At 40.8% G+C, this 144,179-nt stretch overlaps 2 protein-coding genes across 3 annotated transcripts; one reads left to right on the top strand and one right to left on the bottom strand.

Moving 5' to 3' along the window:
* The first annotated feature begins 17,285 nt into the window (after positions 1–17,285).
* SLC45A2 (solute carrier family 45 member 2) lies at positions 17,286–95,688 on the top strand. 2 transcript variants are annotated; one of them, XM_075184587.1, is made up of 8 exons: positions 17,286–17,350; positions 17,689–18,256; positions 20,551–20,733; positions 32,283–32,611; positions 59,505–59,648; positions 60,757–60,880; positions 68,044–68,249; positions 95,463–95,688. In XM_075184587.1, the coding sequence occupies exons 2-8, from the start codon at positions 17,812–17,814 to the stop codon at positions 95,685–95,687; spliced, it is 1,656 nt and encodes a 551-aa protein (XP_075040688.1). In that variant the 5' UTR covers positions 17,286–17,350; positions 17,689–17,811; the 3' UTR covers position 95,688. The 2 variants fall into 2 exon arrangements, with proteins under 2 accessions (XP_075040688.1, XP_075040695.1); XM_075184594.1 differs by lacking the exon at positions 95,463–95,688 and adding an exon at positions 70,589–70,673.
* A 37,776-nt stretch (positions 95,689–133,464) lies between these two features.
* On the bottom strand, positions 133,465–135,129 carry RXFP3 (relaxin family peptide receptor 3). Its single transcript, XM_075193739.1, has one exon. The coding sequence runs from the start codon at positions 134,832–134,834 to the stop codon at positions 133,605–133,607; it is 1,230 nt and encodes a 409-aa protein (XP_075049840.1). The 5' UTR covers positions 134,835–135,129; the 3' UTR covers positions 133,465–133,604.
* Positions 135,130–144,179: the final 9,050 nt, after the last annotated feature.

Consider the following 144,179-nt stretch of genomic DNA (forward strand, 5'->3'; position numbering starts at 1 on the left):
TTCCCTAACACACACAGACAGTCAGACACACAGACTAGGGTCAATGTGTTAGCAGCCAATTAACCTACCAGTATGTTTTTGGAGTGTGGGAGGAAACTGGAGCACCTGGAGGAAACCCACGCAAACACAGGGAGAACATACAAACTCCACACAGATAAGGCCATGGTCGGGAATTGAACTCATGACCCCAGTGCTGTAAGGCAGAAGTGCTAACCACTACGCCACCCAATCTACGATCTAATGTTTCTTAAAGCAGCTCTGATCAGTGGAACATCAGTGCTGTCAAAGTATTCGTGTTTAGGTTCCCTGACCATTTGTAGAACAATAGTATTTCTTAATAGACATGTTTCCTTTATGGTCGCCATCAGGGGAAAGGGGAATATCCATAGGATGTGACAGAATGTGGGTTTTACAGCTGTTCCTTGGGGTTCCTTTTTACTGTCTGTAATCTGTCGTTACTAACTTCTACTGGTATTATTCAGCCACCAGACACTCACCGACTGCCCACCACCGCGGTGCGCCGGTTGTAAGAGAATAATAGCTGCCACCTCTAGGCTCTGCCACCGGCACCTTGAATTGCTTACTCCTAGGTGGTGTATGTAGCCGCTGCAGCGCTTGGTGGTTGTGGCTGGTTCCTCCTGATCGCTTACTTAGCGGGGAGGCAGGTAGAGTGTTGAGTCTGCATGTTGGGTTCAACACAGGACAGCTAGGGGATGGATTAGAGTGTTAGCTCTTATTTGTAGGACACAGGGTTTAAGCCTATAGATCTAGAAGATTTGCAGGAATAGAGCAGGATTACTTAAAGAGTAGTAGTCTTTAAAGACATGTAACATACCACAAAAAGTAGTGATGACATACACATAGATACACTTGGGACTCTCAACAATCCAAAGTAACAGTTAAACCGAGCGCACTATAAAGATGCAGCTCCTATCCCTCCTGATATATAATACCCAAAAGATATGTCAGAACAAAAAGCTATATAAAATACACAATAGGAAGGATAAATAAGCGCTTCCCTTACATAGAATAAACTCAGTAGAAATAAAAAAAATAATAAAAATTGAAATTGTGACTTATCAAGTCCTGATATCATATATTCTTCCCCAGATGGTATGTCCGCGAAAGATGATGTATTCCTTAATTTTCTATGTAGTACACACCAGGATCTTGAGATGATTTTCTCTCCTGTCTCTAAGGAAAGTATTCCAATAACAACTTATGTTCTGGAGCAAGTAGATAAAGAACTCTCGTGATCGTCCAAATCGATGGTCATATAGAGAATAAGGAAAGAAAAACCAACATAGTGTGATCCGTATAAGAAAATGAGGCAATTCGTGAGTCATATTGGAAAAACTCACATTTAATAAAACAACATCAACTTGACATATAACACTTTAAAATCCACACACTGTAATATTCAACTCCTACCAGATGGAAAAGGTAAGAAAGCATCCAAAAAGCACGGCTCGTGCGCCCGGGTAGCTACCGTCACAACGGATGATTTCTGGAGCGAAACTACACAGGTGTGCCTGCTATACACCCACCAACGCGTTTCAACTAGAAATAGTCTTTTTCAAGGTGTACTTGGGACTCTGTTGCCTTTTATACACCACTTTTACACATGTTAATGGGGTAATCCAGCCCCCTGTCCCTTTAAACAGTCTTGGTTGATTGACTTATTTTGCACGTAATCAGCTGCACATTGTTTACACCTTTAACATTACACTCAGAGGTAGAGGGATTTCCTCAGTCCCCTTTCCACCCTGGCACCACTAAGTCTGGACTGTGAGATGTATCTATGACTCTCCCACTCAAAGAATATTTCAGGAGTCCAGCACCACTTCTCAGCCTGGGATGGAGACTTGCTGGATGCGTCTAAACCCAATTTGACCACCAACTTGAATCTATTTTTATTAGACATTTTATATTTATTTAAGCCATAGTGCACAGTCATTTATTTTATTAATTTAACCATTATGGTGCCATAGTGAAAATTGGTAAATTAAACCAAGTCCTACAGAACACAAGCAGTGGGGGGGAGCCAGCCAGACAGGGTCTGTCTCTTTTTGCAGCAAGGTTGCAACACAAGGATCTCTGTTCCGGAAAAGAAACTAGGAGAGGTCCTGTAAAAATGTAATCTAACTTTTTTTTTCTTCAAACAACAGGCTTCTCAGGCTTCTGGCTTTGCAGATGATATCTTCTTTGAAGAGGAGATAGCAGAAACAGCCAATTATCCTGTGCCTGTCAGATGATATACCCTAAGGCTTCAGGGCTAATTGAGCACGTTCCAGCCGAAATTCTTCTAGTGGTAGTGGTACGTCCAGCAGCAGAGAGCTGAAAATCTTGGTTAGTGTCTTTATTAAGTCAGCTGATAAAATGGACTCAGGAATTCCTCTCATCTGAAGTTTATTTATTTGATTTCTGTATTCCATGTCAGCCTATGTTGAGTCAAAGTCAAGTTGGTGTAGATGATGTTCATATTCTTAGTATTGAGACTCTACATATGAGCAACACTGGCCCAGGTGTGCTACTTTTATTTAGTTTATTGGTAAGGAGCCACAAAACTATAGCGCTGGACAATCAGAATGACCACTAATTTAAATATAAGTCATGCATAATAAGAGGCTACTCATTTATTTATTCATCCAATTTTAGGCACATTCTTTTTATGAAGAACATTTTAATGCAGGTGCGTATCTCTAACTTGGCGGTGGGTAATGCAACAGCAATATAATAACTAGAATTTTTAATGTTAGTACAACACATGAAAACAGATTTAAAAATGGAAACCATTGTTTCCAATCACCCCATACTCACTGGCGATGCTACTCGAGTTCAGAAGTGTTGCGCCATGTTGTGCTTCTACTCCATTCAATAACCCTCTCACTCCCTGACCAATGTTGCTGTTTGATTGGATCATACAGCGCACTAAGCACATTTTACCTTTGCAAACTGGCTGGGCCAATATGCAATATGTAGCACTTAGCCTCATGTATCAAACTCCGAGGGGCATATTCAATTGTCGGCGGAAACGCAGAAAATCTCGCGCCCCGGGCACAACCGTTATTATGGTAATAGTTCGCCATTACTACGATAGTTTTCTCGCTGGATTTCAGCTCGCAGCTCCCTGAGCCGCGAGCTGAAATCCAGCTAACTATTACCGTAATAACGTGACGGGGAATCCGGACAATTGAATATGCCCCCTATTGTCCTATTGTGGCGAAACGAGTTTGATAACACCTTAACCAGCCTGCCCCTCGTTTCTCACGAAATGTGGATTATAGCATGTACTTTTTATAGCCCATGCTTTTGTTCCCCAGTACATGAGAGTAGAACTGCAGTGTTTAAGGATAATTGGACATTGTAGCCTGCCTAGATAAGAGACTTCTTCATTCCATGTTACCCATTGTAAAAATGTGTTTGTTGTTAATTCAGTGATGCTGTAATGCATTGTTCTCAAATTGAAGCCAGGTGGGCTGTGGGAAAGGATCAGGTGGTGTTCAGGATACCGGTGAGGGGGCTAGAGCTGCATTCATTCTCCCCCTCCTTTCTCTACAGGAAGCATGGAACAGCTGGGGAACCTGTGACATCCATCACAAAGTAGTGTAAGAGTAGGAGGGGTTAACTGTTATCTGATATTTGAAGGTGGGGAAGGCCAATTAGTACCCATTGTTCTCCACAGGACTGCCTGAGACATTCAGTATGCGAAAATGCAGGGGAGCCACTGTGGAATAATCCACTCCCCCCTCCAACAACCTCTTCCAGAACCCACCTATGTTTAAAGAGGGAGAGAGACAGGGGTTTGCCCAGGGATGGGAAAACACTGTGGAAATTTGACTCCAGGGGAGAGATGATGTTTATTCTGTGATTTGATTCCTGGAAGGAGCAAGATCTGGTGCTGAGTTACCGTTCTCTACTAGTGAAATACATCAGGAGATCCAGAGGTCATCAAGTCAGGTAAGCCAGGTGACTGTAACTCCTTAACCTAGTGGTGTAATGGACAGATAATGTGGTGATTCTGCCTGGCATTTATTTACTGTGTGTTTATAATATTCTAGTGATTGTTTTTATTACAATAAATTAATTGTTTTACTTTCTAACTGCATTTGCCTGAGTGACTATACGAACCCTAGAAGGTACTGGGGTAGGCTTCCCTGGCATAGTAAGGCACCCCTGGGTGGCCATCCAGGGTGAAGTGGGTAGAACTGGGCCAGAAAACCTGGTATCTTCACACCTATAGATTGCAATCTTGCGAGCAGGGTCCCCTTACCTAATATGCTAGTGCTATATAAATAAATGATCATAATGATGGAATGACCTTTATTGACCCCCTGAATGCACGTTTCACTGGTATTTTAACTTGCATTCAGACTGCATTAAAGACTAAAACTGGGTGATTAAACCCTAAACAATGAAATACTTAAACATCCCAAACTAGCACAACATAAAAAGTTGCTTGAGGCTTCCTCCTTATGTGGGGAGCTGAAGCACCAGTTCCTCGGGGGGGAAGCTTCGGCCTACCTTACAGCTATGGTGGTCCAGAAGACCTTTGCCCCCTAAGCAGGCCCGGCGCTCCCATTAGGCAAGGTTAGGCACTTGCCTAGGGCGCCGGGCTCTGGAGGGCGCCTGGAGTGCGCCACAGAATGGTAAATGACTTTAAAACTGTGCGGCGAAAGCTGACCATACCTGTCACGGCAGCCGCATAGCATTCAGATGCACGGGGAGGGGGGAAAAGGCTATTGCCCACCACCGCCGCCTCTCTGCTCCGTCTCCTCCCCTCCACTCACTAGTGTCAGTGAGTGGAGGGGAGGAGACGGAGCAGAGAGGCGGCGGTGGTGAGACAAGGTAAGGAAAGATGGGGTGAGGGGGGAGGAGGGTGCCGATTTTTGTGGGGGGGGGGATTTTTGCAGGGGGGGGCGCCGATTTAGTAAAAATGCCTAGGGCGCCATGGACCCTAGCACCGGCCCTGCCCCTAAGAGGCCTTATGGCTCCCATTGTCGGGGATGCAACGGGTCCATCCTAACTTCTTGTCAGGATTTCCAACATAAGACCACAGAGAGAGCGTAGGGAACAAAGTGGTTATTAAACACTGGTTACACAGTTTTTTGGATGCAGTATGGTAGGGTATGGCAGAAATAGCGATGGTCTGCAGGACTTTGCCACGAAGTAGTGGAGATGACACACAAGGTGCGATGGTCTGCGAAGCAAGGCACTGAAGGTAACGGACACAGGATGTGATGGTCTGCAGGAGACTGCTAGTAACAATCTGCAACAGGTTAGTCCTCTGTAACTGGAGAGCTGAAAGCAGGTATTGGTGGTAATAATCTGCAGCAGGATAATGCTGAAACACTGGAAAGCTGCAAGCAGGTACATAGTCACAGACAAGCCAAGTCAGGGGTCACAGGCAGAGGTGCAAAAACGAAGTAACGAGCAGAGGTCAATACTAGGAGATCAATCAGGATATGCTACATGAACAGCAACACAAGTAAAGGCAACAGATGATCTGGAAAAGGTTGCTGGGACAAGCTGGCTTTTATATGCCAGAGACAGGTGTTAAGCATCCTGGAGGAACGGGCCAGCTCTAGCAGGTAAGAGAGCAGCCTACGTACCACAGTGGCCCCTTTGATGAAGCAGTGGTACTAGGGCCAGGATACACATTTTATATATATATATATATATATATATATATATATATATATATATATATATATATATATGTATATGTAAAGGTCCAACACAGTTCCTGAGAGACAGGAGCTACAGGATGCAGATCGTGATACATCTGCAAAGTGGGACTTGATGATCCTTTTTCCACCTGGGGGCCTTATGGCTACGGGTAAAGGACAGTCTGGTAAATATTGAAGAGCAGAAAAACAAACAGAAAAGAAGCACCAATCTAAATACAGCTAAAAATAAAACTTGCAATGAATATGGCAGAAAAACATGAGCTAAAACATACATATAATGATTATTAATAGTAATAATAATAATAATAATAATCCTCTTTTACTATCCACTAGTGAGGTAGTTTTATTAATTATTAATTATATTTCTTATCTGCTGTTTATTTTTTATTTTATATAAGTAAAGATTATTATTATTATTATTATTATTATTAATAAATATATGTATGTTTTATCTAGGAGCCTCGTATTATTTTTCTGCCTTGTTTATTGTAAGTTTTATGTTTTTTTCTTATTTTAATTGTTTAAGTATTTATATTCTTTACGGTTTGTGTATCTAATTTAGCGATACACGAGGGAGTTGGCACCCTTCTGATTTAGGAGCCGGCTCTCTTGAATGCTCCTAAATATCATTATAATTATGGGGCTATGACTGTAGTATACATTAAGTGAGTAAGAATAATTTTTGTGAAAAGGTGAAGAACAGTCTGGTAACCAGCAGCTAACCTTCTTAAGATTAATACAATGATTATTTCATCCTCAATGGGGCAGATTCAATTCAGATCGCGCAAAGTGCCTCCGAAATGGCCATGAGACACCGCGCACGGATATTTTCTGACAGAAGAAACGCTGATTTCTGCTTTCGCCCATAGAGGTGCAAGCAAAAATCAGCACTACTTTTTACTGTAGTATTCTGAGGAACATCACGGCCAATAGAATCTGCCCCATGTGTCTTAGATTGTAAGCTCATATGGGCAGAGCCAGCTTTACCTCATTTTTCTTTGTTTTAAAATCAATTCAAGAAAAATCAGATCATTCCAGACTAATCTGGATGGTAGCACTCATTCAATAACAAATACTGTCTGTAAACATGATTGTTCCAGGATCACACTGTGCTACGTTCGGATGTTAAAAAAGATCTGGAGATATCCAGAGGCAATGTTATTAGGAGGAAAAGGTCGTGTGACATGTGACCCAGAGGGATGAGCAGGAATGAAATACACTGTGCAATATCTTTGAAAAATAATCCATTAGAGTAAACTATTATTATTAGTATCAGTAATGACAACAGCAATTTCCCCAACTGATAGTTAATGTGTTTTGTTCTTTTGTTTTCTATTAATACAACATGATTTATTCATACCAGCTGTTTGCTGAGATAAGAGTTAAAGGTGATGTCCATTTATATTTTTTGTTTTGCTTTAAACTAATATCCTCCATATAATATTAAGCTGTTTTGCATTCATAAAACACAAAACATAAATAAACGCCTAAAGGGTAGGATAAATAGGAATCAATTGTGCCACATTCTCCCAGTGAGTTTAAAATGTTTGAATACAGCTAAAATACATCTAAAAGCACCAGTTTGTTTTCAGGCGCTTTACCCTTTTCCTGGCGCGTGTGTGAACGAGCCCTTAAACACATCGGCTTTTCTGCAGCACTAAGGGTTAACTATTAATGCAGCAATGTACAAGAAACTAACAGTATCGCTACTGGCTGGTTGATACATATTGTTATTATAATCTTTTATTAATAAGACTCCACAAAGGGTTCTGCAGTGCCCTATAGAGAGCACAGATAAGACATAAATGAGAACAGTAAGCACATCCATTGGTACATGGGTACAGATAAGCAGAATAATCAATTCATGGATGTAATTTACAGACCAGATTTCATGGCTTACAAAAACAATTTGGCAAACAAAATATTTGCCTATAAGACAAGACAGGGACATTGAGGAAGATGGAGAGTGGAAAGACATGAGACATTGGATAGAGGATTACATTCTAAAGGGAAGGTGTACTGATAGCATTTATCACATTGTAAATGCATCCAATAACCGCTTGTGTTCAGTATTGTCACACGCCGGGCGATTGGGCTGCACACCCAAACCCCGGCGCTCTTACCTGGTCCCGCCAACCGCTCGCTTCGTCCTGGCCGCCGCCATCTTCATTCATGCGCAGACCCGATCTATTCATTCCCTCTGCTCCATTCCCATTGGCTAAGGGTTTTGGCTCCAAAGTTTAAAAGACACTTCCTACTGATGTTTGGTACCTGTTCTTTTAGTTACCTTCTAGGTGCTAGTCGTGGCTCCTTGTCTCCTGCTGACTTCAGAGCTGACACTCCATAGTGTACTCGCCGCCTATCCAGTGGTATCTGTTGTTCGCAGAAGTGACACTCTTCTGAGTTCTTCACCATCATTCCAATGGTAACTTGCTGATTACAAAACTAACACTCCATAGTGTTCTTGCCGCCATCCCAGGGGTAACCTGTTGTCCGCAGAGCTAACACTCTACTGTGCACTTCATCACCATTCCAGTGGTAATCTGCTGATTACAGAACTGACACTCCACAGTGTACTTGGCGCCATTCCAGTGGTAACCTGTTTTCTGTAGAGCTGACACCCTACTGTGTATTTTACCGCCTTTCCAGTGGTAACCTGTCTACTGCAGAACTAACACTTAATAGTGTACTTGCTACCATCTCCAGTGGTACCTGCCGATCCCAACTACTTTTCTCCTTGTGTTGTCTGCCATTGCTGACCATCTTTGCATGATCTCCTAAGGGGTTTCGCCTGGTACTCCTAGTAGGGGCTGTGACCTGCATGATAGAAGCAGGAAAGGACAAACTGCCTTGAGGCGGTTCCTGGTGAATACTGTCTCCCTGTTAGACTCTGCAGCTTGCTGGAGTAGTGCAAATCTGGGAAAACCGAAGGATCCATTTCCTGAACCATGACAGTAAGAACAGGCCAATGATAGATCCAGCTGTAGAACCATCAGCGAAAGATATGCTTCAGCATTTGCTTAATCGAGTGGAACAGCAAGACACGATTCTACTTCAACTCCTACAGGGTTTTCAGAAGCTTGCAGCCCGCATTGACTATTTGCAAGCGTCGCCTGTTGCACCACCAGTGAATTCTCCTGCGCCAGTGGCAACTTCAGCTTCTACTTCTACCCTACGGATTCCAACTCCTACCAAGTTTGATGGGGATCCCAAATCCTGTCGTAGTTTCCTGAACCAATGCTCCATACAGTTCGAGTTGGAAGCATAATATTTCCCTACCCAGAAATCCAAGGTGGCGTACTAAATCTCTTTGTTGTCAGGGGTAGCTTTATCCTGGGCCTCCCCTCTATGGAAATGAGATGACCCGCTCCTGGCAGACAGTGCTGCCTTCATTGCTGCGTTTCGTTAAATTTTTGATGAGCCCGGAAGAGTAACCTCTGCTGCAGCTAGTATTCTTCGCCTTCATCAAGGCTCTCGTTCTGTGGCTCAATATGTCATCCAATTCCAAACCTTATCTTCTGAGCTTCGTTGGAATAATGATGCTTTGGTGGCTACCTTCTGGCAAGGCCTGTCCGGCAAAATTAAAGACGCCCTTGCCTCGCAGGAACTTACAAACACCTTAGACGCTATGATTTCATTATGTTATTGTGTGGACCTTTACTTTCGTGAACAATCTTCCGAGAAGGGCAATTCCCAGCGCACATCAGTCAAATTAGCTCCCAGCTTTCTACATCCAGTACTGGAGGATGAGCCCATGCAAATTTGGCATTCTCGTCTAACTCCGGAAGAACGTGACAGAAGACTTGATAATAAATTGTGCTTATACTGCGCGGATCCTGGTCATCTCTTGAATTCCTGTACCAAGTGGTGGGGAAATACAAGGCCCTAATCTGCTCCAGAGAGGTCAGATTAGGGTTCTCTAAAACCTCTCCCTCTCCTGAAATTCCCAAAATCTGCTCCTTTCCTGTCATCCTTCATGGGCCTCCGCTCTCTTAGATTCTGGAGCAGCTGGGAATTTTATTTCTCTGTCTTGAATTTCGTAGGGCTCCATATCCATTGTACCTCTGGAGGTTCCAGTCTCTATCACAGCCATCGATGGGTCCTGCATTGCTAATGGAACCATGGACTTTTGTACCAAACCTATCACCCTCCAAGTCGGGGCATTACATCAAGAAAAAATTTCCTTCCATGTTCTTCCTACTATTACTATTCCTATCATTCTGGGGTTCCCGTGGTTCCAATACCATTCTCCCCAGATGGATTGGTCTACTTCCCAGATCCTGTCCTGGGGTTCTGCTTGTTTTCAAAGATGCCTTACCCTGGGTTCAACCCCTCAGAGATATCTCCACCTTACCTGGACCCATGTTCACAAACTTGCCCAAGCAGTATCATTCGTTTTTGGATGTTTTTGATAAGATCTGTTTGGAGCATTTGCCCCCTCATCGGCCGTGGGACTGCCCCATTGAGCTTCATCCAGGGAAGAATCCTCCCAGAGGCCATGTATACCCTCTGTCTTTACCTGAGACACGGTCAATGTCCGAATACATCAAAGAAAATCTTCAACGGGGCTTCATCAGACGTTCCTCCTTGCCCGCTGCAGCGGGTTTCTTCTTCGTGAAGAAAGATGGCCGTGTATTGACTGTCAGGACTCAACGCCATAACCATCAAAAACCGTTGCCCCATTTCTCTCATTATGGAGCTTTTTGACCATATAAAAGGTGCCAGAGTCTTCACCAAATTAGATCTTCGAGGAGCCTATAAACTCATTAGGATCAAATAAGATGGACGAGTGGAAAACGGCGTTTAATACACGTGACGGTCATTACAAATACCTTGTAAAGGCATTCGATTTCTGCAATGCACCCGCTGTATTTCAAAGTTTTGTTAATGAGATATTCAGAGAGCTTCTCTATGTATGTGTGGTCGTGTACCTTGATGACATTTTGATCTTCTCTCAAGATATCTCTTCTCAACGCCTCCATGTGGCAGAAGTTCTCTCCAGGTTGCGGCTAAACCAACTTTTCTGTAAACTTGAGAAATGTTCCTTCGAACTTCATCAAATGCCTTTCCTAGGTTACATCGTATTTGGATCCGGATTACGAATGGATCCAGACAAAGTCAAAGCAATTCTGGATTGGCCCCTTCCGCTGGCCTCAAGCCCATTCGACAGTTCCTCGGTTTCATCAATTATTACATGCGCTTCATCAAAGATTATTCCACCATTGTGGATCCTATTATGACCCTTACCCTGAAAGGTTCTAATCCTGTCTTAGAGGCCTTCAAATTACTTAAGAACGCCTTCGCTTCTGTACCTATCCTAACACCTCCCTTCCGTTCTTTCTGGAGATTGATGCTTCCAACATGGGCATAGGAGCAATTCTGTCTCAAACGTCACTTCGAGGGCAGTTTCATCTTTTCTAGGAAATTTCTTCCTGCGGAGAGGAACTATGCCATTGGGGAGAAGGAATTTCTTGCCATCAAGGCAGCTCTTACCGAATGGCGTTATCTTTTGGAGGGAGCTCAGCCATTATTCCATTTCCCGAACCGTGACAAGTACATTACAAAAAAACATATCACAACTTGATTGACACATGTTAGCTGAGGTAGCTGAGATATCATAAGTAGATTGCATTGAAATAACATTAATATATGCCTCTATATTTATGGGAAGAGAGCAGAAAAATTAACAATTTGTATTAATGGCACTATTATATTATCAATTAAAGGATATGAATGTTTAAACAGCATTTCCTGTGGATTTCACTTTTAACTCCAAAATGTAACAAATTGTATTGTAATCAAAAGTAACAAAGGTTTGCTTGATGCCTGGCAGGTTCATCATCATCATCATCATCTATTTACTTATAGAGCACCTAATTTCGAAGCACTGCACAGAGAGCTCATTCACATCAGTCTCTGCCCCATTGGAGCTTACAATCTAAATCTCCTAACGTAGACACACACAGACTGAGAGAGACTAAGAGCAATTTAATAGCTGACAATTAACCTACTAGTATGTTTTTGGAGTGTGTGAGGAAACTGGATCACCCAGAGGAAACCCATGCAAACACGAGGAGAACATAAAAACTCCACACAGATAAGGCCATGGTCGGGAATCGAACTCATGACTCCAGTGCTGTGAGACAGAAGTGCTAACCACTAAGCCACTGTTCTATTATTATCATTATTCTTTATTTATAGGGCACCCGATGAGGTCTGCATCCCCATACAGAGGGAAACAACAGTACATGGTATAACAGTACAATACAGTAAACATAATAGTACTTCAACTTTCAAAACAGCTACTGGGGTGCAAGTAGTATATTCAGCGCAGGATAAAACCTGTGCCCGTTAGCGTGGGCGCAACTAACAGGTTTAGAGCTGCTGAAAGAGGTGCAAAGACAATAGAGGCACAGAGCCCAAGCAGGAGGTGCGCAGTGTAGTATAGGTAGTGAGAACAGGAGAAGGGCCCCATTTACTACAGCTTACAATCGGAAGGGAAAGGAGCAGACAAATGGATGACACATGGGGGTGAGCCAGTATAAAGGGATCTGAAGACAAGAAGCAAGAGTGGGAGAGATGGAGGATGAAAGAAAGTGAGGTACACTACATGGTGACATGGTTAAGTGGAGGACTGGTAGACTTTTCTAAACGGATGGGATTTCAATGACAGTTTTGAAGCTATACAGGCTAGGGCATAGTCTGATAGAACGAGGGAGATCGTTCCAATGGTGGGGGCTGCATGGGACAAATTTTGGTCAAGGGATTAAGCTGTGGTTACCAGAGGGGAGGAAAGGCGACGGTCATTGGGAGTATGTATGGCGATAAGTTTGGAGATGTAGGGAGCAGTGGAGTTACAGAGGGCTTTGTACATGAGGGTGAGGAGTTTGAAGAGCATTATATAGGGGAAGTGGAGCCTGTGTAAGGTTTGGCAGAGAGTGGAGGCATTTTTGGAGCAGCGAGGGAGGAAGATAAGTCTAGCTGCAGCATTAAGTATAGATCAAGGCCATGTTTTGGCCATGTTAAGTTTGAGAAAGCATAAGGAAGAGATGGCAGAGAGGCAACTGAAACCTGAGAGAGTAGGGAAGTGGAGAGATCATGAGATGAGAGATAAAATTGAGTGTCATCTGTATAGAGGTGGTACTGGAGGCCAAAGGAACTGATGAGTTTACAATGGGAGGAGGTGTACAGAGAAAAAAGCAGAGGGCCAAGGACAGAACCCTGTGGGACTTCTACAGAAAGGATAAATGGGGGAGAGGAGGAACCAGAGGTAGAAAGAGCAGTTGGTGAGGTAGGAGGTAAATCACGAAAGGACAGTGCCAGAAAGGCCAATGGTGTAAAGTAGAAGAGGGTAATCCATGGTGTCAAAGCAGGGAGAAATAGCCCCTGATTTGGATGAGAGAAGATCATTAATGACTTTGGTCAAGGCAGAAGCCAGATTGGAGAGACTCAAGGAGGGAGTTGTCAGAGAGGTAGCTGCTGAATCAGTTGTATACAAGCCACTCAAGTATTTTGGAGGCAAAGGGAGAATAGAAATGGACAGTGAAGTATTGAGATAGTTGAAGAATGATTGTTTAGCAAGGGAGAGGGCAAAACTGTAGGATGAACTTGAAATGAAGAAAGTCTGCCAAGGAACAAGATTTTCTCCAGTGGTGTTTGGCAGTACATGTGCATTTTGAAGGAACCAGGTAAATTTGGAGTGCAAATGTTGAGGTTTAGAGCGGCAAAAGTGGACAGAAGAGTGGATAGCAGTGAGGATATGGTTGTAGAGAGAGGCTGCGTGAAGAGGCAAAAATAGCAGGATGAAGTTTATAAATATTGCATTTTGAAAGGTTATATTTGGGCATGGGGAGGGGTGCAGGAGTTGAGTAAAGAGTGGAGGAGAGGAGATGGTGGTCAGGGAGTGGAAAGAGAGAGTTGGAAAGGTTAGAAAGAGAACATTGATGGGAGAAGACAAGGTCAAGGGAGTGACCTAGGATGATGGAGGGGGGGGTCTGAAGAGAGGTAGTGGGGAAGCCAGACTGAAAAATTATCAATAAATTGGGTAGTGGGACCAATGGGGTGGTAGATGACTAAGACACAGAGACGGATAGAGTGGACTTCAAAGGAGGAGAATTAAAGGGAGGGCTCAGTAGAAATGGGGGGATATGAGGATGCACATACCGCCGCCTGGGCGGTTATAAGGTCTGACAGAGTGGGTGAAAGAGAGGCCCCTATAGGAGAGAGCAGTAGCAGTGGAAGAAAGCCTGTGATGGCAAGAAGATTTAGAGAGATGAAGAGGTCATGGATAGAGGGCAGTTTGTTGTAGATAGATCTTTAATTCCAGAGAGCACAGGAGAAAGGGAGAGGGGGAAGCGGGGAGATATGGATGACTTCGGCTGGGTTTCTGGTGTGTGGGGGTGGAATGGATCTGCGACGGAGATGAGGGCAGGGAGTGAGGATGGGTATTAGACTGGAGCAAGGAAACATGGTGAAAGATTAAGGGAGAGGAAGGATAGAAGGGGAGTGAATAGACTAGCAAATTAGTGGGTGAAGGGTGCAGGGGTACTAGGAAGTGGATCAGGGGGAGAGAAGAGAGACAGCAATGTGTATGTAACAAACTGACTGACGTGTGTGTGTACCTGACTAACTGACGTGCATTTGACTGACTGATGTGTGTAACTAACTGATGTGTGTGTATTTGACTTATTGACGTCTGTGAAACTGCTGTGCGTGAGACTGACAAATAGGAATAGCTTTGCTAAATTCTTAATTTGAACAACAGTAGTAAATAAATCATAATTCTCGAGAATGATAATTCTTCTGGAATGTAAGCTCTCGCAGGCAGTGTCCTCTCTACCTATTGTCCCACATCAGTTTACTGTCTGATTCCCTTGTACGCACTGTAATGTATTTTGGTGCACTCTGTGTGAGTCCCCATAGCATTACACACTCTCATCTGTGCTCATCTATTTGTTACTTGCTGCTGTATTCGCTCTGGAATCTGTGGTGTCTTATAAAAAAAAAATAAAAAAAAAAAATCATGATAATAGTAATAATGATTAGTATATTTTCTTATTATAAATTGGGAGTAATGAATTTTTAAAAATGGTGTTTTGCCTTTTAAGCAGTTTAAATGATTATGCAAGAAGACATAACACTGAACCATTCATTAGGTTATTGCCCATTGCTAATATATATAACAGAGTCGCTGCACCCCCGCTTCTAACCTAGTGTGGAATGAGTGTTGGACTGTGACATCGCAGTCAAGCACCACACCGCTCAGGCCAGTACAAACATGGAGGTGTTTCACAGGTAGAAGCTGCCAGCTGCTGCCCCTCCATGACAGTTCTCAGTGTGGGGGCACCACTGTGATAATCATTATACTAAATGAGTGACATGATGTCCCTTATGCTGTGTTTTAGGTGCCCCATACAATTAGGTTAGCCCATACTTGCCAACTTATGGTAAGTATGATCCGGGAGTTGCCGGGGGCAAGTGGGCGTGCAGGGGGCTGGGCTCCGAAAAGTGCGTCATTTTGGCCCTGTGACGTAATGGCGCAAACACGTCATTTTACAGTGGGGAGGGGGTGGGGCAGGGCAAAATGCAGTGATTCCCGCTGAATTGCAGCATTTTGACAGCGGGAGACTGTCATATTCTCCCGGGAGTCCAGGAGACCCACCCAGAATTCAGGAGTCTCACGAACATTTCGGGAGACTTGGCAAGTAAGAGTTAGCCTAGTGTTCATACCAGTGCTTTTAGAGAATAGACTTCTCATTCTAATGAACATTGGTATAGCCCAGTGTTGGCTAACCTGTGACACTCCAGGTGTTGTAAAACTACAAGTCCCAGCATTTTTGCCAATATATAGCAGCTTATTGCTGGTAGGGTATGCTGGGACTTGTAGTTTCACAACACCTGGAGTGTCACAGGTTAGCCAACACTGGTATAGCCTGTAAAGCCTGTCTACCTCATTTATAATGAGCAGCACAAATGCCTTTGCTTTTATACAACTGCACCTAGAGGGTCTGCAGAACGCGCATGAAGTTGCAGAATTACTACCACATTTGGGAGCTTTGCAAGCTAAAGGTTCACCTTGGAGAGGCAGAAAATCTCAAGAGAACCAAAGTGTAAAGATCACAATGAATCTAACCACCTCTTGCTCTAAAAGTACCTCTTTCATTAAATACAAGTTTTTAGTTTCTTTCTTATAAAACACTGCTTGATTTAGCCGCAATGTAATAAAAAGAATGAAACGTTTTGCTCATAATGTGCCTAAAAATGTGCTTCTTTGCTGACTGACCAAGTGGAGGTATAAAAAGGATCTATTAAAAGTATAGGATGGCACCCAGAGAATGCCAGCTCTGAACTTTGCAAATGTCAAGGCTTTTAGCAAAGAGAAAATGGCCAAACCTCTGATGCTTACTGTGACCAGAGCAATCTGGAAAGGAAAGAGTTAACAAGTCAATCTAATGAGGACTCCACCCTGAAGGATTTAAATTCCCAATTTGCAGGATGTTTTCTAGCAAAACACAATTTGAACACTATAATTTCCAGAGCACTCAGCTTAGAGGGCACAGTGCATGTTCCCCTCTGCACAGCAAGTAATGTCCCTAAAATTGCACCCTCCCACCGCTTTATCTTGTGTCACTACACCAAAAGCCCCCCCCCTCAGCTTGTGCAAACTGATGCTCCTTATCAAAACTCAACCATCGCGGTCCAGAAATCTATGCTCTCTTGCAGAAATCTAGGCATGCGTGCACAAACTGAGGTGCACGGTGGGAACCATAGATAATTGTGAGCTGCGTTTACGTCATGCTGCATATTATATTCACTGTGTGTAATGATGAGATACACTTTAAAATACATTAAAGACATATACTGTATACTACCACTGTAATGTGTATACAATGCAATATATATTCCATATATATCTTGTTTTGAATAGCTGACATTGTCATACTAGAATCAACCAATAGGAAGCTACTGTATACTAAATAATCTCAATGTATTTTTGCAAATGCAACCTCCCACATTGGGCCTCATTTATATTCCTAGTTCTTGATAGGCTGAATGTGGATTTAGCCCAAAAAATAGATCCCTTTTGTTGTGTTTAGGTGACAAGTCTACTGCATTGGTTTACCTGCTGCAAGGCATACCTGATCTTTCTAGTATTGCCAAATCAACTTTTAAATGAAGATCAGTTAACATCATACTATGATGTTTGGCTGTGTTGTAATGAGTTCCCCCATGCGTAATGCAAACCACAGTGATGCATGTGGACTATTTTCAGTACAGGTATTCCTCACTTAACAACCTACCCATTTAATGACCGCTCGGACTTACAACCAGGTTCTCCCTGGGTCCTCATTGTTATAATTGCTGCTGTTTGTAGAGCTTTACTGTACACATGTTTATTTTCTGTTATGCAGTGTTATGTAATGTAAAGCAAACTAACAAAATACAGTTTTCTTTAGTCTATTTCTTCATTCAGAATCAATAAAAATGATTACAATACATGTAGGTGCATATAACAGTACTGTACCCACTTAGCGACCAATTCGCTTAACGACCTAGTCGTAGGAACGGAACTCGGTCGTTAAGTGAGGAATACCTGTATAGTCATATGCAGCCCTTGCATTATATATTATATATGTGTCTGAATCTACATGGCTGATCTGGTAACATTATATGTTCTATTCATGTTTTGCTAATTCCAAACCTGATTTCTTAATGCACTCAGGAACAAGAGTTTACTAATGACCTTTATTCCCTTCATGCTTTTATTATGAAGATATCCAAACATATGTTACTTAATAATGTTTACAATGCAACATTTGTGCGTCATAAGATATGTTACACATTCTGTATGTACCTTGTGATAACTGCGATGTGTGTATTTGGCCACGTTCTTTTGTTTCTTCTTAATGAACCAGACAAACTGTTTGAAAGTTAAATCGTCTTAAGTTTTCATTCACATGATTATTTTTTTTCCCCTCCCTAACTTGTGATCTTCCAGCTACAGAAGGAGCACAGTCGCACCTCCCATAAAACTGTGTGTAAGCCTGAATTTCCTCCACAACCAAAGAGGGACCTTTCCCATGAACTACTGTGAATACTGCTCCCCCCTGGCATTTTTACAATGACTCTCTCCAAAAATGTGGAATATTCGACACCAACTACTCACATTGCCAGCACCAGTATTGAACCCCCTTTAAAGGACATGGATTACAGCAACAGCCTGGAACAGATGGACGAAGGGGTCTTTCAGTCAATGGAGCCCCCCAGAAGGTCCACTGGCAGGCTTATCATGCACAGTATGGCCATGTTTGGGAGAGAGTTTTGTTATGCCGTGGAAGCTGCTTTTGTGACTCCAGTTTTGCTCAGTGTGGGACTCCCTAAGAGTTTGTATAGTCTTGTGTGGCTCATCAGCCCCCTGTTGGGTTTCATCCTTCAGCCAGTGGTAGGATCTGCCAGTGATCACTGTCGGTCTCGCTGGGGAAGGCGTAGGCCTTATATTCTTGCTTTGGGGATTTTGATGGTTCTGGGTATGACGCTCTACCTAAATGGCGATACAGTAGTATCCGGTAAGTTGTTGTAATATCTTTTTTGTTTTTTTTTGCTAATGGATGGTAGCAGTCACAGTTGCAGATTTTTTTTTTTTTAAATTTACTTTAACACACCTCTGTATTAAAGGACCATTGTACTGCTAACAGTCACAAATATAGATGTACAAGCTCTTATACCTTGGCACAAGGTGAGATGATTGACATTGTATTTATATTTGCTGTGTGTGTATGTAAATTATTGCTCTTTGTTATTTTAAAAACAAAACAATTTCATCTCAAAATATCTTCAGGTCTACTAAGCCCCTGAAACTTTTACATAAATATTTGTAAATGTCTCAATGTAAGGCAACTGTTTATAAATATGATGTACTGTTCTCTACCTATATAGACACCACTGTGATATAATATGTTGTACTCTGGTCCATATAATGCACTAGGTTTCCTCTACTTTTATATATTGAAATGTTTCCCAATGATATCCTTTGTTGTGTTCTATGATAGTCTTGGGGATAAATTTTATCAAGCTGCGGGTTTGAAAAAGTGGAGATGTTGCCTATAGCAACCAATCAGATTCTAGTTATCATTTCTTTAGTGCATTCTACAAAATGACAGCTAGAATCTGATTGGTTGCTATAGGCAACATCTCCACTTTTTCAAACCCGTAGCTTGATAAATTTACCCCTTAGCCTTTATATGTTATTCTGTGATGCGATATACAGCACTGTCCTATGTTCTACCTTTATACACTGCACTGTGATGTCCCCGTTTTGTGAGTACACAAAGCATGTCCCGATTTGAGGGAGGTTGTGGTTGTGTAGGTCTTTACAGAGACTGTTTAAATACTCACATCAGTCCCTGCTCAGGTGGAGCTTACAGGCTAAATTTTCACAAACATATACAAACATTAACCTCCCCTTGTAAATGCCCCAGTGCTGTGGGCAGTTAACGTGGTATATATTTACTATAGCCTCTACAAATGAAAAGTGTAGGTGTTGCCCATAGCAACCAGTCAGATTTTAGCATCATTTACTAGAATGTCCTAGATAAATGATAGCTAGAATCTGATTGGTTGCTACCAACATCTCTATTATTCTACCCCCTGATAATGTTTTAGGTAGTAGCATTCTCCAAACAGTGGCTCCATATCTCCTCTCACGTTTCACATTGCTGGTACACAACAGCAAGCAAAATGGCTTGAAATATGACCCTTGATGTATAATTTTTTCGCATTATCCCCCATTCAGGATTGTGCCAAGTAGGTTTTAAGCAAATTGCTTTCCTATAAGGAACATGCTGGTATCAGTTGCTCCAGCGATTTCAGCTACAGATGTCCAAAACTGGTCATGGTTGAGAACTTTTAGGGCTAGATTTACTAAACTGCGGGTTTGAAAAAGTGGAGATGTTGCCTATAGCAACTAATCAGATTCTAGTTATCATTTATTTAGTACATTCTACAAAATGACAGCTAGAATCTGATTGGTTGCTATAGGCAACATCCCCACTTTTTCAAACCCGCAGTTTAGTAAATATACCCCTTAGTGTCTGAAATCAACTCGAATCCCTGATTTATTGCTTATAGGTCATTTTTATAATATATAATTCAGCTGCTAAAAAAAACCAAAAAAAACTGTAGCGTCAAATGTACAAAAAATATTTTATACAAATGTCAAATATAACATTGAGTCAATGAATCTGGCTTCAAGCAGCGTTCGTCAATATTGTCACATGCATGTAAAGTTCTGGTGTGGCATAGCCTTAAATTTCAACGTATTCTCAAATAGTCACGTGTTTCTATGTCAGTTTGATGCTGGTGATTGTATGATGTAATGTTGTATGACTACTTTTAAAATCGGATTCTGCCCATGAGAACTTCGTTGCAAATACTCAGACAAATAATAGCTATATTATATGGCTTGTATAGCTAGAGTCCCCTGACAATGTTTCCCCTAACTTATATTGGAAAAAGAGTTTCTTCATAAGAATATGGAATGCACGTCATGTTTATGTCATGACTTTCTTAGTAGACCAGACACAGGAAAAAAAAATAACTAAAATTGATATTTTATGTTTGGTTCTTCTAGCTTCATGTAACGGAGGTACTCCCATGTGTTTCAAATTCTGTGGTCATAATTTATCATGGAAATGTTAAGCAAGCTACTACCATATATTTCATGTGAAATCTGGCCCATGGAACACATCGTTTAATCTGTACCATTTGCTTAATTGTATATGTATAGGATAATGAAGTGAAAATAACACTACACATAAGATTTATTTACAATATAACTGGCCCTGTACTTCTTCTATTCCAGCCTTCTTTAATAACCGTGTCAGTACGCAGAAGACGACGTGGGCTATAGTAATTACTATGCTGGGAGTCGTGGCTTTTGACTTTGCTGCAGATTTCATTGATGGACCGATAAAGGCCTACCTGTTTGATGTGTGCTCACACCAAGATAAGGAGAGAGGACTTCACTATCATGCACTGCTCACTGGTAAGAGCCTTCCTTAGCTCTCTCACTTCTCCGCTCAGTCCTGTTCACTGGAATGAATGAGCTGTAATCATGTGCCCAGGTCACAAGAGTTTTCCTTGCATTTAACTTGTGATTGTATCCAGACTGCAGGAACAAAGGCTGCTACATGCTGGGTGCTCTCCACCGTCTGAAATGGTAATCTATAGCTTGTCCACTCCTGTACGATGCAGCACATACACACATTAATAAGTCGGTCTGTTAAAAATACTAATCCAAACACTGAATTCATGAATAAACAATGATTGATCAATTTATTTATTTTAGATTAGAAAATAGTTTATTCAGTTGTTTTTATGAAATACACAAAGGTTACACATAAGCTTTAATTTTGTTTAAAAAGTTATTGCATAGTAAAACTATTTTTATTATGGTCATTTTTTCCTGACAATGTGACAACAGGTGGCGCTGTTTAATTGGAATATATAGGCAATGTTTTATTATGTTTCAGACAGTGATGTGGCAATCTCGCTTATGAGTAAGTGTAGATAAAGTAGGCCCTCTGTGTATTTTAATACCTTCACATTAAAACTACTTTGAAATAGGGGACTAGATGTTTCAAATGAAATCCAGTTACTTTTTTGTGCCACTCAGTTTTGCACATAGCAAAAGATGATTGTAAAATGTGAGCTTCTATATGCAAAGCCCATTTTGATATAGAATAATCACAATGTCCCATCAGTACTCTGTAGAACACAATGCTTGGCTGAAGAGGTGACACTCACAGTGGCTCGCCTCTTCTCCACAGCTGTAGTTATTACCAAGCGTGTACGATCCTGGTCTTGACTCTCTCTTACCTGGTTCTTGGAAGAGCCGTCTTGAAGCCTTTCTGAATGAACATTCATACACTGGGCACTCAACTCACATGCAGGTCAGGCTTTTCACATCCTGCACCAACATCATACTCTGTCTTATCATTGGTCTCTATCTCTCTATCCCGGAGTATATCTCTCAGAACTCGGAGACACATAAGCACAGAACGGGTCGCAGTCTGGTGAATGGAATGATTTAAATCCAATGTAGAATCACTAAGTCTTACATTCTAAACACTCTGATCTTACAAATGCTCTCACCTATGAGTGTCCCTCCACTCTCACACCTCATGGGGCAATGGAGCCAGGGCCGGATCAAGGGAATGGAGGCCCCTGGGCTGCGAGCTGCCCGCGCCCCTCACCCCGCACTTACCTCCTTCCTCGGTGCGCTGTGTGCTCTTTACTGAGGAGATCTTGTGAGAGTGAGACTCACGAGATCTCCTCAGTAAGGAGACTACAGAGCGTCGGGGAAGGACCGCAGTGAAAGTGCTCAGCAGCACTGATCGCGCCAGGGGCGCCCCCGCCCCGACCGATCAATACTGCTGCTGAGCACTTTCAAGGGCCCCCTGGATGCCATAGGCCCCTGGGCTGTAGCCCAGTTAGCCCTAGGGTTAATCCGGCCCTGAATGGAGCAGGGACATTTGGTCACCCAAAATCTTCCTGGTACCAAATATTTACTAAATAGGGTCCGGCAGTAATAACGCAAAGTATAAAATTATAAATATATTTATTATGAAGGAATCGGTCACGTCTTAAGATGACTCGCCTCACTACATAATTTTCAGTATCTTATAAGGACATTTATTTATGCTGTATCTGAGCCGGTGACAGTCATCATTCTGACCCTGTAAACGTCAGTTAACCTGGCGACATGAAATTGTTGGCAGGCTTAATGCCGACACTTGCAGTCTATAGACAGGTGGCCAATGTCGTCGGTGCGATTGGTGACAATCACAATGCCGACATTGAAAGACCAATACCACCGAGTCGGAATAATGTACCCTACCCGTCTGAGCGTACGTATATAGACTTCAACCTAGCAAGACAATATACTTTTTATGGAGACAAAATGAAACAAAAACTTCTTAAAATAGAACCATTTTATCCGTTCTTTGGCCACAAGTTGTTTGTTACCTTTGTGATTCAGAGATAACATTACAGAATATTAAAATATTTAAATGTTCTGTATTAAAGAGAAATCCTTTCTTTAATTCTTCAATAATGAATGTGAAGTATGTAAGTAACCCCTTCTGGGATGTCCTCGGCATTGATGTTTAGACGAAGATAGTCTACAGGATGTTCTATCAGACAGTTGAAAGACATGAGGAGCTGTGTGATGATCTTGTGATCCATGACCTGTCTGTTTGTGTGATTGTGTTAGTGAGGACTGGGCTGCATGTGACTGGGGCAGTGTTATGATGTGAGGAGGGGAACGGTGCCATAAACTAGAGCCGGCCAAACTCAACCCTCAACAGTTCATGTTGTCAGGATTTCTGCAATCATGAACATGTGAGTTAATTTATTTCCCTGGGTAACTATTCCTCCTGTTTCTACAAACAACCTGAAAACATGACCTGTTGGTAGTTATTGAGGACTGGGCCATAGACTGACAGATAGTGGAAGGATAAGAGTCTCCAACAGCAAATAGTGTTGTGTGGCTCCTGTCTCATGGATGTGAGAAGATTGTGATGAAGTTCATGTATCTTACTGGTTATATGTTTAGTAAACCATCATCTTATACTGAACAAAACAATCTGATCTCCGTTGCACCGTATCACAGCGCTTTGTCTTGTATACTTCCTTTTTAAAGGAAACATTCTCTTCCTATTGATGCCTTTTTAATTATTCAGCTGCTTGTTTTGTTTTTGTTTCATATGACGTGTAGGATTTGCATAATGTAGTAGAACAATTTGGAAACCATTAATCACACCGATAAGCACAGTCTATCTTGTGACAATCTTACAATAACGAGTTACCTAGAATATACACTTGGGGGATGAGTGTTATTATGTTAGCAGTGAGGAAGTAATTGTGTAATGTTTAATGACAGCTGGTTATTGTTATCCTGCTGTAAGATATGAAGCATATTGGCACAATTAGTGGCGCTATATAAATAGCTGCTGCTGATTATGATATTGAGGGCGATACATTTGGCTTTTTGCTAATTTGGAAGTGCAGTGTATCTAGCTGAAGACTGAATACTTTGAAGCTTCGCTAAAAGAGATCATCTACTGTAGATAGTTCTGATGGACGGGTACTAATAACCCCCCTTCAACCTAGAGCGCTTCTTACCTGTGTGGGTGAGACAGACAGAGCTGGGGGTGTCAGGTTCTGTGATGGTGTCAGCTGCTTCTCCTCCCTGCCAGAGGCATGCTGGGAGCTTGATGCTGTGACTTCACAACAAAGCACCACATTCCTAGCCTATCACTGACATGGAAGAGTATCAGCTGGTAGCATCACGAGGGAGGTGAGAAGAGCGTCCTTACATTATTAAACACTCCCCTTCTTCCCTTTTATCAGCCAATGAAGGAGTCTGTGTCTTATTTAAATTTCCAGAGTGACCCATGCACAGCATGGGGGGCTCTGGGGAAAACACCAAATGGAATAACGCCCCTCGTTCAGTATTTAGGCACCTACAAAAAAAATGTTGATGCTCTAAGTGATTGCCTGAGCAGGGCCATCTTAACAACATTATGGGCCCCCAGGCAAAGCAGTGCACTGGGGCCCCTAAATAAATATATATATCACTTTTTTTTTTAAATATGCTCGCTCAGTCACCCTTGAAGTGCAGCAACTAAAAAAATCACATTCCCCCTTCACTTACCTTGCAATTGCCCAGGTTCACCGATTGCACACCCTTCTTCTCTTTTTTTTTTCTTATTCTGTGTCTTCTGTTTCCTTAAATTAGAGATGGTCACTGACCCCCGTGTTTTGGTTTTGGTTTTGGATCTAGATTACCTTCGTGTTTTGGTTTTGGTTTTGTTTTGCTATTTTGTTGGAAAATCAATGTTTTTGGGCATAAAATAACCAAATTTAGTGCTCCACCTGTTTCTTGGATAAGTAAGGTAATTCTAAAGCTAATAAATTAGGAAGAAAACAGTTTAATCCCTGGTAGGCCGTCCTTAATTCTGCACACAAACCTGATTGTCTGCCTCTCCATCTTAGCCTATTGGCAATGCAGCCATCGTCTTTGGGTGTATATTACACCCTACACGTATAGTTAAATATATAAATAAATGGACAAAGGCAGTTTGGTTTTTGTCTCTATAGCCCCTCCCCTCCGCCCTCCACTTGTAGTTGAATAGAAAAAAAAGCAGCTTGCATAGACTGTAGAATTAGAATATAAAAAGAAATGGACAAAGGCAGTTTGGTATCTGTCTGCATCAGCCCCCCCCCCCCCCCCATCCACTTGTAATAAAATAGAAAAAAGGCAGCCTGCATAGACTGTAGAACAAGAATCTAAAAATAAATGGACAAGGGCAGTTTGGTATCTGCCTGCATCAGCCCCCCCCCATCCACTTGTAGGAAAATAGAACAAAAGCAGCCTGCATAGACTGTAGAACTAGAATCTAAAAAGAAATGGACAAAGGCAGTTTGGTATCTGTCTGCATCAGATCCCCTCTCCACTAGGAGTAAAATAGAAAACTATTCAGCCGTTATATAATCTAGAATATAAATAGAAATTGAGAAAGGCAATTTGGTATCTGTCTGCATCATAATCATCAACATCATCATTAGCGCCCTCATCGCCTACACAAATCTCCCCCTCATACTCTTCTATTTCCAAAGTGGCATCCTCAATTTGTGTATCACCAGCTACCTGTTCAGGCACACATCAGCAGAACTGCTGAAAGGGGCCCTCTTTATGGGTACACTAACAGAATGCTCACGATTAGACATCCCACTGTTGGATGGACTCTCCACAGGGATTGGTGCCATTTCTGATTCAGAGCAAACATTATCCTCTAATGCCTTACTGTTATCTTGCAGCTCGGCTTTGACGCGTAACAGTAGTTGTGCAGCACTTGTAGGCTCGGTACAGGGCCGGACTGGGACTAAAAATCAGCCCTGGCATTTAAAGCACACAGGCCCACGTGTTGTGGGCTCCATGTACTATATTGTTGCACACTGATGCTGGCGCAGTGCGCTTTGCTGGTGCTGTACAGTATGATGTAGTATGAGTGTGTGTATGTGTGTGGGGTATTTATTTCTCCTAATGACCCTCAACATTACATTGTTAGCACAACATATTATATCAATAAATAACATGACAATACATTATTAGTACCCAAATTACAGCAATAAATAACCCCCCACACACACTCATACTACATCAATCACCCCCCACAATACAGCAACCCGAATCACCCCCCACATTACAGCAACCCGCATCACCCCCCACATTACAGCAACCGGCATCACCCCCCACATTCCAGCAACCAGCATCACCCCCCACATTACAGCGTCCAGCATCACCCCCCATATTACAGCATCCGGCATCACCCCCCACATTCCAGCAACCAGCATCACCCCCCCCACATTCCAGCAACCAGCATCACCCCCCACATTACAGCGTCCAGCATCACCCCCCATATTACAGCATCCGGCATCACCCCCCCACATTCCAGCAACCAGCATCACCCCCCCACATTACAGCAACCAGCATCACCCCCACATTCCAGCAACACCCCCCCACATTCCAGCAACCAGCATCACCCCCCACATTACAGCGTCCAGCATCACCCCCCATATTACAGCATCCGGCATCACCCCCCCACATTCCAGCAACCAGCATCACCCCCACATTACAGCAACCAGCATCACCCCCACATTCCAGCAACACCCCCCCACATTACAGCAACCAGCATCACCCCCCACATTACAGCAACCAGCATCAACCCCACATTACAGCAATACCCTCTCCTACATATTAACAATACTAAGCCCCAAACACACTACAACAATGCTGCCACCACGCCACCCCATACTACAGCATTACCACCAATTATACAGGCGCCACTGTAGGAAACCAATGTTTTTGCTTTTTTCAAATCTCCCAAAAAATAGCAACAACAGAATACATACACACATATAGGTAACAGGTATCCTTTTCCCTTGATTAAATAGTAATGGCAGAATTTTCATGAATCATTCCACATGAAATAAAACTGTAACATATATCTAAAAAAAACCATAACTATTGAATGATCAGTTGAACCCACACGGCCGCATTAAAGGTATTTCCATCTACAGCAAAATGTCAGAGAAAAATATTTTTTTTTACTACAGTAATTGGATATGCATCTTTTCTATTCATTTTAAATAACACAGTATATACATTAAGGGGGATAGAGGAGGTGGGTGAGAGATAATTGGATGTGATGATTAATAAAAAACATAATAGATTATAAGAAAAAACATATACATACAGATGGCCAATTAGACATTCAGGGATACGTACAAAACATTAAATTCATTTAATATTATAAATGAATACACAGTCACAACAAAATCATAAAATAACAGATAATAAAAAGAAATTTCATTGCAGAGATTAATACGGACATATCAATGGGACACAAGAAAAGTAAAAAGAAAAAAATAACCATCCTCAGCATAAATGGGTAACACATTTGAAAAACAATCGAAAGAACTGTCATATATATGTAGTTGGGCACGAACTAACCAAACCTATTCTGATGTTTTGAGCACAGTCACAGATTAACAAGTACCAAGCAGTTTGCTTCATTTACAAAAGCATACTGTTCTGACTGCGTGAGACAACATAAAACGACTGCAGTAAACCCAGGGCCTGATTAAGGGTTCTGGTCACCGTAGTCAAATACACCAACAGCGCCCCCCCCCCCAATGTATAGGAATACTGCTAAATATAAATATTCGGAAATATTCTCCAGCATTCAATTTAGATTGATTGCGCCGTTGACTCTTACCTATTCTTGCTCTTCTCTCTTGCTGCTTTGTTGTCTTCTCGCTGGCTTTGGGAAATTTGGAGTCCTGTACCGAAAATGCAAAAAATTTATTATATTACAAAATGTTAACAAATCCAGAATGATTAGGCTCTTTAATTAAAAAAAAACCCACTCCATTATGGCCAGAGAACACTACCCCATTGTACAGGCATATACAAGTAATATCTGAACATTTGTGGTCAATAAAATATTAACCTCTACCAGCCCCATCTCACTGGTATTTAATATAATAGTGATAGTTGAACAGCCATGTAACTGCCACACAAAAAAGATATCATGTCCCCCAAAACTGCTATATTTTTTAAATACCACCCAAGACATTTCATTAACCCTGTAGGCATTTTCAGCCCCCCACCCCCGCAGACATTTCATTAACCCTGTAGGCATTTTCAGCCCTACTCCCCCCCCCCTCCACCCCTGCAGACATTTCATTAACCCTGTAGGCATTTTCAGCCCCACTCCCCCCCCCCTTCATACATTATTGGGTCCCCTCCCCCCCCTTCAAACATTATTGGGTCCCCTCCCCCCCTTCATACATTATTGGGTCCCCTCCCCCCCCTTCATACATTATTGGGTCCTCTCCCCCCCTTCATACATTATTGGGTCCTCTCCCCCCCTTCATACATTATTGGGTCCTCTCCCCCCCTTCATACATTAGTGGGTCCTCTCCCCTCCCCCTTCATACATTAGTGGGTCCTCTCCCCCCGCTTCATACATTAGTGGGTCCTCTCCCCCCCCTTCATACATTATTGGGTCCCCTACCCCCCTTTCATACATTATTGGGTCCTCTCCCCCCCTTCATACATTATTGGGTCCTCTCCTCCCCCTTCATACATTATTAGGCACTCTCTCCCCCCCTTCATACATTATTGGGCGCTTTCTCCCCCCTTCATACATTATTGGGTCCTCTTCTCCCCCCCTTCATACATTATCGGACCCTCTTACCCCCTTCCTTCATACATTATCGGGCCCTCCTCTCCCCCCCCCCTTCATACATTATCGGGCCCTCCTCTCCCCCCCTTCATATATTATCGGGCCCTCTTCTCCCCCTTCCCCCCCGTGCAGACATTATCGGGTCGTCTTCCTTCCCCCCGTGCAGACATTATCGGGTCCTCTTCCCCCTCCTTGCACCCATTTTCCCTGTGAAGAAAAAAAATACACTTACCTCAGCAGCCCCCGGGAATCTGTGCGCCCTCTGATCCAGTCCTACGTGGCTGCGCATAACGTTCTGACGTTACATCACGCGGCCGCAAACCTGAAGCGCGGGCCGGCCCATAGAGCCGTCATGACGTGTGACGTCATGACGGCTCCACCGCAAGTAGAATTTTTTTTTCTTTTTTTTTTAATTATTGAAGTGGTGATCGCAGGTAGCCGGACCGTCCCACAGTGCCATCGGCCCTTCTGGCATTTGCCAGAAGGGCCCGATGGCCAGTCCGGCCCTGGCTCGGTAAGATTTTTGGATCTGCCACTAATAGAGAAAGACGAAGGCCTCATTCTCTCTTTGCCACTGCGTGTGTAGAATGGCATGTTGGCAATTTTTCCTCAGTTACATTTCTTTTTCGCTTCAACACTGCGTATTTTACCGTGCGATCGCCGTATGCCACGTGTAGCGTGGCATACTGAGTGCAATTGGCCAATAAAACAATATTAACCAATATACTTTCGTTCATCCAATTATACGACTTCGACAGTTCCACACTTTGATAGTACAATAAACTATCATCTTAAAGATGTTATATGCAGGATCTCAGTACCACGTTTCATTGTTATGTAACTTTAAATCATCGCTGTCGCTTGCTTCTCCATTGCTTCTGACGTCGTGGCTCCTCCGTGCTGCTGTCCTCAATGAAAATGCAGGGCCCGACATTCAATGCAAGCGCAGCACGGAGGAGGGGAGCCAAATCGCTGCGTAACCGCAAAACGTACTTTTTTTTTTTTTTTTTGCAGGAACTTTTTTTTGGAGGATTATTTATTGCAATAAAGAGCGCTGCCTATGGGGCCTCCGGACACCTGCCCATCGTGCCTAGTGGAAAAGATGGCCATGTGCCTGAGTTTACCTAATGATTGCTCTGGCCCTGACTGTGGATTTTATAAGCCATAGACCTATGACTGTAACATACCAAAAGTGGATGCTTTCATTCTAACCAAAGAGAATTCATGATGGGTCCAAATCGGTTCCCCGTTAGTGCTAGAAACATCCTGGGTTGAATATAATACCATGAACACAAATTAATTAAGAAATGGGAGTAGAATTCACAACTTGACTACTGCATCTTATATCTTGTGGTTTATTTCGAGTCAAGCCCCATATGGTGTAGTTAGTATCTCTTATTTGTCTTCATTCCTCTCTACTAGTGTCCTGTTGTATTTCCTTACCATTTGGTCAGGATGGTGGTTAACCTTATGTTTTTATAGCAATAGTGTTTTTGAGTTTGATTCAAACCAAGGTGCTCTCTGTGTAGAGTTTTTATTATCTCATCTGCATCACATAAAGGGAGATGTTATGTCCGTTTCTATTGTAGCCAATAACGATTGTCCGATGCGAACAGTGTGGTTCCAACGCACAGAAGAGATTTAATAGCAGTAAGCAGCAAAATAAAATAAGTTACAAAGTATAACCAATACATACGCAGCGCACCCTAGATCCAAGAACAGCCATCAATCCTGAAGTCTCCAGTCAGAGGCTGTTCCTGCCCCAGTGGCCTGGTTTTATGCAGTTGAGTTTAAAAAAAAAAAACCCAGTAATGATTTCAAAATTTACACAAGGATAATGCTAAGAAAGTTCTTCATTGGTTCAGGGTTTAAGAGATTCCAGTACTATGCAAGCCATCGATCAGTTCAAAGGGCTCTTCTCCAAAGGTGGGGGCAAGTCACTCTAACAGCTGTGCACATGCCTTGCCTTAGGGAATCAACTAAAACTGGTTCAAACCAACCCATTAATAGAGTACTTTTGAGAATTAACCTTACTAATCAAAACTAAAGACCGCTTCTCCTATGATAACGGATTCCTGTTGGTAAAATGTGGATTAGTATAAGACCAAACACCATACATTTCCTAGGATCTGAACCATAAATACCATTAATGTAAATGTATCTTTGTATAAATAACTTTTAAGTCTTACTAGTAAAATTATGTGAACTATTTACGTGTAGGTGCCACTGTAAGTGTATTTCCTCTGTTTAACTGTGTGTATTTACTTGGTATGACATGGTGTACTAATCGCAATTGCACAGAAAACTATTACAATCAATATTTATTTATTTAGAACAACTTCATTCAATTATTCGACTTTGAGAGTGGACAAGCCTCTTAGTTTGAGAAAAACTGATTTAGATCAACATAATCTAAATAGTGTGGAATGTACCATTTGATATACAGGGCTAATCAGAATCTCTGGTATGGCAAAGGTACATATCTAATACAAGTTAACCCGTGCATGATACTCATGCATTCTAGTCAAATCAAGCTACTTAATGTCTTAAAAAGGTTCTTGTCATGCATTTGGGCCTAGCCCAGGCCTCCTCAGGGGAAAAGCGTTACTTCCCGACGCAAGCGCCCTTTTTAATGTGTGTTCATGAGGTAAAATCACCTCACGGAAAATGAGTTTGAGCCCTCAACTCGTAAATTTAGCCTTTACTACCCCTCCCACGGGGAGAAGGGGGGATGATGGAAGTTAACTGACTTCACTATTCTAATTTTTTTGTCAAATAATGTCAGTATACCAAATTTCAGGTCAATTGGATGAGCCCTTTCTGAGAAAATAGTTTTTTCCACAGACACACACACACTAACACACGCCGCTACACATGCAGGGGCGGATGTAGAAAATGTTTGTACACGGGGCGATGTTAGGGCGGGGCGATTTAGGCCCCGCCCCCTTTCCGACTTCTGAGGCTGCCGGCGGCTGCACAGTATGTGCAGGTCCGCTTGGCAGTGACAGGCAGGGACAGTGTGCTGCCCGGTTGCTCTGATTGTGTTTAAAACACAGCAGCACACTGTCACTGCCAAACGGACCTGCACATACTGTGCAGCCGTCGGCAGCAAACCCCTGCTAGGGGGGGCGATTGCCCCGATCGCACCCCCCTGGATCCGCCACTGTACACATGTGTGTTCATGAGGTAAAATTACCTCACGAAAATGAGTTTGACCCCTCAACTCGTAAATTTAGCCTTTACTACCCCTCCCACGGGGGAAAAGGTCAATTGGATGAGCCATTTCTGAGAAAATAGTTTTTTCCACACACACACACACACACACACACACACACACACACACACACACACACTAACACACACCACTAGGCTTTTACTTTTATATATTAGATAATGCTAAGAATTTAGTAGGTCAGTGTATAACTCCGCTCAGCAGGTGGCGCTGCAACTTGTTTTTTTTCTTTCCACACAGACTAACACACGCCGCTAGGCTTTTATATTATAGATGCTTTTCCACCATGGCCGTGCTTTATGAGGTCATTGTACTAATTGGTCTTCATCACTTCCTCTTCTGTTTTCTCTTATATAATCACAAACTTGTTTTGGAACGGACAGTGCTGGTAAGCAACATACTGTGATGTAACTGCAGAAGTGAGGAAGCCTTGCACCTCTGTCGGTCCCAAATGTATGATTTCAGGATAAATGGGGCTGAACATTTCGGTGCAATCTGGGCAACAGAAACCCTTTAGTAATGTAAACATTTGTGTTTGTCTTTCAGGTTTTGGAGGAGCGTTGGGCTATCTTGTGGGTGCAATAGACTGGGGGTCTACTTATCTCGGAAGGCTGATGGGTTCAGAATTCCAGGTCATGTTTTTCTTGTCAGCTTCAGTCTTCCTCCTGTTCCTTGTTGTACATTTGTGCAGCATTCCCGAGATTCCCATGGATGATGATGATGGCAAACAAGAAACAAAGCTTCTCCTGGCAAATGAAGTGTTAAATGCATATGGGTCCATCGATACAACACAGAATGGCCATATAAAGACAGAACTACCAAGGAAAAGAACTCTCTCTCATGCGGAAGATGATGTAAAAGATGACACGGACAAGGTACTGACAATGTACTGTGGTACTTTTATCTTTATTAACTGTGTGAATAAAAACTAATAATCTTTTAATTATGAAATATGTTACACCTTTTTGAAAAATTTGAGAAATGATCAGGATACAATTTTGCATGTGATGTAGAGGAGTCAATTAGAATGTAATTCATCACAGAATGCAAAGTGGCAGAAAGTCACAAGCGAAGTGTTAACCCTACAATAATGCACTTGCTATAAAGTGTATCCAGAGTTCCGGACAAAGATATTCCATTGAAAATGTACTGGTCATATTACATCTTGTTAGACCTTATTATTGACAGATTATTACCAGCATATTACATCTTGCTTGCATTTTATTTTACTGTACGTATTACAGCTCAGTTGGCATTATTATTATTATTATTTATCATTTTCATAAAGATACAAACCTTGCTCGTGGAATGTTTTTCACTATATACGGGGGACCCCATGTTCGTAGTCTCTATTTGTAATTTTGTAATAGTGGAAACCTGCCTGTGCTGTCTAATGCTGAAGATAATATATTTGATACAGTGTACTGAAAATGTGCTTCTCCACTGACCTATATTAGACTGGAAAGTATTGTCAATCCTCTGTATCTTCTTTAAATATGTCTAGTTGCAATGTTTCTATTTCAGTTTTTTTGTCTCTCTATTTAGTCCTTGGGCTAAGATAATCATGGTTGTCAAATGTGCTGCTATTTATTTTTAATGCTTATTTGTTTTAAACTTTGGTGCTAAACAAACTAAAATAGATCCCCCCCCCCCCCCCCCATAGTAAATATGTCATTTTACCTCCACTTCCTCCCACACGCAGAATAGCATGTTCAGGAAATAATCACTCTCCGGTGCTGCTGCATTGGATTGGCTACTGCAGCCGTCCAATCTGAACTCTTAACGTGCACAATGGGGTAAATGTATCGAGCTGAGAGTTTTCCGGCGGATTTGAAAAACCAATCAGATTCTAGCTATGATTTATTTAGTACATTCTACAAAATGCTTGGTTGTTTTTTATGTGCGGTATTAATGTTGGTTATCATGTGCGGTTTCAATGGTATTTTTCATGTGCGGTTTCAGTGGTAGTTTTAATGTGCAGTATTTTAGTGTGTGGAAGCAATGATTTTTCTTGTGCAGACAACCTAAGCGTGCACCCTGGGAGAGCTGTAAGGGGGGTATTCAATTGACCGCAAGATTTGTTTTTTCCCGCCGCGTTAAAAAAAAAAAAAATCACCCGCAGGTTTTTAACTGCTATAACGACCGTTTTTAGTTTTTTAGATAACGCAGCGTGAAAACTCGTGCAATTCAATTGAAAAAGAGGGAACTCTGCCCCCGAGCGTTAATCATTGTGTTTGCGAGTTTTTAAGGGAGTGAAGGGGAGTTTTAACGCGGTCATGTAAAACACAAAAAAAAAGGATTGACATACATTTTAATACATTTTATAGAATTCACAACCATTCTAGTTGAAAATATCTGCATTACAGTACTTTCTTTAGCATATTTTTTTATTTAACTATTTTTTACTATAGATCCATCTATACCATGTCAAAACACATTAGTACATACATATTTGTACTAAAAACATACAGAAATATATTTAATTAGTGATTTTTATTTTATTTTTGTTTTATTTCATTATTTTTTCACAAGAAAATCAACTTTTACATGTTAGGCATTAGTGATAAACATAGTTTATCCTTTTTATTTTCTTTTTTTTTTTCTCATTATTACATGATTTTAAATGGTTTTCAGAGGTTTTTTATTGTTATCACACCCCAAAGAGGTGCGAGATAAAACAGCATATTTTCCTGTTTAAAGCGCCGCGTTAAAAAACAATTGAATAGGTTTTAATGCGGCTGCCTCTCGCACACCCTATAATTTCAATAGACCTTCTACTGGAGCGTGAGAGGACCGTTTCATGACAAAAAACGGAGCGTTAAAAATGGAATTGAATTGCGGGTAAAGTTAACCCGCTCGAAAATAATAAAAAAAACAGCGTTAAAATGACTTAACGCTGTCTTAAAAAAATTCTTGCGGTCAATTGAATACCTCCCCAAGTGTTGTACTGTGGGCTGTAGGTGTCATAATGCAGGATGTGTCAAACGTAACAGCCTTATACCCATGCATTTTATACAGTGGTATCTGTACAATTTACAAGTACCAGTACTAATGTTAATGTATATTACATCCAGCCATCATGTGTGTTACATTCAGGGCCGGTGCTAGGGTCCATGGCGCCATAGGCATTTTTTACAAAATCGGCGCCCCCTCTTCCCCCGCAAAAATCTGCGCCGCCAGCCCCCCCCCGCAAAAATCGGCTCCCTCCTCCCTCCTCACCCCCGTCTTTCCTTACCTTGTCTCACCACCGCCGCCTTTCTGCTCCGTCTCCTCCCCTCCACTCACTGACACTAGTGAGTGGAGGGGAGGAGACGGAGCAGAGAGGCGGCAGTGGTGAGCAATAGCCTCTCCCCCCCCCCCCCCCTCCCCATGCATCTGATGCTGTGCGGCGGCCGTGACAGGTATGGTCAGCGGTCGCCGCACAGTTTTAAAGTCATTTACCATTCTGTGGCGCCCTCCAGTTCCCGGCGCCCTAGGCAGGTGCCTAACCTTGCCTAATGGGAGCGCCGGGCCTGGTTACATTTGACCTTATCGCCTGGTTTTGCATAGACTTTGTTGTGATGAGTTATCTCCTTTCCCTGATGGATTAGCTGATGTGAACACAATGGGGCCCACTTAGAAAATATAAATTAACAGTTAAATTATATTAACTTTCAAGTAGTAGTTATTTAAGCACAAGTGCTATACTTCTTTTCATAATCTGTGTGACAAATATAATGTTGGCAGATATTTCAGGAATATAAAAATAATAGCATTGTATTGCAAAAAGTGTCTTGCTGTACATTTCTCTCTTACCATATCAATTAAGTGTGTAGTCACCGACCAGTCTGGGATCCGTATGACCATTCTCTGAAAGGTGCCTATGTATTTTGCAGAGTCCCTAGTGCCAGAGCCGGATTAAGGGAGGTCCTCGGGAGGCCCCGGACCAGGTTCTGTATGGTTCTTGGTGCTGCTCCCAAATGCCAGCACAGGGTCCCTGTTTAAGTGCTTAGTCGGCACAATGTGCTTAGGGTCCCATTACGCCGGCATTCTAGTAATACCGTGCGTGGATGCAATTTTTTTATTTTTTAAGCCTTCTGGGCGTAATGATGACACAGCTGCTTCCATAAAGCTGTGACTTTGAAGAGGAGCAGAGAGGAGCCTCCTGGGCTTAAGGTATGTGAAGATCTGCAGCTGAGAGGATAAGTGAGAATTATGGGGGGTGGCGGTAGTAGTAGAGAGCTGGGAGGGTGTGTGTGTGTGTGTGTGTGTGTGTGTGTGTGTGTGAAAGTAACAAGAACAGGTAGGAGAGAACAGTATGTGAAATGTTGTGATTCTAGTGGGACAATCCCGATTTTTGGTGGCTGTTCTGCCCAATCTAAGGGGCAGGTCAATACTGTGTGCTCTTTATATACACACTGCATTCTTTATATACTACACTATGGTGCTAGCTGTCCTTCGTGGGCTTACCACACCCCCTTTAGTGGTTTGGTTACGCCTCTCTAGTGGATGGCCACACCCCCATTGTATTCCCCCTGTGGGCCCTTTATGCCCCAGTCTGACACTGAATCTAACCCTTAGTTCCCTTCAAAATAAAAATAAAATGAAGTGTCATATACTGTGTAACGTCCGTGGGGGAAAATCTCTGAAAGAAGCATAAAACATCTTGTCTGTTGTTTAACATATTATTAGCATATAACATATTCTTTGCGCATAGTACTTGTATGACCAGATAACAAGGACGTGAATCCTGCTTATACAAGTCTAATATCTTTTTTTTTTTTTTTTTTTTTACTTTTATTTTTTTTTACTTTTTTTTTTTCTCTCTCCATAACCTAATATATTGTCCACACACGTGGTTATAATGAGTACAGTGTCCATTTCCTATGCAGATGAGTTATCTATGACTTTTGTCATTTCCATGAACTAGTCATTAATTCTCAGATTCTACGAATGTTGGTGCTTTGTTATACTTTTCATTGAAATGCATTTGAGGATTAATTATATCTGTTATAATTAGACAAATACAATGTATTTGTTGAACACCAGCATCCCAGTTATTACGTGATTCGTGTTCATGTTGGCTTTTTTTTTCTATTAAAATTAAAGTATGGAACCAGTTGATCTTTGACCCTTTGCGTGCATACTTTGCATTTTATGAATTATGTATTGTGACATTCTGCAGTTGCTAAGTTTGATTTTAATTTTCTGTGTGGTTAAATACTCAGACTGCTTTTCAATATGTACAGTAAGATAACATTGTTACCTCTATCAATATAAGCCATTTTGGTGGTGCCAAATTCTTCCCAGACCCCCTTAGAGACCACTGACCCGTTTTATTTCTTAAAGATTATATTCAGTATCACCATTGTAATTTAGGACATTGTCCAGATGTGTTCAAGTTAAAGAAGATGGTTTTAAATAGAGCAAATCTTTCAAGCTGCATCTTACACTGCCGCAGACACATCTCAGCCACTGTCACTCTCTAGTTTCTATGGTTTTTTAAATAAACTTTATTAACAGCTTAACAATGCTACAAAAAAAAACATTTTATCCAGTAATTGTAAATGAATAAACTTTATTCTAATCTGATACAAAATGTAATTGTTGTGAAATTGAATTGACCTAGTGCCAGGATAATCTGCAGTTCTCTGCAGGATAACTGTGTAGGAACTAGAGATGGTCACTGACCCCCGTGTTTTGGTTTTGGATTCGGTTTTGGATCTGGATTACCGTCGTGTTTTGGTTTTGGTTTTGGTTTTGCAAAACCGCCATTGCGTGTTTTGGTTTTGGTTTTGGTTTTGTTTGGTTTTGTTTTGCAATTTGTTATAAAAATTACATTTATTGGTGCTAAAATAACATAATTTAGGTATTATTTTGTAGCTACATTATTATTAACCTCAGTAACACTAATTTCCAGTCATTTTTTATTCAATTTTGAACACCTCCTATGTCACAATATGATTTTCATACACTTGAAAAGAAAAATTGCTGCAGTTCTTGCCAGTGATAACAAAAAGGCCATTGTCATGCCTGGGCATAAGACCAAAAATCCACCTCTTAAGTGTGGAATTATTTTTACACGAATCCTGGCAAGAGTTGTCTATCCATTTGTAACATTTTGAAAGCCACACTCAGTAGAGGTAGGGACCTTAACCATCTGGGATCCTCATCCATGTTTCGTCATTTTTCAGCGAGTTATTGGCAAACTGTTGGGAAAATCAGAAACTTTGGTTAAAAAAAAATTAACAACAAGCATTCCAGCATAATCTACCTCCCTTCTCTCATCTACATCCCAGCACCTGCAATCTTCCCCCCCAACAATTGGCAAGTAAACAATCCTCTGCAAGAGGAAGCAAGAATGAAACCTGTCACCCAGTCGCAAAGCGGATCACAGACGCCCTGGGTACTATGCTAGCGTTAGATCTGTGTCCAATGTCCACTATTAATACAGTTGGTTTAAGACATTTAATTGAGGTGTTATGTCCCTGTTAGCAAATGTCATCACTATACCATTTTACTAGAAAAGCTTATTCTCTCCTGTACCGGAAAGTTCCTAAAAATGTCATTATTGGGTGACAAAATGGTATTCTACCCACTGTACACTTAACCACAGATATGTGTACAAGCGGAACTGGGCAAACAAAAGATTATATGACTGTGAAAGCCCACTGGGTTGGTCTTTCGCCTTCCCCAGCATGGACAGCAGCAGCATGTACCCAGGTGCATCACATTTTTGAGAAGTAGGCTACTCTGTGTATCAGCAGCTTCACTAAGAGGCATACAGCTGACAAACTGTTCCAAAAACTAAGGGATGTCATTGAAAGATGGCTAATCCTGCTTGGAGTCTCCTGAGGATATGTCATTTCTGATTACGACCCCAATATTGGTCCAGCATTACAGCGGGGCTGAATTCCATCACATTTCCTGTTTTGCACACACTATCAACTTGGTGTTACAGAACTTTTGAAAAATGACATGCAGGAGATGCTGTTTGTGTCCATAAACATTTAGGGTCAATTTGTGGTTTCTGCAACAGCATGTAGGAGAATACAGCAGCTGCAAGAAGACTAGCATTTGAGGGGAATATACTTTAGTCCAGCGAAGTAGTTACCTGTGAAGAAAGTGCAGACACAGTTAGCTTGAGTCAAGTGATTGCCTTAATAATAGATTTTGAAAAGGTGCTACATAAAATTATAGTGTGCAATAAAACAAAGTAAATGTGCTAACTATATTTTAATTGTAGATGAAATACTTAATTTTCTTTGCAAGGATCCCAGACTTATCAACATCTTGTTGGGACGTCTTCTCCTTCAGTTTCTCTGGCAACTGCTTGTAATAAAAGAAATTGCTTTCCCAAGACACCCAGTGGTGATGCAGATGAGTCCGCTAAACATTTTGATATTTGCTGTGCTGTAAAAGAATTGCCCAAAAACCGTGACAGCTCTGCCCTAAAATCAACTAGTCATTCCCTTTGGAAGGCCATTATCAGCAATTACATCATACTACACAGACTTCTATGATATTGGGATATTGGGATGAATTAGTATTGTTGGAGGAAGATTATCACTAAACCCTGCCACCTCTCCAGTTTCGCAATGAGCTATGGTACAATAAAATGTAACTGCAGATTTAGACCAAGACTGTCAGCCCTATTATTTCTATTTCAGCAATTACAATTAGCAATGGAGCAATGGAGCTCTTCTCTTTGGGTGTTACCTATATAACGCAGCACAATTTGCCTGCAAATTCTACAGACAAGCCTGCTTGTCTTCCTCTCCATCAATGACTCTTAGCAATTGAGCACTCGTCTTTGGGTGTATATTACACCCAAACATTATTAGTGAAAATTATGAAAAATACAGTTTAATCCCTGATAGGCCCTCCACCATCCTTTGCATGTTAATAGTAGGATTGGTTGGAATTATGGTCAAGGTCACACATTTTTTTGACAAATCCTTCAAACCAGCCCAGATGTCAAACTGTTGTGGTCTGCCCCCTGCGTCATCCCTGCTTGTGTTTGGAAAGTGCATATTGGTGCCAGAACCTCACATGCCAGAACTGCTCCCACTGGTGCCACACTGCTGCAGGACTTACACAATCAACCGCATCCTCATCGTCGGATACCCAAATCTCCCCCACATCCTCTTCTAAAGACAAAGTGTCATCCTCACTTGGTGTATCACCGGCTACACTCGGGCTGTTCAGGCACACATCAGCAGAACTGCTGAAAGGGCCCTTCTTTATGGGTTCACTGTCACTAACAGAATGGTCACGATTAGACATCCCACTGTTGGATGGACTCTCCGCAGGGATTGTTGTCATTTGTGAATCAGAGCAAATATTCTCCTGTAATGCCTCACTGTTATCTTGCAGCTCGGCTTTGACGCGTAACAGTAGTTGTGCACCAATTGTAGGCTGGGTAACTTTTTGGGATCTGCCACTAATAGCCAAAGGTGAAGGCCTCATTCTCTCTTTGCCACTGCGTGTGTAGAATGGCATGCTTGCAATTTTTTTTTTATCGTCACTTAACTTTTGCTCAGTTACACTTCTTTTTCGCTTCAATACAGTAAAATTTTTTTGGGTTTTTGTTTTTTGCACTAATTTGAAAACACTCTGTTGTTTGACATCGCCTTGGCCAGATGACGTACTGGGAACACTAACATCAGGACTGGTGACAGAACCTGGTTGCTCATTTAGATCATATGTGGACTGCTTTGAATCCATTCTGAGCGCAAACCACTGGGGAGTGCTAAAAATTATTTAGTAGATACTGCTGACAGATATGACTTTTGACAGCCAGAAATATTAATGCACAATTAGGGAGGACACCCCAAAAACACTGAGGAGTGCTAAAAATTATTTAGTAGATACTGCTGACAGATATGACTTTTGACAGCCAGAAATATTAATGCACAATTAGGGAGGACACCCCAAAAACACTGAGGAGTGCTAAAAATTATTTAGTAGATACTGCTGACAGATATGACTTTTGACAGCCAGAAATATTAATGCACAATTAGGGAGGACACCCCAAAAACACTGAGGAGTGCTAAAAATTATTTAGTAGATACTGCTGACAGATATGACTTTTGACAGCCAGAAATATTAATGCACAATTAGGGAGGACACCCCAAAAACACTGAGGAGTGCTAAAAATTATTTAGTAGATACTGCTGACAGATATGACTTTTGACAGCCAGAAATATTAATGCACAATTAGGGAGGACACCCCAAAAACACTGAGGAGTGCTAAAAATTATTTAGTAGATACTGCTGACAGATATGACTTTTGACAGCCAGAAATATTAATGCACAATTAGGGAGGACACCCTAAAAACACTGAGGTGTGCTACAAATTATTTAGTAGATACTGCTGACAGATATGACTTTTGACAGCCAGAAATATTAATGCACAATTATGGGGGACACCCCAAAAGCGCTGGGGAGTGCCAAATATGAAGAAAAAATAATAAACCTCTATCCTCCTCTCTGCACTAGCGATTTTGGTTAGAGCAATTGCAAGAACAATATTGTATTCTCTGTCCCTGCTCTAATTAGCCTATGACTACACCCTGCTCTCTCCCTCTGTCAAATGGCGATGGATTGCTGTGGAGGCGTGTATTTATAAAGTTGAAGTATCGCGAGAACCGAGTCCCGAGATCCGACGACGTCACAATGACGTTCGGCCTCGATTTGGATTCGGAATGGGCGGGAGTGTACCGAGCTGCTCAGCTCGGTACTCGGATACCCAAAGTTCGGGTGGGTTCGGTTCTCGGAGAACCGGACCCGCCCATCTCTAGTAGGAACCCTGACATACATATCAACCTATTACCCTATATTTCATGCAGAGTACAGGTAAAAAAAAAAAATAGAGGTGGGTGTGACTTCATGACATCAGTTTGCATCAAGTAGGTAGAGTAAATGTGTATAATGAAGTTAATTGCATAATCACGGCACTGCCTTCTCAGTGGTCACTGGAGTGGCCGTGGCTTGTTGATGAGTAGCGTCACATCGCTTTCCCGCCCACCTTGCAGGCAGACAAGAGACCTTGCAGGATTATTGTCCACTCACTTGAAAGTCCAGAAGGTTTCCACCTAAGTTGAGACTCCTGGAATGCCTCTCAAAAATACTGTATCAGTAGGTGTTGAATATCCTTCTCTCTAGAGCTAACCCCACTTTATAAAACGAGTTCTTTAGGATTCAGTATTATAGAAGTACATTTTAAATCATGTTAGTTATAGTGTACAGCATACATAACTAACATAGGCAAGTTGTTTACCAGGAGTTCCGGGGGGCAGGTGGATGTGTGGGGGCGGAGCTCAAAGAATCACGTTATTAGCTCCATCCCCAAAACGGTCATCACTAGTTTGGACCAATAAAAATGGGGCAGGGTCACGATGATGTATGCAAGGCTTCACTAAGCCCTGCCCCCTCCGTTTAATTTACAGAGGCGGTCGGGATTCTGGAGAATTGCCTGCTCCCAGAAATTCAAGAGTCTCACGGATATTCCGGGAGAGTAGGCTACTATGGTGTTCATTAAATTAGTAGTCACTTTCATCTTAGAGTGTGACTGCTATTTAATGACCCTTTATTAGCTAATTATAGCCTGAATGACAAATCCAGTCTATAAAGGGGAATAAGCATGTAGTTCATGTTTTAATATTACCCACTGTATTACGATCTATAGCAACAAAGAACAGTACTAGAATGATTGACTTTTAATCAGGCAGACAAACCACCAGCAATAATTATAATTGTGTGATTTGATAAAACCCCAGATTAGAATGTTCTGTGGCGAATCCCCTACGGTTTACCTACAAAGATATTTTTTTGATTATACTAAAGGTTCTCCACACTCACATGAAAAGAAAAAAAAAATAGTTGGATGTATTTTAGCCCACTACTGACATTCAGAAATATATGTAACGTACATATTTGAGAGATCAAAATGATTTAATGAAGTTTGAGATTGTATAACTTCAGTGTTTCACAACCAGTGAATCCTTTCTTGTGCTCATGGGTTTTTAATATGTGGCTTTGTCCCGATCAGTGGGAAAGTTGGGATGTATTATGTTCACTGCTGCTCTGTGTGGCAGAACTGCAAATGGGTGATGTCACTGGTGTGCACGGCAATGAAGTGGAGGAGAGAGCAGGGCAGCCTTGCCCAACAAAAGCACTGGGCACGTCGCCAGGGATTGGCCCCAGCCCCATATTGACGTACCACACCCCCGTCCTGATGCTACCTACCCCAATGGTGGGAGGAATTCAAATACAAGGCGGTGGGCAAAGACAAACCCAAATAGGGAGGTGGGCGCACAAAGGGTAAGAAAGAAAGGGACAGAAGGAGAGAGCGATATAGGCGCACACACACATAAGAGGGGGTTGAGAAATACCTGGGAGCCGGAGAGCACGATATAGACATACTGTAAGTGTACTGATATTTTCTTGAAAGACATAATGGAAATCTCTTTGTCACGTTAATAGTACTGAAGAGGCCACTGACTGGTACTGACGCAACTAGATTGGGAGGCGCAGACTCTAACACACCCCTCTGTATTCACCAGGGACACCTGCAAGGAGGTATGGGCTTGGCTGCGTGAGGTATGCAGGTCGTGGCTCTCCCAACTAGTCACAGTGCAGTGGAGCGCAGACGGAAGGCAGATAGTGGGTGCAAAACAGTTGAGACGAGATACACAAGGGAATAACGAGGAGAATGGTCAGAGAAAGCCAAGGTCCGGAACTTGCTGGACTAGAGGTACCGAATCACAAAGCCAAGGCATAGTCAGGAAACAAGCCAAAAGTCAGCAATGGGAATGAAAGACAGGAACAGGACACTGGAACGCTGGAGACTTGAGAACCAATACTCTGGCACTGATGGATGGAGGTGCCAGATATACCGAACAGTGGCCCCTGATAGGGTGGAGGTGATTTCAGTGGTCAGATGCACCTGACCGCCGACATACAGATGAAAAGAATGAAACTGTGCATGCGCGCGCAGCGGAAACCCGGAAGTTCGTCTCGTTGGAAGCACTGGGACGTGAGTCGGCAGAGGAGGCAGGGGTCCGTCCCCGACATGTATGGACACTCTTGTAAACCTTATTCTGTAGTATATGTGGATATAGCCCGTCGCTCCTCTTCAACTGACACATTTAGCATGACGTAATATAGTAACATGGGACAATGCAGAGGCAGAACTAGCGAGCTGTGGGCCCTGGTACCGGGAACCGGGAAGGAGGGAACTGATGCCTACAGCTCACTAGTTCTCCGTGCAGCGGGCCCCATTATCTCCATGGGCCCCAGAGCACTGCACCGGCTGCACCAATGGTAGTTCTGCCACTGGGACAATGGCATCACAGCATCACAGTGTCTTAGCCACGTCTACAGCCTTGTAGCCATAGGGTGATATACATTTGCTGGTGGTATACAATCTAGTGGTGAGGCAGTAAGTAGTGTATTACATGTCTGCATACATGTTCATGTGTCATCTGGACAAACATACCTCTATTGGAAGGAGGAGAAACACGCTGGAGCCCCTTACCTGAATAGAAGTGGTGGTGTGGTCTGCACTCTGCGAACTAAGTGTCCGCGTGTTGCCTTCTCTAGGGCAGTAGACAGCGAGTTTCCCATGATGCGGAGAGTGGTGGATCCCGCTATGACTAGTTAGAAGGGCCATGAGCTGCAGTAGTAGGCGGTGCATGGCCCCTACCTTCCCCACAGTGGCAGAAGGGTGGCGGTTCCCCCCCCCTTTTTTTTAATAATGACAAAAGCCTTCTTCTGGTGGCCGACACAGTAGGGGCGCTTATGGACAACTGTGTACAGTGCGAGTCTGAGATTAGCATTGTAGAGCCACCTCTATAAAACAGGTTATTGAGTTCCATGTCCATTCTGAAACATTTGAGTCCATGTTGGCTTTTGAGTCTGAGCATTTGAAAATTCTAACCATGAAATCACTTAACCATGTTAAAAACTGCGCTTTTATTTAAGCGTGTGACTGCTATCAAATTGCTTTTAATGGCTAAATATATCCTGAATGACAAATCCAGTCTACATCCTGTATAGGGGAATAAGCATGTAGTTCATGTCTTAATATTTGCCACTGCATTAAGATCGATAGCAACAAAGTACAGTACTAGAATGTTTGACATTAAGCAGGAATAGGAATGTACTGTTTGCGCACAAGCCTCCAGCATGTAATTATAACTGTGCGATTTGATAAAACCCCAGAATACAATGTTCTGTGGCGAGTCTTCTACTGTTCACCTACAAAGATATTTTTGAATATACTAAAGGTTCTCCGCACTCTCAAGAAAATAGCAGGATGTATTTTAGTCAAATAGCTTGTGGCATTCAGAAATAATATATATGAACAAAATGAACACAATGATTCAATGAGGTTTCAGATTCTATAATATCAGTGTTTTACAACCAGTGAATTTTAAAGTGCTACGGAATTGTAAACCAATTGTAAAGCGCTACGGAATTTGCTGGCGCTATATAAATAAATGTTGATGATGATGAATCCTTTTAAGGGTTGCGCTGTAAACAAATTGAACAGTTTCGTATTTTAAAACCATACTTTATATAAAATCACAGAATAAGACATTTTAAATAACTTGATACACTATAGCAGAAGTTAAAACTTTTTGGGCCTGATTCATGTCTGAACGCAACTTGCACCGGTGGAAATATTTTTCACGATTACCACCATTCCGACACCAAGGAGTCCTCCACTTAAAATCCGAATCTGTGAAAAAACTATTTAAATAGAAGCACGCTTACCTCCATACCGACGCTGTAGATCTCCGATCGCAGCAGGATGCTGACCGCAAGTTATTACGACTAGTCAGGTGTCCGTCAGTAGACTTTCACGTCATTGCGACCTGTATGACTTTTAATTTAAAGCGGCAATGTCAGGACCCCGCATGTTATGTGTGTAAACACTTAACCCGACATTGCCGATTTCGATTTGAATCTGGATGGCAATACGCTCGCCTAAACAGTAGTTGCCGAACCTAGACACACAGAACAGACTGCAGCATGTGTGTAAGTACGAAAAAGTTCACCTCAGAATGCATAAAACCTTTATTTCATCACAATGTAAAAGAACAACTACTAACCGTGTAATCATTTATATATTTATTTGCAAATATAATATTTGTTTTACATTAATTACATAAAGATGCTTTCAATATGTACTAGTTATACAGGGCCTGATTCTGTAAGGCAAAACGAATGTGTTACGCACGTCTGTATTCAACTATAATCGGATCTGAAGAAACGTCTCTTGATGAATACGGGTCTAGGTACGCTCTGCGGGCCTGAGTCATTAAGGCAAGCAAAGGAGTAAATGTTCTCTGGGACAAACCATGTTACAATGCAAGGGGTGCAAATCAGTTTATTGTTTTGTACATAAGTTAAATACTGGCTGTTTTTTCATCTAGCACACAAATACTTGCTAGCTTTATTATTACATTGAAATATAAAGATGATCTAGGACATACCCTACCCAAACTATAAATCTGCCTCACATTTTAAATTTACCTCCCCCTCCAATACAACATGGTTTTGGCCAGGTGCAAATGTTACTCCTTTTTTATGCTTTACTCTCCTTAATGACTCAGGCCCTGCATGTACAGCACTTGCTGCATTGAGACTGACACAACACACTGCTGGATACGTACAATACATATGTGGAATATAAAGCAGAAAGCACAAAAAAAGTATTCAAATAATGGTAAAATGGTCATTAATAAAAAGCATTACATTTATTTATTTTTTTAAATGAAATACATTTATCTGGTTGTTATTAATGTCTACGGTACATAAAATGCATTTTTATAGTTGTTCCTGATTGCAAACACATGCTATAGCATGCATACGCAGCCGCCATCACTGTCACTCGGTTAATTTCAGGATGGGGCTGACTGCTACCCTATCTTTGGAGGTGAGGGGGGCCAATTAGTATACATTGTTCTCCATAGGACTAGTACTGACATTTTGTCTACAACCCAGTAGGGAGCTTCTTTGTAAGCACAGCTCATCTCCTGTCTCCCCTCCAACCCCCTGATCCAGCAACCACCAAAGTTTAAAGAGGGAGAGAGCCAGGGGTTTGCCCAGGGACTGGAAAACACTGTGAAAATTTGACCCTAGATATAGAGCCACTCCAGGGGGAGGGAGATGATGTTCATTCTGTGATTTGATTTCTGGAAGGTGCAAGATCTGGTGTTGAGTTGCTATTGTCTACCAGTGAAATACATAGGCAGATTCATGGGTCGTCAAGTCAGGACAGCCAGGTGACTAACTCCTTAATCTAGTGGTGTACAGGACAGATAATGTGGTGATATTCTAGTGATTTATTTTTATTACAATAAATATATTGTTTTACTTTCTAACTGCATTTGCCTGAGTGACTATGCAAACCTTAGAAGGTACTGGGGTAGGCTTCCCTGGCATAGTAAAGCACCCTTGGGTGGCCAGCCAGCGTGAAGTGGGTAGAATTAGGCCAGAAATCCCGGTATCTTCACAATTTTTGTTATCAAGCAGCCAATTTATAAATTAATTGGATTTAGAGTTACCTATTTATTTGAGATATAACAAATAAATGAATTCTGTATATCTATTTTTTTGTATGTAAGATTTGATAAACATTAACTCCAACCTTTGTACATATACGTATATAATTATTGAAGGAGCTGGAAGATTCCTTCTAGACACCAAAAAGGTGTTGTCGTGTTATTTTGTTTTCTTTAAATCAACATCTTTATCTTTTGTTATCTCAAAGGACCCCCTTCTACAAAGGTATATAAAATAACCCTTTTGACTTATAATAGACTTTTGTAGGCCACTGCATAACAATTAAGTAACGGAGTAAAATTGCGTATGAACTTAAGGTGCTGTAAGAAGTGAATACCTTGCTTGCTCATTCAATATATGTTTACAAGAAACTTTTTCCGGCACCGCATTATTGGTTATGAAAAGGTACATAATAGTCCCTAATACCCAATATCGGTTACAGGGATCTTACTTATTGCAACTCCGGTGATTGGACGGCAGGGCCCTTGTACCTGGGGCTGTTCACTGATGAATAGAACATTCACAAATTGTGTTTTCTTACTCTGATTAAATTACCAGTCTGTGGCAGCCATCGGTTTGATGACCTTAGGCAAAACTTCTAAATATGACCGTGTATGAGGATATTTCTAACTAATAAGAAAATAATGTGTTTGTAAGTGAACATGTTTGTTAGGCTGAGAAATCGGTTCTATTATAGTCGTAGCTATTACAAGTAAACATTGCTAAAAATCTACAGCCATAATATGACCATGGTGTAATTGTAGTGATAAAACTTCAAATACGTGTACTGTCGCCACTTATCTCTGCACCGCTAGAGTCGTATTTCTAGCATCTTTATTTTATTTTTTTAGATTGTATAATTTGTTTACAAGAAAAAATAAATATTCTGTCCTTTTTCAGCACTGCTCAATAGAGGGTGAGTTGGTAGACAAAAAAAAAGTAAAGTCTTAGGGCTAGATTTACTAAGCTGCGGGTTTGAAAAAGTGGGGATGTTGCCTATAGCAACCAATCAGATTCTAGCTATCATTTTGTAGAAGGTACTAAATAAATGAAAGCTAGAATCTGATTGGTTGCTATAGGCAACATCCCCACTTTTTCAAACCCGAAGCTTAGTAAATCTAGCCCTTAGTTGGAATCTGAAGTTGACACTAGTTGGCCACTCCGACTCTTTAGCTATTGGCTACACCATTGCTGAAATGTTAGAGCAGAATCCATGCACCGGAGTTTCACCAAAACAGCTTAAAAGGGTTGTCTAGGCAAAAATAATAAGGCCACACCCTCCATGGAATATGTGAAAGAAATCTGGCATCGAGATTTGTCAAGTGTAAACCAGAGACACCTTTTTTTGCAATCAAGCTATTGCTATCTGAGAACTGGAAGTTTCATTCTAGCATGTGGAGAGATCTCTTCCTGGCAACAAAACCATTAATTCTGTTGTTTCCCGATAAAACAGTTCTGAAAAGCAAAACAAGTATAGAATTATCAACATAGTCAGGACGTTTTAGAATAAACCCTCTTACACCCTTATCAGTCACATGCACACTTCTTTTATCTCTGAAACTAGTGAGACCTAATGAGTATTCTTACTTACTCCACCCTTTTGAGCCTCTTTGACTCAAACTGCATTCCATGTGTTTGTTAATGAAAGCATTCACGTATGGCTTTTTTTTTTTTTTATTATTATTATTATTATTGTTATTATTATTGTTATTATTTCAGTACACCCCAAAGTAACTTGTCTTTTGATGTTGGTAAAGTGGGGTTACATATAGCTGACATACAATGTTTGAAAGATGCAAACACATACATAAAAATGCAAACATTAATAAACTATAGAATATTTGAGTACAAGATGCTTTCTGTAAGTAAAAGAAACTCCATGATTCACTCTGTAGTTTTCTATCTCCTTTATGATATTTTGATCATATATTCCTTGAAAGTTATCACAATTATAAATACAATATTTTTAAAACAACAAAAAGTCTGTGAGTTCCCCTTCCTCCTTCTCCTCCTTCTCCTCCTCCCTTTCTCCATCACACCTCCTTGATTTTTGAAAATAAACAATTGCAACGTTATTTACCCATTAGAGCAAAGACCTTTTACTAGCCAGTATCAAATACAACACCATTCTTTTTTGCAAGGCTGCAATTCAGACCCTTTTCACAGCAACATTTCCTAATGCATCTGCCATTTCATTACTAACCTTTTATAGCACTAGCAATTTTATCAGATTTCTTTGCACAGTACACTGGGAATAGTATACTACAATATCTTTCCTTTATTTACCTGGAACTTCTTATCCGGCCTTGTGGCAAGTTTGGAAGATGCCAGATCACTTGGAGTATATAGCTGATACGGGAAAATGCCCGATTTCTCTTCCCTGCCATTGGGGGACATGCAAGACATTGGGGTATAGTAGTGAGCTCAGGAGTCTCGTCACTTTAACTGCTAAGTCTTTGGCCTCCTCCCCTGCTATGCCCCTCCTCTCCAGAGAGATCCTCAGTTTTGTTTTAGTGACTTGGCGCTAAGGTCACTAGAGTATAGGCTCCTGCCTATACTCTGTTAGTCTTTTAGGATGACATGTTTTTATTTTTTCCTCCCTTTAGGTGCAGCGTGGGACTCCAGCCTAAGACCCAGGAGAGTGAGTAGGACTCAGCCTTGCTCACTCTGGGTCCCAGCCAAAGGTAAGAGAAGCCCTGGGCTCACTTACCTTATACCTTCTGCCGATATTCTCCATAGAAATAGGTGTAGGGGGGTGCTGTGTGAAGGAGGGCATAAAGGAAGCCCTCAGAACAGAAGAAACGGCCACAGTCTCTCTGTTAATAGCGGACAAGGGAGTGAAGCTGTATCAGCCTCTCTTCCCGCGCCGCTTCAGATGCCGGCAGGTCCCCGCTCGCCCCTATGGCAATGAGCAGTTCAGAGGAAGGGGACACAGCGGCGCTCACACTCATTTAGAGGTGAGTTGGTCCGCTTTAGATGACTCGCGCTCCTGGGCATTATTTATTATATAACATGCGTCCAGCGCTTCATGGTGGCCATTTTGCAGTGTCTTGATGGGGCCAGAAGGCGGAGGCAAGCAGGGCGGGCAGAAGCAACAGGAAGGGGAGGAGAGGTAACGATAACTTCCTTCCTCCCAGGCTGTTCTACCCGTGCGCAGGACCGAGTCTGCTCGTGGAGACACTGAAGTAAACAGCGCGTCAGCGCTGGCCTGTTCCTCTGCTTTGCCTCTCCTCTGCTGATGGACTTTTGATACCCGCTGTGTACAGGCTTGTATTCTATAGTCATTTGTGGAGGTTTATATTTGTTTTGTGAGTTATTTCTTGTGTAAATTTTCACAGACAGTACTTTACAGGTTTTTGCATTGGGAGGTGTGCTTATAGTTTAAAGAGAGTCTTTCTGGCATAGGAGACTCCAGAATTTAACAGTCTCCCTTTTGTCTGCATTCTTTTAATAATTATTTTAAGAAGCAGGACAATGACTGTGAAGGGGACAGCTAAAGGCAAGGGTCACTCTCTGCCTTCTGCAATGTAATATTCCTGTGCAAAATATAATACAAAACTTTCTGTTGGACACACAGACCGAAATGCCCTTTGCGCAGCTTGTACTGCGGATGCTCAGAGGCGAAACAGCTCAGTCCAGGAGGTACCTTCAGCAGTGGTGGAACCGCCTTGGCTGCAATCCTTCTCTTCGGCTGGGGAAAAACTGACGGCCGTTATACAGAGGTACGTGAAAACACTACCCCACTTACACTTGCAGGCAGTCAGTCTGACGAAAACGCTTCCACATCACAGGCGGGGTCAACCCGCAGGGAAGATAGGTTATTAACTATTTCCCAGAGGGGTAAGAGAGCTATTACTGATACAGGTCTGGATCTAGACCAGTACTCTGATCGCTCCTCGGCAGAGGAAGGTGAGGTAGATTTAGACCCGGAAGGGGAGAGCCGTTATGACTCTGACTCGGTTTCCACTAGTGTGGATAGTCTAATTCCAGGAATCAGGCATACCTTAGGGTTTGCTGATCCTGAGTCCTCAGCGCCCACAGGTGTCTCTCTATTTAAAAGAGCTAAGGCTCAGTTGGCTACATTCCCCATTCTCCAGAGATGTTGGAGATTATTTCAGAAGCTTGGCATAGGCCAAATAAACAATTTATGATGCCGGGAAAATTAAAATCTTTTTATCCTCTGCCACCTGAGGACACAGTAAAATGGGAGTCATTACCTAAGGTTGACACCGCGGTAGCCCGTTTAGCTTCATCTTCTGCTATTCTTGTCCATGAACGGATAACCCTTAAAGATTACACGGATAAAAAGTGTGATTTAGCGCTTCGCTCGGCATACACTGCTGTGGGAAGATTGTTTAGACCAAATATGGCTGTGGCCTGGGCTAACAAGGCCGTGCAATTATGGATGGAAGCTTTGGTTAAAGGTCTTAGAGATAATACTCCTCGTACTGAACTCTTAAATCTTGCGGAGCATGTTCTAGAGACATCGGAGTATGTGGGAAACGCAGCCATGGATGCGGTGTCAGTGAATGCTAAGGCCTCCGCTCTTATTGTAGCGACTCGTCGTAACCTTTGGTTACGGACATGGTCTGTTGATGCGGAATCTAAGAGAGCATTAGAGAATTTACCCTTTGACCGCTTAACCCTATTCGGGGCGGAACTCAAGAGGGTTATTCAAGAGACTACAGGGGGAAAAAGCACTTCTCTCCCTACTGTTTCCAACAGGCCCCATCAGGGCAGGTTTCGTTCCTTTCGTGGTTTTGCCCGTGGGGGAGGTACCCTTAATGGAGGCCAGTAATCAGCATCAAAGGCACCTGCTTATAGATGCAGAGGAGGTAGAGGTGCGGCGAGAAGAGGTTCTACTCGCCCAGCAGATAAGATCTCAGCCTGCCAGAGCTTCTTGGGGGGAGCATCAGGTAGGTGCACGCATTCTTCAGTTCAGAGATCAATGGTGAAAGTCCACAACAGATCTCTGGATTCGAAGGATTGTGTCCAGGGGCTATATTATAGACCTAGCCCACTCCCCCCGTCACAGATTTTTCATCACCCCTCTCCCCTCTTGTCCCCTCAGACGTGTCGCTCTTCAGGAAGCTATTCAAAAACTTCTAGAAGTGCAGGTTATTGTTCATGTTCCTCCTCTAGAAAGGGGTCTAGGATTTTACTTGAACCTTTTCCTGGTACCAAAGCCAGATGCGTCTTTCCGGCCCATTCTGAATCTTCGGTCGTTAAACAAACAACTGAATATTCAAAGATTTCGCTTGGAATCCCTTCGCTCGGTAATAGCAGGGATAAAGAAAGGGGAGTTTTTGGCATCCATAGACATCATGGATGCCTACCTGCATGTACCGATATGGGAAGGACACCAGAGTCTCCTTCGTTTTGCAGTAGGAGAGGCGCAGTTCCAGTTCAGGGCTCTCCCCTTCGGCCTGGCTTTGGCTCCCAGAGTCTTTACCAAGATTATGGCCATCATGGCCGGTCTTCTGCACCAGAAGGGTATAACAATTATCCCTTATCTAGACGACCTTTTGTTGAAGGCACCGTCTGCTGTTCTTCTGTCCCAACATATTCAGACAGTTATGCAGTTTCTTCAAAATCACGGCTGGGTGTTGAATTTACCCAAGTCATCTCTTGTTCCAGCTCAACAAATGCGTTTCCTGGGTCTGCTTTTCGATACTCAGTCTCTGAGAGTTTATCTTCCAAGGAAAAAAGTCCTAGCTCTGCAGAAAAGGACCAGAGCCATTCTAGTGAAAAAGAGGGTCTCGGTCCTCAGTTGCAAGAAACTGCTGGGGACAATGGTCTCGGTAATCGAAGCAGTCCCTTTTGTGCAGTTTCATTCCCGTCCACTTCAGGCAGAGATCATACTCAAGTGGTCAGGGTCTCAGAAGAATTTAGACAAGCAGATTATTCGTCTGTCCACGCCCACAAGGCTGTCCCTTGTCTAGTGGACGTCCCAAACCAACCTGAAGAAGGGCCAATCCTTACAGACCTGGTCTTGGACTCTAGTCACAACAGACGCAAGTCTGTTGGGGTGGGGGGGAGTAACAGGAACACTGAGGCTTCAGGGTCTCTGGTCCCCTCAGGAAGACTCTCTTCCTATAAATATTCTAGAGCTCAGAGCAGTATACAATACTCTGATAGGAGCCCAGAAATTCCTAAGAGGAAAACCGCTTCAAATTCAGTCCGACAACACCACCACGGTGGCGTACATAAACCACCAGGGGGGCACTCGCAGTGTGGCTGCCATGCGAGAGACTAGGCGCATTTTGTCTTGGACAGAGCATCAGGTTCCCAAGATTTCAGCCATTCACATTCCGGGGGTGAAGAATTGAGACGCAGACTTCCTCAGCAGACATACCCTTCATCCCAGGGAATGGGCTCTAAACAGTCAGATTTTCTCCCATCTGGTGGATCGTTTGGGCTGTCCGGACATAGACCTGATGGCGTCCAGACTGAACCATCAGGTTCCGCACTACGGCGCAAGAGCTCGAGACCCAGGGGCGGAAATAGTAGATGCCATGTCGGCCCCAAGGCCATATCGGATGGTGTACATTTCCCTCCCATACCAATGGTTGCACGGGTCCTAAAGAAGTTGAAGAGATGGAGAGAGTTCCCGCTATTCTAATAGCTCCATTTTGGCCACGCAGAACGTGGTTCTCAAATCTGCTATTGTTAGCAGGGGCTCCTCCATCCTGGCTTCCAATGCAGACAGATCTTCTGGTTCAGGGTCCATTCCTTTACCAAGGTTTAGATCAGCTGGCTTTGACGGCCTAGCTATTGAAACCCTAATTCTTAAAGCCAGGGGTTTCTCTCAGGATGTTATAACTACCATGATTAGGGCCAGAAAGCCTTCTTCGTATTCCATATATAGGGTGTGGAAGACATATATTTTGTGGTGTGAGTCTAAGAGATTCCACTCTTCAAAATTTAAGCTTTCTCGTTTACTGGATTTTCTACAGGATGGGGTTCAGAAGGGTCTTCGTCTGGGTTCCCTCAAGGGCAAGATATCAGCCCTTTCTGTCTACTTTCAGAAAAAGATTGCAAATTATTCAGACGTCAAAATTTTCTTGCAGGGGGTGTTACCTATGCAACCTCCATTTTGTCATCCTGTCGAGCCCTGGGACCTCAATCTGGTTCTTCGTGCTCTTTTTAGGCCTCCGTTTGAACCTTTAGAGTCCATTGACTTACGGTATCTTACGTGGAAGACGGTATTTTTGTTGGCTATAGCTTCAGCTCGCAGAGTGTCTCAGCTTGTGGCTCTTCGCTGTGACCCCCCTTTTCTTATTTTTCACGCTGATAGGGCGGTCCTTCGTACCAAGCCATCTTTTGTTCCTAAGGTGGTTTCCAGGTTTCACCTAAATCAGGAAATTGTTGTCCCTGCGCTCCGAGCAAAGAAGGACTCCTTAGAAGGATCTATGCAGTTCTTGGATGTGGTACGAGCTCTACGGGGTTATGTAGACCGTACGTCTCAGGTCAGAAAGACCAGAGAACTTTTTGTTTTATATGACGCCAATAAAAGAGGCTGGCCTGCTTCAAATCAGTCAATTGCCCGGTGGATCACATCCACGATTCAAGAAGCTTACATTGCAGCTTCTCTGTCCGTCCCGGAAAACTTGAAGGCAAATTCTACTAGGGCAGTGGGTGCCTCCTGGACGGCTAGGCATGGGGCGTCGGCGGAGCAGTTGTGTCGAGCGGCGACTTGGTCTTCCGTCCACACTTTCACTAAATTTTACAGACTTTAAGGCTTTGCATCGGCTGATGCAAGCTTTGGTCGCAGGATTATGCGTGCCGCTGGTCCAGAGCATTCCCACCCTTGAGGAAGCTTTGGTATATCCCCAATGTCTCGCAGTGTCCCCCAATGGCAGGGAAGAGAAAATAAGATTTTTACTCACCGTAAAATCCATTTCTCTGACTCCATTAGGGGACACTGCGCACCCTCCCTTGCTCTGTGTGTGTAGTTCTGTGTGTGAAAACTTTGGTTATGGTTCTTTATGGTTTAAGACCTTTCCAGGTTATATTACCTCCTTTACGCTCCCACTTGGTTATTCAACACTGAGGATCTCTGGAGAGGAGGGGCATAGCAGGGGAGGAGTCCAAAGACTTAGCAGTTAAAGTGACAAGACTCCTGAGTCCACTACTATACCCCAATGTCTCGCAGTGTTCCCCAATGGAGTCAGAGAAATGGATTTTACGGCGAGTAAAAATCTTATTTTTGCAGAAGCCATTTGTAGATCCTGTGCCACTAGCTTAAAACAGAACAACTATAAAAATGCACTGTGGGCCTAACTCATTAAGGAACGTAAATGCCGATATGTGCTGCATTTGACAAAAAATCGCTCTGCGTATGCCCAGAAAAAAATAATATCCCAGAGAACACAGCAACATCCAAATCATCTTCTAGTGCAAAGTAGCCTTACTACAGCCTACGATTTCATGGGCGAAATGAGAAGGGGACTGGGCGAATGCACGTAGTCCATGTACAGTAAGGGCGTGCCGAGCTCGAGCACACGCAGCAACGTACAATTCAAGCTTTGGGCATCTCAAAAGTACGTGTTATCTATAAAATGGATAAGGAACAGGGCACCTGATAGTGTAGTATTTAGGTGTAATAAATCCAATTTAATAAGGTGTTCCCTTATATGCGTACCGGATATATGCGTAAATAGGGCACGTCTGTGCAATGAATCCAAGTCCCAATAGAATCCGTGTATCTTGTAACTCCAGGCAGGAATACTGTAAATAGAAAAACAAGTGACCAGAAATAGTGTAGTATTTCTCATATGAATAGTGCAATAGGGAAACATTTAAACAAAGTATATGTGCGTATCAGATAAAAATAGGGTATGAGGCTTATCTGTATGAATCCTTAATGCTGTGTAACTCCAGGTCCACTCTATATATCTCCAAAGAAAGGGATAAACTACCATATGGTGTAGTATTTTTTACATTTAATTCAAAGAGGTTAAAGTCAATACACTCACAAACATAAAGTTAAGACGTGCTTATGTGCAGTGTTGGTCATCCAACGTGGATGTCTAATCGTTATGGCTGGCCGGGGAGAAAGGTTCTTGCTTTCCCAGTTCCAGAAGCAATGAGACTCTAGAGTGGATCCCAGCTGTAGAATGGAGGTAAGAAAGGAAAGGTCCCTTTAACAGTAATCCCCTCAACACGTTTCGTCTTAAACAAAAGACATCTCAGGAGGATGTGTTAGATTGGTAAGTCCATTTCTTACAATAAAAATACATGGGGAGCGCCCCTTTGTGCATGCGCAGTAGCCATGTTTTTCTGTCGTATCAATTGCACCAGCTATAGGTCTGTTGTAAGTGCCGATTACTAGTGATGACGGCTATGTTTGCATGCTAGAACATGTCTGCAATCAGGAGCGACTGTAAAAATGCATTTTATATACTGTAGACATTACTCTCCTCCCCTCTGATCACCTCATCCCACTCCAGAATCCAAGATTTCTCCTGGGCTGCCCCCCTCCACTGGAACGATCTCCCACGCTCCATCCGACTGTCACCTAATTTGTGCACCTTCAAACAGGCACTTAAAACTCATCTGTTCCTCAAAGCCTACCAGCCATCCATCTACCCATCTCTCCATGTTTGATCTCCTCACCTCTCTTGCCCTGTCCTGCTGCTCGCTCCTCTTGTCATCGATCTCCTATGACTCTGACATTGTGCCTTCTGTCTGTTTGCCCTTCCATTAGGATGTAAACTCTTACGAGCAGAGACTTCCTCCCTCCTGTGTCTCTACCTGTTCTTCGCCTCCAACTCTAAGGTTCTAGCTGTGTTTGGAACTATCAAAGTACTCATATTCACTGTTCTGTACTGTCTTACCCTGTCTGTTTTCTGTACGGTGCTGCGAAAACCTTCTGGTGCCCCATAAATAAAGATTAATACTATCCTAATGTATTTTGTGAGGGAGGGAAAATTCTAAGAGAAATAACCTTTTTTTTTTTTTTTGTCATTAATGATTATATAAATAACAGCTCACATTAATTGAATAGTTTTTTTTTTTCTTTTCGGTGTCTTCTTTTGGGACTTATATATATATATATATATATATATATATATATATATATATATATATATATATATATATATATATATATTCCACATGGGACTTATATATATATATATTCCACATATGTATTGGATGTGTCCTGCAGTGTCATGTCCGAGCAGAACGGAACTTGAACTATATTCTTCAACAGATGTACCTTTACATCCACTCCTTGAATACGGACGTGCGTATTCCCGATTTATTTACGTTATAGCAACCAATCAGATTCTAGTTTTCATTTATTTAGTACATTCTACAAAATGACAGCTACAATCTGGTTGCTATAGACACCTTCTCCACTTTTTCAAACCTGCAGTTAGGTAAATATACCCCCTTGGAATGGAAGAAAAAGAGAATTTTAAAGTTTACAACTGTATCACTGAACCTAACAAACAATTACATGTATAGTTTTATTGGTACTATTTTACTTAAGAGTATGTAAGCAACCACTGTTTCCTAATTTCTTTCTCATGGCGTGGCACAGAAATCCACAGTTGCACATGTTGAGCTTTTATTTCCAAGAAGGCAATACATTGATTTTCTTTTATCTTCAGTCTTGTTTTCCTTGATACAGGCTTTTTACTTTCAGCAGTATTGGTTAACATTGTAAGAAAAAAAAAAGGGCATTCTGGGAAGTCCTCCTTTAGAGTGCATAGGCATATGGCATAGGCCTGGCAATTGCATTCATTCAACTTGAGTTGAGCAGTAACTATATCTGGTCTGTATAAATTATAGTGCTAATAACTACAGGTTAATAGAGGCCATGAAAATTGTCAATGCTGTTGACAATCCTCTTCAGACAGGGTTTAATACCTATCACTTGGTAGATGGTGAGCTTGTTGTGGACCACCGTACACTCAAGCGACTGGACTAACGACTTCTCTTAATTACTTATTGATAACACTCATATGGCAGCACGGTTTCTTAGTGGTTAGCACTTCTGCCTCACAGCACTGGGGTTCACGAGTTTAATTCCCGACCATGGCCTTATCTGTGTGGAGTTTGTATGTTCTCCCCATGTTTTCGTGGGTTTCCCCTTGGTGCTCCGGTTTCCTCCCACACTCTAAAAACATACTGGTAGGTTAATTGGCTGCTATTAAATTTCCCTTAGTCTCTCTCGGTCTGTGTATGTGTGGTAGGGAATTTAGACTGTAAGCTCCAATGGGGCAGGGACTGATGTGAGTGAGTTCTCTGCACAGCGCTGCAGGATTAGTGGCACTATATAAATAGCTGCTGATGATGATCCTGGCTTGTCCTAAAGTGTACGGCTCTTGCAGTGTGATGCGTGTATCCAAGTCTGCAGCTCTGTGTGTAGTATTTGATATGTCTCCTTCCAATCAGGTGCCAAAGATGATTCTTCTGGTATATCTTTGCGTGGACCCAGGCTTAAAGGTCTTCACTTATGGTTCCTTTGTTAGAATGTTTGAAATCTCAAATAAAGACCACCCCAATGCTTCCTTTGTATAATGAGTTATCTGACAATGTGATGATCTTTTAGGAACGGTTATGAAGACGAGGTCCAAATGTACAAGTAGGCAGAACCTTGGCTTCATCATGCTCACAAAATCTTGTTTGCAAATAGCAAAGATTAAAGCAAAGATTAAAGCCGTCCTAACAAATGTGCAAAGTAATTGTAATTTGGCAATGTACCAAAGCGAGCACAAGATGAAATGCACTAATTAGGTCCCTCTGAATGTAAGAAGCTAGAAACTCAACTGAATACTTCTACAGATCCCAGTAACTGTCTAGTCACTGACTAATAATGGTGGGTGACCCCTGTTCGCTACAAGAGATACTACAGCAATCTTTTTATCTTCAACTTCCCCAATGTCTGTCTTGGGAGGTATGCGGGCAGTTACACCCAACAGTCCCTGCTTTGGTGAGACTGTCCCAATTCCTGAAAGGTGTGCCTTCGAGATCATATGGATATGGTAATGGAAATGTTATATATTTAAATCCCTTCACCCCTCTGTTTCATTTCAATAAAACCTGACACCATCAAAACAGGCCCTGGTGAGCCTTCACTGTACTTGGAAAGAACTGCCTTTACTCAACTACTACTATGGGCCAGTGCAAACATCTTCTGTTCTGCCAATGCTGCCAAACCAATCCTTGTTATTCAGTTGAACTTTTATTTATATTTTTTAGGTCCAGAAACGGATGACCATTAAATCTCTGATGACTGCTCTTATGACCATGCCGGCTCATTACCGCTACCTGTGTATGAGTCACCTGATTGGATGGACAGCTTTCCTTTCCAACATGCTGTTTTTTACAGATTACATGGGACAGGTGAGAGATGGAAAAACAAAACTCTGCAGGTCACACGAAGGTACAGTCTGTGTGGTTCTCCAATAAAAATGGAATATAATAAGAATCTATGAGTGCCTGCAGATTTCCCCTAACCGAATTTTCTGTGGTCACATTATGGTTGTGGTTCCCTCAAGATGTTGTGTGAATATTAAAAGTTTAGGAATGTTGTCAGATCCTGGTAATGGTCTACTTGATATCAAAGTAAATTAATTTAGTCTCAGAAAGGAAGACATTGTGTCTTATGTCTTTGACTTTTCTATTTGGTATACAACGGGTGAGGCCCAGTGGCGAAGCTACCATTGGTGTGGCAAGTGCAGTGCACTGGGGCCCATGGAGATATTGGGACCCGCTGCATGGCAGATACAGAAGGTTGGGGAACCCTGGTTCACTCCTCCCTGCACCGGGGTCCACAGCTCACTAGTTCCGCCTCTGGTGAGGTCTATGTGTTAGTATTGGTTGCAATAGTTCAGTCGCTTACCCTTGAATCCCTCTTAAGTCACCATGAGAGGTACAAATCTCCTAACTGGCAGACCAGCTTGTGGTCAATAAGATGCCAGTTTATTCATTGGACCCTGGTTTAGAGGACAAGCCGTTATAGACCAAGATTCCTGCCGCCTCTAACACACTTTACCAAGACTGCTGGCATCGTTACTTTGGCTGGAAGCCGAGATAATTCCCATTCTCCCATTCATATGTAACAGAAAAAATTGCACATTCAATTTACAATGAATATTGCTTCATGGCATATGTCTTCATAGTCACCTGTACTGATGTGAACTCAGAGTCTACTGTAGTAGCGACCCACTGCATGCAGATGTTGCCTACTTGCAGTAACGGTCTTGAGCTCGGAGTCTATGTATGTAGATGACTGCCGGTGGTACCAGGGTGATAGATGGCCACCATAATATTACTGATGCATTTGCTGACTTCACCACTGTCACTTCATTAGGTCCGATGTCTTGTAATTCTTGGAATAAAATATGTGCAATAATGATTCTTGCCACAAGGCAGGAAGTGTAATATTAAAGGTGTAAAACGTATCTTTTTTTTTTTTACAGCACGTGTTTGATAGATTTTTCATTTACAGATTGTTTACCATGGAAACCCATATGCAGCGCATAACTCCACTGCATACTTAATCTACGAGCACGGCGTAGAGGTTGGCTGCTGGGGCATGTGCATCAATGCAATCTCTTCGTCTTTGTACTCTTGTAAGTAACGGATCTGATGAGCTGCTGTGAGTCATTCTATAAACATGAGCATCTCTCCTTGCTACATATTTTTTTGATAAATGGAACTCTGGAACACTTTTTTTTATACAGCGCATGTATACGTTAAAAAAATAAATGAACTAAACACACTCTGGCTGCACTGTAAAATAGTTGAGTAGATTAAGAGAAGCTACAAATGAAACATTATTGGAAAATACGATTGTGGTAAATGACTGCAGTGGCGATGATACTATAACTGACATTAAAGTAATAATGTCTAGAAATCACATGTCGTACATCTGCAATATGTGTTCAAGAAAATACAGCTTTGTTGTTGTTATAATTAACAGTTATTTATACACTGATCAGTCACAACATTAAAACCACCTGCCTAATATTGTGTAGGTCCCCCTCGTGCCACCAACACAGCTCTGACCCGTCCAGGCATGGACTCCACAAGACCTCTGAAAGTGTCCTATAAACAAGACCTCTGAAGGTGTCCTGTGGTATCTGGCACTAAGACATTAGCAGCAGATCCTTTAAGTCCTGTAAGTTGCAACGTGGGACCTCCATGGCTTGGACTTGTTTTTCCAGCACATCGCAAAGATGCTCGATTGGATTGAGAACTGGGGAATTTGGATACTAAGTCAACACCTTGAACTCTTTGTCATGATCCTCAATCCATTCCTGAACATTTGTTGCAGTGTGGCAGGGCGCATTATCCTGCTAAAAGAGGCCATTGCCATCAGGGAATATTGTTGTCATGAAAGGGTGTACCTGGTCTGCAACAATGTTTTAGGTTGGTGGTACGTGTCAAAGTAACATCCACATGAGAGCCAGGATGCAAGGTTTCTTAGCAGAACATTGCCCAGTGCATCACACTGCCACCCCCGGCTTGGCTTCTTTACACAGTGCGTCCTGGTGCCATCTCTTCCCCAGGTAAAGAACACACATGCACCTGGTGATGTAAAAGAAAATGTGATTCATCAGACCAGGCCAACTCTTTCCATTGCTCCATGGTCCAGTTCTGGTGCTCACGTGCCCATTGTAGGCGTTTTCGTCAGTGGACTGAGGTCATCATGAGCACTCTGAGCAGTGTGCGGCTACACAGCCCCATACACAGTAAGCTGATATGCACTGTGTGTGCTGACACCTTTCTATCATAAAGAAAGACAGAAATTAAAGCTGCTCAATGAAAATATAGGTTCACAGCAGGTGCTTGAAAGGGTGAGGTTATCCAGAAAAGGAAAAAATACAGAGAAAAAAATCCCCAGCAACACCGCTGTGAACCAGTAAAAGAGTGCCTTTGTACTTGTACATAAAAATGCAGAATTCTGAGGTACACACACTTGCAAATACATGATAAACCACCTGCCGTTTCATGGTGCTTCTGCTAACAGGGTTGTCCTAACTCTAAACATTGAGTTACTATGCTCTGGTTATACATTCATGTGCTTTTAAATTGAGAGTTGCCTCCAAACGGCAATAGAGGACCGGCACCTTTTTATCATAGCCAACAAACGTTTCAGAAATTTGTGCTACAGTAGCTCTTTGTTGGGATTGGACCAGACAAAGTAGCCTTCGCTTTCCACGTACATCAATGAGTCTTGGGCGCCCATGACCCAGTCGCCGGTCCACAGGTTGTCCTTTTTTGGACCACTTTTGGTAGGTACTAACCACTGCATACCAGGAACACCCCACAAGACCTGCCGTTTCGGAGATGCTCTTACCCAGTAGTCTAGCCATCACAATTTGGCCCTAGTCGAAGTCTCTCAGATCCTTACGCTTGTCCATTTTTCCTGCTTCCAACACATCAACTTCAAGAGCTCACTGTTCACTTGCTGCCTAATATATCCCACCCCTTGACAGCTGCCATTGTAACAAGATAATCAATGTTATTCATTTCACTGGTCAGAGGCTTTAATGTTGCGATTGATCAGTGTATTGAACCTACGAATTACGCAGTGCTTTGCAGAGAATATTTAATTATTGACGTCCGTACCCACCCTAGTGAAGCTTACAACCTATATTCCTTACAACACAAAGTAGGGTTAATTTAGTCAGACCAGTATGTATTTGCAGTTTGGGACGGAGCATTGGGAGGAAACTCGCATAAACTTGATGAGAACATACAAACTCCACACAGATAGAGCCTTGGTTGGAAACGAACTCATGACCCAAGTGCTGTAATGCAGCAATGCTAACCACTGTGCTACCATGGTACCCATTAATATATCAAGCTGTTTGTGAAGCCTTTCATTATCATTTGCAACTGTTTACCAACTGCTTTTATTTCATCTCAACATTAAGAGCATATTTCCTTGTTTACATTATCATTACATTGAAAGCAAAATTTCTCTCTCTACTTTTCTGAGGCATAGTGCTGCGGAGGAGTATGGAATAATAGAAATCATAATCGGATCAGGTAAAAAAAAGCTATTAATCCCGGCTTTGTACCCCTGCTGGGGGAACATGTCGCACTGCCCTAGCTGGAATCCAGGCCAATCAGCTACAAAAAGGAAAAACAAAATTATTCTACCGCTCCAAGAAATAAATAAATGATAAAGTGTAATTATATAAATCTTCTACACAAATGGACCTGATATGACCCCATTGAAACAAGACAAATAAACGAATCAATAAAAATAAAAGTTGAACAATATTGGGAAATAGAATAGACAAACAACACTTAAATGAGGGAGAAATGTTATGCAGAACACATGGAAATGGATTAACTATCATTCTATTTAAATATGCTCATAAAATATAATACACTGCAATAATAAACATATAGTTTAAATCCGCAAAGTAGTGTAGAACATTAACCATCTCACTAAACATCCAGTGACACAACTGAGTCTGTAGTTCATAGACTCCATAGATAAAAGAAGAATTCCCTAATCCTATAGCTCCCTTCGTAATCCTATAGCTCCCTTCGTAATCCTATAGCTCCCTTCATAATCCTATAGCTCCCTCCGTAATCCTATAGCTCCCTCCGTAATCCTATAGCTCCCTCCGTAATCCTATAGCTCCCTCCGCAATCCTATAGCTCTCTCTGCAATCCTATATCTCCCTCCGCAATCCTATAGCTCTCTCCGCAATCCTATAGCTCTCTCTGCAATCCTATAGCTCTTTCCGGTAGCCTATAGCTCTCTCTGCAATCCTATAGCTCTCTCTGCAATCCTATAGCTCTCTCTGCAATCCTATAGCTCTCTCTGCAATCCTATAGCTCTCTCTGCAATCCTATAGCTCTCTCCGCAATCCTATAGCTCTCTCTGCAATCCTATATCTCCCTCCGCAATCCTATAGCTCTCTCCGCAATCCTATAGCTCTCTCTGCAATCCTATAGCTCTTTCCGGTAGCCTATAGCTCTCTCTGCAATCCTATAGCTCTCTCTGCAATCCTATAGCTCTCTCTGCAATCCTATAGCTCTCTCCGCAATCCTATAGCTCTCCATAATCCTATAGCTCCCTCCGAAATCCTATAGCTCTCTCCTTAATCCTATAGCTCCCTCCGTAATCCTATAGCTCTTTCCGGTAGCCTATAGCTCTCTCCGTAAGACTTTAGCTCTCTCCGCAATCCTATAGCTCTCTCCAGAAGCCTATAGCACTCTCCCTCACATCTGACGCGTTTCTTCACCAAAGTGACTTCCTTGGAGGTGACACTGTATTACTGGATTTATGGTGATATTTAGGGAGATCGATTGTGGGAGACACTTTTCCTAAGGTACTGGTGAGGTCTCACAGTCATAACAGCTTGAATTCATTACAGTGCAAAAATAAATAACAATACTTAATCAGGAGAGAGGATAACGCCAAAACAATTGCAGATATTGACTCAGAAACTGTCAAACATATAGTTTACATCCTTGTAATAGTGAATAGCCTTAACCTCCAATTATTATTATTATTATTATTATTATTATTATTATTGTTGATCTTTATGGGCACCACATGAGGTCCACAGCGCCCTACAGAAGACAAACCAGAAGACAGTACATGGTATAACAGTACAATTCAGTAAACAAATAACACTACAACTTATTACAATTAGGAATATAATGTGCCAAAGAAACTCATAGAAGGTCCTCCATCTGGTATGTTGAAATAAACATGCCCCAGTGTAGGATAGATTAGATATGTGTAATATATTATGTAATATATTATATATAGTCAGTTCTATGCGTTTTACATATTTGTTATGCCTTATTTAAATTTTGGGTACTAAACTTTTTAAAATTGCTCCACTTTTGTCGCTGCAGGAGCAGTAAATTCTGCTACATATAGCTATTTTTTCCCCCTGAGACTCTGCCGGCTCGAATACATTATCAATAATAGAGAAATAAATTTGTTAGTCTACATTAAATGGTAGCGGAGTGAAGGGTGGGGGCGTGAGAGTGGGAGGGCCAATTACAAGCTGCAATCTCTTCATTGTGACTTGTGATGCCTTAGGAGATAGGGTAAAATATATTTCCTAGGTGGTTGTGTAGCTTTAAAAAAATAATATACTTAACTACACTTGTTCTGAAATCCTTAGACGTGGTATGTAAGGCCATATTGTACATGGAACCTAATGTCTGTATACTTATATTTTAGGATTGGGTGCCCTTTAATAAACACAAGCTGATTTCTATAAAAGCATAAATAGCATTTATAAATATATAATGGAGGTCATCACAATAGAAAATACTGCAGACTTCCTGTCCATTATCCCACTGAGGGACGCGGCAGCCTTGAGCTGCCTCTTGCACAAAATATCTGATAAATGATGGCTGTAGCTTGCACTCGGCTGTACAGCAAATATATACATTCATCTTGCTTTCTTTCAAGGTATGGGAACCTTTACATATATGCCTGAATGTTATTAATAGCTCATTTATATCAAACCAATTGCATGTTAGGTGTAGTAGTTGTTTAGGAAATCCTGCATAGATAATGGAGCTCTGGTGCAGGGTGGTACTAATCTGTGCTTGCACAACAGACCATAGTGCATCAATTGCCAGAATTCAGCTCTCTAAACTTGATTTACCAACATTGCTGAGCTAACTGAGAGTTAAGCATCATGTTGGACTCCAGCTATTGATAAACTAAAAGTCCCAGTCTGCCCTGCAAGGCTGGTGGGATTTGCCGGGACTTGCGGTTTCCCTATAGTTGGGCAAACTGTTTTCCTGTATATTTCTATAATGGTGTCTCAATCTTTTTACAATAATATTTTACATTTTTTTTTAATGGTTTTATTTTTTTTTATATATATATAACTAAAGCAAATGCCAGCAACAGCGGGGTTCCCTCAAACCTGACATCCACAACTGGAAACCACAACGATTATCAATAATAATAATTAGTAGCACCAGTAATAGTTAGTAGTCCTTTATTTGCAGGCTTGGCATCTCAAACACCACACAGAATTTATGAAGGAAGAGATAATGTGTGAAATGTCTGTTGTTTGTTCATAGTTTGTCCTTGGATATTTATTTGTGCATCCTCACACAAGTCCATTTGCAGTCAATGCCCCAAAGACCACGGCGTTCAGAGATCTTGATTAAGGCTGAAGGAGAGCTTTAAAGCTCCGCTGGAATAGTGATCTGTCTTGAATATGAACACTTGACAGAGTTTGCTTAAGCCACTTCCTTCATTAGAATTTATTCAAACATTGTTTTGTGTAGACACTAAAGTATTTTTAATTGTATTGCAATCTTTTTTTAATATTAAAAATATTTAGGGAAATGATACTGTCATGATGTCGTCTTTTATCACCGGTGAGTTTTGAGTCATAATTTCAGTTCTACTTTAGGAACAGATATGTGTTAGATAACTTAGCACCTATGTAGTGACGTATTTTTTTATATAGAAGGGTACCAAGTCTTTTAACAAATAATTGCCCATTAAAATTAAGTTTGGATGGAATTCCATAATTCTGCATAAATTACCTATCCATAGTTTTCTGTTCCAGCCAATCCTGATGTCTGCTATTGTCCATCAATTCTTCTCTTGCTCTACCAAAGCAATCTTTTCCATTAGGTATTGAGTTGTTGATCAATGACACACTGCCAACAGGAATGAGGAGACATTCCCCAATGTCCATGGCAGACATTGGGGAACCCGTCACATTGGGCTGATGCTGATGACCTACCATATATAAAAGGAAACGGTCTACACAGTTGCATATTCATTGTACAGAAGGGGAGTAGCTTCCACATGTGTGCTAGGGTTCACTGGAATCTGCTGGATTACGTGGCTAAATTTGTCCAGGAAAGAACAGTAAACTCCCTACCATTTACCATAATCTCTCTGCCTCTTTGACCTGGTTACTGTTGGCAGAAACCTATTATCTGGGCACTTGTGCTGTTATATGTAATGTCCGCGGCGTTGGTGTTAGATGGTAAACCACAAGAAGCTTTTAGACTTAACCAATTTGTTGGTTTTATTTCAAAACTTGTTGTTATATATATATATATATATATATATATATATATATATATATATATATACATACACACACACACACACACACACACACACACACACTTGGTAGTTGACGTCTTTACAGTTCAACTGTCACTGGAAGAACCTGCTGAGAGCCGAACTTCCTGTCTGTGCATGCTCAGTAGAGTGATGCAGACGGCTGAAGGATGCCCCACTTCCTGTCTTCACTAAATCACAGGGGATACCACTACCATGATGGGAGACGGAGCATATAAACCATTACATTGCCAAGAATTCCAGCACTTGGGCTGAGTGCAGATGATCATTGCTGTTACTTGTGAAAAAGAGGGACTATTTTATGGTCTATGGGAAAAATATGCTGTGGATGATCCATTTGAAAGTATAAAACCCGAAGGCCTCACCATTTACTATTTGGGTAGCACGTGGCATAGTGGTTAGCGTTGCTGCATCCCAGTGATGGTCATGAGTTTGATTCCAACCAGGGCGCCCTCTCTGTGCAGAATTTGTATGTTCTCCTATATCTTTGTGCTCCCACAATCTAAAGACATACTAGTAGGTTAATTGGCCTCTGACAAAACATAGTAGGTGTCCGTGTGGTAGGGTATTTAGATTGTAAGCTCCACTGGGGCTGCCAATGATGATATGTAAGTTCTAAATAAACAACTATTAATGAATAAAAAAAAAATAATGTTCTGTTTTCTTGAATCTTTTTTCCAGATCTCCAGAAAGCATTGCTGCCATTTATTGGACTGAAGGGTCTTTATTTTGTTGGCTACCTTCTTTTTGGAATAGGAACGGGATTCATTGGACTGTTCCCCAATGTTTACTCTACGCTGGTTCTGTGCTCACTCTTTGGGGTGATGTCAAGTACTTTGTACACTGTGCCTTTTAATCTGATCTCTGAATACCATAGGGAAGAAGAGGTAAGTTCTCATATTAAAGTAATTATTTGCCCCTTACAGCTGCTGTATTCTCTGCTTGCTTCTGTGGGTGGTTGTAGTGTCTTCTGGGTAATTTTTACTTTGTTGTATCATTCGGTCAAACACTTAGCTGTAGCTCGGTCTCTCAAGTGTCCAAATTCGGGGGAACAGACGTCATTCAGATGCAGCGGGAAAATAATGCACAGTTATCACTGACGAAAATGATCGGCACCCGTTCATCAGGATTGAATAACATTAACAAGATAGATTTATTGTATATACAGTCACTAATTTACATTATCTTGTATTTTGTATCTTGTATTATATTACATTTTTTTTTGGAGTTAAAATCATCGCAAATCTCAATTCATGTGGTCTCATCACATCACGTGATCGCAGTAATCACATTATCACAACACAAATTAGTGTACACCACTTGACTTATGAGCTGACACTCTATCATGGTGGGATTGTCACTCTCTCTATCACTCCATGCTTCTTCTACACTTCAGCCTGCACATTAGTGTGCTTGTGTGACCTGTTTCTGACTATCAATTGACTTGTGCTCATCTGCACTAATGAAATCATCCTGCACACTGTTCAATATAGGAAGAAGTGTTTGATGACCTCATAATATGTATAAAGTGCCTCCACGGTTGACAGGCCAATCTGCCCCTGCTATGTTCACTGGCCAACCTAGAATGCAAATGTCTGTCATCCATGATTCAAGCGCAATGGGGAGGGGCTTCTGAGCAATGGGAAACAAACCCTAAGTGCATGCTTGCAAGGGGGACCCTCTGAAATTAGGACTGGGGAAGTGCAATTGTCCTATTTGACAGTATATGGGGTAATATCTGCGCAAACAACCAGTATAGATAGGAGATGGCAGCCAAAAACGGGGACACTGTAAAGGGGGGGACCCCTCCCCCTGGTTGGATTATAGAGAACCACAAGAAAAGACTTGGGGTAATCCCCAGGCGCCTGTAGTAATAGGACAATCAAGGAATATATATTAGGTATTTAATGTGATCAAAGCCTGATCGCAGAGATGAAATAAAGATGTGTATTGCATCTCACAATGTTGAAATCACACTGATAATAAAACAGCAAGCACGTATCAATTATGCAATCAGCACGGAAACTCTATGCAGCACATGTGACTATATCACCCACAATTGTTTGGGGCCTTGTTTTTATCGTGACTACACCAGTATATTGGATTTTGCAACCACTGCTGCCAACAAATCAAATTGAGCAGAATGGGTTTCTATTCAGCATTTCATATGTCAGCATGATTGATACGTGCTTGTTGTTTTATTATCAGTGTGATTTCAACATTGTGAGATGCAATACACATCTTTATTTCATCTCTGCGATCAGGCTTTGATCACATTAAATACCTAATATATATTCCTTGATTGTCCTATTACTACAGGCGCCTGGGGATTACCCCAAGTCTTTTCTTGTGGTTCTCTACAATTGTCCTATTTGTCTTGACTTAATTAATTGGGACCATAACAATTTTAAAAAGTCTTGAATTTAATAACAGATAAACAACATTAACATTTACCTGCTATATATCCCTTGACTCTTTCACTCTATACTTGATCAGAAATTTGTATTGGTAACATGCTTAATATCTATAGACTTCCCGTCATCTATTCTTGTAACCTGCTGGATTTCCTTTTCTACTGAACATTTAATATGAGGATTTAAACATTCTTTGAAAGCTTCTTAATGTATTAACAGATTTACAATATGCTTCAGGATTTTTTTTTATATGATTAAGTATAACAGTGTTCCAGTAATTATGTACACACAGACAGGAGTTTAGTGATAATATATATGTGTATGTATGTACAAGCAAACGGGACTCCAGTTAGATTATTCTGTGAGTAAAGTTAATACCAATGTTTCCTTCCTTTCTTTTCATCTCTATCTCCACTGGAGAAGCAATGGCAACGCCATGATACCGCCGTCGGGTCCAACAGAGAAGCTTAGCGTTTAGAATACTGAAGATAAAATGATTCTATTTAATCCTTCATAAAGCTATGTCTAGAGATAGCATTGGCCTGATGCCACTAGATAGTGATTGAACACTGGGGTGTTCAATGAATAGTTATGTTTAGAGGGAAATTAGAAGTGAAATGCATATTGTTTGGATATAGAATATTATTTTGTAACATGTGTTTCTGGTTTAGACATAACAAAGATAGTTGTGTTTGCGTGAGTGAGGCTTAACTGGTCTTATTTACATAGACACCCTTTAATCCCCCTCTGGTACGTGCATAGAACTACTATAAAGATCCCTGTTGTTGAACTGCTTCCCAATCTCCCAACAGTGATTACTGTACCTGGCTTCTATCATCTACATTAGGATATACATGGTCGCTGACTGGAATATGAAGGACCCACTTAGGAAAGCAACGGGAGGGACCCATGTAATAACACAACACTGGTTCATGGCCAGCCCACAGAGAGCGCAACTAATGCTTAATAAGTTTAATCTGTCCTCCAGCTGCCTCCTTCCTTTTCATTATACACATATATGTCATGCACCAGAGTTTGCTTGAGTCAAGCTTTCTAGATTCAAAGAGGAGCAGAGGCGGAGGAGTTGGGACCATAGAGGGAAGGGGGGGGGGGGCGTCATTAAAGGGGGGAATTGGGAATTGTGTGTGTGTATGTCTATGTAAAATACACGGAACGCCTATAATTTGAAATGATTTATAGTTAGGGGTATAGAACGCTTCCATATATAAACGTTTTAATGTCCTTAAGTGATACACAGATACGTGTGTGTGTGTGTAATATATATATGTATATGTGTGTGTGTATATATATATATATATATATATAAGTTAACCCGTGCATGATACTCATGCATTATAGTCAAATCAAGCTACTTAAGGTGTTAAAAAGTTTCTTGTCATGCATTTGGGCCTAGCCCAGGCCTCCTCAGGGGAAGAGCATTACTTCCCGATGCAAGCGCCCTTTTTTAGCGTGGTTTTGTCCACATGTCACCACCTCATCATTCTTCTCCATCACCTCATCCTTCATTTTCATCGCCACATCTATCCAGATGTCTATCCAGACACAGGGATCTCTCTCAGCGGTCCTGAGTATCACACTCCTCTCACTCTGTCACCCCCAGCAACCACCAACCACTCCCCACTGTCACCCTCGGCAACCACCAACCACTCCCCACTGTCGCCCCCGGCAACCACCAACCACTCCCAACTGTCACTTCTCCTTCAAGAAATATATATATATTTTTTTTAAATCTTCATAAACACTTTTAACAATTAACAAATTAAATTAACAAATTAAACATCTTAGTATACCAAATTTCAGCCCTTTCTGAATTTTTTTTCCACACACACACTAAGAATTTAGTAGGTCAGTGTATAACTCCGCCCAGCAGGTGGCGCTGCAGCTTGGTTTTATCTTTTCCACACACACACAGACAGACTAACACACGCCACTAGACATTTATATTATATATATATATATATATATATATATATATATATATATATATATATATATACACAAAAACATACATAAGTCCTCTGCACTCACCATGTACAGACTGGGGTGCAAGAGGGGGTTGCCCACATTGTATAGACAAGAAAATAGGGATACTCTGCACTCTCCAAACACATAATTAATGCTATATCAAGTACTGTTCTATATTAAAAACAGGGAATGTTAGTTCCACATATTGCAATATATGTTTAAGCTGACCAACTCACGCCAAAGTCTTCCCATTCTGGTCAGTCCTAACATGATCTTTGGCCTGAGTTAGTCAGCTTAAACATATATTGCAATATGTGGAACTAACATTCCCTGTTTTTAATATAGAACAGTACTTGATATAGCATTAATTATGTGTTTGGAGAGTGCAGAGTATCCCTGTTTTCATATATATATATATATATATATATATATATATATATATATATATACACACCTTCACTTTAGGTATTCTTGCAGACACCTCTTTTGGAACCAAAGAACTAGAGTCTAATGCCAACTCGCTTCCTGAATCCAAATAAACAACTGTTAATAAATAAAAAAAAATAATGTTCTGAATCCACCAGGGCCAAAGCAGCATGCCTATTCACCAGGACAGTCACACAGAATGATGAAGGACTCCCCATGGAGGGAGACATGTCCTGTTGCTTTGGACATTCAGCACGGAAGTGTCCAGGTCCATTACATTCAAAACAAACAGGTGGAGAAACTTTTCTTACTGGCTCCACCAGCCGTGGTGTCCAATTTGGCTTGAGCAATAGCTTTGGATTCTCCTCTGGAGCCTTAGACATGCGTTGCAGTGCTGAGTAATGGTCTATCGCCATAGCAAGTTACTCATAAGACTGTGGATCCGCTTGTTGCACCCATCTATGTAAGCTCCTTTCCAGCCCACGGACACAATGGTCCATTGCCAGTATCTCCACCATGCGGCCAGATGTATTGGTATTTGGCTGCAACCAACTCTTTATCACTTTAGATAGATCAGCCATCTGTGAACGAATTGATTTTCCTGGGAGCGCCAGTCATGGTAGCGCTGAGCTCTCCCCGATCCAGTGCCAAGATTTCAGCTTTTACTTCCTGATAGACAGCAACCTGCTCATCATATAAATCAACATAAGTACACTGAGCTTCACCGCTCAAATATGGCGCCAGCTTCTCCGTCCAGGTTCCTGGCAGCCAGTTTAGTCTCGTGGTGACTTTTCAAAGGCTAAGAGATATGTCTCCACATCATCTGAGGTGGTCACTTTCTGTAAGACAGGCACCTCAGACACATCATGCACCTGTCTCACTTGTGCTAGCCCTTTACGCAAGAGCTTGCTTATTCTCTATCTGGGCTTCTGTAACCTGCAGCATTTGGGCCTGCTGTGCTTGTAGCGTAACAGCTACAGCTAGTAATGCCCCCCTGCTGTTCCTGCTGCTAAGTGGTCACATTCACCAGAGCCCTCAAGAGTTCCTCCATATTGCTATTTTGGTGCACAGGAAAATGAAACTTTGCTTCTTTAATCATAAATTAAACAGACTTGTTTGTGGGAAAGGTTGTATGTCACTTGTAGTTCACAACAATAGCCATCATTCAATTTCATACACCTGCTTTGTGGTTAAGGTTTGAATCACATATAAACTCCACACATTTGCAGCAAAGATATTGTAATAAACAGTTTTACACATTCGCAACACTTTTTGCATGCAGCAAACAAACATTGTAGTGAGGAAGTTTTGCATAGCTCACCACCCTGGAATTGTTGGCTTGGGGGACAGCAATGATCTAGCTGTCTTTTGCACATCCCACGATGACACCACATTGTGAAAAGTGTGCAAACAGATGACTCCTCACACAGGTTTCTGCTGAACCACTTTGACGTTTATTTACTTGTCAGGATGACTAAACAGACTTGGCAATATATTCAGCAATCAAATGAAACATTCACAGAAATAAACACAGTCCCATAGCCCTAAACTCAGGCTGTCACAGTTAGGTTTCTACGTGGTCACCGGCCACTCTTTCCTTTACTAGAAGATGTCAATGTGTCCCAATTGCCTATATATATATATATATATATATATATATATATATATATATATATATATATATATATATATATATATATATATATATATAATGTAATGTTCTTAGTTACACACTTACACCCAGTGTTCTTCCCAGGACCTCTTTCCCGGGTTCTCCACCCGCCTTTTTTTACTTCCCGCACGGCTCTAGGAGTTTGACTGTGAACATTCGAGTCTTGCTGCGAGTGCGTTACTGTGACAGGCATCAGAGATCCATCCCCACTCTCAGTGCGATGTTATGAATGCAGGGCACAAAAGTTGGGAACACTTCTGTGCACAGAGTCATAGAGTGCAGGCGTGCGGTCTGTGTTAGCGTGGAGCATGTAGTGTTCTCAGAACCTCTCCTACTTTGAGTTGTCCAGCACAGTTCCCGTAATCCAGCAGCATTGCTGGTCCTATTCTAGCAGGCACTGTGTGAGTGTTGCAGTCAGCAGAGTGCCTTAGACCACTGACCACCAGTCTGACCAGTCCAGGCAGGCTCAGCAGCCAGGCACAAAAATATTAATTAATTAATTGTGAAATAAATTAGTGTGACCAGTCCAACCAACAAGTGGGCAATAACTGCAAGAGTTTTTATAAATAATATAAGTTTTGGCAACTTTGGTCCCTTCTTAATGCCACCTGGCCAGCAAAATTTTCTGGGGAGAACACTGTACACCGTTCCACTTACTGTGATACCTGTTGCTACCGGTCACGTAATTTGCTGTGTGCAATGGCGCTGGAGCTGCTATTTCACCTGACTTCTTCATGGAGTCAGACAACACATATGTCCATTGACCTGTATATGTATGTGTGACATGTAATTTGTGTGTGTAACTATAATACACATTTTTTTTTCCTAAGCACTTGTTTTGTTTTTTTTTTCTTTCCATTCGCACAAAACGATATCCTCTTTCCAGTTCCTAAAGTACATGTAACTTCTTTTGTTAGTATGGCAATCCTCATGGGAGAAAGATAATGGAATTTGTTCATATCAAAATCTTTTTTCAGAGGATCCCAATGATATCTGTGGGCGGCTTTGTGCTAAAATGGCCTAGTTGTTCCAAGTTTTCTATCTGATTTTTAATGTCAATCAACAAGTTGGCATTTCTTCTAAAGTTTTGTTTCAAAGTATACTGCCTAATTATATATACAGGCAAATCCAAAAATGCAGAAATTGAGACCCAATAATGTGGTAACAAAATAACTGCACAAACTAGCAGGGATGGGTCGACAAGTTTTAGAAATGTGCTTTTAGTGGAGATATTGCTTTTTTGAATGTTTTTATTTTACGGCAGTTTGGGGGGAAAAAATAAGGGCCATCTTTATGCTAATTAAAACAACATTACCGCGTGATAGTTTTCACTGACCTGCTGCTCCTCCTTAGTGGAGCACTGGAACTGCTTGTCGACACCTTTCAGGATGGTTTGCCGTCACCTTTCACAGTGTCTTGCCGACACATTTTATGATGGCTTGCCGACACCTTTCACAGTGTCTTGCCGACACCTTTCAGGATGGCTTGCCGACACCTTTCACAATGTCTTGCCGACACCTTTCACAGTGTCTTGCCGACACCTTTCACAGTGTCTTGCCGACACCTTTCACAGTGTCTTGCCGACACCTTTCACAGTGTCTTGCCGACACCTTTCACAGTGTCTTGCCGACACCTTTCACAGTGTCTTGCCGACACCTTTCACAGTGTCTTGCCGACACCTTTCACAGTGTCTTGCCGACACCTTTCACAGTGTCTTGCCGACACCTTTCACAGTGTCTTGCAGACACCTTTCACAGTGTCTTGCCGACACCTTTCACACTGGTTTGCCGACACCTTTCAGAATGGTTTGCCGACACCTTTCAGCATGGCATGCCGACACCTTTCAGCATGGCATGCCGACACCTTTCAGCATGGCTTGCCGACACCTTTCAGCATGGCTTGCCGACACCTTTCAGCATGGCTTGCCGACACCTTTCAGCATGGCTCGCCGACACCTTTCAGCATGGCTCGCCGACATCTTTCACAATGGCTTTCCGACACCTTTCACAATGGCTTGCCGACACTTTTCCCGTTACTCCTCCAATATAATAATAAAGTACAAACAAATCTTTCCTAGTCGACACTGTAAAATAACTGCAGACTGGATCAATTAGCAGACAAAATCTCTAGGATTGTGACAAATTTGGAGGTATAATATGAACGCTGTTGGATAATGTGACCTATCAATATTTTTAAAAACTGTTACGTAAATTCTGGAGCATCGCAGCTAATTGAATCTACCCCTAGGTGTCCGCAATCTTATCACAACCACTCCACTCGGCACAGCCAAATGCATTGACCAGCTCTATTCATTCCACTAAATGCAAATTGCAAAAGAAGTACGGATTGGCAATGCAAAAGCAGAACTTGAATACTGTGGGCCTGATTCATTAAGGAATGTAAATGTTGATAGGTGTCGTATTTTGCGTGAAATTAAACAGCTTGTGCCCAGAAATGAACTATCCGCCAGAGAGCACAAGTGTAAGTAATTCATGCTGGAGTGCAAAGGGCCGCTACGGCAGCCTACGATTTCAGGGGCGGATTTGGGAGGGGAATGGGCGTATGCACTTAGTCATTGTACAGTAAGAGTGTACCAAGCTCGAGCACACACAGCAGAGCCCGATTCAAGCTTTGGGCATCTCTATTGTGTGTTTTACCATCGTATCACTTGCACCAGTTACAGGTCATGTGTAAGTGTCGAATGATAGTGAGGACTGTGGCATATGCACGCTAGAACATGTGCTTGCAAACAGGAGCCACTGTAAAAATACATTTTATGTACAGTAGACAAACACCTCTTCTCCTGTTCGGTGCTTCTCATGATTGAAGAGGACTCTTCTTATGTAATCTCTCTATTTGTCTTCTTAGAGCTTTTGCGCCTTTTCTTCAGTCTTCTCTTTTTCTTCTCCCAACGTCTTCTTTCAAGAGTGTGATTTTGTCTCTCCAGAGGTCCTATCAGGTTTGTCATCGCCATTAAACTGCCTTCATGCAGATTAGCCTCCTCGTGGGTGCTGAGCGGTGATGCAGCTAGCACTGATTGGCTCGCCGTGGTGCCAGAAATGAAAATGGCTAGAGGTAAGCCCTGATTGGTTCATTGTCCTGGCCACCGATTGGCTGGCAGTTAATTGTTTATGATTTGCTGTCACCAATGACAATGAACCCTGCAAGAAAGACGTGCCGGATTGCTGGCCGGTTGAGTTCCATTTTCTCCTCCTTTTTACGGGCTTCGCATCCAGGGCCACCATCTCTCATCTCGTCTATTCATTTTTTAATTTGTAAATGTGCACTCTGTTTATCCCCTTATGTAAGGCACTGCAGACTTTGTGGCGCCTTATAAATAAAGAAAATGCTGATAATAATACGTTCTCAACCCAGACACCAAAATGAGAATAGCTTTTTCTTCCCTTTCTAAATTATCCCAGGTGGAAAGATCTTTCTCATGATTTTTCATACAGGCCTCCTGTTTCGATTGCTACTAAGCCAAAATTGACCTCCCTTCACTTTCAATGGCCTCTTTCTCAGTATTAACCATTTATAAATTGAAGGGCCCAAAGGAAGCGACAAACTAGTACAGTTTTTGATGCTCAAAACTCCTATGCATAGATGTGCGTTTCTTTTCATCTCTTGTTCTGGGCATTTCACATATGTTCTCACCATGTTCATTTACCTAAATACTGGTCTCTGTAAATGGAGCCAGCAGATTTGTAATAACTGCTGCAATGCAAAGGCTCCCAACTGCAAGTGGAACTCTGTGGGGAAACAAGGTATTAATATCACCTCAAGCTGTGTGCACCTCGTTTCTCACAAACTGCGGGCTACAAAAACATATAATTTTTCTAGCCCTCTGGTTCCCCATATTTGTCAATCATATTTAAGCTTGTATATATTCTATTTTGAAAGTAGTTAAAATATCTGCCGGCATGGTTTGTTATCTTGCAGACTAGTCCATTGTTTCAGCCTAGGCAAAAGGATTATTGTCCACCAGTCCTGTATGCATGTACATCCCACCAGTGGGTCTCTTGTCTTTGTTTAGCTGTGGGTCTGTGTGTGCTAGCATAGGGAAAAGGCCCACAGACAGAGCTCTATGTTTAATTACAGAGGACTGCATTGTGTATTTAAATGTAAATGTGTCTGGATTGTGATCTCTCATGTTTAAACAAACTGCTGTATAGCCACAGAACAATACCTGTCCCTAATTAAATCAGGAGTGACTCATCTGCTATATATAAACTTTTTTGTTTTATTTCGGATATTTGCCCGTGTGATTTTGAACCTTGGGTAGGTACTGGGTAGGCCAGCTGTGTGGCGCAGAAGGTTACGTTAAACCCAGTATCCTCACAAACCCTAATGGGTATGTGGTCATTGGAACCAATGAGTTCCATTCCTATACCCGTTTACATGCATTTACTCAAAAACCACTGTCTTGGTCCCAGTTTTCAGACAAAACCACTGCACATCATGTGTTACATTATACTGATTGATTTTCCATAAAATCATAGGTTAAAATGTTCTCATTTTAAAGCCATGACACAATCATTAGCATTACTGACTTCCAGTTCAGTTCCAACCTAGAGCACAATCTCTATTGAAATCTGTATGTTCTTCCAGGCCTAATCTGGCTTCCCTTCACTTTTCCCAGTTGCCTTCCACAGTCTAATGCCATACTAATAAGTTAAGTGGTAGAGAAATCAGATTGTCCCTCTGGTAGAGTTTTTAGTGACTAACTAATTGTTCCTGTTCGTATAGGTCTGCAGAATCTGTTAATGCTCAATTAATGGATAATTATAATGCATAACGACAACATCATGCTATATATGTGTGTCATGGAACATTTATTATCATATCCAGACACATCTCCTGTGCCAAGAACCCCATTCTAATGTAAGTGGCGTTCTATAATTCCATATTCCCCGTCCTTGTTTATGTGGAGTAATAAAAATTAATTTACAAGTGTCCCTTTATATGTCACCGAAAATTATTACAAATATAGTTTTGAATTCCTACATACAACAGCGTGATTTTATTGGAGATGGTAGGTCCAGATTAATTTAGATTTGTTTTTGGATTATACCACCCAACAATAATTGAAAAAAGATCATTCTAATGATCTACAAGTAAGATTATTTTACTATGCTGAAATGAGGAGGCTAAGGTAAATTACAACTGCTGTGCATGAAAATAGATTAGTATTCTCTAATGGTCCCGTTCTCGCAAATACCGTTGTAATTTAAACAGAGGAGATTTTCATCTACAACGCAGGACTGAAGCAGTTATCATATCACGAATGTTATAGCTTTTTAAATTGATCTGAAAATGAATATATGTGGTAGACCGTATAATGAATAGAATTAATGTAATCACTGAGCCGGCAAATTGTATGTTTCCTTTTTATTATTATTATGTTCTGTAGTCGCTTCTCTGGTATCTCGATCCCAAAAAATCTGTGTATTGTAAAACGTCAGTTTCATGTCTGGTAGTTTCATTGTTTGTTTGGTGGACCATTACCAATTAAAACAATCACTAAATCCCTACTGTAGATTTTAATTTTTGGCGTAAAATTATAATCCTTTTTATTCAGTGCATTAATATGTGACTGACACTTACTTTATAGAAACAATGAAAAAGGATTAGGGAAAGTGTTAAGCTGCAGCCTAATGGCAATATCTAAATAAGCAGCAACTCTTCATGATAAGGAAGTTACTTTACATGAACACCCTTTAAGACAATGCTTCACCAGAGTACAGAGCATGATATGGACTGGTGCTCCTCAAGGGAAGATAGGGGTTTTCTGTTCAGCATGTGAAGAGCTATTGAAAAGCCTCATTGAAACAATTAGAAAGGGTTATGGAGAGTTTTAAGTAGAGATGCTCACTGAGCCCGTGAAGTGGTTTTAGTTTTGGTTTTGTATCTGGATTAGCTTCGTGTTTTGGTTTTGGCAAAACCACCCTCGTGTGTTTTGGTTTTGTATTTTTTTTGGGAAAAATTGCTAAAATATGCTAAAATCACATAATTTTGCTCTTTTTTGATCCTACATTATTATTAACCTCAATAACACTAATTTCAAGTCATTAGCAGTCAATTTTGACCACCTCACAGGTCACATTAATATTTGCGATCTGGCTGGATGGTAAGCGACAGAGCAATGACACAAACACACGGCAGTTCCTAGCACATCTAGGACACATTGGCACATAGCAGTGGCAGAAAAGAAAAGTCAGAAGAAAAGCCTGCAAGGCCTAGTAGTTGTATTTCTGCAATGAGAATTAGCAATGGAGCTCTCCTTTCTGTGTGTTACCTATATAACGCTGTAGAGTCGGACTATTCACTATTATTTGTATTTTTCTACAATGCGTCACGGGCACTAGGAGTCTTGCCCAGGAATTCACCAGATGACTGGGCTTACCAGAGTAGTGAAGTTAACACAACGGTCCTCTGGTAGCAGGGTGACTAGCGGAACATATATCACAGCAAATGGAGAGAGAATGCCAATACAGAATAGGAAAGTCAGTGACTTGCAGCAATCTTGGTCAGTGAATCAGCGACTAGCTGATATTGTGGAAAGGCAGATTTGAACACGGAGATCAGGATGGATGTGAGCAGATGCGTGGAGGTAGTAGGGAAGTCAGTGGTCTGCGTACAGCAAGTTGTACCACTGCTATGGTGAGAAGACTTGTCCAGGTGCAGGTTGGTAGCGGGGAAGTCAGTGGTCTGCGTACAGCAAGTTGTACCACTGCTTATGGTGAGAAGACTGGTGCAGGTAGGTAGCGGGGAAGTCAGTGGTCTGCGTACAGCAAGTTGTACCACTGCTTATGGTGAGAAGACTGGTCCAGGTGCAGGTAGGTAGCGGGAGTCAGTGGTCTGCGTACAGCAAGTTGTACCACTGCTTAATAGGTGAGGATGTGTACAGGTGTCGATGAGTGGAGGCATACAAAGGATAATAGGATGCAGACACTGAGAACACAGAGGAACTTGATCCCAATAGATATGCAGCGTATCCAGCAAAGTCTATAACGGTATGTGGCGCTGCTTGGTAGAGACTTGCTCAGCACAGATATGCAGGCCAATAAAGGATAGTCAATCACAATTATGCATATAACGACTGAGTAGTATGGTTAATTCCAAACAGATATGCAGCGTAACAATAACAGTCTATAGCGGGTATGGATACCACTGCTGAGAGTGGAAACTTGTCCTAGCGGAAATGCAGAGTAAACGTAGAAAGTCAATAACAGATAGGCATACCGCTATTCAGTAGAACAGTCTGTCCACAGGAAGATGCAGAGACTGCAGAGACGCTGGACGGCAGAGACGAGTGTAGGAACCACAGGTGAGTAGATCCGGTAATCAGAGTCCAGCTGAGGACACAGGCAGGAAACAGGAGGTATAGAAACCAGCGATGAGTAGCACAGGGAATCCACAGGAACTGAAGACACTAGTAGTACACAGGAGACAGTAGCGGGTATGGAGACCAGCGATGAGTAGAACAGGAATCGGCAGGAAACTGAAGACACTAGTAGAACACAGGAGACACCTTCAGAGACTCACAGGGAATGAGACTCAAGATCAGGCAATGAGGTAATGAGCACAGGTGCCTTAAATAGGGAGAGTTGCCTGATCAACCAATTAGATTAAAAGCAACAGTCACAAGAGTTCTTGGGTGCTGCGCATGCGCAGTCCATCAGGATGGCGGACGGCCGCGGTTCAAGATAGGTGCCGGCAGGAAGGCTAGGGAGCCACGCACCAGCGTAGAGGCACTCACGGTCCGGTGAGTGACACAATGAGATTTAACACTGGAGCTATGGAGCTCTCCTGAATGTCACTGATTACTTTGTTTAACACTGCTACCACCCTTCTCTTTCAATTCTCTAACTTTGCCTGCCCAACTGCTCTACAGACTGTGCTACCCCTTCTGTGTCCCTCTCTCAAATGGCGCTAGATCTCCGTGGAGGGTGGTATTTATAGATTCCATAACTCGCAAGATCCGAGATCCGACGACATCACAATAACTTTTTGCCTCGTTTTCGATTCCTAAAAAGCGGGAAGGTACCGAGCCGACTCAGCTCGGTACTCGGATAGCCGAAGTTCGGGTGGGTTCGGTTTTCAAGAAACCGGGCCCGCCCATCTCTAGTTTAAAGCTTCCAAGGAACTATGCAAGACTAAACAACTCATTCAAGAGGAGTGGGTTTTGAGAAGTCCATTTTTTTAATAAGTTGCTTATATTTGTATTATATTTTGTATTTTTGGTATTATTTGACTGTCTGAAGTTATATAGTAGTAGCCAAAAATATTGGCACCCTTGCACTTTTTTGTTTTCTTAACAGCTCACAATTTGATCTGAAGTTGAAAAGAACAAAAGTGTTTGGTATCCACAATTCTTTCTCTGTTAATATACAGAACCTTTGTTTTGGATTTTGAATTTAATACTGTATATCCTTTTAAATCAGAAAATTAATACAAATGGCATTTACAAAAATATTAGACTTAATATTTGGTAGCTCAGCGTTTGCTCAAAATAACTGCAAACAACTGCTCCCTATAGCCGTGGATGAGCTCCTGGAACTTCTCTATTCCCTGTTTGACCAACTCTTCTTGTACAACTGCTACAGTTCTCCCAGGCTTCAAGGGTGTCTTTTTCCAACTGCTATTTTCAGATCTCTGCAGGTGTCCAGTGGGATTTAGATTTGAACTATATGTGGTCTACTTCAGAACAGTCTAGTGTCTTGTCTTGAATAAATCCTGGTAACATTTTGAAGTGCGTTTGGGGTCATTACCCTAATGAAAGATCCATGACTCTTGAAGGAGACCTAGCTTTTCTGACATTCAACACTGCGCTCCAAAATGTCCTGATAATCAACAGATTTCATGCCGCCATAACTCCAGTCAGGCTTTCTCTCTCTTCCTTTTCATTAGATTGGCGACATATGGTGTGAGGTGAAACTTAGCACCTTGTGTCTAAAGTTCAGCTTGAATCAGTTTGGCAGCTGATCAAGGTGCTATCTCCACATCTCGAACAATCCTGCACTGCAATCTTTGATCAAGTTTTCTCTTGCAGTCATATTCATGGAGGTTTCGCTACAGTGCTATGGTCTTTAAACTTCCTAATAATGGACACTGGAACATCAAGGTCTCTGGAGATTGAATTGTAGCCTTCTAATTGCCCACGCTACATTCTACTATCTGACCTCAGACAATTCTATGGCTTTCTTTTCTTTCTCTTCTCATTGCAGCACAAACAGTGACACAAAACATTAGAATGAGTCATTTTCTGTATTCAAACTCATAAAATTAGTGATTTGTATATTGCAGGCATCTGCTGCTGGCTACAGATGTGTTCAGTTCCAGATTGAAGAAGAAAAACCTGCTCATTTAGTGATTCCTGTGAGCAAATAAGCTAGAACTAGTAACTAAATTGTTCAGTTTTTTGTATTTTATTCCACTGCAAGCTAAAGAAATATATATGTTTGATACCAAAATGTGTTTTAATTCCAACAATTTTCTGGAAGAACTGCATTTTTGGAAAAAAATCCTTTGCTGCTAATATTTTTGGCCATGACTGTATTTTGGTGGAACTAGTGCCTAAAGTCATTTGTTCAGCTCACCGCGGGATCTTATGGGTGGATGTAGAGAGAGAATGGAATGGACAGGTAAACATGAAGGCAAGACGGATGATTACGGTGGGATAAGAAGTCCATAATGCTCAAATTTTATTTGAAATTAAATTTCCGATAAATAGTTTCACATTTTCTTTGCCAAACAGCATTTTAATAAATCTAAATCTATATATTGATCTCAATAATATATTTTTAAACTGTATGCCTTTACCTGCTTTATTAATAAATATGTTTAATTTGCACCATGGAGCACAAAAATACTTGGTAACTTATTTGTACACTGAAATTTAAAGTTGATATTTGTGTGCTACATGAAAAAACAGTCAGTATTTAACTTATGTGCAAACCAGAAAACTAATTTGCACCCCTTGTATTGTAACATGGTTTTGTCCAGGAGACTGATATAAGAAGTTTCTCAAGTTAAGATCCTTAATGAATCAGGCCCATTGTTATTAAAATTCTACAATTGAAATGTTTGTTTAAACATAACCCTTAGCTTAAAATTATTTGCTTTTTTGTTACTTTGCATGGATAGCATTTTGCAGAAAAGTTTAGATCTTTTAACATTTTATTGTGTAGTTTTTTGTTTTAGCTTTTGTTACTATTGTTTTCCTGTCTGTCAATGACTGTTCACCGGGCTGCAAACAATTAAAATAAGTCATCAATGTGCAATGTTTCTGATATTGCCTAGGAAGCCTGCACTCCACAGCAGGGTTCAAAATCAATAGCACAGATAAATTGAGACATTAAGTTGAACTTTTATAGTTGTAACTTTGGTAGAAAACATCTCAGGGCAAAACAGAATATTAATTTGCACCCCTTGCATTGTAACATGGTTTGTCCAGGAGACTTAAATAAGAAGTTTCTTAAGTTAAGATCCTTAATGAATCAGGCCCTAAACCTTTTCTTCAACAGCTTCAGTAAAATTCTAAATACTGGATAAAAACCATAAGACCATGTAAATATACAAAACAATTGGAAATCCTGTACGTTACCACCGGGGAACTGGAGCCATTGATGTCTCCGCTCCCTCCATTCCATTGTCCGCTCCATCCATTCCAAATTAATTCAGAACCCCATGACGCACCGTACGTTCGACAAGAGGTCTTCATCCGAGGGCGACATTGCTTCAGCTATGGGTTGCCTAGGCAACTCGCTAGCTGCCGTTCTATTAGCGCAGTAATAGATGGTAATAATTGAACTGCAGCTAATCACTAGAGCTTTTAGTGTAGCCACCTACCCTGACCACGGCCTGGTACCTTACCATACACTGCTTGCTCTGCCTCCTTGTCTACCTCACAGCTGCTAACAGCTTTTGTTTTCTGGTGCACTTACTGTGACCTAAATATCAAACCTAATCTTGTAGGAAGTGGCATGTTGATGGTTAAGCTGTAAGACATGTTTTTGTAATTGATTGAAAACAAGAGAAAAATGTTTCAAAGGTCTTTTGAACACACTATAACATCACTTAGATATTTAGCACAGTATAGTAATTATGGTCTCCTAGGCATTGCTCCATCATTCGTTTGAATGCCCCTGAAACACTGGTGAGGCCAAATGGCATTTGATCAAAGTCTTAGAACTCCAAGACAAGCAGATGACAGCATTTGTGTCACCCATGGGATTATATCATTAACTGCCAATAACCCTTGACCAAATCAGATGTTAAGAAATATTTGGCTTTTTGAAGTGCTGCCAATGACTCCGCTACCCTTGACAATGAAACAACATCGTGATAAGTACTGCCAATTAAATTGTGTTAATTTACATAAAACTGTTAGTTGCTATCTGTCTTCCAGACCAATACTATTGGTGCAGCCCATGGACTTGAAGTTTCATGAAAGATCTTACTATCCAGCTTTAGCATCCTTTGTACATCTTATAGTAGTAGGGGAATTGTTTTCTACCTCTCTCTGGGAGAAAGGTGCTTTATAAATACATTTTTATTAATATTGTTTCTGGTGGAAAGTTGCTAGCACTCGTAGTCTCCCTCATGTTGCAAGAAGCCTTTCTGTCTGCTTTGTTGACCAGTTTACTCCTTCGTCAATGCAGGTCTATCCTTCACCATTCACTTAATGTGTCCTCACACTCACTGTCATGTTATTGGCCAGGTTTTCTTCCAGATATTTGTTGGACAATATCTAATCTGGTTAAGTTTGGACTAATGCAATTTTATGGAATCCTTACTGATTGGTTTGGCAAATTCACCTGTCTTACTGGAATCCGGCCTTTTAAAACCACAAACAAAGTTTCTCTTTCCAGCACCACTGCACAAACTTGGCCTTTCTTCTTTTGTTCCATCAGTATTAAAGCTCCTATCACGACTTTGTACACAGGCTCCCCTTGTTAAGACTACAACAATGGGTGACTATATGGAAAAGCAGAAAATGGTGTTTTGGGTATATGTGACTGGTATTGTCAAGCGTTTCAACATTTTCTGCACTACATTGACTATGAACGTTGTATCCACCAAGTGTCATTTCGGGAAAGGTCTTTCACTTGCCATCCATTCTCTGTTTATATGAAAATTTTGCGAGTGTACTTGCTGTAGTTTCTTTCTAACCTCTGCTAACTCTAATTCTGAAAAGTGAAATCCCTGTGGGCATCGATATGATTGGATACATTTCTCCCAAAATGCCTTTAACTGTGGTAAGATCTTTGGTGGATAAAAACTAGAAGGAACGGTTTATTTGTTCCATTGTGACTTCTCAACAAATGTGTTGCCTTTTTCTAAGCCAGTGGTCAGGGAAAAGGGGTAAATTACCCCAAATGGGGTAAAAATTAAATTCCTGGGGGTAATGCTGCCGATTCACATGCTGTCAGTTGGATTGTAGACCCCTTTAAATGTGAAATTGCTGTTGTACCAGAAGAGCCTCAAGGGTTGGCAGAGGCACTTCTTGAGCTTCGATGCAATAATGAAGCACGTATTGCATTTGAAAACAAAGCAGATCTATCATATTTTTGGATGTCAACAGCTGCAAAGGCATTCAACATTGCACATGAGCAGCCGTCAACCTACCTTTGCGAACAAGGATTTTCCACTCATAAAAACAAAGCAGAAAAATCGATTGGACGCTGAAAACTGTATCCAAATTGCTCTGACGTCAAAATGCCCCAATAATTAATAATATATGAATTCCTTCCTTTCAAATCAAGGGGGTAACGTCGGCGTAGCTAAATAAATTTGGAGGTAAAAGGTAAAAAAGTTTCCTGACCTCTGCTCTAAGCTATCCTATGCAACCTGGTATGAGGGTTGCTCACATAGTCTGACACACAGGAATTTCAAACCCTTCAATTTTTCATTCCTCCTGAAAGTTTAACTAGACAGGGAGCCTAGGACAAGAACATGCCTCCACCTTGGTACTATCGCTCTATGCTTGGCTGTTTCTAAGTGGCCAATACGCTAAAAGTAAAGACAGTGATATATGCTGCAAATTTTTTTGTCACTGCCCATACGAGGGCCAACATTTCCAGCATGAAGGAGCTGTAATTCTCAGAATTCCTTCTAGTTATTACCTGCGTCACAGCTTTACATTAAATATATATATATATATAATTCTATCCTTTAATACAATATGATATTAATACTTAAACTAATGTATATTTTTATTTTGTGTAAATCATGGCCCCTTTATCTTTTATAATCTGTATAATGAGACCATGCGGAATTATACTGTAAAATGGAAAAACTTCTCAAGTCTCTCAGCTGCCATTTATCTCTCGCGGCATCACTACACATTAGGGACTAGAAAGCTTTGTTTTAAAAGATGGCTAAAAACTCCCCAAATTTTTTTTAAATGTGCTTAGCAGATCATACGACAAAATATAATGTTCTTCATTTTTCGTTTTTATGAAATGCTTTGTGCAATTTTTCAAAAGTCCCTGCTTTTAACTCCATGGCAAAAGCCTACTGTCCCTATCATTTTACGTTCCTTATCCTAATATTTACTGCTTTTGTTTATTATCTCCCTGAGGGCTCATTCTCCCTCATTTCTCTAGTCTCATACTTACATTTTCTATTTCTAAATATCATGCTGTGATAAAACCCTTCACCTACGAAGAATATGATATGCTGTGTAGAGGCGAACGCAGGATTTAGAAGGGGGGGTTTCAACCCCCCCGGGGTAAAAAAATAGAGCGAGAGAGAGCAGCAGCAGCTCCATTTCAGCGAGTCTGAATTCTACAGCAGCCGCGGCACTGTTAAGAAGCATCCGCGGCAGTGCTGTATTATACTACAATACAGCACTGCCGCGGATGCTTCTTTGACAGCGCCGCGGCTGCTGTGGAGTACCGTTGGTTCCCGGAGGGGAGGGGTTTCTGGGGAACCAGAAACCCCCCCTGCGTGCGCCATTGCTGTGTACACCTCTCTTTCTGTATAGTATTTTTGTGATAAATGCAGACAGTGGTCATATTGGTATTTGTACAGTTAAAGAAAACGCGTTATATTTGCCGCTAGAGGTAAAACCATTAGACTGATGTTTAAATACAGAGAAATGTGGGTAAATAGGCATTTCTCAGCATGACAAACGTATATTGTTATGCAGGAGCTGGTGTTCTTGTCTATATCTGGGTTAATTTGCTATAGTTCTGTTTTGGCACACACCATTTTGTATGCTGTGTGTACCAGTGGTCGAACTGGGAATTTAGAAGTGCTTGTATGGAAATGCGAAGTGAGTGGATGGGGGCTCCAGGGATCTTGATAGTGTGAGATTATTTTTATATGCTTTTTAACACTATATAGTCTAATATGAAATATATTAAATTACGCAAGGTTATCCAACATTTTTTTTTTTTTTAATTTTTATTTTGAAACCGCAAAAACAGATGATTAGATTTCAGATGATAGAGTAACATATATCAGCTAAAACAGAGAAAAAATATAACAGTGTTGAATAACAACAACAACGTCACCGAAGGACTGCAAACATCTGAGTGAAAAAAAAATAAAAATGAAAAACAGTCATAATGAAGCGTTGATTTTATGTTACTTATTTTTGAAGGGGCGGGAGGAGGAGAGGGAGGAGCAGGGGAGGAATGTTAATTTTTTTATTTTATTTTTAAATCGGGTATTTCCCGGGATAGAGGATTGTTGCCAGTTAAACCAAGGTCTCCATACTTCCCAAAATTTTGGTACAGTGTTGTTCAGTAGGGCGGTAATATGTTCCATAAAGGAAATAAACCAGATGCGATTAAGCAGTTCTATTTTGAATGGTGCAGTGGGTTGCTTCCAGGCTCTTGCAATGAGTAACTTGGATGCCTGATAAATATGTGCAGTTAGACAGTTATCGGCTTTACTTGTATCAGGGATGGGTTGATTTAGTAATATCTGAGCAGGCGCCTTGGTGACTTTAATACCGGTTGCTTTGCATACTATAGCCAGGGTAAGATTCCAAAAAGTTTGAATGACAGGGCAATCCCACCAGATGTGCAAAAAGGTTGATACCGCTGGATACATACGGTGCAGCTTTTCTGGAACCAGGTACCAACGCGTGTATATTTTATAACAATTTTCTTGTATACCTGCTTTAATGGAAACCTTCGCTGTTCTCGTTTGTATAATGGGCCACTCCTCGCTGTCCAGAAAACCCTCAGGTCACGCTGCCATGCCTCTTCATGAGGCTCGAGAATTTGGTCAGATGGAGCTGTGAGCATGCGATACATAATTGAGATATTACCTCTGCAGCCTACAGAATATGTACAGTGTTGTTCAAATTAGGAAATTCTACGAAGTCTAGTAGATCGGGTTTGTGATTGTATAAAGTTCCAAATTTGGATGTATTGAAAATGTATTGGAGGGGGTGGGTGGCATTTATGTCATATTTCTTCAAATGAGACTGGGGCAGTTTCCCCCATAATATGTAAAAAGTGCTCAATCTTATGCGTTCGCCACCAACCAGATATCGCTTCTGACCTACCTGGTGGAAATAATGGATGAGTCCATATAGGTGTCAAGGGAGATGGGTAAGGAGCCAGGCTATATCTTTTATTAGCCGAATCCCATGTATTTAGTGTAAAGGAAATTGAGGGGCAAGAGTAGGCTGAGGCAGGTCTACAGGCTTTGGGAAGCCATGGCAGGTGATGTACGGGTGCATTTGGGGTCAGAGCATTTTCAATGTCCACCCACTTTTTAAGGCCAGGTTTGAGATGCCAAGAGATACCATTACTCATTTGCGTGGCCAGATGCTATTCATATAGTAACGGAAGGCCAAGGCCTCCAGCCTCTTTGGGCTTAGCCAGTAGGGACCTGCTTAGTCTGGGTTTTTTTCCCTGCCATATAAAGCGATTGCAGGTCGACTGAAGAGATATTAGAGTTTTTTGGGGAATTGGTACTGGGAATGTCTGAAATAAGTAAAGTGGGCGGGGGAGAATATTCATTTTGATAACTTGAATTCTGCCTACCCAGGATATGTACATAGGTTCCCATTTGGATAAGTCTTGTTGAATATTTGTTAGTAAGGAAAAATAATTTGATTTATATAGTCCTAAAAAGTGTTTGGTGATGTGTATCCCCAAATATCTGATTGAGTGAGGGCGCCACTGGTAGTTGTAGGACAGTTGTAGAGCTTCTCTGGTTGTACGTGGATTGTATATGAAGGGGCAACGCTTCGGATTTGGAGTCATTCATTTTATAACCTGAAAGCTTACCAAAATTTGTGAGTTCTAACATTAGGTTCGGGAGCGAAACAGTTGGGTTAGTCAATGTAAGCAAGACATCGTCTCCAAAAAGGGAGATTTTATAATGTGCAGAACCCAGGGGAATGCCTGAAATGTCTGGATTAAGGCGTATTTTGGCTGCCAAAGGTTCAATGCAAAGGGCGAACAGTAGTGGGGATAATGGACAGCTTTGCCTCGTGCCATTGTGTAGCTGGATGTGATTGGAGACCTGACCGTTGGTCATGACCCGTGAGGTGGGACTTGTGTATAAAGCTTATGGCTTGTAAAAAATGACCTCAAAGACCAAATGTCTCTAACGCGGAGAAGGTAAAGGGCCAAGATACCCTATCAAAGGCAAGGCCAGGAGCAACGAGGGAAGTTTGACTGAATTAACATAGTGAACTAAGTCTATTACTATGTGCATGTTACCAGGAGCCTGCCTGTTAGGAATAAATCCCACCTGATCAGGATCTATGAGATCAGCCAGGACTCCATTCAATCTATTAGCTAGGATTTTGGCGAAGAGTTTGATGTCTGTGTTAAGAAGGGAGATAGGACAAAAGTTTGCACAATTAGTGTGGTCCTTGCCTGGTTTAGGTATAACTATAATAATGGATGAGGTAGAATCAGGGTGAAAAGAGTCACCGTGTAGTATTGCATTGAATTAGGTAGTGAGCTTGGGGAGTAGCTTAAGGTGCAAATGTTTTATAATACGCCCTAGTTAGACCATCCGGGCCTGGTGCCTTAGAAGGTTTCTGTGAGCTAAGAGCAAATTTAACCTCTTCCTCAGTTATTTCCTCAGACAGTCCCTCAGCTTTAGACAGACTTACAGTCAGAAGTATCCAACATATTTTTTATGTAATGTAATTTCAAATTGAAAAAGCTTTTACCTGTCAGAATGTGGGAGGAAGGGTGACCGTAGGAAAATGTGTGTCAATATATAGTAAATATATGGAATCCATTATGTCCACTTACATTTACCCCCAAGAATTAAAAGTCTCAAGCTGCGGGTTTGAAAAGTGGAGACTTGTCTATAGCAACTAATCAGATTCTAGCTATCACTTATTCCCCATTCTCACTGCCCTAAAAACCCAGGATATTGCCAGGGCTCACCCCGACGACCCAGGTCGTGGCTCAGTGTGAACGGGGTTCCTTGCAGCTACCTGGGTCTCACAGAAAGGAGCCGATTGGCTGATTAGCATCCCTAATCCCCCCAATCAAAGCTTCTCTTGTGATGACTCACACTTATTGCCAGGTCAGACCCGGGTTCAGTATGAACAGGGTTGACCAGGGAATTTCCCCGGTCCAATGTGCAGTGTGAACGGGGTCTGATGAGCTGGGATGCTCTGTGACACCGCAATATCCTGGGTTCTAAAACACGGGATATTGCCAGGGGGGCAGTAGAAACTAAATATTATTTAGTACATTCTATAAAAAAATTAGAATCTGATTGGTTGTTATAGGCAACATCTCCACTTTTCCAACCTGCCGGAAACTCGCAGCTTGATACATTTACCCCCTGGTTTGTTGTGTGGTTGGTGTTGTCCAATCGGAGAGAGGGGGTGCTGCCCAGAGGTTGGAGGAGTAACTCCCTCCTCTTTCCTGGTGTGCTGTTTGGAGTCCTGGTTGGCTGTGCCTGGTAGCACTGATGCAGATAGCCGAAGCTCCCAAAAAGGTCATTAACGTGGTTTGTGCAATGCTTCTCTCATAAGATCCGATTACTACTTGGTGCAAGTTGTGTTATTGTTATTCTCACATGTTTTGCACATCCTGTAGAGCATGCAAAAAACATCCAGTGGAGCACATATCACACACCTTGAGCACTGATGTGTACATATAATTTTTCAGGGCCAGGTTCTCCGAACCACGGAGTTTGTACCACCAGTCAGGACAGAGGTTTTGATCAGTGTACTATATGTAATCTTTATTAGAACTACAAAAGATCAATTTTTAGAAGTGAATTCTGTTCCAGTAACACAATTTTGATAGAGCTATCGATAATGGTGTTGTTAAACTCTGTGAACGATAAGCCAACACATGTACACTACTACTGCGCTGCTAATGCTGTTTTAATGTGTACTTAAATACGTTGAAAATATTGGTAAAGTGTGTGATCTACAAAATAGAGACATAGGGCTTGAGTCACCTTCAGACGTAAGTCTGTTTGCGTGCCGTATCTTGCATGAAATTGCTCTGTACAGGCTCGGACAAAGGACCTCACACGAATGAACGCAATTGCTGGCAATTTATGTCTGAACGCAAATTATTATTATTATTATTATTATATGGCGCCACAAGTTTTCTGCAGCTCCGTACAAAATATAAAAAACAGCAGACCAAAACAGGGTACAACGATACAGAGCAAAACAAGTAAAACCAAGACTCCAATAGCTCCAATTATAACAAGTATAGTGACGTTGGAGAAGAAGAAATGCTATTGACACGGAAGGGAAGAGGGCCATACTCGTAGGAGCTTACATACTTAAGGGAGGGGAAACGACAGCAGACACGAGAGGAGTCAGTGAAGGGGATCAAGAGGAGAGAGCGAAGTGGGAGGTGAGGAGAACAAGGATGGAGAATGTTAGGTGGATGGCTGGTAGGCTTTGACTTACTACTGCCTATGACTTGACGGGAGGGAAGGAGCGGGTGATCGTAGCTATGTACAGTAAGGTCGTGCCAAGGGCATGCTAAAGAGGATGCAGCCATTTCTTTTATGAATGTGTAGTTTAGCTGTATCATCTGCACCAGATAGAGGGCAAGTGTAGGTGCCGACTGATAGTGGTGACTACACGTATACATGCTACTAGATAGCAAGTAAGAGAAAAAATTATTTTATGACCAGTATGCATTAAGAGCATCCTGGTTTATACTGTATATTCCATGTTTATTTTTTTTTATTTTTCTTAAAACACATTTTTATTAATTATTATAGTGTTATTACTTTGTCATTTATTTCATAAATTATTGCGCATGCTTTTTTTTTGCAACTTTATATTGCACATATACATACGTGTATCTTGCAGTAACAGTTATACAGAGTGTTCACATTACGATTGAAGATGAATCAGGCCCACGTTGTTTGGCCTAAAGACCAAGCAAGACTACATGGAGAGTACTTCTATATAATAGAATTTAACTTTAATCTACATTCTGTGGAAGCTATTAATATTGTAATGAAATTAACATTTTTAATCAATGGGCCATACACATGCCACCAGAATGTCTTTTTGTGTGCAGGTGTTGTTCAAATGCGGATGCGAGTCTGGTTTTCATGAACAACTTGAGTTTTGTATTTCTTAAGTTTTTTTACAGTGTGAGCGGTGTTGAATAAAGTGCGTGCTGAGAACTTTAATGGCCACCTTATACTACAACAGTAATGTATTAATATGATATATATATTATACACAACAATGGAAAAGGGCACTCTCTTTCCGTGATTTCTACCCAGTTGTGTCTCAAATGGTGATGGCCATTAATGTTGAAAAAGAATAAAATAAAGCACTCCTGGGACTTCATTTCTGTAGCGATCGAGTGTTGTTTTATTCCTTTTATAAAGCAACACCAGCTAGGCCACTACAAAAATTAAATCCCAAGAGTGCTTTCTATTATACCTTCTTTATGTAAATATGTTTTAATAGTTAATGTCCAGATTGAAGCAACTTTTAGATTTAGAACTTGAAACATTTGGCATAAAAATTCTGTTGCACTAAATGTCATCTGTAGCAGGTATTTACACATAACTCGAGACGTCCAATTCAAAACGCAGCAGTATTTCTATGTCAGGCATTCACGTGCATATACACCAAACAATAGCGTAGAGATGCGGATTGATGGAGCATGGAGACAAGGGAGCAGGGCGGTGGCTGTCATGAGACCAAGTGCATCAAATAATAAGGCCAGTTTCTTAAAGAAAAAAGGTTACCAGCAGGGGTATATTTACTAAACTGCGGGTTTGAAAAAGTGGAGATGTTCCTATAGCAACCAATCAGATTCTAGCTGTCATTTTGTAGAATGTACTAAATAAATAATAAATAGAATCTGATTGGTTGCTATAGGCAACATCTCCACTTTTTCAAACCCGCAGTTTAGTAAATATACCCCTCAGTCTGCAAAAAATGTTGTTGGGGCCATGGCCTATGATTAGTTGAGTTAATTTTTCTCCATTTATCTCTTCTATTTCATAAGTAATCTAAAATTATGGGCAGCATGATGGCGCACTTGTTATTATTGTTGCTTCGAGCATTGGGGAGGGGGTCCCAGCTTCAAATCAAATCAAGCTTCAAATCAAATCAAGCTTCAAATCAAATCAAGCTTCAAATCAAATCAAGCTTCAAATCAAAACAAGCTTCAAATCAAATCAAGCTTCAATCGATTATTTACATTTGTTTGTGTGTCTGTGATAGGAAAACTAGATTGTAAGCTCCACAGGGGCTAATGTGAGTGAATAAACATTATCTGACGGGGAAGATGCTACATAATATGTTTACAATTATACAAATGTTAATCCATCCCTCCTTCTTTTCAATGTACAGTTCTAAACATTTTCAATGTATGTAGTATTCTTTTTGAATCATGTAAAGGAAAATAGGAAATGTTTATCTTTCAAGGAGTAAAAGCAACTTCTGTATTTAAGGACTTTAAGGTTTTTGATTGTCTAACCCAGGGTTTCCCAAACCCAGTCCTCAGGGCTCCCTAACAGTGCAGGTTTTCCATATCTCCTTGCTGGAGCACAGGTGTATTCATTACTGACTGACACATTGTAACAGATCCACAGGTGGTCCTAATTATGTCACATGTGATCCGGAAAACCTGCACTGTTGGGGAGCCCTGAGGACTGGGTTTGGGAAACCCTGGTAACCTATAATAAGAATGAATCCACCGAAACAGGGTGACCCCTGTCTTCTGTGTTGAGTGAAATTGGGGAAAGCCTAAATACATGATGCCTGCATAAATATATGAATTTGTGGCTCAATGTACTCTATGTGCAAATAGTGAGATAATAATTTTCCATCAATTTGAGTATAGAATTTTCAAAGGGTCAACATAATTTTTTGACATAGTTGAAATGAAAAGTGTCAGGTTAAGGGCAGCCGTCATCTAGAACTGTATTATCCCCTTGGGTTTTATTCAAGAATTCAGAAAGCTGAAAAGAATATTAACACGAAAGCAGCAGCTTCACCTTCAGTCGAAGTTGCTCTATAGTCAAAAGCCTTGGATGCCTAATGCAAGATATAGCCCTTAGTGTTTGTAACCAGTTTGCAACAATATTATTTCTCCATCATAATTATGTTTGACATAAGTTACAATTATGGTGCTTTCTCGCTTTTTGATTTTCAGACTGAAACACCTTTGGATGACAAAAAGAATAACGATAACAGAGGAAAAGGAGTAGATTGTGCTGCTCTTACCTGCATGGTACAACTGGCTCAGATTATTGTTGGAGGTGGTCTTGGATTCTTGGTCAGTCTTGCTGGGAGTGTGGTCGTTGTTGTCCTCTTTGCCTCTACTGTGTCACTGATTGGTTGCTGTTTTGTTGCAGTGTTTGTCCGATATGTTCAATAAAAAAAAAAATCCGTTCTACTTTGAGTCCTTTGTTTTTTTTCAATCACAAATCATATCAAACTACTTGGATGTATGAACATTTGTAACATTTGTATGCTTGGATGTATGAACATTTGTATAGCAGCACATTTCACGCATGTATTTTGTTGGTGATCCAGTTGCAGTTCACTGTTGTGAACATTCTAATGGTCGTGGTTTAGTACTAACGGCATTCTAATTATTGAGCTGGCAACAGCTTAGTTTTGGCCCAATTATTTTAAACTTGCTTTCACATGGACGTGACTGAGTCATAAAAATGAATACAATAGGAACTCTCATCCTGGTAATGAGAATCTGATAAGTGATTACGCCTTTTTGCCATAGTTGGTTAAAATGCATTTGACAGGTTGAAGGTCTTGATTTAGTTTGGGATTTTGAGAAATAAACATTTGTACATCTCCTTCATACAGCATTGCCATAATATTACTGAGGAATAAACCATAGGCAATATAATTATAGGGGATAATGTGGCCACTAAGACTACTTTTCAAAAGAGTATATATACTTTTTTTCTGTTGAATGTGTACATTTGCACAAATGTGCCCAGTTTTGCAGGTAAGTGCATGGATTTGCAATGTGACATGATGTGTCATGAACCAAGTGTGGATTATCAAGATAGTGCTGGACACCACCACCTGGAGCTTTCAGAATATTGGGACATAGCATTATCTACTGAAACCATATATTACTGTATAGTGGTCAGTAAAGCAAGTCGGTAACTTGAATAGGATTCACTCTCTCATAGATAATGCAGAATCCAATGAACATGGTAGGTGGCATGTGGACAGCAGTTAGAGAAATCTGCCCATTTGGTTCAGCTCTATGCCCTACCACATTATCCTATGCTTACAAATATAAAGCATCTATGTTCACAGCCGGACCTGCAAAGCGCAATTGTTATGAGCCGCCACTCATCTCACATTGGGGCGTGTCGCGGCTGCTGCCCTGACAGCCTAAACATCGCTGATGTCTTGATGTCTGATTGGCAGGTTTCACTATTTAAGGCAGGGAGGGCTTAGCCTCCCTGCTGGTTATAGTATATGTGTTCCTCATTAGCTTACCTGCTCCAAGTTCTGTGCATACTCTGTCCATTTGCATTTGATTCTTCTTGTGACCCCCTGGCTTGTTTCTGAACCCTGTTTGAGCTCTTATTGCCCTGCCCTTAACTTTGTTATTCGGATTTCCTTGCTTGCTACCAGCCCTGACCTTTTGGCCTGTCCCTGATATTCTGATTTCTACGGACCCACAACCCTTGGACTGTCCCTGGATAAACTCCTGACTCCAGTTACCTCTCATACCTCCTGTGATATGGTCTCTGAATATAAGCTCCTACTACCTGAGAGTTAAGACCCCGGGGCATCCGAGTACCTGCAAGCATAACAAGCTCTACGGGAAAGGCGGCTGCTATAGGTGAAGACCTCTACCACCTGTTCTAGGAGTTCATGTTAGAGCCATCAGCCGTAACACCAACTGTCAGTGTCCTGGACCATGTGTCCAAGAGGCAAAGGCTGACAACTGCCTTACCCCAACAAAGAGAGTAGCAAAATAACTTCCTCCTCTTCCTCTGCCCTGTATTACCTGGATCAATTGTTCCTCTCCACTCTTTCAATACAGAGCACAACTAATCCACATATTTCACATCACTCCATCATGCATAATTTACCTATTTTTCCATCTCTTTTTTTTCATCACAATTCTCTACAAACTTCTCTGTCTCTATAGTATCCTATTTCTCCTTTCCCCATCATTAATTTCCCCTCAGTACTTTGCTCTTTGCTAGTCTGCACCCGTGAACGTTTTTGTTTCCCGCTCACCTCACTTACTGACCTGCACCAGCAGAAATAATCTGCACAACAACAAATCATTTCATCCCGATCCTCCTCATGTCTACTGGTGACATCTCAAGCAACCCTGAGCCCTGTGCAAGCCTCACTATTTGCCAAGGCTGCTCATTTCACACCAAAACATTCCATCCACTTTGTACTTCCAATTCCGTCTACCTTATCAACATCTCTGAGGAAACCACATGCTATGGTGTGTGTGTGTGTGTATATATTATGGTGTGTGTGTGTGTGTGTATATATATATATATATATATATATATATATATTGTTGTAAGGATAGCGTGCTCAACTACCAGCACAATCAACTGAAGTGGAGATTAAAGTACTATACTTTGAATCTATTACCATTTATTTTCTCTACATTGGGAACAAGTGAGTCACACATGTTATATTGCTACTATATCTGGAACTATATCCTACCAGGCTACTAAGAGAATAGAGGCACCTGCAGCTGCTGCTGGAGTTAGTCAAGTTCTTAACCTCACCCCTGGAAAATGGATACACTTTTTCTTCAGTTCCAATGAAACAAAGTTCCTATGAGCTAGTAGAGTCTAAAGTGGATCCAAGGAGACAATATTGTTTAAATCCTCTTTGTGTGTGCAAGTAACAAATTAATAATGTTTGAACCTCAATTCAATCATATGGTACCCTACAAGTGCACTGTAGGTATAGAGTGACATTATTTGAACAACAAAGCACGCTTTATCCTGAAAAATAATTAGACAATTTTTTAGTGTATAAACTGTTATATGTTTTTTAGGGAAATAATATATAGTTTTAATAAGAATACATTTCTTTTAAATAAGATTGATTTGAGATGGTATAATTCGCTTGGTAAAGGAGATGTGCGCTTTTCTATTTTTTTCTTTGGTTTTCTATGTTGAATGTATAAAAGAAGAGCTACAATCTCCATTATCAGGTGTAATCTATGGTGGCTTTTTGAGTACGGTGTTCATATTAAATGTATATATTGAATCTACACAGAAGAGCCCATTTTTCTCTTCTTTGAGGAGTAGGTTTATCGACCTCTCCCCACTACACTCGCTCCTCTTCTCTTGTGCATTCTGGAAAGTCAGATCTGTTTTAAACAAACTATCACACATACCTGATCTATTCATTTTAAAATCCCACTGCTTGGCATTAAAGAAACCTGGCTTACCTCCTATGTCGCTATGTCCCCTGCAGCTTTCTGCTATCGAGGACTCTCCCTCAGCCACACTACCACACCAGGAGACAGACAAGTTCAAGGGAGTGGGCATTGGTGGCTCAGTGGTTTGCACTGCTGCCTCACAAGGATGGGATCATGGATTTGGTTCCAACTAGGGCCATATCTGTGTGGAGTTTGTACGTTCTTCCTGTGTTTGCATGGGTTTCCTTTGGGTACTTTTGTTTTCTCCCACAGTCCAAAAATATACCTACCAATATGTTGTTGTTTTTTTAATTGGCTTGTGAAAAAAATTGACCCATATGTTTTGTGGTAGGAAATTTAGACTATAAGCTCTAATGGAGCAGGGACCAATGAATGATTACATAAGACAGCAGCTGATAATATCCAATAAGGCTGCCTCACCTGAAAATAATGTAAAGTGTTTTGAGTCCTATTGGGAGAAGAAAAACGCTATATAAACAATACAATTACTATTACTTTCTCCATGTTGTACCTTCAAAGTCATACCCCTGGATCCCTCTTTCTCCAAAGACCACACAAATCATCTATTCTCTAAACTCCACCTGTGTGTTGCTATCATTTGTCACCCCCTCCCCCCTCACGTCCAGATTCCCAATTCCTTAACAACTTTGCTGTCTGACTCACTTATTTGATATACTTTGAATTTCCTACTCTTATATTAAGTGATTTTAACATTCCTGATACCAACTGCACAGTTTGTTACCACAAAAAAAACTTCTTTCGCTTTGTTTCTTCCAGTGGGCTACATCTCCCACCCACACTGTAATTGACATTGTAATTGATCTGGTCTTCTCTATCTTCTGCTCCATGTCTAGTTTATCCAACTTAGCCTTCTCTCTCTCTGACCACAACCTCTTTTCTTTAGCATCACCTTACCTCATGCTCCCCCCTTGCACCCAAATCCACATGCACACAACAGCATCTAAATGCTCTTGATCCAATCCACTTCTCATCTTACTTAAACTACTCCTCTCTCCTGATCTAGCTGCCTTTTTCTACAACAGCCCACTAGTTACAGCCACCACATACAGTCTCTGGTGAACCAAACCTCAACCCTGGCACACCAAACAGACCTGCTACCTGCAAAAGTGCTGCAACACCGCTGAGCACCCCTAGAGAGTATCTCACTCCACTGTCATGTTCCTCATCTATAAATTCATCATTTCATCTTACAACATGTCCTTTCACTTGTCTTGCAAACCTACTTCATTACTTCACTTCACCAGTATCCATCCAGTCATCTATCCCCTGGTGCCTCTCTACCACCTTTAACTCGCTTCTCTGCCCACCTCCTCCTTTGTCCCTCTCTGCACATACTTTTGGCACCTACTTCAAAGGCAAAATCAGTACAATTTGTCAATATATCCCCCCATGCCAAGTTCCACACAACTCACTCACCTTCTTCTGCAGTCCCCAATCTACCCTCATTACATTCTGCGTAGTAACCTAGGGGACAAAGTCTCTGCATTAAACTTCTCATCGTACAACCTGCTACTTTAACCCTATTCTCTCCCAAATTCTCAATTCCCTCTCCCCTGCATCCTAAACTTTAGCTCAACTCTGTCACGAGCCGCGGCGGCTCACTTCTTCTCACTGCCCCTTGTCCCGGCCTTCGTCATGACAACCGGGATGTCACTTTCTCCTCTTCCTGGCCGTTGCCAGGGCAACTGCCGGATGCTTCCTAAGCCCCTGATGCATCTGGCAGGCAAGCACAGCTGGGCGCGTGTGCCAGTAATTAATGTAGTTAGCGCTGCGACCCGCCAAGCTGTTGCTCGGGTGCATTCGTAGTCTACACATACCACAGCTGGGGCTCATTGTCCGTTTATGGAGCTTGCTCCTGATTGGTCATTATCTGTATTGAAGGCAGGAAGGGCTTAGACTGTCGGTTATAGCGTTCAGTTTCCTGGCTGCTGACCTGCTGATTGCTCTGTGTTCCTGTACTGCTGTACCTCTGGATTAACCTTTTTGTGTATGACCTTTGGCTTGTTTATTGTGATTCTCTGCTGGTGACCCTGACTCCTGCCTGTGATATCGGATATCCTGTCTTTCTGCTGGACCTGACCCCTTGCCTGGACCCCACTTCGCTGTCTGCACGTGACCTTGGCCTGTCCCTGACTTTGTTTGCCTCGTGTTGCCATTTCCTTGCCACGCTACGGTTTAAACTATAAGCTTGTACTAACTCTTTTCAATCAGTCTTCCACCTCTAAAATTCCACAGCTCTCACAAAAGTGACCAATGATGTACTTACTGCAAAATCCAAGGATCACTTTGAAAAACGTATCCACTTGGACCTCTCTGCTGCAGTTGATCACCCTCTCCTCCTGTACTCTCTTCACTCTACTGGCCTTTGTGACAAAGTTTCTTCCTGATTTACTAGTTACCTATCTAACCACTCCTTCAGTGCCTCTATCTCTGGTACATTCTTCCCTCCACTCCCATATCTGGTAGCACCACATTGCTCTGTTTTATAGTCATCTACATTTCTCATCTTGCATCTCTTCTCATAGTGAAGTACTTCACTCATTTAATCTCCAGTAACACAACCTCCTATTTTGCATTCCTAACCCTTCTATTCCTGCTTTAATCCATCCTTAATACTACAAAAAGATTGAACTTCCCGTTTCCACTCCAAATTCACCACAGCACTCTGCAGATCCCTACACTGCCTCCCCATGTTCTCCAGAATCTAATTCAAGCTTTCAACAGCAACCACCCCTTCTTACATCTCAGCCTCATCTTAAAATACTCTCCCTCACTCAGAGCCGTAACATAAAATTTTAGCGCCTGGGGCGAGAAACAAAAATGCTGCCCCCTAGCCCTCAATTTTAATCAAATTAACCTAAAATATTCATTAACTAGGCCCCCTTCAGTGATGCGCCCTGGGCAATCGTCCCTATAGCACAGCCCTAGTTGTTGCCCTGCCCTCTCAGACCTACCTCTGACCTGCACGTTGCCTCATCTCTGATCACCATCTCTCACTACAGCCTACGAGCCTTCTCCCACGCCGCTACCCATCTATGGAATTCCCTACCATGCCCAATGAGACTCTCCTCAAGCTTTCAAATCCTTAAACATTTACCCTACTCCCACCTATTCCACTCACCTAGGTACACCCACACAACTGTCCAAATCTTCCCACTGGGCCATGCTTGCTCTTCTTGTCTCAGCTCTGCCTTTTTTCCACTAGTTTGTAAACTCTCATGAGCAGGGCCTTTCCTAAACTTTATTTTCATGTCTACATTTATTTTATATACCTTGTATGTCCTTGTTTTATGTATGCCATATTTTCCCCACTGCCTAGTGCTTCGGAACACTCTGGCGTGTTATAAATCAACAACATCAATAATAATGTTATCTAAGCAATCTTTTCCTTGATAGACAGAGGTGTTCTGTAGTTGTATATTTTTAGTGTATCCAGAGCCTGACAGAATTGAGGACAACCTAGGACACTTAAGATTATGCTATAAAGTCCGGGGGAAAAATGTTTTGGCATATGTTTCTCTTTAAGATGAATTATCTTGTTCATGAATGAGGAAATCTAGAGAAATGGGGACACTGATGCAATAGGAACTAATAAAATGGAATATAAATATAGTTGTAATGTAATTACAATTGTTTAGGGTTTTGGCAGAAGGATGTTTTCTTAAATTAATTTTATCCTCCATATTGGATCAAAAGAACTGAAAAAAGGAAAATAGTGCAGCCCTCTATAGTGTCTGCTAATAAGGAGTTTCCCCATGGGTTGGACCACAAAAGAGAAAAAAAGAAAATATTGGCTTATTTAAGTAGTAGTAGAGCACAATGCATTAAGCTTGATACAGTCCACCACTTAAACTTCAACATATTTCTTGAGTCTCCTGCTCACATCTTCAGGAGTAAGTGGTAAAGGGAGGGAACCTAACAGTCTATGTAACTCTCAAGCTTCTTTGCTCATTTTATTTAAGTTTGAAAGAAATAACAAAATAAAAATACACCTCTGTATTTAATATGTAACAAACTTGACATTTAGGATTCTTCTGTTGATTTTTTTTAATCAACGTTTTAGAGGACATCAATAAGATTGTTTAATCTAAAAAAAAGTCTAAGAAAAATCACAATTTCACTTATGTAAAAAGAATGGTTTTGAAACAATTTGATAATAACCCTCATTTTATGATTAAGAATCAGATGTGAATGATAATGATTATGGATCCTTAATGCTAAAGATTTCTGTATGGCTTAAGGTAAGGTTCCTTCTGAACGTTTTAATGGTAATCATGAATGTTAACTCCTTTAATGATGGTATCCTTAGTAAAAATTAATTTAATTTTTTTGTATGTAATAACACTTCTGATACTGATATTCCTCCAATTAACTAAAATGTATAAGATATGGTGATGTATTATAAATTTTAGGTAAATTTAGGAATATCAATATCAGAAATGTCTGATACCATTTATCTTGGGGATAAACCCTATTTCCTATAATATTGCAAAGTACCTGAATTGTTTTCTTACACTTTGTGTATTTAGATTATATTTGTATAAGCAATTTAGCAATTTTAGGATTTAGTTTTGAACAACGGGATCATATGGTAACCTAATTAGTACATTAGTGCAATTTCACCAGTGCTCATAGGTCAAATAAATTACTCTCTTATAGACCAAATTGATTAAGAGTCCTGGGGAAGGGGTTTATTTAGACAAATATGTGACCAGCTTAAGCCTCTGCAGGACCCCATTGAGACAGTGGGTACGGGTGTTTGCTTCACAAGATCAAGAGCATCACCAGCCTTTCATTTGCTCTTTGATAACCAAATACTCTGTTTAGTCTACATTTCATAGCGGTTTTAATGTTCTGTTTATGGTAAAAAGTGAAATGCATATTAAACCTTAGACATGCCAGCCTCTTTATAACAGGAATGGTTTAACAGAGTATTATCCTCAACCTTGTGTGGAACAAAATCACACACAACCCTTCCTTGCCAATGTATAGGACTATAACCTCCTGAGCCTCCCAAGCACTGAATTCACATTAGCCAAAACTCCTGCTAAACCCGACCGCTTGATATACTGAATAACTTGTTAACGCATAATGATCAATTATTTAGAATTTTAGAAAATAATCCAAACTTTCCCTAAGCTGAAGCAGAAATATTGTCCTGCTGTCCTGCGATAGTAGACTGAGTTTAGCCAACGAAATCTTGGTTCACAGGATACTGTATCTTTAAATCCTTGTTATGCAAGTTGATACTTTTGAGGAGTCATGACATTTGTCTTGAGTGGTTGTCTGTCTTATTTAAGTGTTTACTAGCTTCTTGCAAGCTGGAGCCTTTTTCTTCACAGATAACACAGGGAGAAGACACCAGACAAGGATCCATCACCGTTTTTGCAAGGTCCCCCTCTACATTAGTCTGTATCAATAAATTCTCCTTCAGGATGTGTCTGTGGGGTCTTATGGTGTGTCTGGGGGGGGGGGGTCTTATGCTGTATCTGGGGGCACTGGCAGTGGTGGGATTCAAATAAATTAACAACCGGTTCTCTGCCCTAATGACCGTTTTAAGTATATAAAAAGATATACCAAAAGGTAAAATTGTGAAAGATACAATAACAGTAGGTGAGAGCAACACCATTTTAATACATAGGAATTCAATTGCCGGCGATGTGGAGTGCAGACATCATGACGCACACATTGCCGGCAATTACAGTAAAAATTTCTGTCAAAAGCTCCGCTGCAAAGTGTCTCACAGACGTTCCAGAGACAGATTGCGGCTAATTGAATTCCCCCCATAATGCCATGTGTAAAGAGGTGCAGCCACAGCCCATGTTGGCCACACCCCCATCACTATGTGATTACGCCACCCTTTCGACAGAGTGCCGCTGCGCAACGTAGGGCATCCCTTCTTCTGCTGTGTGTGGAGGGGGGCCCAGAAAGTTGCTGTACCTGGGCCCCAAATTCCTCTTAATGGCCCTGGTCCCAGGACCTCCAGAACTGAGGAGATGTAAAGATAATTTATAACGTTGAGATGATATTTTGCCTAATTGATCAAAATCCTTATTATGATGTGCCCATAGTATCTGAAGCTGGCCACACATGTTACTAGTTTATTGGCTTATATAGAGCATATTGGCTCTCAATCTGTATGTGTAGACTTCCATCAAGGATTGATGAGAATAATGAAAACCAAATGTGATCTCTCTTCTTCAGGACAGTCGCAAAGCTTTGCTGATAGCTACAACGTGTGTGTGTGCGTGTGGTCATTGGCCAACTGATGGAAGGTGATGGTGGACAACACACTGGAGTAGATTTACTAAAGCTTCTAAAAAGAAAGGTGGAGGTGTTGCCAATAGCAACCAATCATATTCTAACTATCATTTTCTAGAATGTACTAGATAAATGAGAGCTAGAATCTAATTGGTTGCTATGGGCAACACCTCCACTTTTCCTTTTGGGAAGCTTTAGTAAATCTAGCCCCCTGCCTAAAAAAAAGTCCAGGTGAGTGGGAATGAGGGGAGTTCAGCAATGTCTGCCACAGTCTTCTTGCATGTACTGTCCAAGGCTTTTTTTTTTTAGTTTTAGGTGAAAATGTTCTTTGATTTAATGTTTTATATTTATCTACCTATTTAGTATGTTTACCCAACACCTTTAGTGCAGTTTATGAATTACTGACCTTTCATTTTTCCCTTAGCAGGGATAATAATAAATATATTAGATTCCCACTTGGGAATCTAAATATCTTTAAATCTTGGGTAAAATGATTTTTCAAAAATCACATAAGATTCATTATGAAAGAAAAATGCTTAAGGTTTATTTGTGTCTTATGTCCAGGCTCAATAGTCAATACCAAAATGTGATTACACCTTTCCTTCCATAAATAAAATATGCCATAAATTACCTGTAATCAGGAATGTCAGCGGGTAATCTCATAGTTTCCCTGTAGAGAGCTAAAGGAACCCATTCTGACTGGTATATAAATACACTTTTGTACAATCAATTACACCTTTCACATGTAATGGGTAACACATTGTAGCAAATTGTTTTAAACATCTGCCTTTATAAACATGTTTTTAAGTTATATCACTGAGCTTATTACTTTAGTTACCTGAAAGGATCCATATTTTGGTCTGCTTATAAATTATGGATATGATTAAGGAACACAAACATTGGAGGCTTCGATTCCTAACCCTCAAGTGTTCCTGAAACCACTGAACCGCAGTATTTTTTGTGGACAGTAGTGGTTTTCATGTGGTCATCCTGATAAGCCAACCGCTATGTAACAATACTAAGCAAGACATTTTCAAGCTATTCAAAGCTAAAGATCAAACTATGACTTGTAACCCAGGTGTCCCTCAGAAAAATCACGAGTAGCGTCAGAGAGTGCTGGCCCATAGGTGCTAGACCAGTGTTGGCTAACCTGTGACACTCCAGGTGTTGTGAAACTACAAGTCCCAGCATGCTTTGCCAATATATAACAGCTTATTGCTGGAAGGGTATGCTGGGACTTGTAGTTTCACAACACCTGTGTCACAGGTTAGCCAACACTGTGCTAGACCATGCTGACTCCATCAAGACTAATAATTGTTGCTAATTATCTGGTGTGGCCTCCACTCCAAGTTTGCTCTCTCTCATTCCACAGATGCTCAACTGGATTGAGATCTAATGAGTGGTGAAACCACTGTGCTCAACTGAATTCACAGTCATATTCCTGCAACCATTCCAAAGCATTCCTAGTATTGTGACACATGCACAGGCTGCCATATATTAAAGCACTTAATCAACAACAATGTTCACATATCGTATTGCATTCAAACATTGCTCTACTAGTACCAAGGGACCCAATGTTCCCACAGGAAATACACCATTACAGCACCAGACTCTTTTGTTAACTCTAAGCAGGATGGTAGTTATACCATACCCATTATATTTATACCTACCAGTCCTCCACTAAACCATTTCACCATGTAGTATACGTCATCATTTTTCATCCTCTATCCTTCCCACTCTTGTTTCTTGCCCTCAGATCTCCTTACACTGGCTCACGTGTCAACCGTTTGTCTGCCCCCTTTCCCTTTAGATTGTAAGCTCTAGTTAGCAGGTCCCTCTTCCCTCCTGTTCTCATTACCTATAACTACTGCTCTGTGCACCTCCTCCTTGGGCTTTCTGCCCATTGACTCCACCTCTCTCAGTTGCTCTAAACCTGTTAGTTGCTCCCATGCTAATGGCACAGACAGGTCTGGCATCAAAAACTGTGGGGCCGAGTACTGATTAATCTGGCAGCCTCCCCCCATACATGCCTCGTCCCTCTTCACCGTACATGCCTCCCCCCACTCCCTCATCACAGTAAATGTTCCCTTCTCCCCCCATCCCATCCCATCCCATCCCATCACACTAAATGTCCCCCTCTCCCCCATCCCATCTCATCACTGTAAATGTTCCCTTCTTCCCCCCAACCCATTACCCCATCCCACAGTAGCTGTGCTGAGAGTTGTAGTGTTATTTGTTTACTGTATTGTACTGTTATACCATGTACTGTCGTGTTTTCCCTTTGCATGGCATTGCGGACCTCATGTGACATGACACCCTATAAATAAAGGTTAATAATAGTAATAATAATACAAGTAATTAGATTGTTCTGCAAAGACCTGGGGGTAAATGTATCATAGTCCGGGTTGTACAAGTTGCCGGAAATCGGCGAGATGACAGCTTAAATTTATAGCGGCGCTGCCTTGTAAAGGGAAGTTTCCCTTTACAAGGCAGCGCCGCTTTAAATTTAAGCTGTCATCTCGCCGATTTCCGGCGACTTGTACAACCCGGACTATGATACATTTACCCCCTGGATTAATCAGACTGGACAATCTTTTTCTCATTCTCTAGTGTTTTTGTTCCTAAGCCCAATGCAACCCCACAATGAAACCACATCTTATTATTTATAACTGACATGAGTGAAACATACAGGGTTTTTGAATGCTATATGCCACTTATGAACAGTGAGCTGCAAAATGTGATTGGCCTATTTCGGCACTGACGTACTCATCTGTTAGTTCAATGACTTTAGCTCATCTGTTGCTTTGCACAAGACCTGCCTGCCTTCATTGATCCTCATCCAACCACAAGGCCTCCATTGGTTGAAGTTGTTTGGGTGGTGGCTTATTCTCAATACACCTGTAATACTGTTGTGTTAAAAATTCATCAATCATTCTTTTTTATTATATATATATATATATATATATATATATATATATATATATATATATGTATATATGTATATATATATATATGTATATATGTATATGTATATATATATATATATGTATATATAATACTAATTTATCAATGGTTGTCATGAATATGATATTCATTAATTTTATTGTACTGTCAAATTGTTAAGTATATTCATTATACCATGTGTACCATATGTAAGTCATTTGTTTATTATATTCCATACATTTCCTTACATTGTGAAACAATTTTTGTTTTGTTTTTTCTAAATATTATCAGCTTTCATTATTAATCTGCTTTCCTGGAAGAGAGTTGAGCACCGGAGAGTAGTTTTTATAATCCCAACAGCATTATTATTCTAACTATCATGCAGCATTCAGAGTCGCATAACCCCTTTGCCTTGCATATTGTCTGTTTGAACGACACACACAAAGATTCACAAGCATGCTCCTGCAAGTACATGAGATGTCCACACTCATTAATACTGTGCCAGCAGCACTGGGAAACTTATTAAAAGCAGATATATATGTCCCAGGTCTCTGTCTTGTGTGTTTTAAAACTCCAGGGAGATTGTTTATGTTTGCGAAAGAGCTTCCCAAAAATTGTTTTTGGCCGTAGGAAAAGCCAGTGTAAGGGTCCCTGGGGTTATGAATGGAGAGAGAAGGGTGGACTGCATTCATCAGGCCCATTCCAGGTCTTCCAACCTACCAGACACTGCTGTTAATCAGAAGTTGCACCTGTGTAGTGCTGGTAAAATGCTGCTAGTCAGTTCCCTCGGTCTCTCACTACCTGGGGAGCAGGTCAGATGCCCGCTGAGAGACACTGCAATTTGTTACCAATAAGATCTGTTATTTAGGGTCTGTGGGACATTAGGTCCTTCCACTTTAGAGAGGGTGATCATTGTTTTATTAGTTAGAGGTGTACAGGGTATTACTTTTGTTATGTTTTGTCTATTATTGGAGCTGCTAAATAAAACTAGCTGTGGCTACTTGAATCAAGGCACTGGACTGGTGTGATATTGTTTGGCTGATGCATAGGAAGTGCAGCCTTTTACCCCAGGCACTCCTAATCTGACCTTGCAACAATACTCATGAATATTTATACAGTAAATCTCACATATTATGATATCTGCTCATATATATTGTCTGAATATGTTTACAATGATTAGTTCATCTTTCATATCTCCACTTTCCAATGTCTCTCCACATTCCGCATCACACCACAATTAGCTGCACAGAAACGCTAGTCACCAATGGCGGCTGAGTATGCTTTTGCCTTTCCACACCACCAACTGCAATTGTTATTACATTATGTAATGTATTCATTTTTCCCACATCTCTTAGGTTATAGCCATCTTTATCTTCTGTTTCATGTTATTGCATCTTATTTATTTGTATAGTATTCTCTCTGTAAGCACCTCATTTTTGCAACTGGCTTCCATTTACAATCCTGTCTTGCTTGTTGGGACCTCCTATCTACCATCACGTTGTGGAGCCTGCAAACCTACACTATCCTTGGACAGCACCAGTAAAGCAGTCTATAGGCCTCTGAGGATACCAGACTTGTATGATTTGTAATTTGTGTGTGTTATTTTGTATAATAAAACATAAATAATACATGTAATGTAATAGATAAGTGAAACCATTCAATATATTTTAAAATTCATTGAATAGACAATTTCACGAATTTGTTAAAAATTGAACCTAAATTCATTTTAAATTAATAATTTATTATGCATGAGAAATACATAGTGTCAATGTAACCAATTGTAATTCAATGAAAATATCCTATTGGTAAATCCGTTGACAACAAATTATTGTTCTAATAGGTGTTACAGAGAATAATGATACGTTGGTAGCAGTTGTATGTTTTTTGCACCAGCTCAATCACCTTACAATGATAATCCCCAGACTGTTGTCACTGTACCATATTCAATCTTCCTTGTCCGTCATCAAATATTTAAAGAAATCTATCAAAAACTTCTGATGGTCCATTCACCAGATCCCCAGGGTTTCTGAAGTCTCAGAAAATCTCATACTGTCCTTCTATTTTCTGCTTTTGTTAGCAACATAGTTCTCTGTACCTGAGAAATTAATAAATAAAATGTATTCTTCAATTATGTTACTGATAAGTCTGATAAGCAGGTAGAATTACCACACATAAAAAAACACAAGGCAATAAGATACAAAATAAACATTAACAATGCTAAGGTATCAGAAAACTATTCTTGACACAGATACCTAGTATTTGGTGTAGACGAGTCTGTCTCGAAAAGAAACATTTTACATCATGATATATTATAACTACAGGAATTGTTTTAAATCATTGCATTGGTTTCTTGAGAGTGGCTATATCCAGTGGTAAATTTCAGAGGGTTACATTTGCTGGGCTCACATAGTGCACATGGGCAGCACGGTGGCGTAGTGGTTAGCACATCTGGCTCATAGCACTGGGGTCATGAGTTCGATTCCCAACCATGGCCTTATCTGTGTGGAGTTTGTATGTTCTCCCTGTGTTTGCGTGGGTTTCCTCCAGGTGCTCCGGTTTCCTCCCACACTCCAAAAACATACTGGTAGGTTAATTGGCTGCAATCAAATTGACCCTAGTCTCTCCCTCTCTGTCTGTGAGTGTGTGTCTATAGTAGGGAATTTAGACTGTAAGCTCCAATGGGGCAGGGACTGATGTGAATGAGTTCTCTGTACAGCGCTGCGGAATTAGTGGCGCTATATAAATAAATGATGATGATAATGATAGTGGCATCAATTTAGATTTAAGAGTAAATCCAGCTAGAACGTACAACTTTATAGCTTGGCAAATCTAGACTGTGCTGCAGAGGGGGTTGAGACAGTAATCATATGTGATATCTGCAGCCCAGCAGAGTTTAGATATAAATATAGAAGCCGGTGCTGGCTGGCGCTGCATATCACAGAGTCCACAACGGACAGATATTGCGCAATCGCAGCAGAACTGACAAGGGAGTGTGTCAGTTACAGTGGAGACAGGAAAGTGGAGGAATAATGGTTTTACTGGACACCAGGGTGAGAAAGAGGGAAGACAGACCTATGTGAGGAGCAGAAAACTGTTGAGATAGATATATATCAATGAGATTGGTTTATTAAGAGATGTATATGTAAAAGGCTGTATTTGTGGAGATCAGCATTTATGAGAAAAAGCATCTGATGATATAGATATATGTAAAGAGAATTATCTATGAAGCCAAAGCAGCTGTCAGGAGAAATATAATTTTGAAAAAAAACCAACCCTCTGGGGAAAGAAACCGTAAGTAAGTGGTATTGGCATTATCAAACCCTGGTTCTTGTGAGTAAACCTGAGAAACTTTCATATCCTTATATTACATAAACATAAAGTGAAAAGGAGATATAGCTTTAACACCTGCATCTATAAATATTTATTTCAAAGACTGTGTTATAGATCCATTCAAGATATCATCTGCATCAGTATAAATGTTTATTTCAGAGACTGTGATATAGATCTATTTAAGATATTATCTGAGTCATTTGAATTACTTATTTCAGAGACTGAATTATATATCACTTTATTGTATACTATGCATTGTTAGTGATATGGAATTTAAATACAGATCTGGAGAAAATAAAATGTAAATATAACTAAGAGCAAAGTAGCTACCAACGGTATTAGTTAGCGCACCAATGACAGCCTTACCTGGAAGTGAGGGATAGTGCAAGAATCAACTGTGAAGTTTTGAGTGTGTTACAATATTTAGTCAATATTTATTCTAAATAATGAGTATAACTTAGTATTACTTTCAGGCTATTATAAAGTAATTTAGTGTGATATGATCTATATATAGGTTTTACATACAGTGATATTTTATAGTGAGTTAGGATTAGTTTATAAAGACAATTTTGTAGCCTATGATAAATAGATAGCATAATATAAAAATTACATAGATACTATAACATTCAAATTTCTTAATATATCTATAGTGAGTCTAATACGCAACCTCAAAAGTGTTTGTGATTTTAATTATTATTTCATAATTGTGCATCTATTCAAAATATATATTTTAAAGTAAATCATTTTATATAAAAGAACAATTTTTTTGTGTGTCTGAGTTGTGCAAAGTGTGTGTGGTTACAGGAGGTCCCCAAGTCGCCCCTGGTGGTCATTACATCCATATCCATACATACCCAGACTAAGATGACTCGGTGGAAGCACTGCACATGAAGAAGTAAGTGATACACACACATATATTTTACATGTATACCCACAACAGGAGTAAGGGGTTGTTACACACATACATATTACATGGGGATTTCCCATGTATTGAAATCAAGGATTGAGTTCAAGCCATGGCAAATCCCCATGTTATGTACATGGCTACTGCCGCTAAGACTCATTTGAGCTGGGAGCTCTTAGGAACTAGTATTATGTTGTGTTTGAGGGTTTTTTATTTTGCCAAGACAAAGATCCCTGGATGTATTACAGATGAAGAGCCTGGATCTAGGTGAGAAAAAAAGAGGGTAGTGTAGAGGTTCTTTGATGTCAAATTCAAATTATTTTTACACTTAAGTCTGTGTTTTTTAAATATTTTTATTATTTACATTTTTCCTTGGTGCACTATAAGTCCCAGCATCCCTAGTTGCCAGGGCATGCTGGCACTCCCCAAGTGCCAGCATTCCCTAGCAGCCATGGGTATGCTGGCGCTTTTAATACTACAAGTGCCATCATGCTCAAACACTTAATGGCAGTCTCGGCATGCTGGGACCTGTAGGAGGACATGATCTCTCTAGGGAACCCAGCCCAGGCTGACCATCCTGGGGCTGGTTTGGCATTATCACAGGAGGACCCCATGCTGCGGGTTTCCATAGCAAAGCCTTATGCTAGTAATAGTAAAATCGAGGAGTTGGGACCCCATGATCTGGACTTAGTCTCTGCTCTTTGGGTTTTATAACATATATTTACCACTTTTTGTATGCAACTAGTCTGGCATGACTAATCTCACTCCAGTATCGATTTTGCACTCCAATTGATCACTGCATGGTGGACCAGAGGTAACATCGGGATGATTGCCCTCTTCCAGATGTGGGTGGCACTGAATGAGATCAGCTCCAAGTGACTGAAATAAAAAGAGATCAGCACCCGGATAGTGTTGTGGGTTCTGGAAACTGGTTTTACTGATCATGCATTTTATGGTCATTAGCCTGGTTTTCAGAACCAAGCATAGTTTCATCTTGCTTGTGAAGGCCAAATCTTTGAACTTCTCCATAACTCCAGATTCCAAGAAGGCCTCAGTGTCTATGGCGCAGGCACACCAGGAGATGGTGATGGGCAGCTTAAATTGCAGAAGCAAATGTATAGGAAGAATAGCCCCAATGCTCATTGGACTTGTCTTCACTTTGTTCCATTGAGCAAAGCCCTTTCCCAATGGCTCTGATACTTCCAATTCTCGGCACTTGTTCTTTCAGTGGCCTCTTTGTCATTATTAAGACATCCACCCATCGGTAGGCAGTGAGTTTTATTGTATATGGGCAAAAAAAGCCTCCCAAGGTGCATGGCCTCAACTGGCATGGCACAGATCATCGGTGGCTGATGAGCTAATGGGAGCATATCACTCGATCACCTCTGCATACTTATTGCTGCTTATCTGCTAATTTATTTCTATCACAATGTAAGTGCGATTTTTATTATCGCTAATAAAGTTTGTTGACAATACATCACTATGTAGAATTATTCTTCCTCCGAGTTCGCTAGTTGCGCGTGCGTGGCATCCAGCACGGAGTTGCGTCCAGGGGACTAAAGCAGACTCTCTCAGAGCCGACTGGAATCACATAGTAGATGGCTGGAGTAGCGATTCCGTGACACCATCAGAGGAGCCCACCACAGTACGATCCCCACCACCAGCAACATCATACCAGGTCTTATTCCTACCAGTTGAAGGTAATTACACAGCCACCTCCACATACACTGAGGGCATCGGAGATACCGCTCGCAGTCTCTTGGCATCTACCTGCACCATCTTAATAGCGGTGAACATTGGCATCACAGTCACCATACTTTGTGTTCACCAAACTGTTTTTGACCCATGAACTTGGCAGAGTAACCATACCACCCTGTGCAATAATCCCCTTCCATATACCACACAGCCCACCACGCTGCATTGATCGCTAGTCACATTCTTTCTTGCTCATTTTATATATCTGCATTAAATCATTAATTTACATTCCTTTATACATATTTTTTCTCTATATGTACTGGAGGTCTTAGTGGACCATCCTTTCATAAAGCAAAACCTCTGTTGCTAGATTTCTAGAAGAATTAAGTCTTCTCATTAAAGACTTTAAACAAAGCTGATAGATTGGGCACAAAAACATCAGTAGCATTTCCATTCTTTTAAGTTCGTAATATAATTTGAAGCAAGAGTCTGCACACATCTGCATCTTCTTGCTTTTCTTTGGTGTGTGTTTTTCAGTGACTAAAAGGTCCAATTTGAAGTGCCACATATTTCTTTGTCTGTCAATCATCCATATTTTGAATCCAGCATCTTATTAAGAAACCTTTCCCACTTCGTGACATAATAAAGTCTTCTGAACCTGGGGCTGAAAGGTCTTCAGTGAGATATGCCCCAGGAGACAGCGTCTCAAAGTATGGAGTCTTAAGTCGTGTCCGTTTTATAAAGGGGAGAGGAAAATATGTTTTATTTAGCTGATAATATTTTTTGAGAGAATAGTTTAAGATTACAGTTGTTGTGTTATCTAGTTTCCTGAAACTGAAATAAAATATTTTTATTAATGTCCGATATAACATATGAGATTCAGGAGGAAAATTATCTGCATATTTAATATTATTAACTAATATGACAGCAATGGAATGTTAAAAATGAAATTTACAAACACAGAAAAATCTGAAGATATGTAGCACACAAGCCACTCTACTCATCCACTACTGTGCTGTTCTTATTGGCACACTAATGGGTTATTGCATCTAGAAGTTTAAGACCGCCAAAGCAACAAATTATTGTTCCTTATGATGGAGGAGCTGGCAGAATATGGATGAAACATGGCACTCAATGCAGAAATATAGCTGGTTCTGCACCATAATGTAAACGGAGATTCTGTTTTCTGGAACTAATGTAGATTTTCTAAAGAACTTCAAGAGGTGGAGACTGCACATTAAAGAATGCATTACAATGTGTTTAGAAGGTTCCTGCAGAGGATGCACAAAACAACCTCAGGTGGTGGTGATCGGATGTTGGTCATTCATATCTCCTCAATTTCCTCTCTCCCATTCTCCTGTGCTCTCTGGAATTCCAGATCCATCCACAATAAACTGCCCTCTATCTATGACCTCTTAATCTACAATTCTCTTAACCTTTTTGCCATCATAGAAACCTGATTTTCTTCCAGTGATGATGTTTCCCCCACTGCTCTTCCCTAATGGGGCCTCTCTTTCACCAACTCTGTTAGACCTGATGAACACCCAGGTAGTGGACATCTTCCTATCCCCCTATTGTACCTTTCTTAATCATTTCCCTTGAGCCCTCCCTTTCATTCTCCCCCTTTGAAGTTCACTCTATCTGTCTCTTCTACCCCATCCATCTCCATATTCCAGTCACACACCGCCCCCCTGGTCCTACTTCCCAATTTCTTGATACTTTTGTGGCCTGACTTCCCTACTACCACTCCTCAGATCTCCCTTCCATCATCCTAGTGACTTTACCATTCCCATCGACAACCCAACAGACACAGTGTCCATCCAACTTCTTGCCCTTTTTTCCTCTTTTGGCCTCTCACAATAGACCTCTTCCCCCACCCACTGTCTCTGTCACTGCATCAATGTGTTCTATCTGACTTCTCCATCTATCTTGCCAAACCACTCCTCCTCTCATATTCCCATGACGGACATCAATGGTGCAAAATGTTATGTCTGCGGACAATCCTCAAAAAGAGGAATGGTGGTATACCCCAGGGTATAGTTACATGTCCACAAAATAATATGTACTGTTCCTCAACATTTTTCTGACTCTCATAGAATACATTGGAACAATGCCCCTACTGACTCACAGTTATTAAGCAAACAGATAGAGCAGAGAAGTGGATGTTGGGCCATAGTGTGGAATGGTTTTTTGCACTTAAGATGACTATACTGAGCAATTCTCAGCTAAACTAATCAGAGATCTGTCACAAGATAGGACATATTCTCTACTAACTGCAATAAAATCTGCTCCCTCTATGTATCATCATCATCAGCTAGTTACATAGCGTCACTAATTCCACAGCACTGTACAGATAACTGTTATGTTCATTTTATTGCTACCTATAAACATTGTCCAATGAGATTATTGTGTTTCAAACACACAAAGATATTTAACTGCAAAATATAGCAGGATCTACAGCAAGCCATTATGATGCATAAAAGATATAACAATAAACAGGAAAGTATAAAAACCCAAATACATTACCTATGTGCTTCCCCTGGGTTCAAGATCAGATACAGTCATGTTGTCTGTTGTCAGCAATGGCCCAGGGAAGCTTGCTTATATGCAGTTTCAGGTAACAAAAAAACACTGATGATGTCACTATATACACAGATAACACTCAGAGAGGTCTTCATTGGTCCAGGGTTCAGGTCAGTCCAGTATAATGCACTTGAAAAGTGAAGATCTTGCCTATAGCAACCAATCAGATTCTAGCTATCATTTTGTAGAATGCACTAAATAAAATGATGACTAGAATCTGAATGGTTGCTATAAGCAACATCTCTCCTTTTCAAACCCACTGGAAACTCGCAGCTTGATAAATTTAACCCAAAGTATCAGGGCTGGACATACTGTGTAGCTTAAATTAGAATAGCACTCTGGTGCTATACAGAGAGTCTACATGTAAGTTTACAGCTGTGCCCAGACAGATGCATGAAAGTGGGTGTGGAGTACACATCTGTACAAAGACATTCAGAAGGTGATAAAATATACCCAGTTTTTTTTGTGCATCTAAGGACTCTTAAGCTGAAGATGTTCCTAAAAGGAAATCTCTTAGCACTGCATGACTTATTCATATAGACACCTATCCATGCTTCTCCCACCATGTCTGCATCACAATTGACGGACAGGCACGTGACTGCAAAGACCCTCCCATGGCTACAGAAACAATTACTCGGTAATTAGCAACAATTTTGTTATCTTTGTGAATCAAGTGATGTTCAAGAGAGAAAATATTGCAGCCTATACAGGGAGCTGGCTGAGATATGCAACTGTATCTAGCAAATGGTGCATTCATTCTTCGTAGGGTGCCACCGTTAAAGAGGTTAGCATTCAAACTGATTACTTTTTAATTTGCAATGGAATTATGCTTTAAATACTTTAGAATTGAAGTATTGCTAGCACACTGTGAGATCATGGATTGAGCTAGTGATAACTGTGCTGTCTGCTATTACCACAATCACATTTAATTAGTGACTACTGTCTTTTAACAAATGTTAAATAACAATATATCATGTCATTCCTGGCTCCACTTACCACTTTGTTTTTTGTGGGGCACAGAAATGTAATTCTCTCACCAAGAGAGACGAGAGCTTGTTTACTCAGCTGGAGATTAATAGGCACAAAACAAGTGGTTAATCTGTTAAATTAGTGTAAAATAATAAGGGCAAAATATTTGCTGTAGCAGTTGTTAGAGAACAGCTTGCAACCGACTAGCCATTGTGATCACATACTGGGCCTGATTCATTATGGAATGCAAATCAAACGCGCTTTTCTCTAAAAAGAACAGAAAATGCAAGTGGGTACGTCGGTAATCAACAAGAGGATCTCATAAAACGTTTCTAGATGAATACTGGTGTAAGTAGGTTCTGCCTATACGGTACTTGCTGTATGCAGACAGACACAGAACACTCAGAATAAAATATATTGTTTAAATTCATTAACACCTGTTAATAATATAATCATGAATGAAAAAAACATTGATAAAGTTGTTTTTTTAAATGTTTTCCCATGAAATACATTATCAGGATGTTATTAATGTCTACTGTGCATAAAATGCATTTTTCAAGTTGTTCGTGATTGCAAACACATATTATAGCATGCACACACAGCTGTCATCACTATCACTCGCCACTTACACCTGACCTGTAGCTGGTGCAAGTGATAGAGCTAAAAAGTATGTATGTGAGAGATGTCCAGAGCTTAAATTGGATGGATGTGCATGCACTCAACCTTGACACACTCTTATCGAACATAGCCTACGTGCATATACCCCTCTGTCCCCCTCCCGCAGTCTACCCTTGAAATTGTAGGCTGTCAGAGGTGTTCTTTGCGTTCGAACATGAATTGGATGCACCTGCGTTTACTGGTGTATAGTTAATTTCTGAGCTCGCTGAGCAATTTTACAAAAAAATACGACACAAATCGGCATTTATGCTCTTTAAGGCACATTATATCATCCATTGTATACTGTCTACACACAAACCATTCAAGAGAGATGACCAACCATTGCACTGTGTTTAAGCTTTAAACAATGACTACAGAAGAAATAATTCAAATTGCATTGGTTCAGGTTTAATCTGGAATGATAAAAAGTTCAGCTGAATTAATATTTCAATTATCATATGTGTGGTGTCATTGTAGAAGTACAAGGATCCATTTCTGAACATCTCTATGTCCCATTACTGGGCTATATAGTTACTGCTGCAGATCTACAGATGAATCTGTAAAATGTCTAAAAAGTTTTTACTAGTAGAACTTTAAGCTACTCAAAGATTCCACAGTTTTGTAAACAAATATTCTTCTATTGTAGCCCCAATCACTGCCATTATCAAAAGAAAAATGAACCCCGGGCAAGTGACCTCTGGATTCATCTCAGCATAACAATTTGCAACATGCAAATCTTGGTCTATCATTCTTTAACGAGATTCTTTCTCATGGGGAATTGGAGCCATCCTGTCACAACAAACTGAATCTGGCAAAACTCATCCTTGTGGGTTCTACAAAAATGATTTTGTTAGTGATGCCAATTTCTACCTATTAAATTTGCTTTGTTGAAATGATGATGCCTCTTGTAGGTGACCTGGCATAACACCATAATTTGCACTTACTTGAACTTATCATAAAAATTTATTGCACCACCCAAATGGTCAGCAACTGAATTCTATTAAATGTACACTTGACTATCTGTCCACCAGATGCTTTTTCCTGTGTGAATCTACTCATCGTAGTCCCTTCTTTTGCCTGTGACTTTGCTTCATTCTAAAATACTATCTTGGAAAACATTATTGTCCAGCCCTTTGTCACAGATTATTATTAGGGTTCCCAGTGTGAAAACCACAGACAATAGTTGGAAATGCAAACAGAATGTCTTTATTATTGCAAAATGAACACACAGTTATACCCAGATGCAATGGATAAACAGCTATCATAAGTCCATAGAAATAACAGGAACAGGGTACCAGGTTACCAGAATTAGCAGAGGTACAGGAGTACTAGATACCAGGCACAACAGGTTAACTGCAGCACAATGTAGCAGGATGAACATGATTACCAGATTTGACAGAAAAAGCAGGATACCAGGATTAATCAGGAAGCAAGAGGCACAGTTTATGCAGTAGGCAGGAGGCACTGGATGGTCCATGGGAGGATCAGGCAAAAGCAGGGTCAGGCAAGCCAGGGGTAATATTTCACAGGTTCCAAAAAATACCAGAGAGTAAGCAGGAGCCAGGTCAAATGAAGACGGGATCTGGATGACATGATGATGTGAAAAATGAAGGAACAATGCTGGGGTCAAGCACCAGGGAAAAGGTCAGGGGTTTTACAGAAGACCATCAGCAGAGGCAAAGATAAACAAGCTGGTATTGGCCTGTTGGAACAGGCAGTCTTGAAAAGGCCAGTCACAGGTGAGCATGATCAAGCTCAGATAATGAGGGATTAACCCCTTGCAGACAAAGAGAACTTGCCAGGTACAACTGCAGCACCTCTGGTAGCACAGAGGTACTGCAGGCCTAATACAGAATGAAGGACAGAGTCCTAAAAATGACTTTCCCAGATTGAATTCCCAAATTCATGGGGCATACAGTTGTCAAGAAAATATTAGAGATTATCCATAGAAGTTTCTGGTGACCAAGTCTTTGTAATGATATAGAGGCATTGCTTGTGCAAAACACAAAACTCCTCAACAGTCTCATCCTGTTCTTTCTGAATTGTTCTTTGCCCATTAAGCCATGGATTCATATTTCCATGGATTTCATCAGTTCTTTTCAAAGGTTTTACTATCATCTTTGGTTGTTATTGATCCATGTTGTCCTTCTTAGAGGTCTGATTTATTTTCAATCTATTATTTAAATATTTTTTTTGTTTTTGTGACCCATGTATACAAATACATACATATATATATATATATATATACATATATACATATATATATATACATACATACACACTTTATGGTCAAAATTATTCGGACGCTTGACCATTGCACCAACAGGGACTGTATTGACATTGTATTCAAATATATATACTTTGATATGGAGTTGATCCCCCTTTTGCAGCGGTAACAGCTTCCACTCTTCTTGGAAGGCTTTCCACAAGATGTTGGAGTGTTTTTGTGGGAATTTGTGCCCATTCATTCTGTAGAGGATTTATGAGGTCAGGCATTGATGTTGGACGAGAAGCCTGGCTCGCAATCTCTGTTCCAGTTCATCCCAAAGGTGTTCGATGTGGTTGAGGTCAGGGCTCTGTGTGGGCCAGTCATGTTCTCCACACTGAACTCATCAAATCATGTCTTTGTAGTCCTTGCTTTGTGTACTGGGGCACTGTCATGTTGGAATAGAAAAAGGCCTTCTCCAAACTGTTCCCACAAAGTTGGAAACATAGCATTGTCCAAAATGACTTGGTATTCTGAAGCTTAAAGATTGCCCATCACTGGAGATAAGGGGCCTAGCCCAAACCCTGAATAACAGCCACATACCATTATCCCTCCTCCATCAAAATTCACAGTTGGCATAATGCAGTCTGGCAGGTAACATTCTCCTGGCATCCGCCAAACCCAAACTCCCCACCTGACTGCCAAAAAGAGAAGAGTGATTTGTCACTCCACAGAACACGTTTCCATTGCTCCACAGTCCAGTGTTGGTGTGCTTTACACCACTCCATCCAATGCTTGGCATTGGTCTTAGTGATGTGAAGCTTGCATCCAACTGCTCAGCCATGGAACTCATTCCATTAAACTCACGCCGCACAGTTTTTGTGTTTACATTTATGCCAGTGGAAGTTCGGAACTCTTCAGCTATGGAATCAGCAGAGCGTTGGCGACTTTTATGCACCATGCTCCTTAGCAGTCTTTGACCACGCTCTGTGAATTTACGTGGTCTTCCGCTTCGTGGTTGAGTTGCTGTTCGTTCCTAAACGCTTCCACTTTCTAATATCACTTACAGTGGCCCATGGAAAATCCAGCAGGGATGACATTTCATGAACCGTCTTATTGCAAACGTGGCATCTTATCACAGTACAACGCTTGAAGTCACTGAGCTCTTCAGAGCGACCCATTTTGTGTCACAAATGTTTGCAAATGGAGACTGCATGGCCAGGTGCTTGATTTCATACACCTCTGGCAGCGGGTCTGATTGAAACACCTCAATTCAATAAAATTCTTACTTTATGTGTACTCCTCCCAAACTACATCATGCAACACCCCTGGGGGGACATCTTCTCTGGCCATCTCCAGGTACCCGGATAAACCAAGGACCAGAAGGGGAATTGAGTCCCAGTTTGTTTATCTTTTTCAAGAGTATTTTTTTTGGGGGGGAAGGGGGGGGGGCATGAGAGCCACCTGTCTCATTTTGACCAGGAAGGGGAGACAAGGGCAGGTTCTCAGTATTTGACAAAAGAGCTGAATACTAATAAATGTCCCTATGACTTGTGTGTGACATAAAGAAGAGAGAATTCATGCAGCAGATTCTGTTATCATTCATCTCCAAATTGTCTGTTCTGAAATTTGAGCATTTAAGCGACTCACAAAGCTTTCTCTCATTACTGTAGGAAGTTTCTGGCTTTCCACCAAGAACATTAATTTAAGAGTGTCCTCCCTGAAAATTGCTCCTTGGTTCATTGGGCAATATAAAATTATTAGAAAAATCAATTCAGTTTCCTTCATTCCACTTGAAATCACCAGCTTCTGTACTCGTATTGTCTTTCATATATCCCAATCAATTAGGAGATAACCATTGGTGTGTTGACTTTGATCATCTACTGACAATTCATATTTGGGGGTCCAGAGGTCAAATATAGAAATTATTACTGTGACAATGTGTTTTTACACCTTCAGTGACGATTCCAAACCGTGCCAACTACATTCTGCCACTACAAAGACTAATCACATTGTTCATGTGTGTTAACACTGTGCAGTGCTCCTTTTATCTTTCTATTCCTCTGCGTGTTCTGATAGTTAGAAATAACTGGCTTTGCCAAATCGTGCAATCTGTATCTCTGGCAGTGGTAAGGTGCCAAGCTGGCATTGAAAATATCTCTCATACTGCTCCTCTGAAGCAGGAGAGAAGCTGGATGTGTTCATTGCTTAACCCAAGACCCCAAGCTTTGTTAAACCCAAACAATTGCTTCTCCTGCCTGACTCTTGTCCCAGTACTGCCTGACATCTGCTTGCTCATTCTGCTGGTACTTACAAGGATACCATGCATAATTAAAGCCATCTGTATTGATTCAGAGTGGATTTTATTGCTAAAACTGCCATATTAGTGTGGAAATCCTTACTTTACATGCACCAAACATCCCAATTTATCCAGGCAATTCTATTCTGTTGTTCATTAGCTATGTCTGCAGGAATGAACAACTACACACAACACAGTACAGAACATATAGCATCATTTTGCATTCCATGATTATAAAATAGATGCAGAGCCTCATTAAGTTTAGGCCAAAATTTTGCAGCCTGATAAGCTTATACCCGCAAACCTGTGGCCTTGCCTGTGTATTTTGAGTTTCCTGAAATACGTGCAACTCAAAAATACAGTATAAATATGCAGCCACATTGACATACGCTGTAAACCTATTTTGATGAGGCCGGAGTGACGATACGGCCGTCATCATCATCGACTTGATGATGAGGACTGCTGTATTAAAACAAGAAGTTCATGAATGTAAAAGATGTGTAACCCCCTGATATAATGAACCAGAACCAGAACCAGTGCTATAGAATTGGTTGGTAACTGTTGAGGCAGGATAACATCAAGTTTGGGGGCCCCCTGCAAAAGCAACTATGCCAGGTCGTGCTGGAGCCCCACCATATTGTGATACGAGCCCCTTCCTAGTCAGCAGAAGAAGTCATTCTCTATTATTTTACTATTTAACATTATCACCCCCACGGGTGTGTATCATCATCTGCGTCTATCTGTGATTATCTTGCAATTAGGTGTACACGCCCTTGCTATAATCAACAGCTGTTTGTCCACACCTCCCTTGGCCTGCTCCATTTCTCTAAGCGCAAGGAGCAGCAAAAAAAAACTGTAACCAAATCTGCCGTATGCGTATGCATGTTTGTGCGCATGCGCAGTACGGAACTATACGTTTTTTACGCTAAAGGAACAAACCGAGGTCCAATTCAGCATTAGGCCCTTTGTCTTGTATCCACCGCTATTTATTAGCAGCCAGAGAGGAGCTCTATCCACATTGCCTATATTTGGAATCAGTGTTCCAATTTGGTTTTGTAAGCAATTTTCAAAAGTGCTCTTATGCTGGTACATTTCTGTATCTCCTCATTTAAATAAGAGTGTTTTATATAATCTGTACTGCCAGCAAAATATAGCCTTTTAGATTTTATCTATTGAGTCATTACGCAGCCTCTTCAATGGATTTTGGTTGTTCTTCTTTTCCTATAATACTTGGGTCCTTACTCTTAAAAATAAAACAGAAAACAATCTATATGGGGGGTATATAAGTGTATGTGATGTTCTATAGCCAAAGGTGATTTGGTAAAAGAATATACAGCCATAAGACAGCCATAACAAGTAGCCAATTCCAGCTACATAGAACTCAGAGATACAACTTAGTCTTGTATGAAGCAGAATCACAGCTGGAGTCCTGGATGATAATACCAAGGTGCCATTTAGGGCTTGTTTATGATGCTAGATCAGTTTACAATTAAATCATTTTAGGTTTAAACTATAGACGAAAATGCATTTGCTGCCTTAATATAACATTTTCCACTTTAATTGTACTTAGTAAATATCAATATAAAATAAAAATATATATTAGATATTAATTACAAACATGTGTTGTAGAAATTAATTTTCTTCTTGTCTGGACCATGTCTTTTTCTGGCATCACTGGACCAGCAAACGTCGGATTCTACAGATATGAAAACTAAAAGAAACTGATTTAGCAATTTAACCACATTTAGGTTTGACGGTTTTCAACCAGACTGGGTTTTACAATAGATGAATTTAACTGAGAATCATCTTTTAATTTCCTCGTTCACCATACTGAATTTAGCAGTAATGTTTACGTTTTGTAGAATTCTAATCATTTTCCTTATTTTATTGCAGAAGATAAAACCTGAAAAAATAAGATAAAATAGTTGTCGACAATTCTTCTCAATTCTTAATTTTTATACATTTACTATAGCCACGGAATTGAACACCACCACCAGACCCTCTAAATATTTGTCTAGTTCTCCTGAGAATGCAGCTAGCAGAAATATATATACTTTACTCAAGGTTTGATGTGGGGAACTGGGAGAGAGATCCTAATTTTAGTTCTAAATGTTGCTGTCTCCTGATCATATCATGCGAATATAATTAGTCGAGAGGTGCACAGATTTTATGGTAAAAGGGATGAGGGGATCCAGGGAAACATGGAGGCCGATGATATACGTTTTTGTGTGGGCATAAGACCATATCCAATATGCATAATAATCATGCATTTCATGAGCGTGTGACATCTAATAAAAAGGAACAGTGTAATGCAGAATGGTCATTTTGTCTGTTTTTATTATTTTTATTCATTTGACTTTTTATTTTATTTTACACTTGCCTATCTTACCTCCTCCTAGACAAATCATGTCCACTCCATCCACTTCCTCAACTGCCACATCTACGTGTGTTCCATTTGCTCCTACTGTCTTACATTACTCCCCCTCCCCCCTAGAATGTAAGCTCTCACGAGGAGGATCCTCTCTATCCTATGTCTCATGTCTGTACCCTCTTCATCTACCTTGTATGTCCCTGTCATGTCCTATGCTGAGTTTTCTTGTGAGTTTCATGCTGTTTGCTTAACTCCTAACCACGGAATTCCTACTTGTATTGGCGCTACCTGTAATTGTTTGCTCGCGACTCAAACTTGTATTTATACTCCATGTTTATTATTATTATTATTATTATGCCTTTTACATTAATGTATTTGTTGTTATCCTTAATTATGTTCATATATTTCTATGCCAATTGCCCTGTCAGTAGCGGAACTACCATTGGTGCACCAGGTGCTGTGCATTGGGGCCCATTGAGATAATAGGGCCCGCTGCCTAGAGAACTAGCAAGCTGGGGTCCCCGGTTCCCTACTCCTCGCTTCCCTGCATCAGGGCCCACAGCTCGCTGATTCCGCCTCTGTGCCCGGCGCAGATATATTTGTGGAGGCTTATGAACAAATGATGATGATGATGATAAATGAGAATGAAAATACTTGTCCTAGTGATATAATGATAGTTGTGTAATCACAGTTGCCATATTTAAATGCACCTATATGCACAAGACAATATCCTCAAGTTTATTACCAACAGAATTATAGATAAGCGAAATATTTTTTAAAACCCTGCAACAGGAGTAGCATCCTCTATTTGTCTGCTAAAATACACATTGGAAGATTGCCTTATACATTTAAGTATAGTGTTAATGGTTCTTGTTGTGTAATTCACATTTAGTTTGCCGGAACTCCGTACAACTCCTCATCAATCAGTTCAACACGACGGCCTCAAATCAACGGCATTGTATTAACAGCCGGACAGCCAGAACATATTGCTTGACCTAATATGACCAACCTATCATTGTTCCCATTACAATTCTGTTGCCTGACTTCCACGGTGATCTCATTGTTGAAGTACAGCTTCCATTTTGGGAAACGCACTTAAATGGAGTGCACTAAAACCAAAATCAAACAATTCACGGACTCACGGGCTCTAGAATCAGGAGCCGTCTTTGACAATCTACAGTAGTTCTGGCAAATCAATCAAAAGAATTCCCAAGGCTGTTGCTTCCTGTGACTGGGATGATCTCAAGTATTAAGCTGAAATACAGTAAAAGCACAAGATTTTAAAGCAGAAACCCATTGACAGGTTCTTAAAAGTGAGAAAGGACAAATGAACTGTATAATCAGTCAACACATTTGAATCGAGCACCAAACAGAGGGAGGGCCAGGGGATTGCTCTCTGTGTGTCTGCAAAGCTGGAGGCCACAGTAACCGCAGATAATTCAGCAATCAGAGTGGAGTAATAGCCATGCACCTTGTACTTACCCATTGCAACAACAAACAGTGTTATGCAGAGAAAGAAGCACAATAACAAATTAATACACACTTTACGGAGAGAGGGGGTGTCTCTGAATCAGGCCGGCCTAGGTCCAATGCCAGCAGGAGGGGGAGAACCACAGGGCTTTCACTAAAAGCAAAGATAGTTCTTTCCACTGTAATTTTAGGGAAGAAAGATCAAAAAGTATTTACAAAAGACCCTTCCTCATTCAGAACACAGACAACTGGAAATATAATTGGTTCTTTAAAGAATCTACATGAGAATGTCAAGTCGATCTTAAAATAAATGTATATTTTTTTCAATTTATAAAGTAAAGTCCTTCGATCGTGTCTACAAAGTGTTCCCCCAAGAGTATAAGGTCATTGATCATATTTAATATACTTATTTCGTACCCCTAAAGTGAGTTGGCTGAATTCCACGAAGCACTAAACTGGCAATTTCCTGATGGACTGGAAGGTTTATTGTGGGTAGATATTAAAGATGATTGGTAGGATGGAAAAATAAAAGTCTCTCATAACTTCTTTTGCACAATCCATGTGTCGTTCGACAAATCTATTTAAATTAAATAGATCTGCTTGGTTTAAACATCATGCCATTTGACACTAGGGGGTATATTTACTAAACTGGGGGTTTGAAAAACTTGAGATGTTGCCTACAGCAACCAATCAGAATCTAGTTAGTATTTAATATTACATTCTACAAAATGACAGCTAGAATCTGATTGGTTGCTATAGGCAAGATCTCCACTTTTTCAAACCCCCAGTTTAGTAAATATACCCTGTCAAAGTCAGCAAATTGGATAAAGTCATTTCAATTAATATAGAGCAAACTTGGTTGTATTTGTCTGAAAAAATGCGTAGAGCACGCTACGGCGTGGAAGGGCGTATGCAGCTGCAACACGTGGCAATAACAGTTTTTACACATTTATACACATTCGCACAAAAACACACATTTGTAATTAGTACACATTTATTGTAGTTGCAACACATAGTTATTTATGTCAAAATATAGTAGTATTTATGTTTAATATTATAAGTTATATGCTTATTAGTAAAACATAAGGTTCAGGTTATAGGAAATGTGTCATGTCTGGTATCATTTTAATCCCCTATTCATCAGCAGTTGACCGATTCATTCGCCGAAGAGATCGCACATTGCATACTCTAGTTATTGATGTTAGGGAATAAATACTTAGAGTGATACTGACTATAAAATGCTAATAGACTAGTTGAAACTGGAGTCTTGGCGGGAAAGTCGGAGCACATTCCCTGGAGAGATGACCCCCACCTTTGGATATTTTGGTTTGAACTGGCCTATGATCTGCAACATCCTGGACCTTCCTGAAGCCTGGACCAATAGAAGCAAGTCACATCATTTGCATTGTTTTACTGTATTTCTAACTGCATATAAGCAGGAGCTCTGGGCTTAGTGACCAGTCTTCTATGACCACAGACTTCAGACCTGAATGACTGTTCACTGGATCCAGGACGCCTGCGATAAGTAACGGCTGTAGTTATTATATTTTGCTTGAATTATTCTGCTACTTTTGGATAATAAATCTTTGTGCGTTTGAAACAAAAATCGAGATTCGACAATCGTTATTGGATAGCGACAAAACGTGCATAACAACCCCTAGGAGATTAACACGTCTGGACACTGTTTAAGAGATAAGAGTGTTGATTTATGGCTCAGCTTTTGTCATGTGTTTTTAGTACATTTTAATGAGGACATTAACCGATGCAAATCATTAATATAGGTTGGTTCCAATACAATATTATATCTAGATGTGTAGAAGATCAATATTTAAGTAAATGAACTAATTTCGGCTTAACTTGCAGTGTTTATCCCTCTATTGATGACAAATTAATTCATTTTGTGCAATATGCCACATAACACATATATAGGAGTGTTCTAAGTTCTGTTTTTAGCACAAGCACCTGTAAAAGTTATATGCAGAAATATTTGTGGAATCCAGATGGGAAATGTAAAAATATCACATTAAAGTTCCACTTCCAGTTTAGGACCACCCATATCATTTATATAACGTTTACATTTTTGCTAATCATTCAAGCCTCATTTTTTTCTGCTGGATGAAGATACCACAGTAATGCAAAAATAAGCCCGGGGATACACAGAACACCATTTGCACCATAGAGCTGAATTCTGAACTCTTGAAAATGAGCTTATGGGGTAGATTTACTAAAACCAGATTCTAGTTATCATTTTCTATAATGTACAAGATAAATGACAGCTAGAATCTGATTGGTTGCTATGGGCAACAACATCACTTTTTCTTTTTAGAAATTTTATTAAATCTACCCCTTGGGAGTTTCCTTCACAAATTCAGATGTTCTAATACTACAGGAGCAAATTTTAGGCAGATCTCTATAGAAACTAAGACCAATAACTAGCAAATTGTTAGTAATATAATGTAAAGAAGCTATTCTGTTAGAGACATACTGTAAAATTATGAATTTTATAAATTTACAATTGTTTCTGCAAAAGAAAAATATTTATTTCCCCTCTGATATAACCATATAAACCTTTTACACGGCTGAATTAAAATTTCTGATTAACACAACTATATCAACACCCATCTGAAATACTTCTAGACTCCATATTTTGGCCAGAAATGAACTTTAGGAACTGGAAAATACTAAGAAATACTGATTGTAAACATTCTCTCGTAGGCAAATAGAGCTACAGCAGCAGCTTCAGGGGGTATATTTACTAAACTGCGGGTTTGAAACAGTGGAGATGTTGCCTATAGCAGCCAATCAGATTCTAGCTATCATTTAGTAGAATATACTAAATAAATGAAAAGTAGAATCTGATTGGTTGCTATAGGCAACATCTTCACTTTTTCAAACCCACAGTTTAGTAAATATACCCCCAAGTGTTTTTGTACAAAGAACATTTTACATGAAGGAGCACAGAAAAGATTAATATGCTGTTACACATAATGTAAAACTAGTGCAGCTGAAAGATTACTTTTCCTTCACATTCCCTCTTATGTGTCCCCTTAAATGGATTTATTGTGTTGCATTTTTCAATAGTTTCTGCATGTGTTTTAATAAAGTTTTTTTTATTCCATAGAAAGTAAATTCCCAAATCTTTTGGAAGGGGGCGCTTAAATGGGTGAACTCAGCTAGTTGCCCCAAACCACCAACTGATGCAAAATGTTGCATGCCCACAGACACCGCCATCTTGGTTTGCAAATCCATGTGTTCCCCTGTAAAAAAATAAAACTGGTCTATTTGTAAAAAAAATTGTCATTTGTAGGGCTGGAGCTACCGTTAGGCGAACCTAGGGGCATCAGAACCACAGACATGGAACTGTACTGTTTGTTGATATTAAACAGGAGTCACACTGTCAGTAATAGTTGGTGGCTTTGCCTCACCACACAAGTTTATTGCTCATCATATGTATCACATTGTATATCTGCCCTGTTACAGCTTATAACAGTGATGAATCTGAGATAGTGATTTTCATAGTTCACCTGCCAGTTTCTGGAACACGCGAACAGAAGAATTCTCCGTGTGAGTGTTTATGAGCTGCCTGTCTTATTACCATTATGTTTGTCTTATCCATGGTAGGATTGTGTTTTCTGGAACTGCATGCAGGCTACGCCCTCCATAATCTACTCTACACAATCCAAACCTGACAACACTGTGCTCAAAGTTTACACTTATTTTAGCATGGCTATAAATTAAGTTGAATTAAATAATCAATGTTAAAAATGAAATACTTGCAACATAAATAATCTAATACGGCCCAAATTATTATGATTAGAAAATAAGTGGAAAAACCAGGAGAGTTCCATTGTCCCATGTTGGAAGGAATGGATCTCTATTTATTTATATTTGCAAACTGGCAAGTAAATTATACAGACTTTGTCATTTTTTCCCTTCCACCTGGCCAGCAGCATAAACTGTAAACTAAAATCCAGGATGCCACCTGCCACCATCCAGGGAGTCACCACACCTGAAATCCCTTTTCCTGTTCTCTATCTGGCTTTAGTCTCTACTGCCAATCTCAACTCCTTATACCATATGTACCTTTCGCATTCTTCTCCTCTGTTGACATTGCCCGGTGGTCATCACTTCTCTTCCCATGGACCACAGGAGTAAGGAGTGTATGGGGACAAATATCACCTTACGCTTCCTCCCGCACCTTGTACTCTTGCAGTCCATTTTTGGAGGGAAATAGGGACTTCCAAGAAAAGCAACAGAGAAAACTCAGGGAGATATGTAAGTTATCGGGAGGTAAGAGGAGAACCTCATCGTCACCACTGGAATTGCGCCATCTGAAATGAGGGTATTACGTTCATAGGCAAACCGAGGGGGGGGGGTGTTCCTAGTGCCTGGAAACCCCCCTCCAAGCCTGGGGCACTGTATAATTGAGGTGGCTGGGATGCTGCCCCTGCTTCACATGGCTTTGCTTGAAAAGGGAGAGCTGCTGCACCTAACAGTAGTCCACACAGCATTGCCCATGTATATTATGGGGAAGAGTTGGAGAGCAACCAAGCACTGTCTAAAACTATAGCCATGCCCCCATGCATGCTGGTCACGCCCACTGGTGGCATGGTGTGGAAACCCCCCTATACAAATCCTGCTTTGTCCCTGACGTTATGATTTGTTTTGTGGTATGAAAAGCCTTGTTTAACAATGAATGTGTTGTAACTGTGTCATGAAAAAAATACTACCATGAAAAAATAGTTTTTATGATTTATACTTTGGATTATAAGAACTAGGGTTATTTTACTAGCATTGTATTCAAGCGCAAAATTTGCACTAAACCATAACAACCGACTAGACGCTTGCTCTCTGCTAAAAAAAAAAAAGAAGCTGATTGGTAAAGTAAATGAGTTTTCCTAAGAGTCTTCAATCTTGTAATGGTTCAAGTTTAAGCTTCTCTTTCTCATTGTAAATCTTAGAGAGTTGTTTATTAGCACTGCTCAAAGGTGTAAATCTGCACTAATTCTGTAGCAGCCTCTCAGACATTGTGGTTACTATAGTTTTAGGGGTAAATGTATCAAGCTGTGAGTTTCCGGCGAGTTTGAAAAGTGGAGATGTTGCCGATAGCAACCAATCAGATTCTAGCTGTCATTTTGTAGCATGTACTAAATAAATGATAACTAGAATCTAATTGGTTGCTATAGGCAACATCTCCACTTTCAAAACCGCCAGAAACTCGCAGCTTGATACATTTATCCCTTAGTACAACTGAGCATGTCCCAGCATGTTAGCAAGTAACTGTCCCCATGTGCCTCATTTAAAGGTGAGAGCAGATCCAACTAAATGTGTACATTTGCACCTGGACAAGCCATGCTGGGATACAAAGGGTGAAATACATTTATTTTTTTTGCATGCAGAAAAAATACTGTGTTCTTCTGCATTTAGCACAGCAATACTGGGCAGCTTTATTTTAACATTGAGATTTAGAATTAAGCTAGGACCACCCAAGCCCCCTCCCCAAAGTAAATCACTCTGACAATTTTAACCCCATACCCCCCCCCCCCCAGCAGTGAAACATGGGTTTGCCAAGCTGTCTAATTGAACTTACTGCTAACTCTGAGACCCATGTGTATAAATCTGTATGATATTTACTGCTCTAATGGCTCATGTAGATAATTACTATGGGCATAAGTTACATAGTGATAATACCAAGAGGCTATCACTTGCAGCATAGTGAATATGAGAGACCAGTGAGTCTGAAATGATAGCCAATAAAAAGCAGGAACTCTAGCAATAACATTTTAACAATCATATTTTGTTTTTTTGCAATCATTTACCCACATAAAACATCAATCATATTGTATTAAAGTTTATTTCAACAAAAATATAAATCAAACGATTTTAATAATTGTGAACCTTTAATAAAGTCACCCTCAGTCCCATAAAAAGACATTATTATGTTTGCACCTTAGCAAGTGTCATTAGTTTTATTTCTGATACAACGTTTGGCTCATTCTTTGCCTTAGTGGGGGCTTTCCAGCTGACCATAGTGACACTACACAGCCAACCTGGTGCTACCAGTATAGAGAACAATACAAGGCCCATTACCTTGGGAACATACATTAAGTGGAGGAGATGGTAGCCAGGTAACAGGGGTGCTCCTGTTGATCATGTTCTAAATGCATTTAACCCTCCAAGATCATTTGAACCCTAATCCCAGTAACACTACTGCAATCTTGGTATGAAAAATAGATATCAGGTACCTCCATTCAATATACTGTTACCCTCACAATAAGTTATCCTAAAAAAAAGAATCTATTGTATTAAAAGATTCAGATATTAATTGATAAAATATTTTTTATTTAAAAAAATTAAATCACTAGAATATGTCAGGATCAGTGGAAAACTCATGTTGCAATTATGTCCGTGACCATTTAGGCTGTGCCTTTAAGTGGTTGTTATATGGCTGTGTGGCTCATAAAATGTTGTGTGAGGTTGAACAGATGGTACATAAAGTGTCTAATTGCACTGCTCATCTGCAGTTCTAAGAAACATTATTCTACTGACATTGTGTGTGCACACAGCATATGTGGAATCTGCTCACACTAATATTACTATACACTTTGATGTTTATACATTTACTGGAGGATCAACATTGTAACATACCTACAATGGATGTCTTTGTGCATTAGACTTCATCCTAGGTTCTATCTGTATGTCATAGTCAGAAGACAAACCTCTTTAGTGGTACTTATGCAGGAATTAAGTATTTTAAAGCACGCTGATAACTGCATTTTCACAGCCCATAATCACTGTGATTGTATACAAAAAAAGATCATTAAAAATGACTTTTCATAATAGTATGTTCAATAATTGCTTATCTCGGGTTCTTTAAATAAACAAGAACCCTTTAAAAAATAAAAGGTTCCTTACTAGTTGCATATACATAATATGCATCATATAAACATATTACATATGCATTTCTTATAAATAGGTGAGCCTATATCATTGATTTAAATGAAATTTAAGTATCATATAAATAACAGATTCTGGCATAAATTTTTAGCGTTCTTATATAGAGAGTAACTCTTTTGACTATAGTAAAATAACAGTTTAAGGTTTTCCATCCTCAGCCCTAATGTATCAGTCGTTCCGACAGTCTGTATCGTCATGTAATAGTAAATAACGGAGAGTTAGTAACGCCGTTCAGTGGAACTGTTGGGGAGGAGGTCGTACCTGCCATTGTAAATGACAGCTCCCGGTGGGTAACAAATTACATCAGGTTCAACGGGATTGAGGGGTACCATGCCATGTGCCTGCTCGTCCTGCTCCGGTTTGGTGGTGGCGGTAAAGGGGCGCATGTTTGTCAGAGAAGGGGAGGTCATCCTCCAGAAGAGGTTCTTCAAGGCTTTGCGGAACTCCCTGCGCATCAAGCAGTAGAGGATGGGATTCAAGCAGCTATTGGAGTGCGCCAAGCAGACGGTGATGGGGAAAATATACGCCTGAGTGGTGAAATACTCGTAGCCAAATTGCACTACATTCAATTTGATTAAAATCCCCCAGGTCGTTAAGGCTTGGTTGGGAAGCCAGCAAAGGAAGAACGACAGCACAACGATCGTCACCGACTTGGTCACTTTGGATCTCCTTTTGACGCTGGAGGAGCTCACGTTTCTATCAGTGATAAATCGCACCAGAAGTAGGTAACAAATAGTGATGATCACTAAAGGGATGACGAAACCTAGGAGAACTTTCTGAGCATGGTAGAGCCCCAGCCAGAACTGGGCATTGCCATTTTTCACTGGAAACTTAACCAAGCAAAGGACTTCGCTGGAGACAGTGGCCGTTGTGGAGAAGATTGCGTTGGGCAAAGACGCTACAATGGCGAAGACCCAGATGAGGACGCTAATCCACGTGGCAGAGCACCCAATAGGTCTCCTTTTGGACTTAAGCGCAGAAGCAACAGAGTAATACCTGGCTACACTCATGGCTGTAAGAAAGAACACGCTAGCATACATGTTCATGGCTGTCACATAGGAAACTATTTTGCACATGGCTTTCCCAAACAGCCAGCTGAAGTCCAGAGCGTTCTCTACCGCCCAGAAAGGCAATGTCAGCACAAACTGGAAGTCTGTGATCGCCAGGCTGGTCACAAACAGGTTTATCGAAGACTTTTTCCATCCTTGTTTGGACTTCATAAGGTACAGTACAAGCACATTACCTACTAGTCCGAGAGCGCACACGACTGAATACACAATGGAGACCATTATTCTGACTATGGCATTGCTGTCTCCTACTATGTCAGATTTCTCAAAGTTAAAACCTCGGAATAAGTCCTGCAGCGACTCATTGGTCCTGTTAAGCTGCTTCTCCTCAAAGAAAAGTGGGAACATCCACAGCAGGTCGCTTTGCTCTGCCTCCTGCATGATTGCTGCTATTGAGCAATAAGTGGGGTTAGAGCTGACACTCTTTCCATGGCACAAACCCTCAGTTCGGATTCACTGTGTACAAGGAACATCTGCAACTAGTCCATTCCACCATCAGTCCCAAGCGATGATAAAGTGCTCACTCTCTTCCCAAATAAATCTGTATTCCTACATAGAGTGGATTGCAAGTAGTCTGAAACTATAACATGTCATTATTGCAACCATGTAGTTTTATATCCAAATAAGCAACTGATAGTCCAACACTTCCAGTTCTGTATTAAAGGAAAGCTGGAGAAAGCGCCCTTGACAAGCACAGTGGTACAGTGCAGTGTAGGTACAGTTCTGTATGTGTCTATGCACCGTGCAAAAGTCAGTATGAGTTCTTCGTTCATGCAACTTATATTTCTCCTTGGGGTCCTCGTCATCCAGTGCCGGCGCTATCCTGGAACCAGCTCATGCGCAGTGCAGGTGTTAGAACTATCCAGGGTGCTGGAATCATCATTGCAATGAGGACTGTGAAATGACAGGTGCTCTCCACAGTGCTGATAGACTGTTTCTAGAGGTCAGGGAAGAAAGCACTCTGCTTTTTTTTTCCCAATACAGAGCTTGGATTAAAAGTAAATGTATAAGAAAATAAATGCATAAAACACAATATACACAATGTATAGTATTAAAATTTCTTTATGCGTCTAAGCAGATATAAAATGATGTGTTCAGGAAATAGAGTATTTGATAGTCAACTGTTTCATGACTCCTGTGCGGTAGGCAAGTGTCTGCAGCAGATATTTTTCTCTTGATAACATATTACGAGGTAAATCGAGCGATCTACCAGGAAGAGGACAGTCTAAATATTTGGTAAAACAACGCAAATGCGTCACCGTGTTATTTTTAGTTTACAGAAAACAGAAACCCCCCCCCAAAAAAATAACTATTTCAAAATGGCCACTAGGGGGAAGTAATGTTCCAAATTCCTCGAAATAGCTGTTTACTGGGGGAAAATCTAGGAATTTGAAGATCCAAAACACTAGCGCGTATTTTATCACCACGTTTTGTTATTTGTTAATTATCTTAAGAGCTACCCATCGCAGAATGGTCAATCATATTTCTCCATATAAACAATGCATAAAAAAACAGTAAAAATGTTTTTATTTAAGTCCATATAAAATCTGTTATTATAGCTGGCTGGCAGAGAAATAGTCGTTTTAAAATAATGTGGAACATATTTACATATCACAAAACAGAAATCACAATTTTTCATGATAGAATGTTTTAATACTTCCAAAAAAGAACAACCCTGTCCAATGTCTAAAATGTGCAGTGTTTTACAAATAACCTGGTATTTAAATATATATATATATATATATATATATATATATATATATATATATATATATGTGTGTGTGTGTGTGTGTGTTTGTGTGTGTGTGTGTGTGTGTGTGTGTAAAACAGTTTGAAAAAAGTCCACATTTATCAAAGAGTAAGGTTTATATTCCAGAGTTATTTACTTATTAATAGATGTTTCTTGTCTAAATACTGACCCTTAACTAGACGTAATTTGACCTTGAACATGATTGGCACCTTCTGAAGCATAAACAGTGCAAATTGCAATGGGAATAATCATGTGCAATGATCGTGTCTGCACACAGATGGACTTTTGCTGCTCCTAGTAAATGGTTGTACACTCTGCAGTTACAGAAAGTGACTGTAGTGTACAAGTTAATCATCATCATGTTCATATCAAATTTCAATAGTGACACATATGTACAGACTTGTACTACAAGAGCTGGAAAGATCCATGAACAGGTCAACCCTCAATCCTAGTGTATTATTATAATCATTACATTCTAAGGTAACACTGGCCACATCTGCTGCACCTGGGGAGATCTTGTCATTAACTTAAGTGCTCAGAAACAGTATCAGTGTCGAATTAGACATCACATGTAGGTGGACAAATTGGATGAGATCCATATGTTTAGTGCATGGTCTGAGCTTCTGGAACTATTATGGCTTCACTAGGATCCCTCAATTCATTTACATAGCAGGGGCCAGTCCTAGGTGCAGTTACTACAAGCATCATCCTACTCAGTCCTCTCCCTGTGCTGCTGCCACTGATAATATTGAGTACTATGCTCCATCTCCCATCTTGGCAGTGGTGTTTGTTGTAAAAACTTAATTATATATTAGCAACCTGTTCTCTGACATTGCACACAATATATATTAATGTACTATAATAGCATTAAGTACATTAAATGCATAAGCTTGTCATGCTGCATTTCTATTACAGTCAGTATCAACTGTGAGCAACTGTATATATGTATATATCATCTGTTACAACGAGTTCTGAAATAAAACCAACAAATTGGTTAAATCTAAAAGCTTCTTGTGGTTTACCATCTACGACCAATGCTGCTGACACCTATTAGATATAACAGCACAAGTGCTCTTATAATACAGACCTAGGTACAGTTACTACAAGCATCATCCTACTCAGTCCTCTCCCCATTGCATAGGCAAACCCAGTAGGGGGTTCCTAGTGCCTGGAAACCCCCATTCCAGCCTGGTGCACTGTATGCTTAAGGTGGCTGGACCCTACCCCTAGGACCAGCCACTTTGCAGCTGTGCGCAGATCATCTCCCTGGTGTTGTGTCCCAGCCCCTTTCTCTCCCACTGCCTGCATGTCTCGTGTCTGCAGCAGGAGGACACAAGACACAGTACTAGATGAAGAGGGTAAATGTGTGAGTGTGAATGTGAGTGTGTGTGTGGGGGGGTTCTCATGTGCTTTTAATGTAAGTGGGGGGATTTACTGTATAAGCACAATAGTTCCTTTTTAAACATAGGCTTGGAGGTGCTTTTAATATAAGTGTGGTGGAGGGGGGAAAAGAGATTTTAATGTAAGTGTGGGGGGGTATTTTATGTGATGTAGATGGGGTGTGAAATATAAAATTTCATAGTAGGTTGAGAGTGGGAGCTTTTAATTTATTGGTGTGTGGGTGTGTGAAGGTTGGGGATATCTAATTTAAGAGTAAGTGTTATGGCGGACCTATTAAGAGTGGATTGATGGGATTATTCATTTAATGCTGGGGTGGTTTAGGTGCTATTAATTGAATGTGTAGCTCAGTTTGGAGAGAAGGAGAGTTTTTTCTTAAAAGTGAATGCTAATTATTTAATGTTTGGGAGGTTTATTTATTAAATGTAAACACTATTAATTTAGTGTTGGGGTTGTTTGGGGGGAAATGGACCTTTTTATTAAAGGTGAATGAGATTAATTTACTGTCTGGGTTTGTTGCTGGGAGGCTTAATTATTAAATGTGCGTGCTTTTGGATTTAATATCGGGTTGCTTTGGGGGAGGGAGGCCTAATGTGTTCACTCATTGCTGGGATTTCTATATCATGTACCTGTCCTTTTTCCAAACAGGATCCCAACATTCCAGGATCCAGACAAGCAGCAAGCAACTGAGCTTAGGACACAAGCACCAGCAACAAGTAGTAAAAGTAGCAGAACAGGTAGGAGAGAGCAGGACCAACTGTTTTGACACACTCAGACTTTGTCCTGACTGTAGGGACAGTTAGGAGGTATGTCCTGCATCACACGGCTCTGCTCTAAAAGGGAGAGCTGTGTGCACCTAACAGTAGTGCACGCTGCATTGCCGTGTATAAGATGTGGATAGGAAGAGTTGGAGAACAGTCACTGTCTAATATAATAGCCACGCCCCCATGCATGCTGGTCACGTCCACTGGTGGCATGGCATGGAAACCCCTCTCTACAACTCCTGTGTTTGCCCCTGCATTGCTGCTGTTCACTATTCATACCATATCTCTGATATCTGCTGTGGTCCCAGCTTCTTCAATCGCAAATCCAGCCCCCATAGGTATCTATGGGGACTGTGATTTTGCCCTAATTATCAAGCTCCAAAATTAGGAGCTTGATCCCAGTAGCTGAAGCCATCTGAAGATGAGGTCAGCCATTATAACCTATGGGGAGAGCATCGCAGGTGAGGGATCTTGGGATCCCTTCCCTGCAGGCTTTGTGCTCTTCTCATCGCAAATTCAGCGTTGCCAAAGAAACCTGTAAGTAAAAAGATCCCAATTTCTTACCTATCGGAGCCGCTGCCCCAGCTGATCAATTTTCATAAATTACCATGTCAATTAATTTGTTATCGTTGTGATAAGAAATGAAAAACTAACGTGAGCAATTTAACTTTGGCTAGAAATCGATTTCATAGAGCCGTAGGATGCAAGAAACAAGCAAACAACATTTTGCTTCTACAATACTCTGCATCAACCACATAACCATCATTCCACATATGGCCATTGTTGCATTGTCTCAGGGTACGCACCTATTGAGTTACTGTTCCTATATGAGGGTATGGGAGCAGATGTAGCAGAATTGTATTGTTGGATTTGAAAGCAGTTAGAGATGAGACCAGTAATGTAGCTAGAAGTCATGAAAGACCACTTAGGGAAGAGATCACACTGTATTTCTCTAAGATATACAGGCGGTGTCATGAAGGTATCACGGCCAGCCCCATCTATCTACAAAGATTAGTTCTGTCCTGGCTTCACGGGACTATCATTGTTTAAAGTAAAACAAATACAGGTAAAATGGTGAGAAATTATGGATAATTAGGGAGGCATTGGAATATGCTGGATTTTGAGGGCTGTTGTCAGGGGCTGACTGGGCTGGGGGGGTAGTGTGACATCTGACCCCATTGCCAGTCCCTTAGTGGGCTACATTGAGTTGGATCACTGGCCACCTGCTGAGTCGAGTCTTACCCTCGGGCTAAAGTTTGCCAGCCCTCCCCTGGCTGCCGTATAAGACAGTTAAGGGCTGTAGAAGAACTCTGGTAATAATGGTAATGCTCTGATGTCTTCACAGTTCCAACCATGCTGGTTTCCAGATAGGTGTGTAATCATACACGGGGGAGAGCAGTGTGATTTTATGGGGCCAGTTCCCACAAGTGAAATGTGAGCATACACTTAGATAAGCAGGAGGCAGGTACACCATTTAATTTTTGCATAATAGAATGCACTGTGTAACTTGTAGGAAGGACAAGCATAAGAACAACAATGCATTTCATGGTCAGTTTTACTGATGTCTGCAGGTAGCAACCATCATGCACAAGTAAGGAGTTGGTCACATTACAACTTCAATGCTTTCCTTAAAGTAACAGAACCCTCCCCAGCAGGCAGGATTGCATCTCTAATAATTATATCTCAATTAAGTTGCCAAGAATATCTGCTGGGAGGTTCCCCCTTCCATACATGTGATACAATCCTATGTATGAAGAGAAAAGGGGTATGTTTATCTAGGGGCACACTGAGATGTTTGAAAATAAATCAAATATCCAAACTTTATTGTTTATCATAGTTAAAATATATAGATAACCCCCGATTATCAGGGGAACTCCCAGCTTGATACATTTACCCTTAAATATGGATGAATGAATATGTCTTAGTCATATATAGGAAGAAGAATCTGCCGTGCTAGGCAGGTGAGCTAATTACTTAGAACTGCTTGAATTAAATCAATCCAATAAGTGGAAGAGGAAATATTATACTACCTATAACTATACCTATGAAGAGAGAAACAGCTCCTTAAATAGGGGAATTATGCTATATAGAGAATCAATTAAAAAGGGTTCACCATAAGGCTAACCAGCAAGCAATCCTCTAGGATTATTTGATCCCTAATCAACAGTTTGTAATGACAACCTCCCTTAAACACAGTATTATATGGGACACAATCTAATTAATGTGTACAAGGGGGATATGCACCTCTGTATCTGATGTGATTATAGAAACATATCTATATTATATTATATATAAAAACTAAACCTCTTTGAATATAATTATAATTATAATTATTGAATACGATAAAAGTTAGATAACAGAGATATTGTAGTTTAATCCACAATTTATAATCACTTGATATAATTTTGAACACACATTGAGCAAACTAACATGTTGTGCAACCAATCAGATTCTAGCTGTCATTTATTTAGTACATACTACAAAATGAGCAGCTAGAATCTGATTGGATCATATAAGCAACATCTCCGCTTTTCAAACCTGCCGGAAACTCGCAACTTGATACATTTACCCCTTGGTGTGTATTGGAGTTTAGGTCAGGCTCCTATCTGCTAAGAAATTAGGCTGCAACATGTCCTTAAAAATACACTTACTTCACTCTCATCTGCACTTTTTCCGGTACAACTGTGGTGCAGTAAGCAACGAGCATGACGAGAGATTCCATCAGGACATCTCGCTAATGGAGAGGAGATAACAAGGCAAATGGAACTGTACAATCCTTGCAGGCAATTGCTAGACTGTCACTGATGCTCCATATATGGAATACAAATGCCAGGCACAAAAGGAACGTGAACTGTGAGTCAAGAGGGACAATGTGACATTTCAGAAAAACTAAAATATATTGTTATAATATACTATTATCTTTTTCCCCACAATTTAATTCATTTTAATAACATATTACTATTAAAAGTATGTTTGGATACTCTTTATTGCGCCATTTTAGGTTCATGTACCTTAATATATAATAGAGAGGGTGGGCCTGATTCATTAAGGAAAGTAAAGCAAAAAAAAGAGTCACTTTGCACCTGGGTACATCCATGTTGCATTGGAGGGGGAGGTAAATTTACAATGTGATTTATAGTTGTAGTAAGGCATGTTCTAGATCAAATTTAAATTTCAGCGTAAAAATAAAGCTGTTTTTTCATGTGTGCTACATGAAAAAACAGCCAGTATTTAACTTATGTGCAAAATAATAAACTAATTTGCACCCCTTGCATTGTAACATGGTTTGTCCAGGAGATAACTTACTCCTTTTTTTGCATTACTTTCCTTAATGAATCAGGCCCGGTATTTTTAGTACTTTAGCAAATCAATTTTTAATGGTTATATTTGAACTTATCACATACAAAACAATAAACAAAAAAACAAACAAATTCATCGCGGAAACAAAAAAAATAAATCATATTTTTTGCTGACCAGTGTTATTAGCTTATCTTCTATTTTCCTTAAAATATGTCCAATCCTTTCTTGAATCTGTCTACAGTGTCTGCCAGTAACAGTCTTTTTTCTATGCTCTTACTTTCTTTAGCAATAACTATGCTATTCTGGCTTTTACTGTATTGTGTTTAATTTTAATTGCTACTGTAATGATTTGTATTCCACTAAAATAAAGTGCTAATAACTGATTTTTAGAAATCCATTGAATATAATCTTTCAATGTTACATGTCATAGGCTAGTGCCACTTACATTTCACAATCCAAAAATCCCTTTTTTATCCCCATCACAGAATCCTTTTACAGCTCCTGAACAATGCTGACCCCATTCGGCATTATAAAAAAAAAGTCAAATGCTTTTAGAACGAAATAAATCTACCTTCAGTCAAAATAAAAAAAGTTCAGCGGTATCAAAGTAAAAGATATTCTTCCTGTGTTCTTTTCAAACCTCGCTAAACAGCCGTTCCTTGTTGCTACTTAACCACTGACAATCAGATCTTAAAAGAAATCTGATATAACCTTTACAAGTACCGCCCTGAAGGCGCATTTGGCTTGTCTGGCTCGATATTGTAAAAGGCAAATAAAGTTTATTCAATCTGAAAAGATAAAAATTTGCTGGATATAAATTAAGAAGAAGTTTGTATAGGTCACTCAGAGCTTATTGAATGCTGTACAAGGTGGTCAAATGCTGGCAAACATTTGGGCTATTACCTGTGTGCATAATCTACTCATCATCATCTATTTATATAGCGCCACTGATTCTGCAGCGCCGTACAGAGAACTCATTCACATCAGTCCCTGCCCCATTGGAGCTTACAGTCTAAATACAGAGACAAAGAAACTAGAGTCAATTTTGATGGCAGCCAATTAACCTACCAGTATGTTTTTGGAGTGTGGGAGGAAACCAGAGCACCCGTCAGAAACCCACGCAAACACAAGGAGAACATACAAACTCTACACAGATAAGGCCATGGTTGGGAACTTAACTCATGACCCTAGCACTGTGAGGCAGAAGTGCTAACCACTTAGCCACCATGCTGCCCACATAGATCACTCTTGAATCTGGCACCTTAGACCACTGACATTACTCAAGGGACGAATGATACCCTTAAAAATCATGTGCTCCCCTTGTAATACTTTATTAAGCGCTTCAATACTGCGATGTAATATAAATAATGTAATATAATTTCTTTAATAAAGATGAGGTTCTTAGTGTATATTTTGATTGATTTGTGTACACCCCTCTGTAACAAATAGGTGAACTCACTTAGATGGAGACCTCTCTCTACATACTGCAAATAGGTAATAGGAACCAGATAATATGCTACTGTAATTAAAAACACCTAAGTTCTGATGCATCAATGCACGTATCTGCCGATTTTGAACGTATCCCGCGCAAAATCACTCTACGCATTCCCAGAACCGGCAGAAATATCTGTGACTGCAGTCGTGTTCTGTGCGCTGGTGGGAGCAAGAGACGCTTACTATAGCCTATGATTTCAGGGAGTGAACTGGGCAGGAATTTGTCGTAGTGAATATAAAGTTAGGGGCGTGCCAAACTCAAGCACATGCTGTATTGTCCGTTCACGGCCGTATCCGGCTCTCTACGTCTGTGTTTTTCTGCCGTATCTCTTGCTCCAGCTACAGGGCTAGTCTAAGTCCTGATCAATAGTGATGACAGTCTCGTATGCATGCTATCACAGGTGTTTTGCAATCACATGCAACTGTAAAAATTTATTTTATGCTCCAGTAGACATTATGATTATATTTTTTTTAAAATTTCCTTTTTTTAACATGAATGCCTTTATTATTATTATCAGATAACAATAATGCAAGCTTATTAATTTATTTTGTTGTGCATTCTTTCTTATAATCCACATAGGTATTGCACGCATTCTGCTGCATCTGGTGTAGCAGAGCATGGCAGACCTGCCCCCGATTTCAAAAGCACACACATCTTGAGATCCGTGCTTTTGCTGAATCGGGCGGACGCAAATCCTAAATACATGCGTATAATACTGAATGCGGGTCACGCAACCTTCAAATGCACAAATACAGGGGGATATAGTCCGCACACCCTAATTTATTATTTGTATATACAGGTGGAACATATAACTTACTAACCAAAGCACAGGTGCACATTCTAAGTACCATTCTAAATAATAATTGGGAACATATGTATAGTGAGTGCAATGCAATACTGCAATGTCGTATACATTTTGGAATATAAGTTCAGGAATAAAGAGGAGTTTATTTCTGTAACAAGAGAATTACCTCTCTCTGTAGATATGTACTTGATATATGAAGGCAATAGCCTCGGAA

This window comes from Mixophyes fleayi, chromosome 1 (genome assembly GCF_038048845.1).
Source record: "Mixophyes fleayi isolate aMixFle1 chromosome 1, aMixFle1.hap1, whole genome shotgun sequence".
NCBI classification, from domain to species: Eukaryota; Metazoa; Chordata; class Amphibia; order Anura; family Limnodynastidae; genus Mixophyes; species Mixophyes fleayi.

Bases quoted from the DNA above. Each gene is read 5' to 3' on its own strand.
- SLC45A2 (XM_075184587.1), top strand. From the start codon at position 17,812: ATGACTCTCTCCAAAAATGTGGAATATTCGACACCAACTACTCACATT. The intron at 32,612-59,504 runs GTACTGACAATG...TATATTTTTTAG, and splicing joins TAAAAGATGACACGGACAAG to GTCCAGAAACGGATGACCAT. The intron at 68,250-95,462 runs GTAAGTTCTCAT...TTTGATTTTCAG, and splicing joins AATACCATAGGGAAGAAGAG to ACTGAAACACCTTTGGATGA.
- RXFP3 (XM_075193739.1), bottom strand. From the start codon at position 134,834: ATGCAGGAGGCAGAGCAAAGCGACCTGCTGTGGATGTTCCCACTTTTC.